Here is a 140,843-nt window from a genome sequence, read left to right on the forward strand (position 1 = left end):
GTACCCCCAAGCCCCCCGACCGCCCTTTACCCCTTACGGGACGGGAGCGGGTACCCGGGTACCCCTAAACCCCCCGACCGGCCACCCTTTACCCCTTACGGGACAGGAGCGGGTACCCGGGTACCCCCAAGCCCCCCAACCGGCCGCGCTTTACCCCTATGGGACGGGAGCGGTACCCGGGTACCCCCAAACCCCCCGACTGCCCTTTACCCCTTCAGGACGGGAGCGGGTACCCGGGTACCCCTAAACCCCCCGACCAGCCACCCTTTACCCCTTATGGGACGGGAGCGGTACCCGGGTACCCCCAAACCCCCCGAACGGACGCGCTTTACCCCTTACGGGACGGGAGCGGTACCCGGGTACCCCCAAGCCCCCCGACCGCCCTTTACCCCTACGGGAAGGGAGCGGTACCCGGGTACCGCCAAGCCCCCCGACCGCCCTTTACCCCTACGGGACGGGAGCGGTACCCGGGTACCCCCAACCCCCCGACCGCCCTTTACCCCTTCAGGACGGGAGCGGGTACTCGGGTACCCCCAAGCCTCCTGACCGCCCTTTACCCCTACGGGAAGGGAGCGGTACCCGGGTACCCCCAAGCCCCCCGACCGCCCGCCCTTTACCCCTACGGGAAGGGAGCGGTACCCGGGTACCCCCAAGCCCGCCGCCCGCCCTTTACCCCTACGGGACGGGAGCGGTACCCGGGTACTCCCAAACCCCCCGAACGGACGCGCTTTACCCCTTACGGGACGGGAGCGGTACCCGGGTACCCCCAAGCCCCCCGACCGCCCTTTACCCCTACGGGAAGGGAGCGGTACCCGGGTACCCCCAACCCCCCGACCGCCCTTTACCCCTACGGGACGGGAGCGGTACCCGGGTACCCCCAAGCCCCCCGACCGCCCTTTACCCCTTCAGGACGGGAGCGGGTACCCCCAAGCCTCCCGACCGCCCTTTACCCCTACGGGAAGGGAGAGGTACCCGGGTACCCCCAAGCCCCCTGACCGCCCGCCCTTTACCCCTACGGGACGGGAGCGGTACCCGGGTAACCCCAAGCCCCCCGACCGCCCTTTACCCTACAGGACGGGAGCGGGTACTCAGGTACCCCCAAGCCCCCCGACCGACCACCCTTTACCCCTACGGGACGGGAGCGGGTACCCGGGTACCCCCAAGCCCCCCGACCGCCCTTTACCCCTTACAGGACGGGAGCGGGTACCCGGGTACCCCCAAGCCCCCCGACCAGCCGCGCTTTACCCCTACGGGACGGGAGCGGTACCCGGGTACCCCCCAAACCCACCCGACCGCCCTTTACCCCTTCAGGACGGGAGCGGGTACCCGGGTACCCCTAAACTCCCCGACCGGCCACCCATTACCCCTTACGGGACGGGAGCGGTACCCGGGTACCCCCAACCCTCCCGAACGGACGCGCTTTACCCCTTACGGGACGGGAGCGGTACCCGGGTACCCCCAAGCCCCCCGACCGCCCTTTACCCCTACGGGAAGGGAGCGGTACCCGGGTACCCCCAAGCCTCCCGACCGCCCTTTACCCCTACGGGAAGGGAGCGGTACCCGGGTACCCCCAAGCCCCCCGACCGCCCGCCCTTTACCCCTACGGGACGGGAGCGGTACCCGGGTACCCCCAAACCCCCCGACCGGCCGCGCTTTACCCCTTACGGGATGGGAGCGGGTACCCGGTTACCCCAAACACCCCCCGCCCGCCCTTTACCCCTTTCGGGACGGGAGCGGGTACCCAGTTACCCCACACACCACCCTGACCAGGAGAAGGCAGGGCACTGGATGGGGGGAGCAGGAGAAGGCGGGGCTCTGGATGGGGGGGTGGGAGGGGAGGCGGGGCTCTGGTTGGGGAGGTGGGAGAGAAGGTGGGACACTAGATGGGGGGAGCAGGATGAGGCGGGGCTCTGGATGGGGAGGTGGGAGGGACGGTGGGACACTGGATGGGGGGAGCAGGGTGAGGCGGGGCTCTGGATGGGGAGGTGGGAGGGACGGTGGGACACTGGATGGGGGGAGCAGGGTGAGGCGGGGCTCTGGATGGGGAGGTGGGAGGGGAGGCGGGGCTCTGGATGGGGGGAGCAGGGTGAGGCGGGGCTCTGGATGGGGAGGTGGGAGGGACGGTGGGACACTGGATGGGGGGAGCAGGGTGAGGCGGGGCTCTGGATGGGGAGGTGGGAGGGACGGTGGGACACTGGATGGGGGGAGCAGGGTGAGGCGGGGCTCTGGATGGGGAGGTGGGAGGGGAGGCGGGGCTCTGGATGGGGGGGGAAGGGAGGCGGGGCTCTGGATGCGGGGGTGGGAGGGGAGGCGGGGCTCTGGATTGGGGGGTGGGAAGGGAGGCGGGACACTGGATGGGGGGAGCAGGAGAAGGCGGGGCTCTGGATGGGGGGGTGGGAGGGGAGGCGGGGCTCTGGATGGGGAGGTGGGAGGGAAGGTGGGACACTGGATGGGGGGAGCAGGGTGAGGCGGGGCTCTGGATGGGGGGTGGGAGGGAAGGTGGGACACTGGATGGGGGGAGCAGGAGAAGGCGGGGGGTGGGGGGAGGGGAGGCGGGGCTCTGGATGGGGGGGTGGGAGGGGAGGCGGGGCTCTGGATGGGGAGGTGGGAGGGAAGGTGGGACACTGGATGGGGGGAGCAGGGTGAGGCGGGGCTCTGGATGGGGGGGTGGGAGGGTGGGGGGGGAGGGGCTCTGGATTGGGGGGTGGGAAGGGAGGCGGGACACTGGATGGGGGGAGCAGGAGAAGGCGGGGCTCTGGTTGGGGGGGAGGGGAGGCGGGGCTCTGGATGGGGGGGTGGGAGGTGAGGCGGGGCTCTGGATGGGGGGGTGGGAGGGAAGGTGGGACACTGGATGGGGGGAGCAGGGTGAGGCGGGGCTCTGGATGGGGGGGTGGGAGGGAAGGTGGGACACTGGATGGGGGGAGCAGGAGAAGGCGGGGCTCTGGATGGGGGGGAGGGGAGGCGGGGCTCTGGATGCGGGGGTGGGAGGGGAGGCGGGGCTCTGGATTGGGGGGTGGGAAGGGAGGCGGGACACTGGATGGGGGGAGCAGGAGAAGGCGGGGCTCTGGATGGGGGGGTGGGAGGGGAGGCGGGGCTCTGGATGGGGAGGTGGGAGGGAAGGTGGGACACTGGATGGGGGGAGCAGGAGAAGGCGGGGCTCTGGATGGGGGGGTGGGAGGGGAGGCGGGGCTCTGGATGGGGAGGTGGGAGGGAAGGTGGGACACTGGATGGGGGGAGCAGGAGAAGGCGGGGCTCTGGATGGGGGGGTGGGAGGGGAGGCGGGGCTCTGGATGGGGGGAGCAGGAGAAGGCGGGGCTCTGGTTGGGGGGGAGGGGAGGCGGGGCTCTGGATGGGGGGGTGGGAGGGGAGGCGGGGCTCTGGATGGGGGAGCAGGGTGAGGCGGGGCTCTGGATGGGGGGGTGGGAGGGGAGGCGGGGCTCTGGATGGGGGGAGCTGGTCTGGGGGGGGGGGAGGCGGGGCTCTGGATGGGGGGGTGGGAGGGGAGGCGGGGCTCTGGATGGGGGGAGCAGGGTGAGGCGGGGCTCTGGATGGGGGGGAGGGGAGGCGGGACACTGGATGGGGGGGTGGGAAGGGAGGCGGGACACTGGATGGGGGGTGGGAGGGGAGGCGGGGCTCTGGATGGGGGGAGCAGGAGAAGGCGGGGCTCTGGATGGGGGGGTGGGAGGGGAGGCGGGGCTCTGGATGGGGAGGTGGGAGGGAAGGTGGGACACTGGATGGGGGGAGCAGGAGAAGGCGGGGCTCTGGATGGGGGGGTGGGAGGGGAGGCGGGGCTCTGGATGGGGAGGTGGGAGGGAAGGTGGGACACTGGATGGGGGGAGCAGGAGAAGGCGGGGCTCTGGATGGGGGGGTGGGAGGGGAGGCGGGGCTCTGGATGGGGGGGGCAGGGTGAGGCGGGGCTCTGGATGGGGGGGTGGGAGGGGAGGCGGGGCTCTGGATGGGGGGAGCAGGAGAAGGCGGGGCTCTGGTTGAGGGGAGGGGAGGTGGGACACTGGATGGGGGGAGCAGGATGAGGCGGGGCTCTGGATGGGGGGGGTGGGAAGGGAGGCGGGGCTCTGGACGGAGCAGGAAAAGCCCGTCGAGGTCCCGCGCCTCGCAACGCCGCCTCCGCGAAGCGGAACCTTTTGTGGCGGGTTCAAGCGGGGCGGTAGCGCAGGAGGCGCTTCCGGTTGGCGGGCGGACGGCAGGAATGACCCGGAAGTGTGGCGGGGTCCAGTGATCCCGACGGACAGTTCCGGGTCAGGCGGCGTTTCCGGCGTGAGCAGGCGGTCGGCGAGGTTGCGGCGGGAAGGCGGTGGAGAGTTGTCGGAGCAGCTGCAACCATGGTGAGCGCCGGGCGTAGCCCGGGACCGAGTGTGACCTGGCGGGGGAGCCGGGTGTAACGGGGGGGGGGGAGGCCGGAACCCCGGTGTAACGGGTGGGGGCGGGGGAGGGAGGCCGGAACCCGGGTGTAACGGGGGGGGGGGGGAGGCCGGAACCCCGGTGTAACGGGGGGGGGAGGGGGAACGGGTGGGGGCGGGGGATCCGGGTGTAACGGGGGGGGGAGGCCGGGAGCCGGGTGTAACGGGGGGGGGAGGCCGGAACCCGGGTGTAACGGGGGGGAGGGAGGCCGGGAGGCGGGGCGGGGGAGCGGGGGGGGGAGGGAGGCCGGGAGCCGGGTGTAACGGGGTGGGGGCGGAGGATCCGGTTGTAACGGGGGGAGGGAGGCCGGAACCCGGGTGTAACGGGGCGGGGGCGGGGGATCCGGGTGTAACGGGGGGGGAGGGAGGCCGGGAGCCGGGTGTAACGGGGTGGGGGCGGAGGATCCGGTTGTAACGGGGGGAGGGAGGCCGGAACCCGGGTGTAACGGGGCGGGGGCGGGGGATCCGGGTGTAACGGGGGGGAGGGAGGCCGGGAGCTGGGTGTAACGCGGCGGGGGGTGGGGGAGGCTGGGACCTGAGTGCAACGGGGCGGGGGCGGAACGCAGAAGGGGAAGCTGGAGCTCGGCTGTAACGCGGCGGTGCGCGTGCGCAGAAGGAAAGGAGAGGCCCGCAGCTGGGAGTAATGGGGTGAGAGTAAGGGAAGGCTGGGACCTGGGCATAACGTGGCCCCCGAAGGAAAAACCGAGGCCTGGTGTAACTTGGTGTTGGGAGCAGGGAAAGGAGAGCCTGGCACCGTGTGTCACGCAGAGAAGGGAAGAAGCTGGGGGCAGGAGGTGGTGAGGAAGAAAAACTGAGGCCAGGGTGTAACGTGGGAAGGAGGAAGGAAGGACAGGCTGGGACCCAGATGTAACAATGACTTCTCTTGCAGACTGTGGGGAAGAGCAGCAAGATGCTGCAGCACATCGACTATCGCATGCGGTGCATCCTACAGGATGGACGTGTCTTCATTGGCACTTTTAAGGCCTTTGACAAGCACATGAACCTCATCCTGTGTGATTGTGATGAGTTCCGCAAGATCAAGTGAGTGGGTTTGTCAGGATGTGGGAAGGGGAGAGATTTAGTCACGAGTGACTATTTTGTGCCTTTTCACTTAAGGTGAAGTGTTCTCATAACACAAAATTTAGGGGTCTCCAAATGAAATTAATAGGCAGCAGGTTTAAAACAAAAGTATTTCTTCACATAACACAATCTGTGGACTGCTGTGTCAGATGATATTGTGAAGGTCAAGAAAGTAATAGTGCTAAAAAACTAGATATGTTCATGTTCATCAGTGGCTATTAGGCAGGATTGGTAGGGGTGGTATCCTTAACCCCTGTTTGCCAGACACTGGGAATGATCTCTTGATTATCTGTTCTTTCTGGAGGACCTAGCACTGGTCACTATTGGCATGTAAGATGTCTGACCCAGTTTGGCCGTTCTTCTGTTCTTGGATGAGTAACAGAACAAAATGAGAGCAAGTGGAATTGAGTTCTAATGAAAGGCTGAATGAGCTAAGAACCTCTGTCTGTCAAGGATTAAGCAATAATTTGTAAATAATCTGAAAAGTATAACCTGCAATATGGAAGATGTACTATTAGGGTAGGTAATGGGGATATTAATTAGCTTCTCCTGACTGCTCCAAGGAAAAATAGCAAGTAGAATACATGGAAAAGCATACATTGAGCTATATATTGGTCAGGTGGGAGCCCCACGCTTAAAATATATGATGTTATTGTAGTGACCCTGTTTCTTTCTGGTGGCTTTTCCACAGAAGGGGGAAGGAATTTATTTTAGCTGTCATGGTGTGCTGCATATAATGGCTTGGTTATGATCCACAGCCTAAAAGTAGAAGCCTCTAACAATTGTATACGATGCATATCCTTATAGATTAGCTACTAGTGAAACAACCACTGTACTAATGTGCAGGGCTCGACAATTACGGCAATCTACTCGCCCATGGCGAGTAGATTTTAGCCCAGCACGGCACCGCAGCGCGACCAGCGATGTGCAACATGGTTTGCGCATGTGCAGCGTGCCAAACCGTGTGGCTGGCAAGCGGGGCTCGCTGCCGCTTGTCAAGCCCTGCCAATGTGGATTAGTACTAGCGGAGCATATGCTAGGGTACAGTCTTGGCCTGGCTCTGGAAAGTGGGACTGACTGGCTATTCCAATAGAGCTCTTCATCTCTGCTGTCTGAGTCACCTTCCTGCTTCATGACTTGATGTTTCTGTTCTACAAACTGGATGACCAGGTGGTTGTAGTGTTTGAGATGAAGATTGTACTGTACCTCTGATTCCTGCAATTCCAGTAGAGGAGTCAGGATGCAGGGACTGCAATGTAAAGTGTTAATTTGAAAAACATGGATAATTTGGCTTGGTTGTTGTGGTGGCAGAATTCTAGTAATCTCTATGGATTTTGGGAGGCGCATTTTTCACGTTTTGTTCCCCGCGTCTGATTCAAGCAGGAAAAATGAGCCAGGGAGATAATTTTATGGACTCTGTACCCTCCCTGCGGAGCTTTGCTGTGCTCTTGCATAAGGGAGAGAGAAAAGCATCAGCTTTGAGGTAGTTGGATAAGGCATCTGTCACAGACTTGACACTTAATCTCTCTCTCTCTCTTTCTCAGACCCAAGAATTCAAAGCAGCCGGAGCGGGAAGAGAAACGAGTGTTGGGTCTGGTGTTGCTGCGAGGAGAGAACCTGGTGTCTATGACAGTTGAGGGACCACCTCCTAAAGATGTGAGGGCAGTGTGTGCAGAACGACAGACTAATCCAGTCTCCATTTCCAAAAGGGCTTAATTGGCTAGTCATTAGCTCCACTCTTTCCTGGCATTAACCAGTGCCAGGATTCAGGGAATTTCACTGTGCAGAGTCTTAACTTTGCAGCACCATGCACCCATTAGGAATGGAATACTGGGGTGGGGGTAACAGCCCTGGGTCTGAAGCATCTTGCTGTACTGAAATCACTGATTGCTTGTATTTCCTTCTGTTTCAGACTGGCATTGCCCGGGTGCCTCTAGCTGGAGCTGCAGGAGGACCTGGAGTTGGGAGGGCAGCCGGGAGAGGAGTACCAGCTGGTGCCCCCATGCCACAGGCACCAGCAGGATTAGCTGGTCCTGTCAGAGGAGTGGGAGGACCATCGCAACAGGTGAAATGCAATATTATAGCACAAGAAAGAACTTGACTCTTGATTACGGTAGCCTGGAGAAGTTTCTGTCTCTTAGCTCAGTGTGGTCAAGTGATTGTGCTAGGCAACAGGGATAAAAAAACGGACCTGTTCAGTTAAGGCTCTGGAACTAGCATATTGCATCATATACTCCTTCACACATCTATGGATCATTCACTGATAGGAAAGTGCATTTTCCTGCATAAAACCCCGTTAGTAGATCTGTACATTGAATTCCACCCCACAGTAGCATATCAGGGGTGTGCAGTTCTGCCTGGTAACAAGTGCTCATATGTGAAACAGAAAAAGGGTAAAAATCCTAAGGCATGAGATGGAAAGTTAAATCTTTCTTATTGTCCCAGTTACTATAGAAGCAACGCTTTGTGCAGCATTTCATAGAATCATAGAATACTAGGACTGGAAGGGATCTCGAGAGGTCATCGAGTCCAGTCCCCTGCCCTCATGGTAGAACCCAGTACTGTCTAGACCATCCCTGATAGACATTTATCTAACCTACTCTTAAATATCTCCAGAGATGGAGATGCCACAACCTCCCTGGGCAGTTTATTCCAGTGTTTAATCACTCTGACAGGAACTTTTTCCTAATGTCCAATCTAAACCTCCCTTGCTGCAGTTTAAGCCCATTGCTGCTGCTTCTATCCTCAGAGGCAAGGAAGAGCAATTTTTCTACCTCTTCCTTGTGACACCTTTTTAGATACCTGAAAACTCAATCTTCTCTTTTCCAAACTAAACAAGCCCAGTTCTTTCAGTCTTCCTTCATAGGTCATGTTCTCTAGACCTTTAATGATTTTTCTTGCCCTTTCTCTGGACCTTCTCCAATTTCTCCCATCTTTCTTGAAATGTGGTGCCCAGAACTGGACACAATACTCCCACTGAGGCCTAATCAGTGCAGAGTAGAGCGGAAGAATGACTACTCATGTCTTGCTCACAACACACCTATTAATGCATCCTAGAATCATGTTTGCTTTTTTTTTTTTTTTGCAACAGTATCACACTGCTGACTCATATTCAGCTTGTGGTCCACTATAACCCCTAGATCCCTTTCTGCCGTACTGCTTCCTAGACAGTCGCTTCCCATTCTGAATGTGTGAAACTGATTGTTCCTTCCTAAGTGGAGCACTTTGCATTTGTCCTTATTAAACTTCATCCTGTTTACGTGAGACCATTTCTCCAATTTGTCCAGATCATTTGGAACGATGACCCTATTCTCCAAAGCACTTGCAACCCCTCCCAGCTTGATATCATTTGCAAACTTAATAAGCGTTCTCTCTCTGCCGATATCTAAATCGTTGATGGAGATATTGAACAGAACCGGTCCCAAAACAAACCCCTGCGGAACCCCACTAGTTATACCTTTCCAGCAGGATTGTGAACTGTTAATAACTACTCTCTGAGAACGGTTATCCAGCCAGTTATGCACCCATCTTATAGTAGCCCCATCTAAGTTGTAGTTGCCTAGTTTATTGATAAGAATATCATGCGAGATAGTATCAAATGCCTTGCTAAAGTCTAGGTATACCATATCCACTGCTTCTCCCTTATCCACAAGACTTGTTATCCTATCAAAGAAATCTATCAGATTGGTTTGACATGATTTGTTATTTACAAATCCATGCTGGCTGTTCCCTATCATCTTATTATCTTCCAGGTGTTCGCAGATTTCCTTAATTACTTGCTCCATTATCTTTCCTGGCACAGAAGTTAAACTAACTGGTCTATAGTTTCCTGGGTTGTTCTTATTCCCCTTTTTATAGATGGGCACTAGATTTGCCCTTTTCCAGTCTTCTGGAATCTCTCCTGTCTTCCATGATTTTCCAAAAATGATAGCTAAAGGCTCAGATACTGCCTCTATCAGCTCCTTGAGTATTCTAGGATGCATTTCATCAGGCCCTGGTGACTTGCAGACATCTAACATTTCTAAGTGATTTTTAACTTGTTTGTTTTTTTATTTTATCTTCAAAACCTACCCCCTTCTTACTAGCATTCACTATGTTAGGCATTCCTTCATCAGACTTCTCGGTGAACACCGAAACAGTCATTAAGCATCTCTGCCATTTCCAAGTTTCCTGTTACTGTTTCTCTCTTCTCACTGAGCAATGGGCCTACCCTGTCCTTGGTCTTCCTCTTGCTTCTAATATATTCATAGAATGTCTTGTTTCCCTTTATGCTTGTAGCTAGTTTGAGCTCATTTTGTGCCTTTGCCTTTCTAATCTTGCCTCTGCATTCCTGTATTGTTTGCCTGTATTCATCATTTGTAATTTGTCCTAGCTTCCATTTTTTATATAACTCCTTTTTTATTTTTCGATCATACAAGATCTTCCGGTTAAGCCAAGGCGGTGTTTTTCCATATTTTCTCTTTCCTACGCAGCGGAATAGTTTGCTTTTGGGCCTTTAATAATGTCCCTTTGAAAAACTTTCAATTCTCTTCAGTTGTTTTTCTCCTCAGTCTTGCCTCCTGTTGGACCTTATCTACCAGCTCTCTGAGCTTACCAAAATCTGTCTTTCTGAAATCCATTGTATTAAATTTACTGTTCTCCCTTCTACCCTTCCTTAGAATTGTGAACTCTGATTTCATGATCACTTACACCCAAGCTGCCTTTCACTTTGAAATTCTCAACCAGTTCCTCCCTATTTGTTAAAATCAAATCTAGAACAGCTCCCCCGCCCCCAGTAGCTTTTTCAACCTTCTGAAATAAAGGTTGTGAGTTTTTTGTTTATAGGTGATGACCCCTCAGGGCCGTGGAACAGTCGCTGCTGCCGCTGCTGCCGCCACAGCTAGTATAGCAGGAGCTCCTACACAATACACACCGGGCCGTGGTGGACCTCCCCCTCCGATGGGCAGAGGAGCACCTCCTCCCGGTAAGGAACAGCTTTTCTCATGGTTTGGGATGAGAGAGAGCCCATAGGATGTGGCTGGATTGGTGATGAATCTTGACTGTATCTGAACCCAATGAAGAATTGGTATGAAGCAGGATTATTCTGAAATTCAGCCAGTAGCGTTAGGTGTGAGTTGTGGCTGCATTCAGCATGGAACTGTACCAAAGAATAAACAATGAACCTGCTGGAGACTTTTGTTTATTCCTCTCTGGATTGGGAGTGTGATCCTCAAAGTGTTGTGCTTCTACTAAGGCTAGTCTGTGGTAGAAGGCTCATCCCTACCTGAGGTGAAGCATATCTACAAGCAGTTCTGAGACTTGTTCTCTTCCTTTCCATGCAGGAATGATGGGACCACCTCCGGGCATGAGACCACCCATGGGTCCACCAATGGGAATGCCACCTGGCCGAGGTGCACCCATGGGAATGCCCCCCCCAGGGATGAGACCCCCTCCCCCAGGGATGAGAGGTGAGTGTGCCTTCTTGGCATGAGAGAAGACCAGTATCACCCTGCTGTAAGCAGCAGTGTGGGAATCAGTGTGTACACTTTAGTTAGTGTCTTGTGGAGCAGAACTGTTCCTCAGGACAGCTGTGAGTAACTGCCCTATAAATAGCATGGGTGTGCTGAGAAGGCCACTCGGCATTTTGAAGCAGTGAGCTGTACTGTTGCAGAGTAGCATTTCCGGCATGTGCCTTTGCTTCAGCTGCTTTGTTCTTCTTCCTTGGCTTTGCAACTGATGGCCTTTGTTTTTTCACTTCCAGGTCCCCCTCCCCCTGGTATGCGCCCACCACGACCCTAAGATGTTCTGTGCTGTTACTGTGGCTTGTGTGGAAACAGGTGTTAGGTGAATGGGCTCCGTTTTGCCCTCCTGAGCTGCCCAGGATTTATTATGTATATTTTTTTCTATTTACTGGCTGTACAATTTGCCCTTTTTAATAAAGATAGAAAAACCTCCACTGGGGATTTTTATTCCACCCACAGGTGTCTTGAGGCTCCAAGGCTCTATGGGGAAGTTGGAAAAGAACAGCATGCATTCCCTCCTTGCGTGAGTGAAGGCTTTGTACTGGCTTCTGCTCAATGCATACTGGGCTACTGCCTAGCCTGTACACCTGCTAAGGAATTAAAGGCTTTTTTTGGGCTGGGGACGGGACGGTCAATTTTCACCATGTTTGAGGTAGATGGTTATAGCTTTGCGGAACTACTTTGGGTTTAGGACTATCATTTATTGAAGGGTGCTTGTGGGGAAGGCATACGAGATGTGGAATCTGAATAAGCAAACTGCAGTGTGGGCTGGACAGAAAAATGCCCAAGGTTGTCTTAAGGCAATTTGGGACCCTCCTAGATGCAGTCTGACAGGAGGGATTTGCTGTGGTCACACTTAGAATGGTGGTGTCCAGGAGCAGCAGCAGGGTCAGCTAACTGGAGTTTTGCAGGAGAGTTTTCCAGCTGAAGGAATGACATGATCCTTGAAATGAGTCGATATGCTTGCTGCCTGATGGAAGCACATGTTGTGGTTTGTTTGAGGATCCATGTGCTTAGCCTAGTAGCCTCATTGAGGAGCTCTCAATCTTGCCTTGGATCCCAGCTCCCTTTAGCACACATTAATCATTAACCAGTGGGCAGGACTGCTCACGGAGAACAAGGGTTTAAAAAGCCAATTCCTAAGCAAGCAGTGGAGCTAGCTACCAGTTTTGCAAGGTAATGTGAAAGCTACATATACCTGAACAGTCTTTAAATTTACACCAATAACCACCAGTCACCTTTGGGCAGGTGACATAGGTGGGCATCTTGGGTTAAGATATTCATAGCCCACAGACATTACAGGCTCTGGCCCCCAAAGTGACTGAAATGGAGGAGCTAAGGGGAAGAGTTGAGACTTTCCTGGACACAAGATAGTCCCTCACCCCACGCCTGACAGCCTTTGTGCCATGAATGATGAAAGTCTTGGAGAAGGAGACCAGCAGAGTGGAAGGAAATGATCACGTAGTTAGAACCCTCCTTCTAGCTGTCATGGCTGTCTCCTCACACTGAAATACCTCTCTAGGGAAAGGAATACCACTTCTTAGACGGAGCTGGAAAATGTTAATGGGAAACTTAATCACTGGAAATATACATAGCTAGGTTTGTGCTGAGGGAGGTGAACCATTTGCAGTGTTAGGGGACAGCCACTGGTTGTAACACATTTAGGTATCAGTGACAAGGAAGCCAGATTTAAGGAGCTAAGTAAGATTAAGTCCAGGACCTCCATTATAGCATTTTCTGATATGCCACATACAAACAGACGTGCAAAGTGTCACTCCATGGATGAAATAATGGTGTAGGGAAGAGAGGTTTACAGAATCATGGAATTGGAAGGAACCTCAAGAGGCGTCAAGTCCAGACCCCTACGCTCATGGAATTTAAGCTCTGACTGGATGCTCCAACTGTGGAGGAGATGGGGGAGGTGAGGCAAGGAGCCAATCAGACATCAGTGTTTCCACATCACTTCAAAACATTCCATAGCATGCCTGATGCAAAAAGAGTGAGAAACACTACTACTGGAAGAGGGGCTCCACGTCAAACCAAAATAGACCAGATTGCTGGCAATTAAATTAAAGACCATAGATAAATTTTAAAGTAAGGGCTGGGGGAAAGATGAGAGTATGTGGTTTGACAGAAACATTGGGTAGGAGAGGATCTGTTAATGGGAATTCTCTGTTGTAATAGAGCTGAGACTGGAAGTTGACAAGCTAGAGGTAGGAACAGAAAAGGAAACAGTCAAATAAGAGTCCCTTTGAACTACATCACAATGACAGCTAAAAGTGACAAATTATGTGCTAGTCCATAGATGCAAGAAGTATAATTACAAAGAAGCTTAAGTGTGTGGTTTTCAGTGAGGATACTGAGGTAATAATTGCACGGTAAAAATATTCATAGTGTCAGAAGGATGCACTGGTGGGAGAGCGGCACTATAAGTGAAAGAGTGAGTTAAATGTACTGAAAATCAAACAGTACTATAGACTTTCCAGAGATAGAAATTAAATGCTTGACAATTTAGTACAGGTTGGACCTCCCATGTCTGTGACCCTCACGACCTGACCAGTCCCAAAGGAGGGAGTTTGCCAGACATGGGGAGGTCAGCCCCCCTGCTGATGGACTCAAGGCTCTCCCAGGGTCTGTCAGCAGATCGCCAGGCTCCGCGGCAGCTGCTTCCTGCCAGAGTTCTCTGATTCAGGAACATCTGTGGTCCTGTCAGACCTTGGATATTGGCGGACCAGAGAGGTTCAACCTGTACCACCCACTTGATGGTGATTGTGAAATGCTCAAGGAGATCAGAGAGGTTATAAAAATGGAAAACTCGATAATAATGCAGGATTTCAACAACCCCCATAATGACCGGGGGTACATGTTACCTCAAGACTAGATCCAGGGCTTAAAGATTCTAGACAATGTAAAAGGATGTTTCCTGGAATATCTAGTCTTGAGGCTCACAAAGGGAGAGACAATTTTTTATTTAGTCCTAAATTGAGCATAGGATCTGCTCTAAAGAGATGAATATAGCTGAACCCAGTTGGTAATAGCTACCAAAACATAATTAAATTTAGCACCCTTACAAGGGGGAGGGAGGAAATAAAGCCCCCACAGTAGCATTTAACTTTCACAAAAATGAGGCTAGTAAAAACAAAAAGGTAATCACAAAAGTGAAATATCTGCAAGCTGCATGGAAAGTTTTAAACACCTCATGAGAGGCTATAATTAGAAGTATATCCCCGATTGACACAAAAGTAAGAGGACCAAAAAAGTTCCACTCTGGCTACCCCAACTCTTAAAAAAGGCAGTGGCAAAAAGGCACCCTTTAAACATGGAAAGTTACAACCTATTGAGAAAACCAGTAGGAGGAACTCTGGCATGTCATGTGTGGGAAATATAATTAGACAGGCCAAGAAGGAATTTGCAGAGCAATTAACCAAAGACACAAAAACTAATAGCAAAAAAAAAGTACATCAGCAGCAGCAAGCCCGCTAAACAGGTATGGCCACTAGATGATGGACATGCTAGGAAAATAAGATCATTGCAGAACAGCTAAATGAAGTCTTGGCATCAATCTTCACTGCTGAGAATGTGAGGAAGAGTCCAATATTGGAGCCATTCTTTTTAGGTGACAAATCTGAAGACTCCCAGCTTGAGGACAAGAGGAGATGGTTTCAGAACTACCAGGCAAACTGACAAACTGTAATAAAGAAAAAACTACCAGTATGGTGACACTTCAAAGAGTAACAAATTCATTAGGGTATTCCAGCCTAAGTTCCCTGTAAGCTGCACACCTGGTTCCTGAGCTCTGCTCAGAAGTTCAAAACTTCTGTGCAGGCAGGGAGAGCTCAGCTGATTGGCATGGGGAGGAGCATCATCTTGCTAAGCAAGCAGCTAAATGGAGCTGCTCCATGCTAGAAATCTAGCAGATCATAGTAAAGAAAGAAGATAAGGAGAGACTTAATGGCTGGGGGAGGAGAATTTGGAGAGTTCCATCTGCATGAGGACAGAGAGGCAGGAACTCAGCACACTCAAGCCTCTTGGGAAGAGGGAGATAAAGGGCTGACTGCATGGGATGGGGGGGGATGCTGATATCTGTGCAGTGAGGAAGAGGCAGGGGGCAGTTTGTTTGGTGGGTCTGACTTACTGCAGTCCTCTGCCTGTCTGGGTTGGAAGAGGGGAGGGAGCAGGCTGCATGGGATGTGAGCCAGGAGGACATTTGCACAATTACATTTCAAACAAAGTTTATATATAGGTATTAATGGCTTAAGGCAAGAAAGATTCTTTAACAATTGTTGGAGTGTTGCAGATATCTAAAATGCTGATCTTAATGATTGTTTTAAATCCTGTGTTACTAATTAATACATGGTATATGATATTGCATTAAGGCCAGATCTTTGCTGTGTGGTAGAGTTCTGGCGGTTATGCTTCTGAAGTAGCAAGTACTAGGTGTGATGCTAGCTGTTTTGCAGGAGGAAGCCTTATTTGCAAGTTCTTTGAAACATGCATCTGTCTACAACCCCTGAAGCCAGGGGTTAATTTATTCTGGGGCTTCTACTCATGAGTTCTGTTAGTTTCTAAAGTGCTGCAGGATCATTTGTTGTTTTAAGAATTTTACAGTTACTCCTCTGAGTCAGTGATACACATAAGGTGAAAGTTTCAAACCAGATTTTTTTTTAAAACAGCGTGGATCCTAAACATTCCCCAGATAAATTGTATAAGCCATAGTGAATGCCTTTTACTCTCCTTTCCAGTGCCAGTAAATATTGTACTAGTCATGGTCTCCTTGCAAATATTTCTAGTTTACACATAGATTTGTTTAGTATATTAAAGCTGAGCTGCGTGGATAATATGCATTTCGGTGCATTACTAGCTTGAGCTGTACATGTACCCCAAGGCTAGTGTTAATTTTTTTCTTTGATTTAATATTAAATATCATAAGCATTGTTCCGTGTTAACTATTCCTTGTCCACACACACAACCTCAATATTGGTGTTGCACATAAATTTCAACCCATCTGTAGTGAGGCAGCATGGCCTCCTGGGGACCCAGAAGAGAAAGTGCCCCTAAAAACCCCTTGGTGGGTGGTGCCAGAGTACCCCAGCCCTGCCAACAGTAAGCAGAAGGGCAGGACCAGAAGTATAGGAGAGGGAGCGCCTAGCTCAGCTGGAGCCAAGCAGAGAGGAGGCTTGGCCACAGCTCCAGAGCGAGAACCTCGCTCCGCAGCCTTCAGCAAGATGACTGGGCTGGGCCATCGGGACCACTGCTGTGCCCTAAGGACTACTCCAGGCTCCTGGGACCACGGGAGGCTGCACAGACCCCTGCTGAGGCCTATCCTGAGGCCCCAGAAGAATGGGCTGGGCCCCCATGACCTCTGCTTGAGCCAGCCCAGGAGGAACCTATGGATACCCCACTAGCTCCTTTGACCACCGCAGAGCATGCTGACCAGACCTGGAGCCAGATAGGACCCCAGGGGGAGCTGACCCAGTTTCAGCTGAGGACATGGAGGTCAGCTGGGCTGCATGTTGTGTTCTGGATCCCAGCTAGCCCACTGACCAACTCAGCGTGTGATAGTGGAGATCCCTGCTGACGCAGAGGTGGCTGGTTAGGGCCCTGGGCTGGGACATAGCGGAGCAGGTGGCCCTGAGTCCCTCCTGAAGGAAGAAACCACCTGTGCCTGTCAGCTCTCTTCCAGCAAGAGGCTCTGACCCCTGGCTCAGCCTGCAGCCAGGCCTGCACCCTTGACCTCTTTGGCTTGCTTACTATTTGCCCCACCTGATCCCAGCCCTGCCCTGAACCAGGGCCCGGGGCTACAAAGTGTTTGTTTGCACTGCCCTGACTCTGCGAAGGGGCTCTGGGACTAAGTGTGGGGAGACAGCGAGGCCGCCCTCAGCCTGAGACCATTACACCACCCAAGAATAGAAACGGGTAGAGAACACTGACTGCAGCACTAGCTTCTGGGAATTAAAACTCACTTCCTCAGATGCTGAAGAGAAAAAGATGGGGGGGCAGGAGAGAGGACATAGGTGGGAGTGTGATGCTGCTAATTAGCCATGTTCATTCTGATTTAATCCCCAATAGTGATGAGAAGAAATTAGTAGTCCTGTAGCACCTCACAGACTAGCACATTTTATGAGTGTATTTTGTGAGTTTTCATGGGCAAAACTAGGGATAATTAATCTTAATTTAACTAATCGACTAGTCAGTAGGATTTGTATAAATCCGCTGTACACACACTCCTTAAACTGTGCTGTTCTGGCTGTCCCATCTCAAACAAGATATTAGAAATGGAAAAGGTATAGAAAGAGGCAACTAAAATGATTAAGCACGTGGAACAGCTTCCACAAGAGAGAGAGAGAGACTCATAGACTTTAAGGTCAGAAGGGACCATTATGATCATCTAGTCCGACCCCCTGCACAGTGCAGACCACAGAATCTCACCCACCCCTCCCAGAATAATCCTCTCACCTAGATCTCAGATATTGAAGCCTTCAAATACTTTGAAGACCCCAAGATGCAGAGAATCCTCCAGCTGTGATCCGTACAGGCAGGAACTGTTCAGCTTGGATATGGGCCACAAGAGGGCGAGAGAATGTGATCAAGCTCTACAAACATTAATGGAGTAGAGCAGTGGTCCCCCACATGGTGCCCGCCAGGGCATTTATGTGCACCTGCCAAATGATCTGGGCCAGCCCGGCTGCACAGCACGTGTGCCGTGTTGGCCCCAGGTGTGCAGCGCATGGGCGGCCCCTACCCTGGGCACACGGCACGTGTGGTGCCGGCCCCAGGCGCACAGGCAGCCCCCGCCCTGGTCGCGCTGCGCATGCGCAGCGCCGTGTGTGCAGCCCCACCCCTGGGTGCCCAGCAGCCCCAAAAGGTTGGGGACTACTGGCGTAGAGCCAGTGAATAAGGAAGTATTATTTTCTCCTCCATATAACACAAGAACCAGAGTTCACCCAATGAAATTTAGAAGTAGCAGGTTTAAACAAAAGGAAACACTTGACTTCCACAGGTTAGCTGTGTGTTGTGTAGTTTCCAGGAAGTGTTGCAAAGACCAAAAGTATAACTGGGTTCAAAAATAATGAGGTAAGTTCCCAAGGAGTAAGTATACGAATGGCTATTCAGCCAACATGGTCAGAAATGCAATGCCATGCTACAGTACCTCAGCCTCTAAATGCCAAAAACCGGGATTGGCTAAGTGGGGATGGATCCCTCAATCTTCCTGTTCTGATCATTCCCTCTGAAGCTCCTGGGATGGGCCACTGTCAGAAGACAAGATACTAGGCTGGGTGGACCACTGGTCTGATCAAACGGATAGCTTCTCTTACGTTAACAGCCATTTCACCAACTCTCCCAGAACAACGAATTCTATCTAGTATTTACTATTTAGAGCTTTTCGTCACAATTTCTTCAGCCTTAGGCAGCTACTGCTGGTTGGGTTATACATGGCTTAGTTTTTAAACTTCAGAGGAACATTTTGTGTCTGCTGTAAGATATTCCAAGAGCTGGCCCTGAATTATGAAGTCAGCGAAATACAATTATGCCAATACAAGGGCCCTGTCTACATCTCACTGTTGACAACTAAAAATGGGCCTACAAGCTTACTAATACCACCTGTCCTTTTATTAAAAGCTGGGTAAGTCTATAATGGAAAGTACAGATGGAAGAGTCAATCCAAAAGTATGAAGAAGTCAAATCCTGCAATACAACTGCAGAAAACACGGCTTTTCCTTTAGGCGCTAATTCAGTAGGTGCTGGTGCATGTACAGAGTCCAAGAATTAAACACATTAGAAATTCATGTCACTTAACAGGCTACATTATTCTAGCAAATATAAAAATGAAAGTTCTTCTGGAAGATGCAGAGAGCCTCTTACAGTTACACTTTCCAGGGAATCCCTCTGGCAAACAGCTGCTGTCACTTCCTCTTATACCTGTAAAAAGATAATATTGGAAGTTGCATCCACCCCAAATGCCTGCACCAATGATAAAAAGGACAGGAAAGGTGTAAATAAGTCCCCAAGCAAAGGCAATGCTGGCCTCTTCAGAAACAGTCCACAAGTGTGCCAATAAAATACAGCTTTCCATGTGTGTTCCAGACTTGAAGCTGACAACTGACTTTTGTATCCAACTTAGCACTGTGGGTACTTGTCTGCCATCGTCCTTGAAGGAGAAAAATGGGACAGACCAGGCCAAGAGAAAAATGGTAAAGATAACCGCAGTAAGATAACCTAAAACAAAAAGCCCACAAAGCTAAGCCTCAGGTCTCACACCAGGCCTGTGCTAACAATGGTCAAGACTTTTCTAATGCTAAGCTGTGAGTAAGAGGCAGGCTCCTGTGCATGGAACTTGCCATGAACTAGGGATGTTAAAGTGTGTTCATTCAAGTAAATGTATAACTGCTGAAAAATTGTTGTGTATAGTTGTTCCCCATAGCCAGCTTTTAAGTCTGCTCCCCACACGTGCCAGCTTGCACCTCTCAACTCTCACACCCCCACATCAAGAGGGTGGCAACCAGACATGTCAGGAATAATGTGCAATTTGTACCTGTATCTAAAGTTGTATCTTAGAATGGGCTGTCTTTGGCTGGCCTAGGGGCAGTGGGACAGCCCTCTGACGGGATGGTCCATTGTCAGGAAGTACATTTGCATGCCGTGGTGTCCAACATGCTAGCCACACGTGGCTGGTTGAGTGGGGCTAGTTCGCTATAGCAGTAGCCACTATAGTGGTTACTGCTTTGGAACTGGTTGGACACCATGGGCATAGTGGTTTGGTAGAATCGACTGGCAACTATTACTGTACTTTGACAATACATCTAGCCTGGTGCCTTCGATCCTTATCTGTGTGGTCTTTGGGGGCTCTTTTGGAGTCTGCTGTGCTGACTACTTGCACAAAGTTAACACAGCACACAGAGGAGCACAGACACGTGCAGCTGAATGGTTATCATCGTTGGACAGAGCAAAAGACCAGTCAGGACACCAGAACAGTGATGTCTGACTACTACAGTAACAAGGCCATTTACCTGGACCTGGATTTGAAGTTCCCTCCTTTCCTGTGCTGGGCTATGCCCAAACGCTTCCGCTCTTCAAAGGACGGGCTGCATGGGAAAGAGTTCAGTGAGACAGCCATGCACCCTGAAACGGGATGCTATATACTTCACCGCTTGGTTCATGTGTTTGTTGTCCATGGAGATTGGTTTTACCTGCCCTGATGAAGCACTTCTCTGGTGCTGACTGGGTGCATATTCTGAACTCAGAAAAGTATTCCTTGGCTCACTCATTGCACTGCCAATCCAAGAGAAGTGCTTTCCCACTCACTCACCTCATCTCATCCTGCCCCCAACACCTGAAGTGGCCCATTGGCAGCAGTACCTCTGATCAGTGACAGAGGCGCACACCCGCTGCTCTCCCCACAAGAATGACTCCGGTGTAACTCCCACACTGCTGCCCTTCAAAGCAGCATGATGAAGTCTGAGCTCTAATCTACTGTCTGCAAAGGGTATCACTGGCAAAGATTTCCACGGATGTGCAGGGGTAGAACGCCTCCCCCACAGCTTATGCAAAACCGGTGACGTTGAGCCAAGTTACCCAGCACGATACTGTTTTAGGGCCTTCCTGCTTGTGTTAGTGAGCTCCTCGTCAAAGACAGATGACCGCTTCTTCCATTTGGGGCCTGGGAGAGCAAGAAACAGAGCCAATGATTAGCAAGGCTTAACATACAGAAGCAGGGTTCTTGCTATGGTCACAAGGTCCACAACATTATTTGCATTACTTTAATAATACCTGGGAACTCAAGTCACAGACCAGTGCCCCATCATCTTAGGTGCTGTTCAAATGCAGAACAAAAAGACTAGCCTCAGCCCTGCCAGAGATGGGTTTGGGCACTGGCAACAAATTTTACTGCTTGGCAATGGCTTCTCCCCTCACTGCCTGCAGTCTCCTCTATTCCAAACTCCCTGCTCATTTTCTATCAATCAGAGCTGTTGTAGCGTAACACCAGTGTAACCCGCATTACAATGCATGCTAGCAGCAAACCCTCCTGCACTGAGCATATCTTAGCTTGGTGGTGCTGCTTGTGAGAGCTATCCAGGAGCAGCCACGTTGCCACTGGAAAATGAGTTAAAGCATTTGCCGAGCTGCTTTCATGGAGAACAGGCGCTCTCCTCCTACCTGCTGCTGAAGGAGGCTCGTCCTCTGGCACGGCTCGAGCTCGCTTGGCCCGGCGGTTCCTCTTTGCCACACGCTCTGCATACATCTGTGACTTCAGGATTTCAAACTGTGATCTCTCCTCTGGCTGGGAAAGACAGAAATCTAAGTTTGCAGTTCATATGCCCCTGTACAGGGGAACACACCAGCCACCCAGACCCCCTCACTCACTGTCATTTGGCCTTTTTTCTGAGTATCCTGCATAAATTTCTTCCTCTTCTTCTTTCCTCTCAAGGCCAAGTCAAATTCCTGAAGGGCTTTAGCCACTGGGGGGGGGGGGGGGGCAGAAGAGAGAGAGAGAGAGAGAGACAGGGCATGAAGGAATACAGAGGGTTCGAGAGGACAATTTCAGACCAATTCAGAAATGCATCATTTGAATAGGCCCATTGCTCCTCAACCCAACACCACCTTCTTCCAGGGACTCACATTTCTCTTTTTTCCTCTCCTCTCGGCTCTGGAACCAGCTCCGCTCAGGCCCCTCTTCCACCTTCTGTTCTCCTGCCTCCAGTCGCTTCTTTGCCATGCTGATCTGTGGGATGGGCCCAAGCAGACAGGGAGCTCACTGACTCAGTGGCCACTACCCAGCCTGGGGCCACTACCCAGCCTGGGCCCATCTCAGCCCTGCACTAGGTCACTGTCAGCATTTGTGCATAGAAGCCCCTGGAACACAGAGGTCAGAGTGCAAAGAGCCTCAGGAAGCCCTGCTCACCTTCACTAGTTGACTGGGGACACATTCCCACCACCAATGCCCTACCCTGTCCATCCTCCAGAGTAGCTAGCCCACGGGCAAGGGAGTGAGTTCCCCACATTTCAGTGCCCTGCCCAGTGCCGGTTGTAGGAGCAAGCTCTCGTTCCCTTCACCTGAGCCTCTGATTGCTGCATTTCTCGCTCTTCACGCTCTAGGCACAGCACCGCATACACATCTTTCTCCAGCTTCTCAATCTTCTCTCGGAATTTCAGGATGACATCTGCAAAGGCACCGAGCGAGGGCCAGAGAGACAGACAGGGTCCCTGTGAAAATTCTCTGGGGTTCAGCACCTCCTACCTCCATCCCCCACAGGACTCGTCTACAACCCTCTACTTACCCTGGGGGAGGATTCTGGCCTTCACTGGCATCTTGGCTGTCTTCACAATCTCCTTCAGCATCTTGCGCTCCTCCTCGCCCACCAGGGAGATTGAGCGGCCAACCCGACCAGCCCGCGCTGTGCGCCCCACCCGGTGCACATAGTGCTTGATGGTGTTTGGCATGGTGAAGTTGATCACCTTGAAGAGAGAGGCAGGGTTAGTAGGGAAGCAAGGCCAAAACCCAGCTCGAAGGTTCAGAGCCTCACACACTCACCGTTTTCACACCCTCAATGTCGAGTCCTCGGGCTGCAACATCTGTAGCTACCAGGACATCAATCTGCTCATCTTTAAAGCGCCTGAGCACAGAGAATACAAGCCTGTTATGCAAGCAGTGGGCTCCCTCTCCAATTCCCAGCAAAGCCATTCTCCTCCTGGCTTGGGGCTATCCACTATGCCAGTACCTGAGGGCCTCTAGACGCTGTGTCTGAGAGAGGTTCCCATGCAGCTCCCCCACCTGCAGACCCATCAACCCCAGCAGGATGTGCATGCGATGAGCCTGCTTCTTGGTCTGGGTGAAAAGCATCACATGGTCCGTGAAGGTCCGTGTCAGCAGAGCTAAAAGAAAGTCCCATCAGCGAGTAACCGAGGCAGCTCCAGGTGTTCCTACAAAGCTGCCCTGCAATAAAACACTGCTTCCAGCTTTCCCATGCCAGTTGCTAGGGTTCACTTCCCAACTGCTCCTCTCACTCCCACTACCCACCAGATACGATCGCCTCTCTGTCCCCTTCTCTGTTGGGACGGATCCGGATGAATTCCTGCCGCAGGAAAGGGGCTACATCTGTGTTGCTATTCACAAAAATCCGGACGGGATTCTTCAGGGAAACAGCAGCCAAATCTTTCACCTATCCAAATGATGAAACAAAAGCTTCACTCCACCCACTGAAAAAGGGAAGAGTGCCCAAACCCCCAATCCACCCTCCCGTCTGAACCGATCATGCCTCCTAACAAGCTGATTAGGCCCGTCCTTACCTCATCTGTCATAGTGGCAGAAAACAGCATGGTCTGACGGTGGTGGGAGCACAGCCGAATTATCTCCTTCATCTGTTCCTCAAAGTACTCGTCCAGCATCCTAGAAAGGAGAGAAACTGTAGCAGACACTGCTCTACCCATCAATCCTGCCTAGCTGCTGTTCTAAGAGAACAAGCACACTCTCCTCTCACAGCTATGAGCAAGCTAGAATCCAATGCCTCATTCTCCTCTGCCTACTCACCCACTCAGCTTACCTGTCTGCCTCATCCAAGATCAACACCTCAATGCTGCTCAGGTGGAAGGAGGGGCAGTTGTGGAGATGATCTATCAGGCGCCCAGGGGTGGCAATGAGAACGTCTGGCCCAGAGCGCAGAGCTGCCTCCTGAGTCTTCACATCCAAGCCCCCTGTGATAGCAGAAAAAAATCAGCAAGGACCATGAGATCATGGAGCAGGATGAGAGCCCCCTCCCCCCAGCCTGCATCCTCTGAAAGGGATCTTCACTTCACTGCCCCCCCAGTGAGTAGCTCAGATACCAGACCCGAAAGTGACCCCCTTGATAGCACAGCTGCTCTGTTCCCAGAGGCCATGGGAGAAGCATAGGACATTATTCCAGGTTAAAGCATTTCTGTGTATACACATTGGGAACAGATGCACAGCTGCTCTATAGCCTGACTGGCTCGAATCATGGGACTCCAGGTTCTCAATACTCCCATCCCTTCCAGTAAGGGGTTACCTTGAATAGTTTGGGAAGTGATGGTGTGGACCATGCGACCTGAACTCTAAGCCCCATGGCTCATACTCACCCACAGCAAGGCAGGCTGTGACACTGCTGAACTGGGCCAGCTGTTTGGTGACAGAATGCACCTGAATGCCTAACTCACGTGTTGGCACCAGAACCAACACCCGAGTCACTGGAGCCTGGCGAGGTTTGTAGATCAAGCGCTCCAGAACAGGTAGGGTGAATGCAGCTGTTTTACCTTAAGAACAAAGGGCATCTAGAATTATCTCATCCCCAAAATATGATGCTTCCCTGGAACATTTCAGCCCTCAACCAAGCTCTTACCTGTTCCAGTGGCAGCACAAGCACAAATATCCTTCCCCAGCAGACCCACAGGGATACAGGCCTTCTGGATTGGGGTTGGCTGCTTGAAGCCCAGCGCTGTGATTGCCTACCAAGGAAACAGAACAGTTAAGCATCAGATAGAAGAAAGGGAAAATCTCCATCAAGATGTGATCTGTGCAGTGAAAATCTCTTATTTTGCACTAGAAAAATACTGACTCTCCCAGGGCTAGTGCTTATGCCCAGGGCTCGCCAAACTGCAGTGAGCCCTGCTCACCAGCCGCGCTGTCCGCACGCAGATCGCCCGAACCCGGCTCTTCCGGGTTGCAATCTACTCGCCACAGGCGAGTAGATTGTATTATCTGTCGAGCCCTGCTTATGCCTATTCGCTACACATTCTGCTGCTACGTGAGACGGCAACTGGAGTAACTGGGAGCTTCCCCTAAAGCTGGCAGGAGAGGCTGTGATCTCCTGCCTCTTTCCTTGCAGTCTTTTCTGCAGTGACTGGAATAGTTCGATACCTTTAATAGTGGGCGAGAGAGGTTCATGTCCTGGAATGACAAATCATCATCATACTGAGAAGCATCTTCAAAAAATCTCTCTGTTTCCTGAAGGAAATAAAACCAAAAGGAAGAGCTGAAACAGTTTCCAGCACACACTGCACTTCTGGGCTCCAGCCTACACACTATCATTTGTGAAGTGGGCTGGGTTCTTTGAGATGGAATGCGCTTGATGGAAAAATGCTCAGTATTATTCTGCCCTCTTCTCCTGTGAACACTCACCATCTCTCCTCCTTTCTTTTGTCTCTTTCTCTCTTTCACCTTGAGGGTATCTGAAGGGAAAGAGAGATATACTAAGAATTTGGTATCAGTTAAGAGGAGCTTCAGCAAAGCCCCAATCAAGGCACATTTCCTGCACCCCAACATGCCTGCCAGGGTCTTACCCTGTATCTTCTCCCCTCCCCACATCAGTCCTTGATGGAAAGGTTTGTGAAACTGATTCCTAAGCAAACTGTGGAATCAGTTGCCAAGCCAGTCCCTTTACTCATGGAAAGAACATAAGAACAGCCATGCGGGGTCAGACCAACGGTCCACCCAGCCCAGTGTCCTGTCTGTGACAGTGGCCAATACCAGATGCCCCAGAGGGAGGGAACACAACAGGTAATCCTCATGTGATCCCTCCCGTTACCCACATCCAGACAGAGGCTACGGACACCATTCCTACCCATCCTGGCTAATAGCCATTGATGGACCTAACATCTATCAATTTATCTAGCTCTTTTTTGAACCCTGTTAAAGTCCTAACCTTCACCACATCCTTTGGCAAGGAGTTCCAGAAGTTGAATGTGCGCTGAGTGAAGAAAAACTTCCTTTGGTTTGTTTTAAACCTGTATTAATTTCATTTGGTGACCCCTAGTTCTTATATTGTGGGAATAAGTAAATCACTTTTCCTTATTCACTTTTTCCATGCCAGTCATGATTTATAGACCTCTAGCCTATCCCCCCTTAGTCTCCTCTTCTCTAAGCTTAAAAGTCCCAGTCTTTTTAATCTGACTTCATATGGGACCCATTCCAAACCCCTCATCATTTTTGTTGCCCTTTTCTGAACCTTTTCCAATGCCAATAGATCTTTTTTAGAGAAGAGGCGACCACATCTGTACGTGGTATTCAAGATGTGAGTGTACTGTGGTTTTACATAGTGGCAATAAGATATTTTCTGTCTTATTCTCGATCCCTTTTTTAATGACTCCTAACATTCTATTTGCTTTTTTGACTGCTGCTGAACACTGAGTGGATGTTTTCAGAGAACTATCGACAATGACTCCAAGATCTCATTCTTGAGTAATTGTAACCAAATTAGTCTCCATCAAAGGACACATCTCTGATGGAAAAACTGGCAACTGAAATTTCAATTAGACAAGAGCAAAGTCTGGAGGAACAACAGGTAGAGACCAGTAGGAAAGAGACGTAATGGCGATTCCTGCCCAATCCCCTTTCAACCTTCCCACCACACAATTTCTGGTGTCTGCTCTCTCATGAGATTCTCTTCTCCGCTCTCAGTGATCCCCTACTAAGGTCTTACTCCCAGCCCCTCCTCCACATCTTGCAATTACCTGCTTTGGTGAGGATACTCTCATCTGTTGAGGAATATTGGGACTCCACATCCTCCTCCTCCTCCTCTCCACTGCTTTCCTCACTTTCCTTCTCTTTGGCTTCATCCACTTCCGTCTCTGTGTCTTCTTCTTTCACTTTAGCATGTTTAGCTTCCCTTTCCTAACAGAAGACATGAGATCGATGGCCTGGGAAGCACTTCAGGAAGACCCCAGTCACCCTCTAAATCAGTGATAGGCAGCCTGCAGCCCACGGGTCATATTTGACCAACTGGGGGCTCTACCTGCGGCACTCAGATCTCCTGGCTGCCCCCTCCCCCATACTTCTCGTGCACCAGGGCACCGCACTTCCTGCTTCCTCCTCCTCACTCCCATACCTTTCAGAGCCTGCGAATCAGCTAACTCATGCTCCAGCCCCATTTCTCCCCTTTCCTCCCAGAGCTGTAACACCACATTGATTTGGGGGCTCTGGTGTGTGAGAAGCGCGTGGAGGAAGGGGGCAGACAGGGGGCCACATGGATGCTGTGGTCCACTGAGGTGAAGGAGGACCACTCATGCGGCCTACCCTCCATTTGTAGTTGCCCAACCCTGCTCTAAATAGGTTTTTCCAAAGGTTTCCTTGTGGAAAGGGGATGACAAACAGGGCAGAGTTCCCTTCTCCCCGCACAATGGAGGAGGTTCTTTTAAGGGCTGCAGGTGGCAGGAACTAAAAACTTTTGTCTACCAATCAGTGAACATCCCACTAACCTGAGTTCTTCTTTTTTTCCTCACTTTTTCAATCTTCTCGTCCAGTGTTGTTGCTGCTCTCTAGGCAGGACAAGACAGGCAGTTAAGGGGAATGTGAGTGCTACACAGTAGCGGCTCTGATACACAGCAATGGTAGCAAACAACCAAGGTAACAGGAAAACACGACCATCATCACCATTTACACGTGGGTCGGAAATTCTGAGAAAGTCCTTCACCTTCCATCCTAAGCTCTGGGGCAATACAAACAACTGGGTGTGGGAGCTGGGTGTTTGGGGCATATACTGATGCTTTCCATTCGGCTGAGTTCACTTGACCGCAGCCCGAGTGTGGTAAGTGACCAGGCTGGATTGGCAGGTGCACAGCACTCAGCCCCTGGCCAGGCTTGACGGGCAGCTGCACTGGAGGAGCCCACAGACTGGCCCAGTGAGGAGCTATCTGCTGCCTGCACGTGCCAGCCCTGGCCGGTGAGGTGAGGGGGCAACATGGGACAGAAGCGCTGGGGAGAAATGCCCCAGGCCTGGCGGGGATTCCCATGTGCTGCTGGGGAATGGCCCGGGCCTTGCTCTGGGCCTGACACCCCCCACTTCATCCGGATACCTCCCCGCCCCCCCCCGCTCATCCCATCCCCCCTCCATCCCAATACTTCCCCGCCCCCCCCGCTCATCCCGTCCCCCCCATCCCAATACCTCCCCGCCCCCCGCTCATCCCGTCCCCCCATCCCAATACCTCCCCGCCCCCCCGCTCATCCCGTCCCCCCATCCCAATACCTCCCCGCCCCCCCGCTCATCCCGTCCCCCCATCCCAATACCTCCCCGCCCCCCGCTCATCCCGTCCCCCCATCCCAATACCTCCCCGCTCATCCCGTCCCCCCCATCCCAATACCCCCCCGCTCATCCCGTCCCCCCCATCCCAATACCCCCCCGCTCATCCCGTCCCCCCATCCCAATACCCCCCCGCTCATCCCGTCCCCCCATCCCAATACCCCCCCGCTCATCCCGTCCCCCCATCCCAATACCCCCCGCTCATCCCGTCCCCCCATCCCAATACCCCCCCGCTCATCCCGTCCCCCCATCCCAATACCCCCCCCCGCTCATCCCGTCCCCCCATCCCAATACCCCCCCCGCTCATCCCGTCCCCCCATCCCAATACCCCCCCCCGCTCATCCCGTCCCCCCATCCCAATACCCCCCCGCTCATCCCGTCCCCCCATCCCAATACCCCCCCGCTCATCCCGTCCCCCCATCCCAATACCCCCCCCCGCTCATCCCGTCCCCCCATCCCAATACCCCCCCCCGCTCATCCCGTCCCCCCATCCCAATACCCCCCCGCTCATCCCGTCCCCCCATCCCAATACCCCCCCGCTCATCCCGTCCCCCCATCCCAATACCCCCCCGCTCATCCCGTCCCCCCATCCCAATACCCCCCCGCTCATCCCGTCCCCCCATCCCAATACCCCCCCCGCTCATCCCGCCCCCCCATCCCAATACCCCCCCGCTCATCCCGTCCCCCCATCCCAATACCCCCCCCGCTCATCCCGTCCCCCCATCCCAATACCCCCCCCCGCTCATCCCGTCCCCCCCATCCCAATACCCCCCCCCGCTCATCCCGTCCCCCCATCCCAATACCCCCCCGCTCATCCCGTCCCCCCATCCCAATACCCCCCCGCTCATCCCGTCCCCCCATCCCAATACCCCCCCCCGCTCATCCCGTCCCCCCATCCCAATACCCCCCCGCTCATCCCGTCCCCCCATCCCAATACCCCCCCGCTCATCCCGTCCCCCCATCCCAATACCCCCCCGCTCATCCCGCCCCCCCATCCCAATACCCCCCCGCTCATCCCGCCCCCCCATCCCAATACCCCCGCTCATCCCGCCCCCCCATCCCAATACCCCCCCCCGTACCTTGCCCCGCAGCTGGCGCAGCGCCTCGGCCCAGGCCCCGCTCTCCGCGCCCCGCTCGGCGAACACGAAGCCGGCGCTGAAGTCCCCCCCGCGGCGCTGCTGGCCCCGAGCCGGCGGCCCCTGCGGACGAGAAGCGCGTGAGGCGGGGCCGGGGGGCGGGGCCTGGGGGGAGGGGGACCGGCCCCCCCGCACCTCTTCGTCCGCCGAGTCCCCGGACTCGGGCTCCTCGGGCGCCGCGTCCCCCTCGCCCAGGGTGGGCACGAGCCCCAGCGCCGACAGCATGGCGCGCGCCGCCTCCTCCGCCGCGCGCCACAGGGCGCATGCGCACAGCACCGGCCGCCCACCACGGGCCTCGCCCCCGCCGGGCACGCGGCGCATGCGCACCGGACCAGCCGCCCCGGAACGGAAACCGAAAGCGCCGGGCGGAGCCGCTTCCCGGGCCCGGCAGCGCCGGCGGGTGAGACGCGGCCCCGGGCAGCGCTCGGGGGGGGCCGGGGGGGGCTGGAGGAAAGGGGTTCAGGTGGGGGGGCAGGAGGGGCTGGAGGAAAGGGGTTCAGGTGGGGGGGGCAGGGGGGCCTGGAGGAAAGGGGTTCAGGTGGGGGGGCAGGAGGGGCTGGAGGAAAGGGGTTCAGGTGGGGAGGGCAGGGGGGGCTGGAGGAAAGGGGTTCAGGTGGGGGGGCAGGGGGGCCTGGAGGAAAGGGGTTCAGGTGGGGGGGGCGGGGGGCTGGAGGAAAGGGGTTCAGGTGGGGGGGGCAGGGGGGCCTGGAGGAAAGGGGTTCAGGTGGGGGGGCAGGAGGGGCTGGAGGAAAGGGGTTCAGGTGGGGGGGGCAGGGGGGCCTGGAGGAAAGGGGTTCAGGTGGGGGGGCAGGAGGGGCTGGAGGAAAGGGGTTCAGGCGGGAGGGGCAGGGGGCCCTGGAGGAAAGGGGTTCAGGTGGGGGGGGGGCAGGAGGGGCTGGAGGAAAGGGGTTCAGGTGGGGGGGCAGGAGGGGTTGGAGGAAAGGGGTTCAGGTGGGGGGGGGCAGGGGGGCCTGGAGGAAAGGGGTTCAGGTGGGGGGGGGGGGGGGGCTGGAGGAAAGGGGTTCAGGTGGGGGGGGCAGGGGGGCCTGGAGGAAAGGGGTTCAGGTGGGGGGGCAGGAGGGGCTGGAGGAAAGGGGTTCAGGTGGGGAGGGCAGGGGGGGCTGGAGGAAAGGGGTTCAGGTGGGGGGGCAGGGGGGCCTGGAGGAAAGGGGTTCAGGTGGGGGGGGCGGGGGGGCTGGAGGAAAGGGGTTCAGGCGGGAGGGGCAGGGGGCCCTGGAGGAAAGGGGTTCAGGTGGGGGGGGCAGGGGGGCCTGGAGGAAAGGGGTTCAGGTGGGGGGGGCGGGGGGGCTGGAGGAAAGGGGTTCAGGCGGGAGGGGCAGGGGGCCCTGGAGGAAAGGGGTTCAGGTGGGGGGGCAGGAGGGGCTGGAGGAAAGGGGTTCAGGTGGGGGGGCAGGAGGGGCTGGAGGAAAGGGGTTCAGGTGGGGGGGGCAGGGGGGCCTGGAGGAAAGGGGTTCAGGTGGGGGGGGCGGGGGGGCTGGAGGAAAGGGGTTCAGGCGGGAGGGGCAGGGGGCCCTGGAGGAAAGGGGTTCAGGTGGGGGGGGCAGGAGGGGCTGGAGGAAAGGGGTTCAGGTGGGGGGGCAGGAGGGGCTGGAGGAAAGGGGTTCAGGTGGGGGGGCAGGAGGGGCTGGAGGAAAGGGGTTCAGGTGGGGAGGGGCAGGGGGGCCTGGAGGAAAGGGGTTCAGGTGGGGGGGGGCAGGGGGGCCTGGAGGAAAGGGGTTCAGGTGGGGGGAGCGGGGGGCTGGAGGAAAGGGGTTCAGGCGGGAGGGGCAGGGGGCCCTGGAGGAAAGGGGTTCAGGTGGGGGGGGGGCAGGAGGGGCTGGAGGAAAGGGGTTCAGGTGGGGGGGCAGGAGGGGCTGGAGGAAAGGGGTTCAGGTGGGGGGGGGGCAGGGGGGCCTGGAGGAAAGGGGTTCAGGTGGGGGGGGCAGGGGGGCCTGGAGGAAAGGGGTTCAGGTGGGGGGGGCGGGGGGGCTGGAGGAAAGGGGTTCAGGCGGGAGGGGCAGGGGGCCCTGGAGGAAAGGGGTTCAGGTGGGGGGGGGCAGGAGGGGCTGGAGGAAAGGGGTTCAGGTGGGGGGAGCAGGGGGGACTGGAGGAAAGGGGTTCAGGTGGGGGGGCAGGGGGGGCTGGAGGAAAGGGGTTCAGGCGGGGATGGCTGGGGGGGTAGGGGGGACTGGAGGAAAGGGGTTCAGGCGGGAGGGCAGGGGGGGCTGGAGGAAAGGGGTTCAGGCGGGGATGGCTGGGGGGGCAGGGTGGACTGGAGGAAAGGGGTTCAGGCGGGGGGGCAGGCGGGGGCTGGAGGAAAGGGGTTCAGGCGGGGACGGCTGGGGGGCAGGGAGGACTGGAGGAAAGGGGTTCAGGCGGGGATGGCTGGGGGGCAGGGGGACTGGAGGAAAGGGGTTCAGGCGGGGACGGCTGGGAGGGCAGGGGGGACTGGAGGAAAGGGGTTCAGGCGGGGACGGCTGGGGGGCAGGGGGGACTGGAGGAAAGGGGTTCAGGCGGGGGTGGCTGGGGGGACAGGCGGGGACTGGAGGAAAGGGGTTCAGGCGGGGGTGGCTGGGGGGTAGGGGGGACTAGAGGAAAGGGGTTCAGGCGGGGGCGGCTGGGGGGACAGGCGAGGACTGGAGGAAAGGGGTTCAGGCGGGGGGGCAGGCGGGGACTGGAGGAAAGGGGTTCAGGCGGGTGTGGCTGGGGGGACAGGCGGGGACTGGAGGAAAGGGGTTCAGGCGGGGGTGGGGGGGGCAGGCGGGGGCTGGAGGAAAGGGGTTCAGGCAGGGGTGGCAGGAGGGCAGGCGGGGACTGGAGGAAAGGGGTTCAGGCGGGGGTGGCGGGGGGACAGGCGGGGACTGGAGGAAAGGGGTTCAGGCGGGGGTGGCGGGGGGACAGGCGGGGAGTGGAGGAAAGGGGTTCAGGCAGGGGTGGCAGGAGGGCAGGCGGGGACTGGAGGAAAGGGGTTCAGGCGGGAGTGGCGGGGGGACAGGCGGGGACTGGAGGAAAGGGGTTCAGGCGGGGGTGGCGGGGGGACAGGCTGGGACTGGAGGAAAGGGGTTCAGGCGGCGGTGGCTGGGGGGACAGGCGGGGACTGGAGGAAAGGGGTTCAGGCGGGGGTGGGGGGGCAGGCAGGGGCTGGAGGAAAGGGGTTCAGGCAGGGGTGGCGGGGGGACAGGCGGCGACTGGAGGAAAGGGGTTCAGGCGGGGGTGGCGGGAGGGCAGGCGGGGACTGGAGGAAAGGGGTTCAGGCGGGGGTGGCTGGGGGGTAGGGGGGACTAGAGGAAAGGGGTTCAGGCGGGGGCGGCTGGGGGGACAGGCGAGGACTGGAGGAAAGGGGTTCAGGCGGGGGGGCAGGCGGGGACTGGAGGAAAGGGGTTCAGGCGGGTGTGGCTGGGGGGACAGGCGGGGACTGGAGGAAAGGGGTTCAGGCGGGGGTGGGGGGGCAGGCGGGGGCTGGAGGAAAGGGGTTCAGGCAGGGGTGGCAGGAGGGCAGGCGGGGACTGGAGGAAAGGGGTTCAGGCGGGGGTGGCGGGGGGACAGGCGGGGACTGGAGGAAAGGGGTTCAGGCGGGGGTGGCGGGGGGACAGGCGGGGAGTGGAGGAAAGGGGTTCAGGCAGGGGTGGCAGGAGGGCAGGCGGGGACTGGAGGAAAGGGGTTCAGGCGGGAGTGGCGGGGGGACAGGCGGGGACTGGAGGAAAGGGGTTCAGGCGGGGGTGGCGGGGGGACAGGCTGGGACTGGAGGAAAGGGGTTCAGGCGGCGGTGGCTGGGGGGACAGGCGGGGACTGGAGGAAAGGGGTTCAGGCGGGGGTGGGGGGGCAGGCAGGGGCTGGAGGAAAGGGGTTCAGGCAGGGGTGGCGGGGGGACAGGCGGCGACTGGAGGAAAGGGGTTCAGGCGGGGATGGCTGGGGGGGCAGGTAGGGACTGGAGGAAAGGGGTTCAGGCGGGGACTGGAGAAAAGGGGTTCAGGCGGGGACTAGAGGAAAGGGGTGCAGGCGGGAGTGGCTGGGGGGCAGGTAGGGACTGGAGGAAAGGGGTTCAGGCGGGGGGGCAGGCAGGGACTGGAGGAAAGGGGTTCAGGCGGGGATGGCTGCGGGGGCAGGGGGGACTGGAGGAAAGGGGTTCAGGCGGGGATGGCTGGGGGGCAGGCGGGGACTGGAGGAAAGGGGTTCAGGCGGGGGTGGCTGGGGGGACAGGCGGGGACTGGAGGAAAGGGGTTCTGGCGGGGGTGGGGGGCAGGCGGGGGCTGGAGGAAAGGGGTTCAGGCAGGGGTGGCGGGAGGGCAGGCGGGGACTGGAGGAAAGGGGTTCAGGCGGGGGCGGGAGGGCAGGCGGGGACTGGAGGAAAGGGGTTCAGGCGGGGGTGGCTGGGGGGACGGGGGGACTGGAGGAAAGGGGTTCAGGCGGGGATGGCTGGGGGGACAGGCGGGGACTGGAGGAAAGGGGTTCAGGCGGGGGTGGCTGGGGGGACAGGCGGGAACTGGAGGAAAGGGGTTCAGGCGGGGGCGGCTGGGGGGACAGGCGAGGACTGGAGGAAAGGGGTTCAGGCGGGGGGGCAGGCGGGGACTGGAGGAAAGGGGTTCAGGCGGGTGTGGCTGGGGGGACAGGCGGGGACTGGAGGAAAGGGGTTCAGTCGGGAGTGGCTGGGGGGCAGGCGGGGACTGGAGGAAAGGGGTTCAGGTGGAGGGGCAGGTGGAGGGGGTAGGTGGGGACTGGAGGAAAAGGGAGCAAGTGGGGGTGGCCGGAGCGGGGGCAAGTGGGGAGGTGGCTGGGGGGGCAGGCAGAGACTGGAGAAAAGGGGGGCAGGCAGGCAGGCTGGAGATCAGGCCAGAGGGTGTAGGGGGGTCAAACTGGCCCTGAGTTGTCACTTTAGGAATTTGGGAAATGACTTTGCTGCAGACTTTTGAGCATTAATTGGTGCTGTGGGTGTGCGTGGGGCGCGGGGTGCTCTGGAAATGCCCCTGAGTAACAGAAGCTCTTGGGCCTCCTGGTTGGGCTGAAGAAGTGGGCTGTACCCGGGAAAGCTCCCCATACAATCTGCTGTTTTCCTTAGTCTATGAAGTGCTACCAGACCTTTTGTTGTTTGTTGGGGCTGGGTTAGAGGGGAAACAGAAACTGAAAGTGAATAGAGAGACGTGACAAACTAGGGAGTTGGTTTTCGGTGAAATAGAAACCAACCAGCCAGAAGCACAGGAGAAGGGCCTGGCGTTTCTTCTTCCAGACCAAGCCTTGAAAACAGAGTGTGTGATTCCTGGGATACTTGGATAACCTGGGAATGGGACTGGGGGGGCAGTTAAGACAAAGAGAGGCAGTTTCTTGAAGCCATGTCTCTGGGATTTTAACGTGCTGGACTGTCTGGATTGGAATTCTTGTCTCTCCATCTCTTAGTGCAGGGACCTCTGGCATAGAGAGGTTGCTTTGAGAGAGCAGAATGAGGCAGGGAGGACTTGGCTCCGAGGTGTCCTCATGGGAGGACAGGGAGCATGAAGACATCACACTGGGGTGTCCCAGTGCATGGTGAAAGAAAACTGGAGTTGGCACAGTGGCAGGTTAATCTTTAGGGGAGGAGATGCAGATGGTGAAGTGTCTCTAGTGTACAAAGTATGAGCCATGATGATATAGCAGATGCCCTAACCGTGACTAGTGCAGACCTTCCTTGAATTGGTAATGAGTGTAATTAGCACTCAGTATGGTAACTTACCTTGTGGAGTTGACATTGGCCCCCACAGAAGTGCCCAAATTGCTTCTGGTTTTGTGGGAGCTGGGCTGGGTTGTGCTGGTCCTCTTTTAAAGAACCTTGTTGTGTGGGCGTATCTCTCCTGAACTGCATGGCTTTGTCTCCCTACTTGCAGCAGCACAAAGGAGGAGGAAAAAGAGGACTTGAGTGACTCTCAGGAATGGATGGCAGGAGACCTGGGCAGGAACCCTACCCAAGGCAGCACAATGTTAATTGGAGAGGTGAGTTGCATGCTTCATACTCCACAGCAGGACATGAATGGGGCTGGAGGGAAACACTTAAACTAATAATAAATGGAAACCCACTTCTCTTCACCCACTCTCAGTGCTGGACACATTACCATTCTGTTTTAGAACATAAGAACGGCCGTACTGGGTCACACCAAAGGTCCATCTAGCCCAGTATCCTGTCTACCGACAGTGGCCAGCACCAGGTACCCCAGAGAGGGTGGACCGAAGACAATGATCAAGCGATTTGTCTCCTGCCATCCCTCTCCAGCCTCTGACAGACAGAGGCCAAGGACACCATTTTATCCCCTGGCTAACCTCCATGAAATTATCTAGCTTCTCTTTAAATTCTATTATAGTCCTAGCCTTCACAGCCTCCTCTGGCAAGGAGTTCCACAGGTTGACTATGTGCTGTGTGAAGAAGAACTTCCTTTTATTAGTTTTAAACCTGCTCCCCATTAATTTAATTTGGTGTCCTCTAGTTCTTCTATTTAGGGAACTAATAAATAACTTTTCTTTATCGGCCCTCTCCACACCACTCATGATTTTATATACCTCTATCATATCCCCCCTCAGTCTCCTCTTTTCTAAACTGAAAAGTCCCAGTCGCTTTAACCTCTCCTCAGATGGGACCCGTTCCAAACCCCTAATCATTTTAGTTGCCCTTTTCTGAACCCTTTCCAAGGCCAAAATATCTTTTTTGAGGTGAGGAGACCACATCTGTACACAGTATTCAAGATGTGGGCATACCATAGTTTTATACAGGGGCAGTAAGATATTCTGGATCTTATTTTCTATCCCTCTCTTAATATTGCGTAGCATCCTATTTGCCTTTTTGACCGCCGCTGCACATTGTGTGGAAGTTTTCAGAGAACTGTCCATGATAACTCCAAGATCTTTCCTGATTTGTTGTAGCCAAATTAGCCCCCATCATACTGTACGTATAATTGGGGTTATTTTTCCCGATGTGAATTACTTTACACTTATCCACGTTAAATTTCATTTGCCATTTTGTTGCCCAATCACTCAGTTTAGTGAGATCTTCTTGGAGTCCCTCACAGTCTGCTTCTGTCTTGACTATCCTAAACAGTTTTGTATCATCTGCAAACTTTACTACCTCACTGCTTACCCCTTTCTCCAGATCATTTATGAATAAGTTGAAAAGGATTGGTCCCAGGACTGACCCTTGGGGGACACCACTAGTTACCCCTCTCCATTCTGAAAATTTACCATTTATTCCTACCCTTTGTTTCCTGTCTTTTAACCAGTTCTCAGTCCACGAAAGGACCTTCCCTCTTATCCCATGGCCATGTAATTTACACAAGAGCCTTTGGTGAGGGACCTTGTCAAAGGCTTTCTGAAAATCAAGTATACTGTATCTACTGGATCCCCCTTGTCCGCATGTTTGTTAACCCCTTCAAAGAACTCTAATAGATTAGCAAGACAGGATATCCCTTTACAGAAACCATGTTGACTTTTGTCCAACAAATTATGTTCTTCTACATGCTTCACAATTTTATTCTTTTCTATTGTTTCGACTAATTTGCCCGGTACTGAAGTTAGACTTACCGGTCTGTAATTGCCAGGATCGCCTCTAGAGCCCTTTTTAAATATTGGTGTCACGTTGGCTACCTTCCGGTCCTTAGGTACGGAAGCCGATTTAAAGGATAGGTTACAAACCACAGGTAATAGCTCAGCAATTTCCCATTTGAGTTCTTTTAGAACTCTTGGATGAATGCCATCCGCCCCGGAGATTTGTTAACATTAAGTTTTTCTATTTATTCCAAAACCTCCTCTAATGACACTTCAATCTGGGACAGTTCCTCAGATTCATCACCCACAAAGGACGGTGCAGATTTGGGAATCTCCCTAACGTCCTCAGCAGTGAAGACTGAAGCAAAGAAATCATTTAGTTTATCCGCAATGGCTTTATCGTCCTTGATTGTTCCTTTTATATCTCAAGCATCTAGGGGACCCACAGGTTTTTTAGCAGGCTTCCTGCTTCTAATGGACTTAAAAAAACATTTTATTTCTTTTTGAGTTTTTGGCTTGCTGTTCCTCAAAATCTTTTTTTGCTTTTCTCATTACATTTTTACACTTGATTTGACAGTGTTTATGTTCCTTTCTATTTATCTCACTAGGATTGGACTTCCACTTCTTAAAAGATGACTTTTTGTCCCTCACTGCTTCTTTTACATGGCGGTTAAGCCACGGTGACTCTCTTTTTAGATCTCTGCTATGTTTTTTAATTTGGGGTAAACGTTTAAGTTGGGCCTCTATTATGGTGTCTTTAAAAAGTTTCCAAGCAGCTTGCAGGCTCTAGTCACTGTGCCTTTTAATTTCTGTTTAACTAACCTCCTCATTTTTGTGTAGTTCCTCTTTTTTAAATGCCAGGGTGCTGGACTGCTGAGGTGTTCTTCCCACCACAGGAATGTTAAATGTTGTTATGTTATGGTCACTATTCCCAAGCGGTCCTGTAACGGTTATTTCCTGGATCTGATCCTGCGCTCCACTCAGGACTAAATCGAGAATTGCCTCTCCCCTTGTGGGTTCTTTCACCAGCTGCTCCAAGAAGCAGTCATTTAAGCCATTGAGAAATTTTATCTCTGCTTCTCTTCCTGAGTTGACATGTATCCAGTCAATATGGGGATAATTAAAATCCCCCATTATTGTAGAGTTCTTTATTTTGGTAGCCTCTCTAATCTCCTTCAGCATTTCAATGTCAGTATCACTGTCCTGGTCAGGTGCTCGGTAATATATCCCTACTGCTAATTTCTTATTCTTGGAGCATGTAATTACAGTAAGACTCCATTGGTCCGGCATCTGATGGTCCGGCATCATCAGGAGCCCGGAAGTGCTCCGGGCAGCCGGACCATTGGAGCTGCTCTGCCCCCGTCTTCCCCGATTCAGCCGCTGCTGAAACTGACCAGAGTCAGCTGCTGGTCAGTTTCAGCAGCGGTTGACTTGAGGACGCCTGGGGCATAGCAGCTGGGGTGCTGCCAGGTTGGTCTGGTAGCACTGCCCCTTGGCGCTGTGGGAGCAACCCGGCAGCACCCCAGCTGCTCTGCCCCAGGCGTCCCCAAGAGCAACTGAGGTGCTGCTGGGTTGATCTCGCAGCGCCAAGGGGTGGCGCTACCGGACCAACGTGGCAGCACCCCAGCTGCTATGCTGCAGGCATCCAGATTCAGCTGCTGCTGAAACTGACCAGCGGCTGAATGGGGGATGCCTGGGGCAGAGCCGGACTATCGGAAGGGGGGGCTATGAAGGGACTGGGGTAGCATCCCCCCCACACCACCCTAGATCCCTCATAGCCCCCCCTTCTGATAGTTCGGCATATCTGATAACCCAGCACCTCCTGGGTCCTAAAGGTGCCAGATTATCAGAAGTTTACTGTACTATCCATAGCGATTCTATGGAACATGTTGATTCATTTAATATTTTTATTTCATTTGATTCTACATTATCTTTTACATACAGTGCCACTCCGCCACCCACCCGGCCTGCTCTATCCTTTCGATATATTTTATATCCCGGTATGATTGTGTCCCACAGATTTTCCTCATTCCACCAGGTTTCAGTGATGCCTATTATGTCTATCTCCTCCTTTAATACAAGGTACTCTAGTTCACCCATCTTATTAGTCAGACTCCTAGCATTTGTGTACAAGCACTTTAAAAATTTGCCACTGCTTATTTGTCTGCCCTTCCCTGATGCATTGGATTCCTTTGTATGCGGTTGTTTGTCTGCTCTGGCCCATGGTTTGTCCTCTCCCCTCCTCTCTTTCTGACTACAGCTTAGAGAATCTCTATCAATGGATTCTCCTCTAAGAGAAGTCTCCTTCCGATTTACGTGCATCTCTGCACCAATCGGCTTTCCCCCATCTCTTAGTTTTTTAATCTCTTTAAGATCTTATAATACATTTCTCACAAGGACCCGAGCCAAATTCATGGTTCATTTTGGTCAGTTTCTCAGTCATATGATTTTAAAAATCACAACTTTCAAGATTTCAGCTTTTTAAATCTGAAATGTCACATGGTTGTAATTGTAAGGATCCTGAGCCAAAAGGAGTTGGAGGGAAGGGGTTACAGTGCTGCTGTTGGTGGCGGCGCTGCCTTCTGAGCTGGGCAGCTGGAAAGTGGTGGGTGCTGGTGCCCAGTGCAGACATAAGCATAGAATGGTATGGTATTTCCACCTTTGCTTACAGCTGGGCACCTGGCCAACAGCTGCCAATCTCTGGCTGCCCAGCTCTGAAGGCAGTGCAGAAAGGGTGGCAATATTGTGACCCACCTCCGACAACCTTTCTATCCCCCCTGCAACTCCCTGGGTCAGGACCCCCAGTTTGAGAAACGCTGGACTCCCATGTGAAATCCGATTTTCTGGCTGATAGATTCATAGTTTAATTGCAGTGCTAAACTCTAGGCTGGGCACTTTCCTCTGGGCCTGCTGAGAAGCTAGTGACCTCAGTATAATTTCTACTAAAAGTACAGTGGGGTGGGGACAAGACTAACAGAAGATGGGGTGCTGTGGCAAAGAGGGCTCCTGCCTCAGGGATGGCCACTGCTGCTGCTCTGGTGGCCCTGAGGGCTGCAGTAGCTGCTCCACTGACCAGGGTTGACTCAATCCCCCCATCGCTCTGTGGCTTCAACCTTGGTGCTGCTGCTCCGGCAACTCTGGTGCTGACAGCTACTCCAGCCCTGCTACTGCAGACATCACTGAGGTCCTGGAAAACTATGGAATCCATCACTGACCCCAGCAGAAAACATACTGAGGGTCCTGGTGTGTTCTACAACATGATGCAAAATGTATGGAACATGCTGATGCTGGCAAGTGTGGTGCCATGGGGAGTGGTATTATCCTAGGGAACATTGTGTCAGGGCGCAGGTTCTCTAAGGAGGCGTTCTCTCTAAATATCTTGTTTTCTTCTTGTTTTCTTGTAGAGCATCGAGATGCTGGCTTGCCGCAAAGAGGCAGAAACCAAGCAAATAATGCACCAGGCTCCCCTCGAAGAGGAGGAGCCCAACCTGGAGGAAACCCCAGGGCTAATGATCACTTTTTTCCCCCTGGGGGGAGAGAAGGAAGATACCGTGGTGCAGGACGGTATCCCAATCGAGGAAGGAGAAACCAGGGTGGACAAGCCAATGATGGACCCAGAGGGCAGTGGAATGAGCAGGAAAATGAGGCCAGAAGAAGAAGAAATGAGAACCAAGATGGTGGCAGGGGCAGAAGAGTCCACCCTTGTGAGAATCTTCATTTCCATCAGAATCCTGTCCCAGGAGGTGCTCAGTGCCAGGAGCCCAATGGACAGTCTCAACAGGTTAGGAGAATTGGCTACAAATTCCTGGAAAGTCTCCTTCAGAAAGACCCCTCTGAAGTGGTCATCACGCTCACGTCCAGTTCAGGGCTCAAGGAGCTTCTGTGTCAAACATCCATGAAACCCAGCTTCCTCCAGCTCATCTGCCAGGTTCTTAGGAAGGCTTGCAGTTCTCGAATGGACCGCCAGAGTGTCCAGCAGCTCCTGGGTGTGGTAAAGGAGTCAAATTTCCTCAAGATCTGCCTGCCCCAATATGTGGCAGACATGATGACTGAAGCCATTCCAGCTGTACGACATCAGTTCCCTGAGCATATAAACAACATCATCTCACTCCTTCAGGACCTGGTGAGCATTTTCCCAGCCAGCTCTGTGCAGAAAATCTCCATGCTGATGTCTATCCTGCCAGCATCTATCAATGCCTTGAGAGCTTCTGGAGTGGACATTACAGAACAAATTGAGAAGAACCTGGAAAAAGTCCAGACCCTTATTCAGCATCTGCAGGAGAAGAGGCGTGAGGGCACCCTAAGGGCTGACAACTACACCCTAGTGCAACCTCAGGTTGATGGCCAGGAAGAAACCTACCGCACAATGGCCATCTACCCCACATACAATGAGGTGCATCGCGATGAAAAGCCCTTTCTTCGTCCCAATATTGTCTCTGGGAGATATGATAGCACCAGCGTTTACTTGGACACTCATTTCCGGCTCCTCAGAGAGGATTTTGTCAGGCCTTTAAGAGAAGGCATCCTGGAGCTTCTGCAGAGCTTTGAAGATAAAGGTTTGAGGAAAAGGAAGTTTGATGACATCAGAATCTACTTTGACACCCGGATCATCAGCCCTCTCTGCTCCTCATTAGGCATTGTCTACAAAGTCCAGTTTGACACAAAACCCCTGAAGTTTGTGCGATGGCAGAATTCCAAGCGCCTGCTTTATGGGTCTTTGGTCTGCATGTCTAAAGACAACTTTGAAACGTTCCTTTTTGCCACTGTGTCCAATCGTGACAGTGCAGACCTCTCCCAGGGCATCGTGCAGCTGTGCTTTAATGAGCACAGTCAGGCACTGCTGGCCGAGGTCCAGCCCTCTGACTCTTTTCTCATGGTGGAGACAACTGCGTACTTTGAAGCCTACCGACACGTGCTGGAAGGGCTGCAGGAGATCCAGGAAGAAGACATCCCGTTTCAGAAATACATTGTGGATTGTGATGTGTTGGTGAAGGAGCCAGCATACCTGGCAATGGGCAGCACCTATAACCTTGCTCCTCTAATAGAGGAGCCTTCTCCAGCTGAAAAGGAAGGGGTCCTGGTGAGCTCCGACAGCTTGAGAAGACGGAGGGTGAATGTTCTAGACCCCAACCAGTGGCCTTCAATGGAAGCCTTGAAGTTAGACGAGTCCCAGATGCAAGCCCTGCAGCTGGCACTCACCAAGGAGCTGGCCATTATCCAGGGGCCTCCTGGGACTGGTGAGACACATTGCTGCTTAGACCTGCACTGCTGGGCACCAGTTAATACGTTCTCTTAAACATCCCTTTACCCAGCCCAGTCGAGTAAGCGCTAACAGTAGACACATGTCTGTCGGCCAGCTTTCTGCACAGGCTGGGCTCAGCTGCTACTCCTGGCCTTTGTAGGCAGAGAATGAGCAAGTAAACACAGGTTTGTGCAATGAATAGGGAGCCTTTTCATGGAAGGACAGGTGCTTGGCTTGTTCGGAGGGGAGAGGCTGGCCCTTCATCTCTGACTCCTGGACTTGGCTGGGTTTGGGCAGGCACAGAGGTGAGAGTCCTTTTGCTCCGCATAACCAATGTGGAGTCCCTGTCAGCTGCAGTGGTGACCAAGCATTGGTCTCAATGAGTTTTGCATGCTTGGAGCTCAATTACTGGTGCCTGCATAACTCCACTGCAGTTTAGGTTATGTGGGATAGTGACCTCATTCCCTTTTTCTAATTTGCTAAATCATCAAATATCAAGATTTGGCCCAAAGCTAAATGTGACCAGGCATGCATGTGTGTGTGCGTGTGCATGTGCGCACAATGGTGCTCTGTTAAATCTGTGCCTGAGTCTTTGGGGGAAAAGGCTTTTAGCTCCCATTGTACCATGTGTGTGGCTGAGCTGATACCAAGGTGTCTGTGTGGAGCTGCATGGTCCTGCTCTGCATCTCATACGCGTCCTTAGACTCGCAGCACACATTTAAGCAGTCAGTTCCTAGTCCTGTCATGATTTGCATTGTTGCAGTGATGACTGCAGACCCTTCCATTACAGTTGGGGTAGAGAAATGGCTTTTGAAAATAGAGTATTCCAGTATGGCAGGTGCGAAGGAGAGCAGAATCTTGTCTGAGTGATTGAGAGATCTCTTGTTCTAGTGTCTGAACCTTGTAGACGTTTTATTTCTCTGACACCTAGAGACCCAATCTCAGATCAGGGTTGTATTGTGCATATACACACAAAGGCAGTCTGTGGCCCTACTGAAGGCAGGGGAGCTGGAAATAGAGCCCAGCTTACCTGCTTCCCAGTCCAGTACTCTATGTAGTGGCCCACATTGCCGTTTTACTGGTGGGTAACAGACTGAGAGAGATGAATTGACCTGTGCATGGCAACACAGGCAGTCTGTGCAAGAGCTCTGAATGGAGCATTCAGATTAGACCTTGTACCCTGGTCTGGTGAAGCCTGATTCCAAGACAGCACATGGTTTTCTGATTGATGATTCGGGGCTTGTCTTGCAGGGAAGACCTATGTGGGTTTGAAGATTGTTCAGGCTTTCCTGACCAACCAACAGGTGTGGCAAAGTGCTGTCCAGAAGTTTCCCATCCTTGTAGTCTGTTACACCAACCATGCACTGGATCAGTTCCTGGAAGGTGAGAGGGTCTGTGTGGTATGGGGTGGAGGTTACAATTCAGCCTGTTCTACTTTGGGCTGGAACTGGCTTTCTTTGAGTCTGGTGTTTGTATTCACTCTACTCCCTGCTGCTGTGCAGGAAGACGGTTCTGCTCCAGATTGGTCTGGCCTTTGGAATTCCCCGCTACAGGCGGGGCGCTCTGAAGTGGATGGAGGCATGCGGCCCTGCGCTCCCCACCCCAGAGAGATCAGTGTGGCTCTTTCATGCTAGTACTTCTTTCATGCTCAGGAATCTACGCCTCTCAGAAGAGTGGGATTGTGCGAGTCGGAGGGAGAAGCAGTAGTGAGGTCCTGAAGCAGTTTACTTTGCGAGAGCTGCGTAAGAAGTGTGAGTTCCGCCGCGGCCTACCCACGCACCTCCGCAGGGCCTACATGAATGTACGTATATGGCTTTGTTGGAAAATTTCTGGGGCAAAGGCTGCAGATACGGTAGTTAATCAGTGTGGGGAAGTACAGTTGTTACCCGTCCAGGCCCACTCCTCTCCATATCCCCCTTTAATCTCCGTCTCATGCTGAAGCCCATCTGTTGAGTCTCCCATTCTCATTTGCTCTTCAGCCCTGACTTTTCCGTATGCTGTTGCTTGATGCTTTTTTCTCAGAGCTTGGATTTCTAGAGCATAACTCCTGAAAGCCTTGCTCTGTTTTCCTTTTGCACAGATAACCACCGAGATGAAACAGTCAGAGCAGGAGCTGCGTGAAGGAGCCCGGCACTTAGAGTGCACAACCTATGGAGTGCTGCACGAACGCCACTTGGCAAGACACATCGCCAGCCATCACTGGAACAGCCTGATGAATGGCCTGGTAAGAGCAATCCTGGCATTCCAGGCCACTACCCCAAGTGCCTGGCTCTACCTCTTCTGTGCGTAATCCTTAGATACAGGGATTCAGTGCTAGCTGCTAGGAAAGTCCCAGCCATTTCCAGCAGGCCTCCCTGCTTGCAGTGAAGTACTAGTTTCACTAGTAAGGCTACAAGTTGGTCACAGATTTATTTTTTTTTAAGTTGACCTCTGTGACTTCAGCCCCAATTGGCAGGGCTGAGGCTTCTGTGGTTAATTGCCTGCGAATTTACTAAAAATGTGAACCTCACTTATCAGTGTCCTGAGTGTTTCATGGCTGCAGAATTGTCTGTTGAAAAATGGTACTCTTTATACTTACCCTTAGGATGCAGACAAGTCTCCCCAATTTCCCTTGAATATAATTGACGCAGGCAGCCTAAAACAATAGCTCTGACGTCTGAACTATGCCTTTCATCTCAGTAGGCTTCAAACTGTGAAACTGCCAGAATTCACTTTCTCTGCTGACTCTGTAAGTGTAAGAGTTGAATGTGTCTGCTGACCTCCAGTGGATGCAGTGGGATTCCTGGTTGACACCAAGCACCAGTGGGGAAGAGGACTCAGCATGTTCTCAGGGGTTAGGGAGCTCCCCCACTTCTCAAAACCTCAGTGCCCTTCCTGTTGTCTTAGGCACCAAAATCCTCAGCTGTCCCCCAGCTGCTGCCAAATCCTTCCTCTGCCCTCCTGATACTACGATGTGGTTTCTCCTTGTCAGCGTAGAGGTCTGAAGCAAACAGGCTGGAATGGGGCATAGTAAAATAAACCAAATTTGAAGTGACCCTTTCAGCTTTATTGGTCTGAAAATGCTTTGCCTGTGCCTGTGACTAGAGCATTGCATTAGCTAATCTGGGAGTGGGCAGGCTTGTGCAGAGTCCCAGTGGCAGAACTCTGGGCAGGATCAGGATTTAAAAGGGAAACGTCTTTTTCTTGGGTTTTCCTCTGTGAAATTGGCAGCGCTCTGTTTGGAGTGTCAGCTTTTCCCCGTGGAGTGTTTCCTCTGTGGATCTCACCTAGCCACAAGGAAGAGAGGAGTTACTGAAGCAGTATGTGGCTGCTAACCCATCAAGATTGGAACCGGTCCTAGGGTAGAGAGGGGTGTGTGTGTGAGGGGTGGGGGGGAGCACTGGTGTAGGACCAGAGACTGCTTTAAACTCATACTTTGAAATGACCTAGATTTCAGGCTATTTCCGTCATTCTCAATATAAAACACCAATAATGAAAGGAAATTGTCCTATATGAAATTGGTAAAAATCTTGATTTCTGAAGGTATCTAAAGCTGCCACAGATTTTCCCCTTCTGCTGCACTGAGGCAGCAGGCTGGTCTTGCTGACCGATGAGGGTCTGGCCTTACCTAAGCTCCCTCCGTGTGTGCATATTGAAGAGTGTGGGATGGTTTGGCTTCACACTGCTGCACAGGCCTTGCTGATTGATTTTCTCATTGCACTAGGATGATGAGTGGTTTTGCTACAAGGGCTCAAGGAACTCGATGATTCTGGAGTGGTTGGGCCTTGGCGTTACTGTCTTCACCCAGAGTGGTGCAGAGAACCCAGTGGCTGAAAATGCAGGTAAGAGGCTCACGCCCCGTCAGGTGTGAACACAAGTGTATATCCATGCATGAGCCCTGTGGTCAGGGAGTGACGGGATGAGCCAGGAGGCACTTGGTGATGGGGAGGGACTGTCTAACACGCTCTGAGAAGTGCCCAATATTGGTGGGGAAGGGATGGGAGAGAATAGTTTGAAAAGTACCATGGATAATTAAAATCCCCTCATGCCCCTCCCTACCGCTGTATTCCCAGCCTTTTGCAGTGTCTGTCTTCCCTGTCGCTGCATTGCCCTCCTACATGAATTCATGTGTGGCTGGGTGGCTCTCTTGTAGGTGGCCAGCAGGAGGGAGAGGAGGAGCAGGAAGGTGAGGAGGAGGAGGAACAGCTGGTGGAGATCCCCGAGGAGGCGGACCTGATTCAGGCAGACCGGGTGATTGAGGAGGAGGAGGCAGCCAGGCCTCAGCAGAGGAAGGAAGATGAGACGGGTGCTGTGATGGAACTGGCGAATATGCTGCTGGCCATTAAGCTGGAAAAGCAGGGCCAAGGGGCAGCCCAGCCACAGCAGGAAGCCATGGAGTGGGAGGTAAACACACATGGCCTGGGATTGGGCAGCTTGTTTCTTTGCTCTCTTGCTCTATCAGGACAGGGAGGGAGTGATGCTATTAATCTGAGAGGGGCAGAGGTGAGTATGACTGTTTGACGGGACGTCTTCCTGCAGATGCAACCAGCTCAGAGGAGGAAAATGAAGCAGAAGATGAAAGCTGAGCTCCGTAAACTGAATGCGATGACAGATGAGGAGGCAGGGGCTATTCAGAACCTGTGGCAGCTGGACCTCAGCTCCCGCTGGAGGCTCTACAGGTAACAGTGTTCTGGACTGTGGTGTGAGGCAGTGCCTGGAGACTGCCTGCAGCTCGCATGCTTTCCTAGCTGTGGAAAGTATCCTATTCCCATGGCAATAGTTGAGCTCCGCACCAGCTCTGATGGATTTCTCCTCTTGCGCTCTGTGGCAGAGTGTAGGCTGTTGTCCCCATTTGACAGATGGGGGAACTAAGGCACTAAATGGTTTGCCCAAGGTCACATGTGCAGTCTGAATCACAGACTAGTGTCCTAAGCACTGGACTTTCACTCCTCATTTGTGGATCGTGCCCCTTTCCAGGCGCTGGCTACAGATGTACCAGGGAGAGATTCGACGCAAGATCCTGCAGCATGAGCAGCAGTACCAGGGCGCAGCAGAGAGATTGGCAGAACTGAGGCAGCAGGAAGATCTCTGCATTCTCAAGGAGGCCCTGGTTGTAGGGATGACTACTACAGGTGAGTGGCATTTGGGGAATAACCATCACAGCATCCCAAGTCAGTTGAGGGACACGGCTCTCAGTGGGCTCCCATCTCCAGGAGTGATCGGGGGGGGAGGGTGCGAAAAGCCACAAACTGGGGAAGCTAATGGGAGTTTGAGGTTGAAGCAGTGAATTCTCTGCTTGAGGGTAGAGGGTCTTGGTGAGTGGTGGTGACTTGCTCACTGTATAGGCTGAGGAGCTGGTCCATGGGCCTCTGACTTAGCAGCTCCGACAAATCTGTCTGGTGATGTCTTGGTAAGGGCCCTGTACCTTTGAATTTTTCGCCCTTTGATCAGCCCCTCATGTGAAGTCTCTGCTAGTAGAAGGTGGAGCTAAGCAGGATAAAAAGTCAGTTGTTTGGCAAATTTGTGAGCCTCAAACGGGCAGCTGAGTTTCAGAGGGAGTTTGATGGGAGTGCAAGAGGCTTTTCTTCTATGTACAGTCCAACTCTCAATTATGTGATGGCCTGCAGTGGAGCAGCTGTGACCTGCCCTGGATAGGCCATGTTTTTTTCCTGCCTGAAGTCAGAAGGGACTTACTGTGTAGGACATGGAAGCTGGTGGCTGTGCTGGAAGACTAGATTCTTGGATTGGAAGGGCAAGTGCAGCCATTATGCAGCATCAGGGAGGGTTTCATCACTGCTCCAGATTCAAGGAAGAAAGGAACTGGCCACCAGGGAGTCAGTGGAGGCTTGGCAATTCATAACCATTGGATGCAAGAGGATGAGACAGCATGCTGCATGCAGAAAGGTGAGCTGTGTCCATCAGGAAGATGATGACCAGGCCAAATTCCACACAGCAAGAGGTTTTCAGATTACACCAGGTATTCTGTGGAAACTGTTGAAAATCTCTGAAGATCCAGCAGGTGAAGTACAATAGAAAAATGTATGGATACCACCTGTGGATGGCTGCTCAACAGGCAAGAAAAATAGCATGCCCACGAAGGTGTTCAGTCGTCCAAGGAAGAACTAGACAAGCCTTGTTGGGAACTGTATCCTAAGGAAAATGGATAGCACATTTTTGCAAGGGTGGATGACAACAGGATGGTATGCTGCTTCCTAGGAACAACGACATGAGACATCACTTCAGAGTAGATAGGCTTCGGAAGATAGCAGGGATGGATCTGCTAATGACACTGCATTGTAGAAGATCGTAGATTATGAATGGCTTCAGGGAACTTGGGTTCTGAAGGAGAAGAATGTCAAATGATCTCGGAGATGCTTCCTCTTTCATAAGTGAGGAAAGAGAGAAGATGCTGGGCGTGAACTGCTAGGCAGGTTAGTGGTGGAAGGTAGTTAGTCTTTGGTTTGTGGAATATTGGTCCACCTTCTTGGGGGGAGGAGGGGGCACTGTTCAGTTTGGATTTAGATTGGCTCTGCTTCTACTCAAATGGAAGCTATCTTAAGCACAGGCTGGCTAGAGTAGTAAGTCATGTGTTAAACTGTACAAAAAGAAGGTGGAAAGAGGGCCCAGATGAGCACTCATTCAGCACAATCACGATTAGTACAAAATTAATCAAGAAACCAAAGGACATGAATAGAGGAAATTATAAATGGTCCCTACAGCAATGCTAGGTACCTGACTAACAATAAATAAGGAATTAGAATTGCACATTTCTTAGCAAAATTTTAACCTGGTTGGTATTTGGTGGGATGACTTGAATGACTGAAATGTTAAAATCAATGGCAATAACTTGAGGGACTGAGTGGGAGTAGTCAGTCGAAAATGACACAATCTGAGTCACTGACATCTTGGAAAAATGATCTTGAATGCTTATTGTTCAGTGTCCTAATCGATCTAGCATAAGAGAGGGTGTTATCTGGTGTCTGCTAAAGACCACAAAGTCACAGTAGGGAACAGGATGTTTAGCTGTGTGAGGACTTAAGGGCAGGAAAAATATTCTTCTAATTTATGGGGGACTTCAGTCGGGTAAGTGACAGATGATGGAGATTGCATGCTGTCAGTACTAAACTATCCTTGGAATTACTAAATACTTTATAGATAATTTCTGATCGTTTAAAGTGCTGCACCCAACATGAGGGAATTCTGTATCTTGACAGATAAAGGCGAATTGAATCACAGAACTAAAAATTAGCAGTAGTGTAGGTACAGATGTCATTGATCCACTGGTCCGGTGCTCTCGAACAGTCTTTGAGAGAACCCCGTCACTGTGCTAACCCCCATCAGGTGTCATGCTCAATGGGCTGGCCTCTTGGGTCGTCATCTCCTGGGATTGAACCTCAAAACCTTCAGCACACCTGTTTCATGCTGTGAGATCCCCTCTGTGAGTTCATCTGAATTGGACACCTGCAGAAGACTTGCACACCCACAGGGAGCGATGTACCCCCAACTTAATTTGGAGTGACTCTAAGCAACAGAAGAATTTACTAGATGTCTGGTACACAGGGTAGAAAGTCCTTAGATTAGCACAGAGAATAGAAGAATTACAGCAGAATCCATCTGGGTCTGTCCAGAACCCCACACTCTTAGCCTCAGTTCAGAAGAGACTCCTGCTTCTAGCAGCCCACCCTTAACAATCCCCCTGACCCACCTTAGTTTAGTTTTTTTCCCCAGGTAAAAACTTCCTCGCCTGGCTATCTTAGCTCTTTGTTCTCCAGCTGGTAAACATTTCTGGCTTTCTGCAGAGGTCTCATTTTCTTCTATGAATTTCCAGGGCAAGGGAGCCAAGCACCAGTCATGTCTGGAGCTCTACAAAGAGTAAACAACAGTAGTTCTTTGAGTGCTGTCCCTGTGGGTGCTCTAGTGCGTCGTCATGCCAGGGACTGGAGATTTTTCTAGCAGTGCCCGGCTGCACTGCACATGCGCCATGGTGCCTTCTCGTGCCGTTGGTGTCCATTAGGTGTGCGCAGTGCTGTTCCCTCAGTTCCTTCTCTACTGTCCTCAGTGGCAGATGGAGCTTTGTTGATTCACCCTTTCCTCATCTAAAAAACCAACAAAATGTGTTAATTCTCCTTAGTTTTCTCCTTCAACTCCTACTTAACGCACCCCCCCCCCCCCCCCCAAAAAAAAAGGTTCTTCGGTGTTCGTCACGTTGTTTTTCCCCATGCCTGGCTCTCCAGGCTTCAAACCTTGTGATTCTTGCTGGGAGGCTATGCCAGTCTCAGACGAGCATGCCTCCTGCATAAGGTGTTTTGGGGAGGCCCACTTGATGCAGAAGTGTGCACGCTGCTCGAGTCTCATGGGCAGAGCATGGTGCGACTGAGCCAGTAGACTGAAGATCTACTTATATGAAAAATTGCCTCAGTCACCGTGTGACGACGACCCACCCTCCCCTCCGCAGAGGCAAGGAATCAGTCAAGTCAAGAAGTATGGACAGAGGTTGTCCCTCTACCTCATCTGACAAATCGAAAGCGAAAACCTGGGTTTCCCTGGCGAAATTGCTACCGCTGGCACCGAGCTCAGCTAGCGTGAGTGTAGGCGATAAGCCTGGCACCTCTGGCACGGCACTGCCTGAATACATGGTGCCGCAGAAGAGCTCGTTCAGAGTCCAGGCAGAAAACATTGGCTCCTATGGCACTGGTGTAAAAAGGGCCGGAGGCGGTGATTGAACTGCAGTTGTCCAGTTGATGATGTGCCCATAGCAGGGGACTCTCCAGCTCCTGACCAACCCTTCAAATTTGTTGGTTAGATGATGAAGGCTGGAATGTTGTGGGTTGCCGTCGGCGCTGAGGTTTGCACCATTGCAGTCTGTGTTCTGTCTAAAATTGTATTGAGGTTGTTGTCGGCACTGCTCCCTAGGTCTCAGATCAGTTGCATCGGCACCTCTTATTAGGTGCTGTGCACATGCCAAGAGTTCTCAGAGTTGTACTAGAATCCTCCATGGAGTGTAAGACTTCATCTGTTTTTGCGGCAAAAAGGTTAGTTTTATTGAACAGGAGGTCTTCAATTTTGTGATGTAGCTCCCTGGGTACACCAGCTGCCTGGAGCCACAAAGCCCTACGCATGACAATGGCGGTTACAGTGGTGCGCGCTGTGGTGGCGGCCACATCCATAGCGGATTGTAATGCAGTGCATGAGCTACTGTGCCCTCCTGCATAATACTCAGGAATATTGGCCTTTTGTGCTCTGGCAGGAACTGGAGGAGCTCTTGCAGCGTGGAGTCGTTTGTATAATCGTAGTCTGTGAGGATGGCAATATAGTTAGCCACCTTCAATAGGACGGTCGCCAATGAGTATACCTTTCTGCAAGCTCTTGTGCTCTTTGTCTTGGGGAGTAGATCTCATGTTTGGTGTTTTGGCTTTGTGTCTGGCTGAGTCAGCCACTTGGGAGTTAGGTGGTGGGTGTGAAAAAATGAAGTTCATGCCATTAGGTGTGATGAAGTATATACTGTCAGCCCTCTTGCTGGTGGGCGTAATCGACGCTGGAGTCTGCCGGATATTATCGGCAGGGTCCATGACGTTCTCATCCATGGGAAGTGCGATCCTTGAAAACGTCAGAGGAGGCAGTGCATGCAAAAGTCTGTACTGTTTACTTGTACCTCTTGCATGTCATGTTCCTGTGCTAGTGCTACCCCCTTGAAGAGTTCTTGGAATTGTTTGGAATCATCCAATGGTGGTAGGAATGATGGCTTCATCGGGTGGTGAAGGGGAGTTGTGTAATGAGGATCTGTCTTTCCCTTCTGAGAGGGAGTCCTCCCCCTCTGATTGTGAACTGTCTTCTCACTCAACATCACGGCAACGTTCTCCGGGCATGGCTCCTTCATAGTTCCAGAATGCTAAAAATACCTGCTCAGAGTAAAATAGATATTAATCAACAGTAGAAAAGAATCCATGAGGAAAACTTACCTGTACGAGTGGGCGAGGTTCTCTGAGTGGATCTAACAGAACCATCCCATGCCACCCAACACCACGCCCATCCCCACCATGTTAGACTACCTATTGGAACTAAAAGAAATGGGCTTCTCTTTCAGTACTATTAAGGTTCATGCAGCAGCAATAGCAACTTTCCATAGAACCAATGATGGCACTTCATTCTTTTCACACCTGCGTGCTAAACACTTCCTTACAGGTCTCGAATTCTTTTCCATCGTTATGGCCTCCATTTCCCATCTGGGACCTGAACCATGTCCTCAGAGCTTAACTAAACCGCCCTTTGAGCCTATAGCAACTTGCTCTTGGCTATACCTCTCCATGAAAGTAGCCTTTCAGGTAGCCATCACTTCCAGCAGGAGAGTCGGGGAGCTAGCAGCACTCATGGCAGAACTGCCGTATGCGGTATTTATCAAGGACAGGGTAACCCTTCAACTGAACCCCAAATTCTTACTGAAGGTCCTGTGTCCTTTCCACATTAACGAACCCATGTACTTACCTGTATTCTTTCCCAAACTGCACGCCAATCCATCTCAAGTGGCATTATACACCCTGGACATTCAAAGAGCACACTCTTTCTACCTAGGTCAGGTAAGACCATAAAGAAAATCAACCAGACTTTTCTTATTCACTGAACAGTCCAGAGGTCAAGCTGTCTCCTCACAAAGAATATCCACATGGATCTAATCTTGCATCCATGCTTGCTACATCATTCGCAACGAGCAGCCACCAGATACCATCACTACTCAGTCTACCAGAGCGGTTGCCTCTACAACAGCCTTCCTCAAAAATATGCCTTTAGAAGACATTTGCAAGGCAGCCACTTGGTCATCCAACCACACTTTCGCAAAACACGATGCTCTCTCCTCTGCGATAGCTTCATGCATGGCGGGTGGACAAGCAGCGCTATCCTCAACTGCACTAGCAAGGGCTCTTAACCCTCTCCCTGACACGACTACTGCTTTGTAGTCACCCGGAGTGAAGCATCCACGGGAACATCACTTGAAGAAAAGAGAGTTAATCTCCCTGTGCAGTAACGAGGGTTATTTGAAATGTGTGTCCCCATGTGTGACCTACTATTCTCCCTCCTTCTCCTACTTTGGAGCCTCTTCTGGGGCTGTAGCCAGCATAGAGAAGGAACAGAGGGAGCTGCACGCGCCTAATGGACACCAACAGTACAAGGAGGCGCCATGGTGCACACGCAGCAGTGTGCTGCTAGAAAAATCTCCGGTCACCGGTGCGAAAACACACCAGCACCTAGAATGGAATGCCCATCTCAAATACTCACCCTGTGCAGTAACGGGGGTTAACTCTTCCCCCCATTTCCTCCCCCCCCCCCCCCCCCCCCGCCTAGTAACCATGCAGCACATAGGGGAAACTAAGACACCCAGTACTGTGTTCATCCAGTATATTATGAAAAATTCCTTCTGTTACACCAAGTGATCATAACTTGATCATATTTATTGTGTGGAAACAGAATAAAGTCTAAACTTTAAAATAGCCCATTTTCACAGAGATGAATGAGCCTAATCAGTTGGGAAGAAATTAAACTGAAAAGTGAATGATAATTGGTAATTGTTTAAGAACATTTTACTGGATGCAGAAAAGGCCCCATAAGACAGACTGCCATAGTGATGAAAAGTTCCATCAGGCATAGAGGGGAAATGAAGGCAGCTATACATTTGTACATAAATAAATTCAAATAGAAGAAAGGAAAATATCTATTAATAAATCAGAAGTTAGGAACTCTAGAAAGCCGATAAAGCTAAGACATGGAATCAGAGAATATCGATAGAAAATCATAGACCTATCGAGAAATTGATGGCTACCAGAGTTAGGCACAACAGGGAAGAGATTTTTATTCTTTCAGTGGCTCAAGATCCTGCAGGGATTAACAGGGTTGCTCCTTGAGCCCTAGGAACTGGGTAAAGGTGTGTGTCCCTACAGTGTGGACCGTTCCTAGGACTCAAGGTGCAACCCTGTTAATTTACACACCCACCCGTACCCAATTCTTAGAGCTCTGGCTACAATTTCCTGTCGGTTTTGCAGGATTTTTAGCCACTGAAAGAGTCTTACACAGTAATATCCTTATCCTCTATTTATTGACAATTCCCAAACAAGCAGAATACATGTTAAGCACACAGTGATATGCTCACCAATCCTGGTACAGGCAGATTTCCCCTCTTGGCCAGGCAATATCAGTCTCTCTGGAGCTTAACTGCTGCACGTCATGGTCATGCAGGAGAATCCTGGCAGCTTTTATCTTCGGTGGGAGGGATAGCTCAGTGGTTTGGGCATTGGCCTGCTAAACCCAGGGTTGTGAGTTCAATCCTTGAGGAGGCCGTTTAGGGATCTGGGGCAAATCTGTCAGGAATGGTGCTTGGTCCTGCTGTGAGGGCAGGGGACTGGATTTGATGATCTCTTAAAGGTCCCTTCTGGTTCCATGAGAGGTATATTTAGGCTGTGTCTAGGAGGCGAGTTCTTCTTCCAGGTCTTCCACCTTCTTCTTGGAATTCCTTGCCTCCCTTTGGTCTTCTTCCAGCTTTTTGCTTCTTTCCTTCTGCTTCTGTTACTTTCAGTCTTCTTCTTGGTCTCCTCCTTGGACCCCAGTTTATATAATGAAACCTGAGTCCTACTTAGCTATACCATAACCAGTTATTTTAGCATGATTTTACTAACCAATTATAACAAAACTACCTAACCAATCATTCCCCATCACCTTACTTGTAACCTATCCTTTAAATCGGCTTCCGTACCTAATGACTGGAAGGTAGCCAACGTGACAGCAATATTTAAAAAGGGCTCTAGAGGCGATCCTGGCAATTACAGACCGGTAAGTCTAACTTCAGTACCGGGCAAATTAGTCGAAACAATAGTAAAGAATAAAATTGTGAAGCATGTAGAAGAACATAATTTGTTGGACAAAAGTCAACATGGTTTCTGTAAAGGGAAATCCTGTCTTACTAATCTATTAGAGTTCTTTGAAGGGGTTAACAGACATGTGGACAAGGGGGATCCAGTAGATATAGTATACTTGGATTTTCAGAAAGCCTATGACAAGGTCCCTCACCAAAGGCTCTTGTGTAAATTACATAGCCATGAGATAAGAGGGAAGGTCCTTTCTTGGATTGAGAACTGGTTAAAAGACAGGAAACAAAGGGTAGGAATAAATGGTAAATTTTCAGATTGGAGAGGGGTAACTAGTGGTGTCCCCAAAGGGTCAGCCCTAGGACCAATCCTTTTCAACTTATTCATAAATGATCTGGAGAAAGGGGTAAGCAGTGAGGTGGTAAAGTTTGCAGATGATACAAAACTGTTTAGGATAGTCAAGACAGAAGCAGACTGTGAGGGACTCCAAGAAGATCTCACTAAACTGAGTGATTGGGCAACAAAATGGCAAATGAAATTTAATGTGGATAAGTGTAAAGTAATGCACATCGGAAAAAATAACCCCAACTATATGTACAGTATGATGGGGGCTAATTTGGCTATGACAAATCAGGAGAAAGATCTTGGAGTTATTGTGGACAGTTCTCTGAGAACTTTCACGCAGTGTGCAGCGGTGGTCAAAAAGGCAAATAGGATGCTAGGAATTATTAGGAAAGGGATTAAAAAATAAGACCCAGAATATCTTACTGCCTCTGTATAAAACTATGGTATGCCCACATCTTGAATACTGTGTACAGATGTGGTGGTCTCACCTCAAAAATGATATTTTGGCTTTGGAAAGGGTTCAGAAAAGGGCAACTAAAATGATTAGGGGTTTGGAACGGGTCCCATCTGAGGAGAGGTTAAAGCGACTGGGACTTTTCAGTTTAGAAAAGAGGAGACTGAGGGGGGATATGATAGAGGTCTTTAAAATCATGAGTGGTGTGGAGAGGGCCGATAAAGAAAAGTTATTCATTAGTTCCCTAAAAAGAAGAACTAGAGGACACCAAATGAAATTAATGGGGAGCAGGTTTAAAACTAATAAAAGAAAGTTCTTCTTCACACAGCGTGTAGTCAACCTGTGGAACTCCTTGCCAGAGGAGGCTGTGAAGGCTAGGACTGTAATAGAATTTAAAGAGAAGCTAGATAATTTCATGGAGGTTAGGTCCATAAAAGGCTATTAGCCAGGGGATAAAATGGTTTCCTTGGCCTCTGTTTGTCCGAGGCTGGAGAGGGATGGCAGGAGACAAATTGCTTGATCATTGTCTTCGGTCCACCCTCTCTGGGGCATCTGGTGTTGGCCACTGTCGGCAGACAGGATACTGGGCTAGATGGACCTTTGGTCTGACCCAGTACAGCCGTTCCTATGTACTTGAGTTACACATAGCAAAATTAATTATACAGCAGACAGAAACAGTTACAAACCAGATAGATCACACAGTCAAACAATAGGGAAGTGTGATGACAGTGATCATAGAATGAGGATTCCACAGCCTCAAGTATGGATAAGCAGTTTCTTGCCAGACAGAATGGTGTGACTTAAGTTTTCTTTACCCGTCTTGAGATCTGTCTCTTTATCTGGTGACCGGGGCGGTGGCGGCGGCTATCAGGACAAAGTCCCCTTCTCACAGCCTGGGGTGACGCTATTTTAGTGCAATTGAGAGGGAATGTGAGTGTGTGACTCCAGGCCTTACAGCTAATGGCTGCTGCTCCTCAGTCTGGCTGCAGAAGGCTTTGGCTGCCAGTATGGCTTCAGGCCTTCCAGCATGGTTCTAGAAAAACCATATTGTTACAACAGGGCCTTCTCCCTCTCCGCTGCTCCCAGGGCTGGGGAGGCTTGGGCAGGCTGCTCCTGGGGGCAGGGAGGTTCGTGCTGTGCAGCCTCTTCCCTCCCTGCTGCTCTGGGGGTGCTGGGGCATGTACGTGCGCTCTTTTCCCCTCCCCATGGTGGGGGCAGGGCTGCGGGTGGGGCTGGGGGTCTGCCTCCCCCTAGAATCTTCTCATGTCTTCTCTGTGACACATGGCGTGGTGGATTCCTCTTCTTTTATAGTAGTACTGTGTATAGGTCCATCTGTGGTCGTCAGCCTAGTGTCTCCTGAGGCATTTCCATCCAAGAGTTGCAGCAAGGGAGCACTTCAAAAAATCTTTAGTGCATCTACTAAGCTCATACATACAGATAAAGGTTCCAGCCTCTTTTTGCTTATCCATACTTATCCTCACTATTTTAGGGGTGCTCCACTTCTCATTGGCTCTTAGCTTTTCTTTTTTCATTAATGTCTGTCAATCAGTTACCATAGGGATTTGAGGTTATTGCAGAATGCCTCCAAATGTTACTATCAGCCATTAACTAGCACTTGCAGCATATTTTGCTATCTATTGCTACATAGTTTCTGGAACATCAGCACTTAACACATCTCTCAAAGTAATTTTATGCTTTACTGGTACAGGATGGCAATCTGTTTCAGATCTAAGGCCTTGAGTGACTAAGCTGATCATCTTCCAGGCCTGAGGCCAATGGGCATGTATCACAACATTAATGAATACTTACATTTCACTTCTATATCCTTAATATCATCTTCCAGGCCTAAGGCCTATGGGCCCTGTGTCACTTACATTACACTTCTATATCCTTAAGAGCTTTTATTCTTGGCTACAAGTTGAATAAGTATTGTATGTTCAATAGGATTGCCAGGTGTCAGTCTGGCATTTGCGGCTTCTATCTGGTAAAAAACAAACAAACAAACAAACAAACAAAACAAAAAAACCCATGTAAAATGTCCGGTATTTTCTGTTTTTCTCGGATGGAAGGCCACTTGGGACATTCTTCCCCTGCCACGTCTGGTGGGGAGCGTGGGGATTTAGAGGCACCGTGCCCTTTTTGTGTGTGTGTGTGTGTGTGTGTGTGTGTGTGCGTGTGCGCGCGCGCGCGGGGTTGTTTTTGTTTTTTTCCCCTTAATTTTGGTCCCCGTGTATGTGTGATGGGTTTTTTTTTGGGGGGGGGGAGGGGGCATAACCAATTTTTTTCCCCACCATGTTTGGTATTTTTCGTGAAACTGTTTGGCAACCCTAGTGTTCAAGGGAAAAACACATGTAGCCATATGATGATGAAATACTTCCTATCCCAGCAGTACATCAGAAGGCTGTTAAGCAGTAGCTACTAAAGTTAGACATTTAAATCAGCACATCTGGATAGCTTACATCCAAACATTTTTAGAGATGGCTGAATGGACCAGTAAGGTTAATTTTCACTAAATCTTGGAATGCTGAGGAAGTGGCAATAGGTTACAAAGAAGTTATTGTTTAACCAATATTATAAAGAGGTAAATACAAAGACCTGAAAAGATCAAGTTAGGATCTGTCTTTCACATATGTGTTCTGAGGAGGCTAAATGTAAATGAGGAATAACCATTGAGTAGATGAATTTGTAATGCTCCAGTGCTTGTCCAGTATACTTACACTTCCATAAGGCGTCTGACATGGTTCTGTGTATTTTGATTAGAAAACCAGGCTGATAGAAAATTAGTGTAAAATGCAATAAATAGATTAAAAATTGTCTGAATGGTCTCCATAAGAATGGCCATACTAGGTTAGACCAAAGGTCCATCTAGCCCGGTATCCTATCTTCTGACAGTTGCCAATGACAGGTGTCCCAGAGGGAATGAATAGAAGAGGGAATCATCATGTGAGTCTCTCCTGTCACCCATTTCCAGCCTCTGGCAAAGAGAGGGTAGGGACACTATTCCTATCCCTTCTGGCTAGTAAGTATTGATGGACCTAACTTTCATGGATTTATCTAGCTCTTTTTAAAACCCGGTTAACATCCTGGTCTTCACAACATCCTCTGGCAAGGAGTTCCACAGGTTGACTGTGTGCTGCGTGAAGAAAAACTTCCTTTTGTTTGTTTTAAAACTGCTATCTATTCACTCAAAAAGGAATGGTAAATGAGGAATCATTGAGTATATGTGTTTTTAATGGGGTCAAGGGATCATTTCTTGGTCCTACTTTATTTAACATTTTTATCACTGGTCTGGGGCAAATATATCCTCACTGATCAAGTTGGCAGATGCTCCAGAAATTGTGGCAATGGTAAATAATGTAGACTACAGATCACTCAGTGTGATCTGGATCCTTGGTTAAGTTGGGTGCAAGGAAGCCATATTTTAAGTGTCAGGACTTATGTATCTGAACAAGTAACTCAGGCTCTGTGTGCAGGACTGGAGGGGACTATCTGGAAAAGACTGGAAAGTCATGATAGACAACCAGCTAAACATGAGCTTTCCAGTGCAATTGTGGCCCAAAGGGCTGATGCACTGCATGGATGTATAAACAAGAAAATATCAAGGGGGAATTAGTAGTGTGTTAGTTCTGCATTTGGCACTGGTGCCTCTGCTATTGGAATACTGTGATCAGTTCCAGTGATCACAATTCAAGAAGGATTCATCAATTCCCAGGCCAAAAATGATCACTGTGACCATGTAGTCTGACTTCCTGTATAGCACACCCAGTCTTGACTGAAAAAAGTCAGTGATGGAAAACCCTCCGTGCTGGTTGCTAAATTGTCCCAGGGATTAATGACCTCTTTTCCCCCAAGTTGCCTTCTACCTATGTCCTTGTTTGTGAGAACCAAATCCAGAAAGGCTTCTCTCCTAGTTGCTTTCTCCAGCTTCAATAAAAAGTTGTAGCCAGTGCACTCCATGAATGTTAGATGATCTATGCTCTGCTCTATTATTTTCCCAAAAGCAGGTGGGGAAGTTGAAGTCCCCCCAGCAAGTGGTTTGTTTTAGATGATTTTGTTGTTTTAAAAACCATTAAAAAACCCCCTCTAACATGTCTTCCTAATTAGATTATCTGTAGTAGACACCTATACTGACATCACCCTTGTTTGTTACTTTTTATCCTTTCCCTGAGGTTTTCAGCAGGATTCCTTCCCACTTCCCTCTCCCCCTCTGTGCAACAGTATACATCTTTGATACACAGGACCACAATGCCTCCCTTGTTTGTCTGCCTGAACAAGCTGCTCTCTCCTATACTAATCTTCCAGTTATGTGACTTTTTCCTCCATGAGCAGTTTGGGTAGTTCATGCCGAAGGAGATGGTTAGGAACGTGGTAGAAGCAAAGATCCTAGACCGCACTTAATGCCCATTTGTGGTGCTTCCGCAGGGGTAGTGAGGCCCCTCGCTACCACCTGCCCTTCACATGAGGGAACCTTGTCTGAGCCTCCTGGGGCAGCCTGACTGCATCAGCCACAGCCAACATAAGCACTCTCCTCTTAGCCTACACAGGTTCCACTATGCCTGTGCAGGTTAGTCCAACCCTTGTGTCTCCCTTGAGGGCCCTGCTCCTGAACTAGGGGATACTCAGAGGACCCAGATTCTTTGCTCCCAAAGGAACAGAACACTTCAACTTGCTGCTTACACACTGGATCACACCTCTGTTTAATGGACAGCACTTTGCTTTATAGCAAAAAACAACACAAAGTTGATTGAACAAAGCTAAGAGGTGTAATGCTAGCAAGCAGAAATATTGCAAACAAATGGTTACAAAGAAATAAAACCATAATGCATTCCAGAGCTTTATTTAACAACATGCCTTCTGTTTAACCTGGTGTCCTCAGTGTGTTTCAAGCAGGATGGCTGAAGCAATCCTTTCTCAAATCCAAGCCTGCTGTCTACTTGTCTTCCTACATAAGCGATGCCTGCTCCTTGCTCTGCACTCCTCTGTCCTCACCCCTATCCTGTTCACCTCTTCCTGTTAATTTCCTCTCTTGAAGTCCCTGAGTTCTCTTTCTTAGCATTTGACTTATGCAAACAGATCACTGTTGTAATTCCCCATATACAGAAGTTTATCAGAACTCTGGTCACAAAGAACATCTCTCTCTCCCCCCCCCCCCCCCCCGCCCCGCCCCACATTCAAAACACAAATGTAGAAAAATCCATTAATACCAAGATGCCATTCAGTGTTTATCCACTGCATTAATAAAGCATATCATATCCCAGTTCCTTATGCCTAAATTAACTGCTCAGTTTTTCCATATAGAAAATGAAGCTGAGTGGAATCATTATCCATACTGTTACACAATGCTGATCTGGACAACGCGGACGTTAGGAGAATCAGTTATTCACTGACCGACAAGAGGTTCTTTCATCTTCCACAGTTTTTTTTTTTTTTTTAAACCTGACCATTACATGTTTTTTTTCCTACCCATTGATCCTGTTACAGTCCAGCTCTTCTGTTGGGGGAGCAAAGGTGTCTGAAAGACAACAGTGTCAATCCCAGAAAGTGACTTAATTGAAAGAAATGATTTGAAGCTTTCAAGCGATTGCAATTAATCGCACAATTTTAAAAAGTTAATTGCATGATTAAAAAATAATAGAAGACTATTTAAATATTTTTAATGTCTTCTGCATTTTCAGATATTTACATTTCAATACCACACAATATGAAGTGTATAGTGCCCACTTTTATATTTATTTTTTATTACAAATATTTGCATAATAAACAAATAGTATTTTTCTGTTCACCAAATATAAATCCTGCAGTGCAATCTTTTGAAAGTTGAACTTACAAATGTAGAATTATGTTAAAAAAAAAACTACATTCTAAAATAAAACAATATACAACTTTAGAGCAGGGATGTGGAACCTTTTTCGGGGTGGGGACCGCTGAGCCACAGAAATCTGTTGGGGGCAGGACACAAGTGAGAAGCAAAAACCAGAAAAACAAGCCCTCACTGCCATGAGCCCTGACAGAGGAGGAGAAGGACACTCCCCACATTCCCCTTGCACACCAGAGCCTACTGGGGCTCAGGCTAGTAGGTTTTGTGGGCTCCAGCTCCAAGGGAGGATGGCAGGCGGCTGGAGCACCAGTGCGGGCTCCCTAATGCTGGGGGGAATCCCAAGCTTGGGGGGGCTGCATCCAGTCCCAGGCCTTAGGTGCCCCACCCCTATTTAGAGTCTAGAAGAGGGGTGGGCAGTAAGTAGCCTGCAGGCTGGATGTGGTTGGCTGGGCCTAGCCCCTGGTGGCACACCAGGTGCTTTATTTACTTGAGTGAGCGTGGGTACAGCTTCTTCCAGCTCCCATTGGCTGTGGTTTGCTGTGCCCAGCCAGTGGGAGCTGCGGGATACAGTGCAGGCCGCGCCACTGCGTTCCATAGCTCCCATTGGCTGTGAATGGTGAACCACGGCCAATGGGAGCTGAGAGCAGCTGTACCTGTGGACGCTCAGGGTAACTCTGGACAGCGCCGAGTGGGAGCAGGACTTCAGACTTGGTCAGAACCAGGTCCAACAGCTGAAGACTAGCCAGTAAGACAACGGCAACACTTTGTAGAACCTTGGACAGGAAGGACTTGACTACAAGGCCCAAGAGAAAGGGCTGGACAGAGCAGCTTCCTGGGGAAGTGGCCCAGGGAAGGTGACATCAGCCAGCCTCTTTGAGACTTAGCAGGTGCCTGCTATTTACAGGGTCCCTGGGCTGGGACCCAGAGAAGTGGGCAGGCCTGGGTCCCCCCTAACCCGCAGGAACCACAACAGGGTGCAAGATGAAGTGTGGTCCCAGGCCACATACTGGACACTTACTCTCCTGCAGACAGCTGGGCAGAGAGACTACAAGACTCCTCTCGGCCACCAAGGGATGCATAAGAAGGGTGGAGTCTGTTACAGCCAGTTACAAAAGTGTTATGAGAATAATGTTCTCACCTTCAGATTACATTAAATAAGATGCAGGCAGTGCCTGTAAGTGTAAACATACATTTCTTTTAGAGATTGGCTGAACAAGAAGTAGGACTGAGTGGACTTGTTTTTGAATGCAGTTATGTAAGAAAAAAAATCTATATTTGTAAGCTGCACTTTCACGATGAAAAGATTGCATTACATTATTTGTAGGAGGTGAACTGAAATATTTAACATTTCTGCAGTACAAATATTTGTAATAAAAATAAGTGTTCAGTGCTCACTTGATATTGTGTTGTAATGGGCAGGGCTCGACAAATCAGGCAATCTACTCGCCCATGGCGAGTAGATTTTAGCCCGGTGCGGCCGCGCAACACGGTCTGCGCATGCGCAGCGTGCACTTCCCCGCGGCTGGCGAGCTGGGCTCGCCGCCACTTGGCCAGCCCTGGTAATGGGAATTAATATACTTGAAAATTGTAGCAAAATAGCCATCAAATCTTCAAGAATAAGGCCTGGTTCTGATTAACCAGAGTACATACCACTTCATTTTACTAATGCTTCATCATCAAAGTAATGGAGAGAAAAAAAGTAATTGAAACTGAAGGTCCTCAAGATAAATTTCTCACACTTACATAACTCGCTGGGTTTGTCCTTTGTTTTCTTCACCTCGACAGGCTTTGACATTCACACAGCAACACGTGACCATTAGCCCATGACAACAGTTGAGTCCTCTAACCATCTAAAGCTGAGTGGGCCAAAGGAGACTGAGCAGGAAATGGTATTTCCTATTTTCCTTTGCCACCTAGGTGTGGGAGGGTGCTGGGCAGTTGGGGCTAGGTGGCAAAGGAAAATAGGAAATACCATTTCCTGCTGAGTTTCCTCCAGCCCCCAGCTACGCAGCAATACCCACTGCGTTGTTTTCTTTGCCACTGGTGATGGGCATCAGTGGCAAAGAAAACAATAAGTTCCTGGAGAGGAACTGCAGATAGCTGCTGCTGCTCCCTCCAGCCACACTCATCAACTGGCACCCCCTCTACGCTCACTGGCTCATCCAAGAAGCCTGGTCCCAAGCACAGCCAGCAGAGCAGAGGGTGCAGCAGCTAAATTGTCCTGTGCTGGCATGGTGAGATTTGTCCAGGGCCACCCAAATTGGCTGGTGCCCATTCATTAGCCCGCCAGTGCCAGTATGCCATGATCGGCCAGTGAGATGAGTGTCTCCTACTGCCTGTCTTACAGGATGTCACTGCTTTAAAAACCATCATTTCTCTCACGTGCTATCTGCAAGTATATTTATCGAAGATTAGGACGACCAGTGCAATGCAGGCTGGCAGTAGAGACCTCCCATGACACTCCTTGGTGGACTAGTATGTAGATGCCAGGCCCAGCTGAGTCTTGTAACCCTTATGCATCTCTCAGCCAATTAGCATTGTGAGGTCTTTGGGTTATACCACCTACTTCTTGCACCCTTAGGAGCCCTCCTGGGCAGGAAGCAAGATGCCAATTACAAAGTCCATTTGGGGATGACTCTTGGAGTTTGCAATCCTTGGCGGAGAGCCCCTTGTGTCTTCCTGGGAACCGAGAGCTGGCGAGGCTCTCTCCCTCCCTTGAAGTGTCTGTTGTAGAGTCCCTGGGCACTGGTCTGCTGCCTATATGGGGTGTTGTGTTCTGTTGAGAGTGCCTCTGTTTTTCTCCCAGGTGCTGCTAAATACCGTCAGATCCTGCAGAAAGTGGAGCCTCGAATCGTCATAGTGGAAGAAGCAGCAGAGGTGCTGGAGGCTCACACCATCACCACACTGAGCAAAGCCTGTCAGCACCTTATCCTCATTGGAGACCACCAGCAGGTACCATGTCCGCGTGTAGCCTCCCTGGTACAGGGACGAATATCAGGCATGGCAAAATGCCAACCAAGAGCGTCCCTGAGATTGATCATCCCTCCCAGTCCTTCCGCCTCCTAGCTATATCTACATAGCAGTCACTGGCCAGCTTCCCCTAGCCCAGTGTGGTTCCAGGGACAAAACTGTACATCCCTGGCAGTCGCTTAACCTGACTGACTTCTATGTCTGATTTATTGAAGCTGATTCTGGCCCTAATACTTGGTTCCTTCAAAAACCCCATCTTTGCCCTTCCCGCCATGGGGCTGAAATTACACAGAGACATGGGGAGAGGAAAGCGTTGCAGATGGATGGGAGGGAGAAGAACTCATAACAGCTGGATTTTTACCACTTTATTTTTCAGCTACGGCCTAGTGCCAATGTGTATGACCTGGCCAAGAACTTCAACCTGGAGATGTCTCTCTTTGAGCGGCTGGTGAAAGTCGGCTTCCCCTTCGTCCGCCTGAATTATCAGGTTAGGAGCACTCTGGAATCTCTTCTTGCTGAATTCATTTTCCTTGATGTAGGACTGTACCGTAAAATCACGAGTGTAATGCGCACTTTCCCCCCGAGTTTTTAAGGGTTAAAATCGGGGTGCGAATTACACATGAGAGGTAATCTGTAAAATTTTTACCTCCCCATCCCTGCCAGACTCCCAGACAAGGCATGGTGCGGCGCGCGGGCAGCAGGGCAGGGGCCTCTCCGGCAGGAGCGGGCTCAGCTGCCCTGCCCGCTGGATCCTAACCTTGTCTGGGAGCCTGGCTGAGCTCGCGCCTGCCGCGGGGCCCCCTGCTCAGCTGCCGGCGTGCCGTGCTGAGCTCGCGCCTGCCGCGGGGCCCCCTGCTCAGCTGCCGGCGTGCCGTGCTGAGCTCGCGCCTGCCGCGGGGGCCCTCTGCTCAGCTGCCGGCGTGCCGTGCTGAGCTCGCGCCTGCCGCAGGGCCCTCTGCTCAGCTGCCGGCGTGCCGTGCTGAGCTCGCGCCTGCCGCAGGGCCCCTTGCTCAGCTGCCGGCGTGCCGTGCTGAGCTCGCGCCTGCCGCAGGGCCCTCTGCTCAGCTGCCGGCGTGCCGTGCTGAGCTCGCGCCTGCCGCAGGGCCCCCTGCTCAGCTGCCGGCGTGCCGTGCTGAGCTCGCGCCTGCCGCAGGGCCCCCTGCTCAGCTGCCGGCGTGCCGTGCTGAGCTCGCGCCTACCGCAGGGCCCCCTGCTCAGCTGCCGGCGTGCCGTGCTGAGCTCGCGCCTGCCGCAGGGCCCCTTGCTCAGCTGCCGGCGTGCCGTGCTGAGCTCGCGCCTGCCGCGGGGCCCTCTGCTCAGCTGCCGGCGTGCCGTGCTGAGCTCGCGCCTGCCGCGGGGGCCCTCTGCTCAGCTGCCGGCGTGCCGTGCTGAGCTCGCGCCTGCCGCAGGGCCCTCTGCTCAGCTGCCGGCGTGCCGTGCTGAGCTCGCGCCTGCCGCAGGGCCCTCTGCTCAGCTGCCGGCGTGCCGTGCTGAGCTCGCGCCTGCCGCGGGGGCCCTCTGCTCAGCTGCCGGCGTGCCGTGCTGAGCTTGCGCCTGCCGCAGGGCCCCTTGCTCAGCTGCCGGCGTGCCGTGCTGAGCTCGCGCCTGCCGCGGGGCCCTCTGCTCAGCTGCCGGCGTGCCGTGCTGAGCTCGCGCCTGCCGCGGGGCCCTCTGCTCAGCTGCCGGCGTGCCGTGCTGAGCTCGCGCCTGCCGCAGGGCCCTCTGCTCAGCTGCCGGCGTGCCGTGCTGAGCTCGCGCCTGCCGCAGGGCCCTCTGCTCAGCTGCCGGCGTGCCGTGCTGAGCTCGCGCCTGCCGCAGGGCCCCTTGCTCAGCTGCTGGCGTGCCGTGCTGAGCTCGCGCCTGCCGCGGGGCCCCTCTGCTCAGCTGCCGGCGTGCCGTGCTGAGCTCGCGCCTGCCGCGGGGCCCTCTGCTCAGCTGCCGGCGTGCCGTGCTGAGCTCGCGCCTGCCGCGGGGGCCCTCTGCTCAGCTGCCGGCGTGCCGTGCTGAGCTCGCGCCTGCCGCAGGGCCCCTTGCTCAGCTGCTGGCGTGCCGTGCTGAGCTCGCGCCTGCCGCGGGGCCCTCTGCTCAGCTGCCGGCGTGCCGTGCTGAGCTCGCGCCTGCCGCAGGGCCCCTTGCTCAGCTGCTGGCGTGCCGTGCTGAGCTCGCGCCTGCCGCGGGGCCCTCTGCTCAGCTGCCGGCGTGCCGTGCTGAGCTCGCGCCTGCCGCAGGGCCCCTTGCTCAGCTGCCGGCGTGCCGTGCTGAGCTCGCGCCTGCCGCGGGGCCCTCTGCTCAGCTGCCGGCGTGCCGTGCTGAGCTCGCGCCTGCCGCGGGGGCCCTCTGCTCAGCTGCCGGCGTGCCGTGCTGAGCTCGCGCCTGCCGCAGGGCCCCTTGCTCAGCTGCTGGCGTGCCGTGCTGAGCTCGCGCCTGCCGCAGGGCCCCCTGCTCAGCTGCTGGCGTGCCGTGCTGAGCTCGCGCCTGCCGCAGGGCCCCTTGCTCAGCTGCTGGCGTGCCGTGCTGAGCTCGCGCCTGCCGTGGGGCCCTCTGCTCAGCTGACGGCGTGCCGTGCTGAGCTCGCGCCTGCCGCAGGGCCCCCTGCTCAGCTGCCGGCGTGCCGTGCTGAGCTCGCGCCTGCCGCAGGGCCCCCTGCTCAGCTGCCGGCATGCCGTGCTGAGCTCGCGCCTGCCGCGGGCGCCCCCTGGCCAGCTGAGCTTGCGCCTGCTGCGGGGGCCTGCGTGGCTGGCCGGCAGTTGGGCAGAGGGCCCCCTGCGGCACGTGCGAGGTCAGCCCGGCTCCCGGACAAGGTGAGGAACCGGCGGGGCAGCTGGGGGGGGCGGGGCAAAGGGCCCTGCGGCAGGCACGAGCTTAGCGCGGCGCACGAGCAGCTGTGCGGGGAGCAGGTTTCAAACTCTGCCGCCAGCTACCCAGTGCTGCGTGCACTTTTCCCTGACGAGCCTGCAGGTGGGAATGGCCCCTTCCTTCCTAAATATAGGGTAAAATTGTGACTATAATGGGCAGGGCTTGACAAATAATGTAATCTACTCGCCTGTGGTGAGTAGATTACAACCTGGAAGAGCCGGCGCAGAGCGATCTGCAGATGCGCAGAGCCATGTGAAACCACGCAGCTGGCAAGCGGGGCTCGCTGCTGCTTGGTGAGCCCTGATAATGGGGGTGCGCATTTCAAGATAAGAGCTCAGCTTTTTCCAGAATTCTGACATTTAAAAGGTAGGTGCGCATTATATATAGGTGCACATTAGACTCGCGATTTTACGGTACCTTTTTGGTGTTTGGGGGAAGCTTAGCCTCATATCCCTGCTCCCATTGCAGTCTGAGAGAAAAACATGTTTTGCTTAATCCCTGAGAAGAGCACTGGGAACTGTGAGATCCATGCAGATTAACTTCTGGGTCTGTTCAACAAAGAGGCACTGCATCTTCTGCTCCAGCTTTCCTGCTCTTGGACTTCCCGTGCTGCGTAACTGAAGTTGGTGCAAAAAGCAAACTTACCAAACATATAGAAACATTTCATAACTTCATATACAATGAAGAAACGTTCCTTGTAACAGTGTTCAACAGACTGTGACTGTGACTATTCAAATGATGTAAGACATTTTAATCCAAACCCTAAACGTATAATGGAAGTGAACAGGTAGGTCGGAGGGTTATGTCATCACAGTGAAGTCATGCTGATGGTGGTTTTGTGATCTGGACAACCTGCACACTGGGAACTGCACGAAACCAACACACTTATTTACAGTCCCGTATCTTCATGAAGATACATTTGGTTATTTCCATCTGATTGAACAGAAATTGGTGACAGAGTGCAAGGTATTTGGTCATTGTCCCCTTGAAGAAGCACAAATGGAGGTTCAGTTCATTCAGTCGCGAGAAATTTGCCCATTTATTTTGGCTACTGCTAACCTTAACCCTCCTGTAATTTGTGTGTGTTTGTTCCAGCACCGCATGCGCCCTGAGATCGCCCAGCTCCTCACTCCCCACATATACCAGGAGCTGGAGAATCATCCCTCTGTCCTCACATATGAAAACATCAAGGTGAGTTTGCAGAAGACACCAGTTCCCTTCTCAATCCCCTTACTGGGGTAAATGACCCTTCATTTATATCATACAAACTAGTCACTTCTGTGGGTTTGTATTCACATATTTCTATCTTCTTGATCATGTTCAGCTGATAGAACTTGGAAATTTAAATAAAGTCAGGTCAGGTAGGAGAAGTTATAAAAAAAGATGCATGTAAGTAATACCATAGGGTGTGTCTAGACTACATGGCTCCGTCGACAGAGCCATGTAGTTTGGACGTACCCATAGGGCCTACAACCTTTGTCAAGGACCTGAGCCTGACTGTCCTACAGACTCTACAAATACAGAACAAAAATAATGTTCCTGTCCAAAGAGCTAAGGACTTGCATAAAGAGAGGCTATTAGGTACTCAAGGGCTCTTTCAGCCAGCAGAGCAATGCAGAACAAAAACCAATGGCTGGAAGCTGAAGGTAAACAAATTCCAATCGGAAATAGGGCACAAATTGTTAACAATGACACACTCTGCCCCATGCCCCAGCACCCTGCCCCCAGCACCATATCCCCTGCCTCCATCAGCACAGTTGGGGCCACATTAGTGAGGCTTGGGGGATTTTGGAGGGGTTGGTGGATTTTTTTTTCTTGCATTTCACTTGTGTGGTCCCAACTGATTTTTCTGTGGGTCAGTGACCCCTGACCCAAAACAGGTTCCCCACCCCTCAGAAATAAAGACAATGCTGAAACTTTTTGTGTTTGACATAATATTGTATTTAAAAACGAAGCCCAGACAATAAGCCCCCATTGGGCCGCAGCATCATAACACTCCTGTACCTCCCACCCCAAATCAGAGCCTGTCATACACTGGAACCCCCTGTCTGAGCCTCTCACATCCCCAAAGTCCTGCACCTCCACAAGAATCAGAGAACACTAGGACTGGAAGGGACCTCAAGGCCATCGAGTCCAGTCCCCTGCCCCCATGGCAGGACCAAATACTGTCTAGACCATCCCTGATAGACATTTATCTAACCTGCTCTTAAATATCTCCAGAGATGGGGATTCCACAACCTCCCTGGGCAATTTATTCCAGTGTTTGACCACCCTGACAGTTAGGAACTTTTTCCTAATGTCCAACCTAAACCTCCCTTGCTGCAGTTTAAGCCCATTGCTGCTTGTTCTAGCCTCAGAGGCTAAGATGAACAAGTTTTCTCCCTCCTCCTTATGACATCCTTTTAGATACCTGAAAACAGCTATCACATCCCCCCCCCCCGTCTTCTCTTTTCTAAACTAAACAAGCCCAGTTCTTTCAGCCTTCCTTCCAAAGTCATGTAGTCTAGACCTTTAATCATTCTTGTGGCTCTTCTCTGGACCCTCTCCAATTTCTCCACATCTTTCTTGAAATGCGGTGCCCAGAACTGGACACAATACTCCAACTGAGGCCTAACCAGCGCAGCGTAGAGCGGAAGAATGACTTTTCGTGTCTTGCTCACAACACGCCTGTTAATGCATCACGGAATCATGTTTGCTTTTTTTGCAACAGCATCACACTGCTGACTCATATTCAGCTTCTAGATCCCCTAGATCCCTTTCTGCCGTACTCCTTCCTAGACAGTCACTTCCCATTCTGTATGTGTGAAGCTGATTGTTCCTTCCTAAGTGGAGCACTTTGCATTTGTCTTTATTAAACTTCATCCTGTTTACCTCAGACCATTTCTCCAATTTGTCCAGATCATTTTGAATTCTGACCCTATCCTCCAGAGCAGTTGCAACCCCTCCCAGCTTGGTATCATCTGCAAACTTAATAAGCGTACTTTCTATGCCAATATCTAAATTGTTGATGAAGATACTGAACAGAGCCGGTCCCAAAACAGACCCCTGCAGAACCCCACTAGTTATACCTTTCCAGCAGGATTGTGAACCATTAATAACTACTCTCTGAGTATGGTTATCCAGCCAGTTGTTGTACTTAAAAGAAGTACTCGGGATCTTTTTCAGGGGGGATAAGGCAACATGCCACATTTATTGATCACACATAAAATAATCAACAGTTATCATATGCATATGATATGTGTGTGTGTGTGTGTATGTATATATATATGTATGTATATATATGTAAGTCACTCATGCACTCACACACACACACACACACACACAAGCACACTCCGTCTTGCTGTTGTTACCAATGAGTTGCTCCCGTTAACTTCACTGGCCAGGTGAGTTAGATGGGGGAGGGGTGGAGCCAGGCTTCTGCTGATCCGGATCGATGCTCCGATGGTGACAAGACAAAACCCGGGGTCCTCTGCAAGACACCTCACTTTTATAGCATCCCTCTCATATGCAGATATATCCCAGATTCAAACTCTGGGTCTGTGTCAGTTGGTCCCTTTGTGCTGCAGAGAGGTTGTTTTCCAAAGAAGGTGCCTGCTTCTAACCCCAAGGCCGTCAATATGTCTGCTCTTCTTTCTTCAGCCCACTTGACACCTTGGGTCTGGCTTCTACCCCCTCTTCAACTGGTGTAGCTCTCTGGAGGGGCTTGGCTCCCAAGTCTTACTCATTCACACCTCATTCATTCAACAGGGCAATTGATTACAGAGTGGGGGGGAGAGAATGGGGTGAGGGGGAATCTTATTCTACTCCTAGCAAAAGACATTTTTACCACTTTATATATTCAGTTTTCTACAAGTTTTCTATATAGGGTTCTAATACAAAGTTACAAGGTTACATGGAGAGGCACAATGTCAAGTCATATGAAGTAATATATTTAATACATAGATTTATCTACACAGTTATGCACCCATCTTATAGTAGCCCCATCTACGTAGTATTTGCCTAGTTTGTTGATAAGAATATCATGCGAGGTGGTATCAAACGCCTTACTAAAGTCTAGTTATACCACATCCACCGCTTCTCCCTTATCCACAAGACTCGTTATCCTATCAAAGAAAGCTATCAGATTGGTTTGACATGATTTATTCTTTACAAATCCATGCTGGCTCTTCCCTATCACTTTGCCACCTTCCAAGTGTTTACAGAGGATTTCCTTTATTACTTGCTCCATTATCTTCCCTGGGACAGACGTTAAACTAACTGGTCTGGAGTTTCCTGGGTTGTTCTTATTTCCCTTTTTATAAATGGGCACTATATTTGCCCTTTTCCAGTCTTCTGGAATCTCTCCTGTCTCCCATGATTTTCCAAAGATGATAGCTAGAGGCTCAGATACCTCCTGTATCAGCTCCTTGAGTATTCTAGGATGCATTTCATCAGGCCCTGGTGACTTGCAGGCATCTAACTTTTTAAGGTGATTTTTAACTTATTTTTTTATTTTATCTTCTAAACCTCCCCCCTTCCCACTAGCATTCACTATGTTTAGGCATTCCTTCAGACTTCTCAGTGAAGACCAAAACAAAGAAGTCATTAAGCATCTCTGCCATTTCCAAGTTTCCTGTTACTGTTTCTCCCTCCTCACTGACTAGTGGACCTACCCTGTCCTTGGTCTTCCTCTTGTTTCTAATGTATTTATAAAAAGTCTTCTTGTTTCCCTTTATTCCCATAGCTAGTTTGAGCTCATTTTATGCCTTCGCCTTTCTAATCTTGCCCCTGCATTCCTGTGTTGTTTGCCTATATTCATCCTTTGTAATTTGTCCTCCTTTCCATTTTTTATAGGACTCCTTTTTTATTTTTAGATCATGCAAGATCTCGTAGTTAAGCCAAGGTTGTCTTTTGCCGTATTTTCTATCATTCCTACACAGCGGAATAGCTTGCTTTTGGGCCCTTAACAATGTCCCTTTGAAAAACTGCCAACTCCCCTCAGTCTTGATTCCCATGGGACCTTACCTATCAGCTCTCTGAGCTTACCAAAATCCGCTTTCCTGAAATCCATTGACTCTATTTTGCTGTTCTCCCTTCTATCCTTCCTTAGAATTGTGAACTCTATGATTTCATGATCACTTTCACCCAAGCTGCCTTCCACTTTCAAATTCTCAACCAGTTCCTCCCTATTTGTTAGGATCAAATATAGAACAGCTTCCCCCTGGTAGCTTTTTCAACCTTCTGAAATAAAAAGTTGTCTCCAATGCAGTCCAAGAACTTATTTGATAGTCTGTGCCTTGCTGTGTTATTTTCCCACCATATATCTGGATAGTTGAAGTCCCCCATCACCACCAAATCTTGGGCTTTGGATGATTTTGTTAGTTGTTTAAAAAAAGCCTCATCCACTTCTTCCACCTGGGTAGGTGGCCTGTAGTAGACTCCTAGCATAACATCACCCTTGTTTTTAACCTCTTTTAGCCTAACCCAGAGAGAAGGCGTCCTCAGTCTTCTGCCACAACACTCCTACACCATCCACACACCACAAATCTCTGTGCCCATCAAACTCCCAACCTCCCTGCCCTGAGCCCCTCAAACACCCGAATCCAAACTCCTGCACCCTCATATCCACAAGCCTGTGGCTTGCTCAGCACCCCAATCTTCCACCTGACCCTAACACTCCCCAGCCTGGAGCTCCCTCCCTCCCTGAGCCAGCATCCCTTTCTCCACATCTTCCTGCATCCAAATTCCCTTCCAGAGCGTACACCTCTCACCCCTTCCCACGCCGAAATCCCTCATTCCTACCCCAGAGCCCGCACCTCCTGTATCAACCTCTCTTTTTGCAACCCCTGGAGGGCTTCCGAAATAAGTTTTTTTTTTTTTTGACATTTGGCTAAATGTTGGAAAAACCTCTTCTGACAGAAGGATTAAAAAAAAAAGTGGCAGTGTAGCTGTACCCTGAGAATGTATAAGGGCTGGGGATAGCAGGTAATAGAAAGGAGGAGAACAGAGGGGGCGGGGCTTCGAGGAAGGGGGTGGGGTCTTGGGAAAAGGATGGGGTAGATCTTGGCTTGTCCTGACATTTAAAAAGTGATCTTGGGTGTAAAAAGGTTGGAGACCACTGCCCTATATTCACTGGGTACCCATCACCTCAGCATGGGATGCAGAGACACAGTTTTTTTGACACCTTAAATGACTGCTTCTTGAAGCAGTTGGCTCTGGAACCTACAGGAGGAGAGGCAATTCTTGATTTAGTCGTAAGTGGAGCAAAGGATCTGGTCCAAGAGATGAATATAGCTGGACCGCTTGGAAATAGTGACTATAATATAATAAAATGTAATATGCCTGTGGTGATAAAAACACCACAGCAGCCCAACACTATGGTATTTAATTTAAAAAATGAGAAATTTAGTTAAACAGAAATTAAATGGTACAGTGCCAAAAGTAAAATCCCTGCAAGCTGCATGGAAACTTTTCAAAGACACTATGATAGAGATTCACATTAAATGTATCCCCCAAATTAAAAAACACAGTAAGAAAACCAAAAAAGTGCCACCGTGGCTTAACGACTAAGTAAAAGAAGTAGCGAGAGATAAAAAGGTGTTGTTTAAAAAGTGAAAGTTAAGTCCTAGTGAGGAAAATAGAAAGGAGCATAAACTCTGTCAGATTAAAGTGTAAAATACAATAAAAAAAAGCCAAAAAGGAGTTTGAAGAACAGCTAGCCAAAAACTCAGAGTAAAGCAAAACTTTTTAAAAGTACATCAGAAGCAGGAATCCTGCCAAACAACTAGTGGAGCCATTAAGAACATAAGAACAGCCATACTAGATCAGACCAAAGGTCCACCTAGGCCAATATCCTGTCTTCTGACAGTGGCCAATGCCAGATGCCCTAGAGGGAGTGAACAGAAACAGGTAATCATCAAGGAATCATCCATTTCCAGCCTCTGACAAACAGAGGCTGGAGACTCCATTCCTACCCATTTTGGCTAAGAAGTATTGATGGACCTAAGCTCCATGAATTTATCTAGTTCTTTTTTTAATCCTTTTAAAGTCCTCCTTGTCACGACGTCCTCTGGCACAGAGTTTCACAGGTTGACTGTGCACTGCATGAAGAAAAACATCCTTTTGTTTGTTTTAAACCTGCTACCTATTAAATTGGATGATCGAGATGCTAAAGGAGTACTCTAGGAAGATAAGGTCATTCTGGAGAAACTTAATGAATTCTTTGTATCAGTCTTCATGGCTGAGGATGTTAGGGAGATGTAATGAGATTCCCAAAACTGAGCCACTTTTTTTAGGAATCAAATCTGAGGTATTGTCCCAGACTGAGGTGTCATTAGAGGAGGTTTTGGAACAAATTGATAAACTGAAGAGTAACAAGTCACCAGGACCAGATGGCATTCACCTAAGAGTTCTGAAAGAACTCAAATATGAATTTATGGAAACATTAACTGGTTTGTAATCTGTCCTTTAAATCATCTTCTGTACCAAAAGCAAAACTAACACGGCTACATTTCTATCACTCTTCTGTACCAAATGACTAGAAGATAGACAACGTGACACCAATATTTAAAAAGGGCTCTAGAGGTGATCCTGGCAATTACAGACTGGTAAATATTACATCAGTACAGGACAAATGAATTGAAACTAAAGAAGAGAATAGACATGTCAGACATATAAAGGGAAAATCATGCCTCACTAATACACTAGAGTTCTTTGAAGGGGTCAACACGCACGTGGACAATGGGGATCCAGTGGATATAGTGTCCTTAGATTTCTAGAAAGCCTTTGATGAGTTCACTCACCGAGGGTTCTTAAGTAAAGTAAGTTGTCATGGGATAAGAGGGAAAGTCCTCTCATGGACTGATAACTGGCTAAAAGACAGGAAACAAAGGGTAGGAATAAATGGTAAATTTTCAGAATGGAGAGGGGTAACTAGTGGTGTCCCGCAGGGGTCCGTACCGGGACCAGTCCTGTTCATTTTATTTATAAATCATCTGGAGAAAGGAATAAACAGCGAAGTGGCAAAATTTGCAGATGATGCTAAACTGCTCAAGATAGTTAAGACCAAAGCAGACTGTGAAGAGCTTCACAAGGCTCTAATAAAACTAGGTGACTGGGCAAGAAAATGGCAAATGAATTTTAATATTGATAAATTTAAATTACTGCACGCAGGGAAACATCCCAACTGTACGTACAAAATGATGGGGACTAAATTAGCTATTGTCACTCGAGAGAGATCTTGGAATCATTGTGAATAATTCTCTGGAAACATCCACTCAATGTGCAGCAATAGTCAAGAAAGCAAACAGAATGTTAAGAATCATTAAAACAGGGATAGAGAATATTTTATTGCCTCTTCATAAATCCATGTGGGTTTGCCCACATCTTGAATACTGAGTACAGATGTGATCACCTCATCTCAAAAAGATTTCTTAGCACTGGAAAAAGCATTGGAGGCGGGAGCCAGGGATCAGCAGGGACCCTGACATTACTAGCCCTTACTAGAGAGGAGAGGAGAAACTCTGTGTTGGAGAGACCAAGCACCATGGAAGCTGTCAGAGAGGGAGGAAGGTAAGATCAAACAAAACAGTGTGATGAGACAAGGGAATTCAGACCTCTCAAAGTTAATATACGCTTACTTGGACACAACAAACTCTGAGTCATACACAGAACCCCGCATTATGTGGCCCACAAGTACTGCATGTACGTGTTAGAGAAAAATGAAAAAGGGTCTTATGCATGTGGGATACTGCAAGTGTTTTTCATCCTGGCTAGTAGGTATCTAGTAAATAAACGCTGTGCATGGCTCTGTCATCACCCATTTCTTCCACCTGCCCTTAAACTGACTAGTGTGAATGAATGAGCTGTGATTGCTCATTTGTAGCCTGGGAACTCCTTTGGGTAACCTAAAGAATAAAAGGTAGGCATGGGTCTCTAATTAAAATATAAGAAATCAAATCCTCTGCATGCTTCTGGATTTCTGGAATAGTCAGTGATTTATCAGTGGAACACGGGCCAACAAGCTCCCAAACTCTCCCTTACTAGGTATGTTATGAAGGGTCTGACTGACGGATATTTGCCTTAAGTGTACAATCACCAGGGTTCCTCACCATGAATCCAAGTAATTTACAGAGAACTGCTAAGTGGATCATGAAAGGCATGAAAGGGGCTTGCAGAGTTGGCAAATTAGAATGTTTTTTCTTTGGTAACGTTTCCCCCACTTATCTTTTCAGGGGGTCTTATCGAACCTTTTCTTTGTGGAGCATGACTTCCTGGAACAGGAGATTCAGGAAGGGAAAAGCCACCAGAATCCACATGAGGCCCAGTTTGTGGTGGAGTTGTGCAAATACTTCTTGTGCCAGGATTACTTGCCCTCTCAAATCACCATCCTCACCACCTACACTGGGCAGCTCTTCTGTCTGCGCAAACTCATGCCTGCCAAGATCTTTGCAGGTGTAAAGGTTCATGTGGTGGATAAGTATCAAGGTGAGGAGAATGACATTATCTTGCTGTCACTTGTGCGCAGTAACAAGGAAGAGAGAGCTGGGTTCCTGCAGATTTCAAACCGGATCTGCGTAGCATTATCCAGAGCTAAGAAAGGGCTCTACTGTGTTGGGAATATGAGAATGCTTGCCAAGGTGCCTCTGTGGAGCAAGATCATTCACATCTTGCGGGAGAAGGGTCATATTGGTCGCTCACTCATGCTGTGCTGTCAGAACCATCCTGACACTAGGACACTGGTGTGCAAGGGAGCAGACTTCTGCAGAGTTCCTGAAGGGGGCTGTAGTCGCCCCTGTGAATTCAGGCTGAGTTGTGGACATGTCTGCACTCGAGCATGTCACCCCTATGACTTAGAGCACAAAGAGTTTCAGTGCATGAAGCCCTGTCAAAAGGTGCTCTGCGGAGATGGCCATCGTTGCCCCCAGTTGTGCTTTGAGAACTGTGGACAATGCATAGTGGAAGTGCAGAAAACGATCCCAAAGTGTGGCCACCAGCAGATGGTCCCTTGTTCCACTCCTGTGAACAAGTTTTGCTGTCAAGAGCCTTGTCAGAAATATCTGAAATGTGGGCACAAATGCAGCATGTCCTGTGGGCAGGAATGCAGTGTGCAGTGTCTCGAAATGGTTAAGGTCACACTGAAATGTGGCCACGACCAGGAGGTGAAGTGCTGGATCACAGAGGAGATGAAACATGGGATGCCTGTGAAATGCAAAACCAAATGCTCTGTCTCACTGGCTTGTGGCCATGCATGCCCGGGTTCCTGCTATACCTGCTTTGAAGGGCGATTTCATGAGCACTGTCAGAGCCCTTGTAAGCGCATCCTGATCTGCTCCCACCAATGTCAGCAGCCTTGCACCAGAGAATGCCCTCCGTGCCAGCAAACCTGTCAGAACCACTGTATCCACAGTCGTTGCAAAAAGAAATGTGGAAAGATGTGCATCCCATGTATGGAGCCATGTGAGTGGCGCTGTCAGCACTATCAGTGTACCAAGCTTTGCTCTGAACCGTGCAACAGGCCCCGTTGCGATGAACCATGCACCAAGCTACTGCACTGTGGTCATCCATGCATTGGGTTGTGTGGGGAACCTTGCCCAAAAAAGTGCCGTGTTTGTCACCATGATGAAATCACCCAGATCTTTTTTGGCTATGAAGATGAGACAGATGCTCGCTTTGTGGAGCTGGAGGACTGTGGCCACATCTTTGAGGCCCAAGGCCTTGACCATTACATGGATGATGAAGATGAAACTGTCATCAAGCTGAAGGTCTGCCCCAGCTGTCAGACAGCCATTAGGAAGAACCTGAGGTATGGCACCATAGTAAAAAGGCGGCTGGAGGAAATAGAGAGAGTGAAGGAGAGAATCCAAGGCCCTGTAAGTGAAATTGAAACTAGCAGGCACAGACTACAGGATGTGCTGGAAGGGAAGGCTGTTCTGCGAAGGAATCTGCCCACTAAATACCTTCTGTTGGAAGAGAAGTTGATACACCCTGATCTCTCCACAAAGAGTATTGGACTCCTTGAGAACCTGATTGGCTTCTATGGGCGCTTGGGGGAGCTGACAAGCTCCCTGAACAAGGTTGATGTGAATGAGAAGGAAAGACTGAGGATGCGACTGGCTGAAATTCAGGAGTGGTTGGACAAGCCCCGACTAAGCTTCACGGGCCAGGAGCTCGTTGACCTTCAGAGTGAGATTCAGAGGCTTACATATCTTGTGAGTCTCCTGGCCAGATGCAAAACAGCAACTGCAAAGATGAATACTTCTATCTCGAGAGAAATTGGTGCTCTGCGGCAGATCCTAGAGGGAACAAAGAAGTTCACCCAAGAGGATGAAAAGGTGGTGAAGAGGAAAATGGAAGAACTAAAGACAGCTCTTCCAGAGTCTGGGTTGGGAATCTCGGAGGAGGAGCGAGTGCAGATTGTTAGTGCCTTGGGTTATCCACGAGGTCACTGGTTCAAGTGCCCCAATGGCCACATTTACGTGATTGGTGATTGTGGTGGGGCAATGGAGAAGAGCAAGTGCCCAGAGTGTAAGGAAGTTATTGGAGGTGCAAACCACACTCTGGAACACAGCAACCGTTTAGCTCCTGAAATGGATGGGGCAACTCATGCGGCCTGGTCAGAAACTGCAAATAACATGCTCAACTTTGAGGAACTCCGCAGGATGATATAGAAGAGCTACATTTGGCTCAGTAGTACACCTTTTAACCCCATGAATGCTCTTTCTTCCCCACTGCCAAGCTGCATAGCACGTGGAGTAGCCAGCGGGTGCTCACTGGCTCTGTTTGACAAATTGGATTTCTTGTGATTAACACTTGCTGTGTTTGTTGCTAGAACTAGTCCTATTTCCTACTCGCACTTTATATGTCGAATCAAGCAACTGAATGAAATAGATGTAACAAATTCATCTGCTTTAGCCTGAAGCATGCGCGGGGCCTAATGTAGTTCCAGGGCTGGCTGGCACCAGTCGGTGGCATCAGCCCCTGCAGTAGCTCTGGCTATTGCTCATTGCACTGAGTGTTTAACCCTCAATCTTTTATAGCTCAATAAATTTTATTCATAGTCATTTAAATGCAATATTTCCTGGGAGCAGCCTCGGCCCCCCCCGGAGAGACCGGGACACCCCGCTAGAGGTCCGCTCCTCCCCACCGGCCCACTATTGGCGCGGCCGGAAGTCGCTCTGGTGCCCCAAGGAAGGGCTCGGGCACGACCGGAAGTAGCTGTGGGGTTTCAGTGACGGGGGAGCGCGTGACCGGAAGAAGTTCTGGTGCCCCACTAAGCGAGGTCCGGTTCGGCTGCAAGTAGCTCAGGTGACCCGTTGCATCGGATCCGGGCGCTGCTGGAAGCAGCTGTGGAGTCTCACTGAGGGCTGGGAATTGGCCGGAAGTAGCTGGGGGGGGGGGGGCTCAGGGATGGGCTAGGGTCAGTAACCCTGGTGCCTCAAGTGCCGGAAGTTATTCTAGTGACTCACTCGGTGGGGGCAGGGCGCAGCCGGAAGTAGCTGGGGGGGGGGTCTCAGGGATGGGTTAGGGTCAGTAACCCTGGTGCCTCAAGTGCCGGAAGTTATTCTAGTGACTCACTCGGTGGGGGCAGGGCGCAGCCGGAAGTAGCTGGGGGGGGGTCTCAGGGATGGGTTAGGGTCAGTAACCCTGGTGCCTCAAGTGCCGGAAGTTATTCTAGTGACTCACTCGGTGGGGGCAGGGCGCAGCCGGAAGTAGCTGGGGGGGGTCTCAGGGATGGGCTAGGGTCAGTAACCCTGGTGCCTCAAGTGCCGGAAGTTATTCTAGTGACTCACTCGGTGGGGGCAGGGCGCAGCCGGAAGTAGCTGGGGGGGGTCTCAGGGACCTAGACCAGCATCCTGTCTGCCACAGTGGCCAAGGCCGGGTGCCCCAAAATAGCTCCGGCGTCTGACTAGGAGAGGCCCGGGCGGGGCCGGAAGTAGCTTGGGGGCAGGAGGGGTCTGAAGACGGGGCAGGGCGCGACCAGAAGTGACCCTGGTGCCTCACTGAATGGGGTCCGGCCTCGGCCGGAAGTAGCTCGGGGTGGGGTCTCACTGAGTAGACTTCCGGCGAGGCCGGAAGTAGTCCTGGTGCTCAGACGCTGGAGTCCGGACTCGAGCCCCTTTGAGCGGCGCCCGGCTCATTGCTCGGCCGTGTTTTGCTGACGGTCCCCACGCCCCGTGCGCGTGCGCAGAAAGCGCAGAGACCTTGGGGCTGAGCGGATGGAGCCGGGGGGTGCGGAGCTCGCGCGGGCGCTGGAGCCGCTGAGGCAGCTCGGCGAGGTGCTGCGCGCGGCCCTGGCCCGGCTCCGAGGTGCGGCCGCGGGGCGGTGCGGGGGGGCGGGGGACGTTGATCCGGGGGAGGCGGCGGTGCCGGGGGGGCGGGCGGGGGGGGATCCGGGGGAGGCGGCGGTGCCGGGGGGGCGGGCGGGGGGGATCCGGGAGAGGCGGCGGTGCCCCGGGGGGCGGGCGGGGGGGATCCGGGGGAGGCGGCGGTGCCCCGGGGGGCGGGCGGGGGTGGATCCGGGGGAGGCGGCGGTGCCGGGGGGGCGGGCGGGAGGGGGATCCGGGGGAGGCGGCGGTGCCGGGGGGGCGGGCGGGAGGGGGATCCGGGGGAGGCGGCGGTGCCCCGGGGGGCGGGCGGGCGGAGGGGATCCGGGGGAGGCGGCGGTGCCCCGGGGGGCGGGCGGGCGGGGGGGGATCCGGGGGAGGCGGAGGTGCCGGGGGGGCGGGCGGGAGGGGGATCCGGGGGAGGCGGCGGTGCCCCGGGGGGCGGGCGGGCGGGGGGGGATCCGGGGGAGGCGGAGGTGCCGGGGGGGCGGGCGGGAGGGGGATCCGGGGGAGGCGGCGGTGCCGGGGGGGGCGGGCGGGAGGGGGATCCGGGGGAGGCGGCGGTGCCCCGGGGGGCGGGCGGGCGGAGGGGATCCGGGGGAGGCGGCGGTGCCCCGGGGGGCGGGCGGGCGGGGGGGGGATCCGGGGGAGGCGGCGGTGGCCCGGGGGGCGGGCGGGGAGGCGGCCCTTTCTGAGCGCCGCGCTGGTGTCTTTGCAGATGGGGAGTCGCGGGAGAGCAGTGAGGCCTTCGAGCAGCAGCGCTTCTGGGACACGCTGGGTAAGGGCCTGGTGTGGCGGGCGGGCCCAGGACTCCCAGCCCACACGCCCCGGGCTGCAGTGGAGGAGCCCAGCTGAAGAGCGGTGCGCTAAAGGGATCAATGTGGAAAAGAAACCGCCCAGGAGCTTCTGCTGGTCCGCCAGGGACCGCACCGGGGACCTCATGTTGTGCTGGCACTTGGTCCGCAAGCGCAAACGATTTCCCTCAGAACAGCTTCCAAAGGTTTTACGAGCCCTGCCCTCAGTATCGGATTGCACAATTAAAAAACATCATGGGGGTCTTAAGATGTTCACTCTTGGAGAAATTTACAAGTTGAATTTATGGCAGTGCTTTTGGGGTTTGCTAAATTCAGTCCCGTAATTGGGGAAGCCACTTCATTGCTTTTTCAGTTAATGGATATGAACCTGTCAGAGGATGATCATAGAGCTGGAAGAGACCTCAGGAGGTCATCAAGTCCAGCCCCGTGCCCAAAGCAGGACCAATCCCAACTAAATCAACCCAAAGCAGGAGGTGCTGGACTAAGTAGCTAAATTAAAAAGCAACATATTACAAAGCATCATACATCCAAGAGCTGAGAACAAATTTACCTGGATGTAGCTGAACTATTACTAAAACCAATAAAAATTGTATCCCTTTTTAAGAGGTGCTATGGTGATCCTGTGAGTTGCAGATCAGTGAGCCTTATTTCAGAATTTGGTTAAGAGGCTGAAACTATAATTAAAAAACATGGAACAATTTCCATACAGAAAAATAATGAGAATCAGTTACATCTTTGAAAACCTTTTGCCAAAATTCATGAAGCGAGAGGGAAAGTGCTGTCATGGATTGAACACTAGCTAAGAGACCAAGGAGAGGAGCAATAAATGACCAGTTTACCATATGGCATGTCTTGAGCAAAGAGTGCCCTGTGGGTCTTTATACTGAGAGTGGTAGGTGCTTTCTTTTTGTTAATGATCTGAAAATAGAAATGACCAGTGAAGTGGCAAATTTTATAGATGAGGCAAAATCAGAGAAGTCTTTGAGGGACTTCATAGGGATCTAACTAAGGTAAGTGAATGGGTAACGCTGAGTGATCTGTAGTATGGTAACAAGACAAAGTTAGTGATAGGCAAGGTTATGCATCTTGTAAGAACAATAAATCAGGTTTCAAATGAACTGCGGTTAGCCAGGAAAAAGACGTGCACCTTGTTTTGGACAGCGAAGCATAGCTTTGTACGCCATGTCTCACTGGGCAGAGCGTTCTGATGCATGGGACGGCATAGCAAATAGGACACTGAACATAGTGGTGCCCCCTCAGCAGCAGCAGCACCGTGTCTGTGCTAGGCACCCTGTCGCTAAAGAGTATAGGAGCAACAGAGGGAGTTCAGAGACGGGAGGCAAGACTGGCCCATAGAGAGTGCGCTATTTGAAGAGAATTCAAGTACTAGGACTGTTTAGTTTTGGAGATAAATGATGGGGGGAGGGGCAAACATGATAAACGTATTCCAAGCAACAGATGGGTGTGAGAAGGTGAATTAGGGATGTTTGATCATAAAAGGCATTATATTTAAAACTGAAGAGACTTTTTTAAATTGTTGGTATTTATGAATATTAATATTACAGGGCATCATCAGACGTTAACCAAATATTACTTTATTAAGTCTGAAGGCCAAATGGTATCTACACAATTGTTTTAAATATATTAGAAAAGCCTAAATAATAAGTAGTTTGTGACATCCAATACAGCAACACATATCCATACATTTAGGATGGATTAACTCAGAGACAGGCTAGATTAGAGGATAGTCCTCTTAACCTGGTTTTCCTCAGCATTATTGGATCAGATCTGGTAAAGAACCTTCGGATTCATAGCTCTCTCTCTATCGGGGTGGGGACCCTTTTTTGGGTCAAGGGCCACTTACCCACAAAAAACAAGTGTGTGGTCGGAGGGTGGGGAGGGGCGGGGGGGCTGCTGGGAAGCAGGCTTGAAGTGTGGGGGCTGGTAGGAGAGTGGGTGCAGGAGAAGAGTCAGGGTGGGAGGGCTAGATGGGAGGTAGGGTGCAGGAACGAAGTACGCATGGGAGGTCTGGGCAGAAGGAGAGTGCAGGGGCTACTTCCTCCCCCCACCAGGCACAACCCATGGGTTGGATCCGGGCTTGACTTGCTTGACTCCTGTCCACGAGGCTTGGGGCTCTCCCCTGCAGTGGGAAGTTGATGCTGGTGCTCCAGCCCTGCTGAGAGGGAGAAGACAGCTTCAGGTGGCTCCCCAATGTTGGGAGAAGCCCCAAGCCTTGGGGGGCAGATCCGGCCTCTGAGCCTTAGGTTCCCCACCTCTGCTTCATAGCCTTCAGCTAATTTGCTGAAGCAGTTTAACATTGATGCATTCCTTCCTCCATGATTTTCCTTTCTTGTTTCCTCCTTCCCTCCTTGCTTACCAACAGAACAGTGGGGAGGTTTATGCTTGTTTCTTCTAAGGCATTTTTGTCATCATATTGCAGTTTTTATTCTATTAACTGTTTTTGAACTCTCTCTCTCTCTCTCTCTCTCTCTATATATATATATAAATATAAAACATTCTAGTCTTGTAGCTTATTATTTTCAGTCTGTAGGGTTTTTTCTGAGTAGCTTGTTTTCTTACTAGCAAATATATAATTTTCTTTACTTTAATTCTTTAATTTCATAACTTTGTTTACAAATATTACAGAGTTTCTTGCCCTTCCCTGTCAAGCAGCTGGTCACATTGGAGCCAGGGGGTTGGGCTCACTGGGCCTGTATCTGTTCAGATCAGCAGCTTGTGCTCCTCTGAATTGCTTCCCTTTCCTTAAACTGAGTTTGTGAACTGGGAACAGATGGAGGCTTTATCTAGCAGGTGGGACAGATGGAGGAAAAGGAGCTGCATGACTGTCTGTCCTGGTATCTCTCGATTTGCCTGAAACCTTGCCTAATGGCCTGACTACATTAAATTGTTTCTTAGGCCAGACGTTCAAAGCAACATCCCAGGAAGCTACGAAGTTGAGTCTGGCATTCTCAAGGCCTCCGTTGCCTTCTTCAGAGGTGGGTTACATGCCCTGCATCAAGGAAGATCTCAAGGTTTCTCCCATGTAGCGGTCCCTTTGTGTGGCTCGTTCCCCTGAACTGGAGCAAAGTTTGGGTTAGAAGTAAAACAAATGGTTCTTCTCACTGATGTTTGTGGGATGTAATCCCACCCTTTCACTCTTCTTCAGGATGGCATGTGACCTCCCAGCCTGGGTGCATAGGGAGTTGTCAGAGCTGTTCATTGGCCGTTGAAGGTTTCAACCCAGGTTTTTATGGGAAAAGAGCCACGTAGTTCAGGGCAGTAGTATGAGTTCCTCCCTGCCAACCTGATACCACCAAAATGAGAGAGTCTTGGGGTGGGGAGAAGGCTCTCTGATGCCCAGAGTATGGGCAAAACAACGAGAATTTTTAAGGTGCCACAAGACTCAACAGATTTACTTGGGCATAAAACTGTGGGTAAAAACCATTTTGTCGGATGCAGCACTAGAGTATGGTGTGGCATCAGGCAGCTGAGCTCCAGACTGGGGCTTACTCTGTTATTACATTTCAAACAATTCTAAGTGTGTTGGACTATGGTCCTTCACCTTCTCCCATTGTTGACAGCAGCCTTTTTGACTCTCCTGCATCCACTAGCAGAATCTCCACCTGAGAGCAACAGAGTATAAGACAGTGATCTGCCTTTAGCTGGAGCTGGGGGATGTTAATAGGTTTGCAGTTGCACCTCTCTCATTCCTGATCCTTTTTGTTCACTGTTTTCAGGACTGTCAGAAACTGAGTGAAGGAATCCAGAATGCTGTCTTAGCAGCTGCCACTGCATATTACTGGCTTCCCAAGGACCAAGGTGAGGCAGTGAGAGCAAGTTTGTGCCAATTCTTCTTCCCTTCAGAAAGGAAATTTGACATTCCTTAGGGCCAAGTTTCAATAGGTAGAGCCAGAGGCAAGGACACTCCCATTCTCAGCTCTCTTACAGACTTGCAGTGTGGTTTTGAGTAAGTCAGTCTTGTGTCTGTCTCTCTCTCTCTCTCTCTCCATCTATAAACGGGGCTAAGGTAGGGAGCAGTGAATCTTAATTCACGTTTATCAAGTGTGTTGAGATCCTCGTGTGAAGGTGCTACAGGAGAGTGAGGATAGGTGAACAAAAGATTCATTTCGGAGGCACATCTGCTCAGGGTAGGCACGCTTTGTACAGAAGGCACAGATGTGTGGGGTTAGGGAGTTGAGAGGGGAAGAGCAGATGCCTGTTGGACTTTGTCTGTGTTTGAAATGGGGGAGGGGGACTGTGTTTCACTGTGATAGTATCAGGCTACATCATTCCTTGCTCAATCACATCTAGGTATTACTCTGCGGAAGATGGTGCGAGATGCCACTGCCAGGGTAGTGGAAGGAATGATTCAACTTACGGACGTGATTCTCAGTACTCAGCTGTCGAGGTAATACTGATCCATCAGGGCTCCCATGAAATGCCACAAGGTTAAATAAGCTGGGGAAAAAACCGAAAGCCCCATACACATGCTCTCATCCCCAACCAGTAACCGACTGGGCACCGAGAGCTGAATGTAGTTCTGCATGGGCAGGAAGGGGAGGCCTGGGAGAGGTCGGAGTGTTGTGAAGATGGTGGGAAGAATGTTTGTGTTGCTGTGTAACTTGTGCAATCTACATATCCCCCTGTCAGTGTTTACAGTTCCCAGCACCCTGAGGGACTCTCTCTTCTTTTTCAGTTTGTCTCAGGAGCAGCTAATATCCACTGGCAGCGTATGGGAGGCATGTGAACAGATTTCCCACCTGCCTCGAGGTGAGTGACATAGATACAAGGGCAGCAGAGTCCTGCACTCTCAACCGGAGTTGGGGATGTGGGCTTGACAGCACTTACCCCTCCTGACAGGGAGTGCCGCAGCTACTCTCTTGGAACGTGGCTCCTGCAGCAGAAATGGTACCCTTCCATGCTGAGGAGCCAGGTGGGGTTACCAGTGTGGTGACCTGGCAGTTCTCTGAAGGGGACTGATGCAGCCCGGGGGAGCCTAGAGGAGTGTGGTGGGTAAGATCTGTGAGGGCTGTACAGTCTCCTTTTGTGCTTCTCTCTCTGACCTCTGTGTGCAGATAACCAGGCAGCAGTCTTGTCAGCCATGACCATCTATCTGGGTGTGGTCAGGGATGCACTGGAAGAGATGGAGCAGGTGAGGAGGTCCCTTTATTTTGGCTGGGGATGGAACCCATTGCTAGGGAATTTCCTTCAGTGACATAATGAAACCGAGACGTGGATTCCTACTATGGGAGTGTTGCTATTTTTACAACTGATAGTCATTGCAATTGATTGTTGATCATTATATAGCGCATGACAAAGGGTTAGAATGCTCTTAGAGCAAAGTGGATATACGTGTCACCTAAGTGTCTAGAACGGTATGGCTGGCTTGTTAAAGACCCATATCAGTGGAGGATCTGGAAGAAAATCGGAACCCCAAAGGCTGCGGACTTGACACCCATTGATGGGCAACCTTTCCAGCAGCCTGAGTGTGGTTCTGCAGACAGAGGTGACGAGATTAGGATAAGAGTTGGCTTGGGAGGGATACAGGAGCTCTCACTTGCGAGTCTCAGAGAGAGAGAAAGGAAAACAAGGTGGTTCCTAGAGAGGTCTACATCCAGTATGGACAAGGTCTTCACTTCTGCTTGTCTGTGTAATCTAAGGATTTCCTGGTGCTGTGCTTCAGTTGAGTAAAAACTCCTTTGAAAAGGCTGCTAGGAGTTCCTGCAAATACTGGTCTAATGCACAGATTTCTGAATATTCGGAATGGTAATATACAAAAACCTGTAGGAGAACACCTCAATCTCCCTGAACACACACTAGCAGATTTAAAGGTAGCCATCCTGCAGCAAAAAAACTTCAGGACCAGACTTCAGAGAGAAACTTCTGAGCTGCAGTTCATGTGCAAATTTGACACCATCAGCTCAGGATTAAACAAAGACTGTGAATGGCTAGCCAATTACAAAAGCAGTTTCTCCTCTGTTGGTGTTCACACCTCCAGATCAGCTGCTAGAAGTGGGCCTCATCCTCCCTGATTAAATTTACCTCCTTATCTCTAGCCTGATTCTATTTATACCTGCCTCTGGAAATTTCCTCTACATGCATCTGATGAAGTGGGTCTTTAGAGTGCTGGAGCCCAAAGTTCCAAGGTATTGAGGCTGGGAGCATAAAGTATTGAGGCTCTGTGGCCTATCCTTGTGGACAGGAAGGACTCCCTGAGGGTCTGGCACGAGGAAGGAGTACCCACCAGGGACTGTTTAAAAGATGGGGGCATAGCACAGAGCCAGTAAATCTGTGACATTATCCAGATTGTCATAGATTCATAGAGTACTAGGACTGAAAGGGACCTCAAAGTCATCAAATTCAGTCCCCTGCCCTCATGGAAGGACCAAGCACTGTCTAGATCAGCCCTGATAAATGTCTGTCTAATGTGCTCTTAAATATCTCCTGTGATGGAGATTCCACAACCTCCCTAGGCAACTTATCCCAGTGTTTAACCACCCTGACCGGTAGGAAGTTCTTCCTAATGTCCAACCTCAACCCCCCTTGCTACAATTTAAGCCCATTGCTTCTTGTCCTATCCTCAGAGACCAAGGAAAATAATTTTTCTTTCTCCTTCCTGAGACACCCTTTTAGATACTTGAAAACCACTATCATGTCCCCTCTCAGTCTTCTCTCTTCTAAACTAAACAAGCCCAGTTATTTGTCTTCCCTCATAGCCCCAGGCCCGTTAGAATCACTGAGTCCCCCCCGGAAACTGCTCCTCCCCACCCCCCCAAACGGCCTGGCAGGGCACTAGCTCCTGGGATTGGTGGCAACACATGCATGCCACTAAAAGTCAGGCAGTGCAGCTGCTGTTTATCAGTTCTTGCTGACAAAATAATGCCACTCCCAAATGAGTGACATTCACAGTGTCATCAGGAGAGCAGATACTAATCACATTGGTACTTGCCACCGTAAAAGTTTTGTCTTGGGAGGTGAGGGGTAACACCTCTGAAGGACTTAGGCTTTGTCATTCAGTGGCCAATGTAGACGTGCCAGGCCTGCTGACAGACAACTCAGCTGCAGCAGCCTGAAAATTGCAGATAATAATCCCATGTACCTGAGCCATCATTGGGCCAGTTCATGCTTGATATTTAGACAAATGTCTTCAGTGTAATAGTTGAAGACACTATTACAGTATCCTAGCCAGGTAAATCACCAGCTAAGGAGAACTATTTATTATCAGTGTGCATCTCGAGTTAATTCATTGGGTCTTCCACAGGAACATGCAGAGTCTCAATTATAACATAAGAACGGCCGTACTGGGTCAGACCAAAGGTCCTTCTAGCCCAGTGTCCTGTCTACCGACAGTGGCCAGCACCAGGTACCCCAGAGAGGGTGGACCAAACACCATGATCAAGCGATTAGTCTCCTGCCATCCCTCTCCAGCCTCTGACAGACAGAGGCCAAAGACACCATTTTATCCCCTGGCTAATAGCCTTTTATGGACCTAACCTCATTGAATTTATCCAGCTTCTCTTTAAACTCTATTATAGTCCTAGCCTTCACAGCCTCCTCTGGCAAGGAGTTCCACAGGCTGACTACACGCTGTGTGAAGAAGAACTTTCTTTTATTCGTTTTAAACCTGCTACCCATTAATTTCATTTGGTGTCCTCTAGTTCTTCTATTTAGGGAACTAATAAATAACTTTTCTTTATCGGCCCTCTCCACACCACTCATGATTTTATAGACCTCTATCATATCCCCCCTCAGTCTCCTCTTTTCTAAACTGAAAAGTCCCAGTCGCTTTAACCTCTCAGATGGGACCCGTTCCAAACCCCTAATCATTTTAGTTGCCCTTTTCTGAACCTTTTCCAAGGCCAAAATATCTTTTTTGAGGTGAGGAGACCACATCTGTACACAGTATTCAAGATGTGGGCATACCATAGTTTTATACTATCATAATACAGGATTTCTTTTACTTACTATAGCTATAGAGGAAAGTGGAATGTGTCTTCTGCACTGTATTGGGAAGAGTAACCAGAAATGGGTACTATTAATGACACATGTAATTTATGGCAAAATCACAGGAAGCTTATGCTAAGCTGGTAAATAATGTTTGTTCCAGTCAGTACTGGGAAATGAAGAGTGCATCTGACAACAGTTTTAGTTGCATTTAGTAGTAAAACTGTTACTGTCAGTAGTTTCACAGAGAGCTCCAAGCAACTAATAATTTCAGATGAAGAATGTTTCAAGGAAGAATACAAAGGAAGAGTTGCACAGCATTGCTGTGACCTGTTCTTTATTGTTACTATTAGCACAACCAGCAGCTTCTCGTTTCTGGTTCAAAATGAGACAACTTTAACCCTCACCCAACACTCCTTTTAAAGCTATGAGTAACACAGAGATGTGTTTATTTTACATGAACCTTTGCTTTGTGCAATATTGAAGAATGTTTAGATTTTCCATATTCCAGTGCTGCTGATTACTACCGCAAATATCTTTCTTTCTATTTTTAAAGATTAATTTGAGTACAAGTATGGAAGAATGAAGTCTAATATCAAGTACATTAAGCATACCACCAACAGCTGTAAAAACACTACATTTTAGTCTTCAAGGGCTGTTCAAAACACTGATTCCATTTCTAATGCATAAGAATATAAATTTACAAACAGAGTAAGCTCCAAAACTAGAGCTGTAGTAAAACAGCTTCCCAAAAGGTTATTTTGTGTTCATCTGTTCTTTTTTTTAAAAGAAGTGTAAACATTTATTCACATACCTGTTTTCTCACTATTGCTGATTTACAGTTGCGTGAGAGCAGAATCAGTCCCACTCAAGACTGAAGAAATGTTGATTTTGCTCTCACATTATCTTAGTCGTCTTTTCTACCCTCCTACCTCCACCCCAGTGTTTGAGCCACACAGCCCTGGCCCAGCTGCCCACCAGCCATGCAGCCGCTGCCTCAACCCATGGCAGCAGCTGCCCGCTAGTCCGTGGCCCCAAGCCCTGACTGTGGCTGCAATGCGGCCCCAGCTGTGGGAGCAGCCATGCCACCTACCTTCTATATCTAGCAGCAATGTGAGTGCTGTTGCACAGCTATGTGAAGGAGGTGGGCAGGCTTAGAATTTTTTGTGAGTGGCCGTGCAGATGTGCATCTTCAAGGGAACACTGTTGGCAACCCATCTCAGCTTGTTATTATTTGTTCTTTACAAATCCATGATGTTTGTAGAGGAATTCCTTAATTATTTGCTCCATTCTCTTCCCTAGCACAGAAGTTAAGCTGACTGATCTGTAGTTGCCAGAGTTGTTCTTATTTCCTTTATTAGAGGTGGGCGCTGTATCATGTGTTATACCTTTCCCAGTCTTCTTGAATCTCTCCTGAGTTCCGTGACTTTTCAAAGATGAGGGCTAATGGCTCAGATACCTCCTCTATCATTTCCTTGAATATTCTAGGATGCATTTCATCAGGCCCTTGTGATGAGAAGACATGTAACTTCTCTAACTAATTTTTAACTTCGTCTTTTCCTATTATAATTTCTACCTCGTTTCTACTAGCATTCACTATATTAGGCATCCAGTCATCACCAACCTTGGTGAAAACCAAAACAAGGAAGTCGTTAAGCACCTCTGTCATTTCCATATTTATTGTTAAGCACCTCTGTCATTTCCATATTTATTCCCTCTTGATTGAGCAATGGGCCTACCCTGACCTTGGTCTTCCTCTTCTACTATTTTCTTATTACCCTTTATGTCCCTAGCTTGATTGAACTCATTTTGTGTCTTCGTCTTTCTAATTTTGCCCCCTACATACTTTCATTATTTGCTTACATTCATTCTTTATACTTTGACCTAATTTTCACTTTTTATCTAAAAATAAAAAGGAGTTGTAAAATCTTCAGATTAAGCCAAGGCGGTCTCTTGCCATACTTTCTGCCTTTCCTGTGTTTGCTTGCTCTTGGGCCCTTAATGATGTCCCTTTAAAAAAATTGCCAACTGTCTTGAATTGTTTTTCCTTTCAGACTTGTTTCCCATGGGACCTTACCCACCAGCTCTCTGAGGTTACTAAAATCTGCTGAAATCTACTGTCTACATTTTGCTGTTCTCCCTTCTACCATTCTCTGATTTCATGGTCACTTTCACCTAAGCTCCCTTCCACTTTCAAATTCTCAATCTGTTCTTCCCTATTTGTTAAAATCACATGTAGAACAGCTTCCCCCAGGAGCTTTCTGAACCTTCTGAAATCAAAAATTTCTCCAATGCAGTCCAAGAACTTGTTGGATAATCTGTGCCCTGCTGTTAGTTTCCCAAGAGATGTCTGGATAGTTGAAGTCCCCCATCACCGCCAAATTGTGCACAGTTTAACAAAAGCCTCATCTACCTCTTTGCCTGGGTAGGTGGTCTGTAGTGGACTCCTATCATGACATCACCCTTGGGTTTTTTTTACCCCTTTTAAGCTAAACCAGAGACTGTCAACTAGAGTGTGTCCTACATTCATCTCCATCTCAGTCCCAGTGTATACACTGTTGATATATAAGGCAACACCGCCTCCCTTTCTCCTTTCCTATCCTTCTATGCCAATGTTCCAATCATGTTATCCCACCAAGTCTCTTTGATCCCAACTACGTCCTAATGGTATTTATTTACTAGCACTTAAGGTCTTTCTGTGTATACCCCGTACTTCCTGCATTTCTATACAGACAACTAAGTTATTGATTTGATTTTGTCCCTCCTTTACCTCTGTTATAGCCCATGCTCCCTCCCGTTTCTGACCCATCTCCCAGTCTCCATGTGGGCTTGTTGAGTGCATGGACCTTGTTGAGTGTTGAAACCTCAATCTAGTTCCACTATCTAGTATGTGACTTGTGCGATGCCTGGGCCTTGTGTTGTCTTAGCACAGCTTAGTTTGCTGGTGTGGGGTTGGAGAAGGGGTGCCTGCGAGGCACTTGCTCATCAGTGCTTTGGATGTTCCTGAGGAATTGATTTTTTTAAGCCAGTTTCCTAAGCAGAAAAGATCTCGTGTCAACTCCATCTGCCCTGAAGACATTCTAGGGCAACATGGCAAAGTATGTAAGCTGGCTTCAGGTACTGTTTGCCTCATGGGCGCTGTGGGAATAGGTGGTGGGCTCTTGATTTCCAAACCTGTGTTTAAGGCTCAGGGGGAAGATCAGGACCCCTTTGGTGACATCCTGGAGGATGAGGAACTGGGCTCTCGGGGCAACAGGGATACTTATTGGTCTGAGGCTGACCGGAAGCTACTTGGCCCCTGCATGGGGCTCATGAAGGCCTCCAAAGCCTGCCTGAAGAAGCTCTTGGGTGCAGTGAAGGTTCATGGCAAAGCAGACACCTCGGAACAGGTGGCTCAGCTAGATGATCTTGCAGACATTACCAATGAGATCAGCCCCAGGTGAGTCTGTCCCTTGCCCCCTCCATGCTGTCTGTGCTCCTGTGGAACTGCATTTGCAGGGGTTTTCCCCCCGCACTCATGATAGGGGTAGGGCCCTTGTGCGAGTGGTGCTGTGGGAGAGCCTGTAGGAGAGGGGCATTGACAGGCCCAGGGTAGCTGTGATGGGGGATTTGCAGTCACCGAGGAGTGGGACAGATGTGCGACTATACCTGTTAGATACAGCTGCTGCTGGTTTCCTGCTGCGTTCGTATATCCTGACTCAGTCGCACAGTTAACATGATCGCCTTTGCCTGTCCACTGGCTGGGCTGACTGCTAGGCTGCCTTGCTCATACAGAAACCTCTGTGTTCTTCCTTAGCATTGATGAGCTGGCGCTGAGCATGTATCCGCCCGTGACCCAGCTGGCTGTGCGACTCAACGTAAGTATGTGCCACTCTCCAGCTCTCAAGCAGGGGGCGTCAGCCTGGCTCCTGCTGGCAGCAGAGGAAATAGAAGTGGGAGCTAGCATCTCTCGGGACAGGTAGTTATTGGGCACAGAGACTGCGTGTGTTCTGTTGGGTCTGAGCAAGCTTGTCTCTGCTGTTCCTTCTTCCCCAGGGTCGTAAGCCCACCAGGAAGGAGAGGGTGTGTGACCTGTGCTGGCACCGCTATCTTGTCACAGCTGTGTGACCCAGAGGTGTTTGGGGGCTGCTGGAGCCCAGGGCACAGAGACCTGACGCTGGCAGCACAGAGCTTTCAGGGTCACCTCCCATGCTTGGTACAAGGTGTCTCCTCCCATCGTCCACTCCCCAGTTACGATAGGGTGCCTCCGAAGATAGTGGATTCCTGCCTGTGTCCTCAGTTTCCCACAACACCACTGGGGCTGCACTTGCCACATCAGCTCCAATGTTTTCCCTTTTGCTTCCCTCTAGGCTGCCAAACTGGCCTCTGTGCTGAAGAAGGTCCTAGAAATCACAAAGTGAGTATGGCCTGTGGGACTTTAAGAGCTCGTTCGAGGGGGGGCATTTTCCCTACCCAGAGCTGCCCTCTGTCTGGACACTATGGAGGAGCGCTGCCAGAGGTGACTCAGCCTGGGCTCCCCAGAGGCTTGTGGAGAGCAAACGTGTACCTTTGGGGTTCCCCTCTTGGCAGCAAAGGGCCTGACAGTTGTGGGGAGGGGTGATATGGGAGCTCCATTGAGTGGAGGGCCAGAAGGGGCCATTGTGATCATCTAGTCGAGTTGATCGCCAGCTGATCAAGAACGATAACTGGTCGATCCTGAGGAGTGTCTGTCGATCACTCTGCACTCAGAGGGCTTCCTACTTGCTCTGGCCCCACCTGTCGGCCCTGTTCTTGGGAGCGGCCAGTGTGGCCCCTCTTCCCCCTGTGTGCGTGTATGTGGAGTGGGGGAACAGGAGTCTTGGTGTGCTGCTCCTGCCTGCAAGCATCACCTCCCACAACTGCCATTGGCTGGCAGCAGGGAACTGTGGCCAATGGGAGCTGACAGGGAGGTTCCCGAGAGGGGCCGCACACAGCCATGTGCACCCAGGGCAACAGGTGCGTCGGCCCCTTCTGGGAGTGGTGTGGGGCTGGGGCAGGCAGGGAGCCTGCTTCAGCCTCGATGCACCACTGACCTGGACCTATCCATGGAAGTGCCACCACGTGAGAGACCACTCCCCTGTCCCCTCTTGGAGCCAGCACCCCATATCCCCTCCTCAGCCCCAGCCCTGGCCCCACCTTCCAGAGCCAGCACCCCCCTAGCCTTGAGCTCCATCCCAGAACCACCACCTCGCACCCCCTCCTGTGTCCCAGCCCTCACTCCCTCCTAGAGACAGCACCTCCTGTCCCAACCCTGACTGCCTCTTGGAGCCAGCGCACAAACCCCTGCTGTGCACCCTCAGCTCCCTCCTGTGTCCCAGGTACCTGCCCCAGCCCTGACCCCCTCCTAGAGACAGCACCCCCCATATCCCCTCTTACTCCTCAGGCCCCGGTCCTGACCCCCTTCCCAGAGCCGGCACTCATCATCCCTTTGACACCTCAACCCCCTGTCCCAGCGCCCAGATTCCTTCCTGCACCCTGCACACACTCCCTCCCTCTTCCCAAACCCTGGGAAAATGAGTGTATGTTGGGGATGGCACCTGGGGATTGGGGGAATGGAGTGAGCAGGGTGGGGTTTTGGGCTAGGGACGGGGGCTGGGGGTAGAAACATGAGGATCTTATGCAAAAGGGGTCTTTTTGGAACAAAAAGGACCCGTCAACCCTGCTTGTTTTTGCGCAAAAAGCATTGGCAGACAATATGCAAATGCCAGTGCGACATGCTAATGAGCGCTTTGTTAGCGTCCGCTCTGCCGGAGACCTAGCCTGAGTGAGGCGTGGACGTGGGTGAGGGCAGAGAAGATTGTCTCCCCTACACTCTCCCCACACCGCACATGCAGACCAGCACAGAACAAAGAATGTTCCCTGGCAGACTGGTGAGGCAAAGGATGGGTGTGCATGTCGCTGTTGTCCCACCAGTCCTTGGTGAGGGTGGGCAGGGAGTGTACACAGCTCCCTCCCAGACAAGGGCACTGGGAGGCTGCCGAGACCTTGCCTTTGTAACCCTGTGGTAGTCTAGCAATTCATGACCTGAACCTGTGGAGATTGGCACACTGTTGTCTGGAGGTGCCTAGTTTTACAGCACTGCAAAGTTGTTCTAATGTCTCCCCCCTTTCTACAGGGCAAGCCACGTGTGCCCCCTATCGGAGGAAGGCTGGGTTCAGTTTCTCACTGATGCAGTAGATCACAACATGGACAAAATTAAGGACTTCACACAGAGTGAACTTTAATGCTTCTGTGCCCCCATGTGGTGCGGCAGGGTCTCGGTGCGTATGGTCATTTCCTGACCACAGGGAAAGTGATGGTGTTGGCATTCGAGGGAGGAGCTTTTCCAGCCTGGAAGAACTTTGCCAATTCCAAGTTTGACTTGCATGTCGTCTTTGGCAGTTGCAGCACTGTGTTTCCTGGGACAATGAGAAGTTGCATCTTGATATTGCGAACATGCCTTGCCACCTCTGGCTTGGCTCTAGGGTGCCTTACTGGGCAGAAAGAGCAATAAAATGACACTGGGTTCGTGTCATGGCTTTGTTCTGCGGAAGGGGGAGGGTTTTGCTACCTTCATGGACCCATGGAGAGTACAGTTTCTCCTGCCAGCCTGAGAATGTAGGGTGTGGTGCCCTCGCTTCCCTTGGAATCATGGGAAAGGAATAGGGGAACTTGCTCCCTTCCAGTGTGGGTACAGGGAAAGGGTTCCCTGGCCCTGTGGGCATAGCGCTGCGCTTGGGAGAAGCATCATCTGCCTCTTAAAATCCCAGGCTGATGGTCTCTCTTCTTGATAGCTGAGGCTCCCTGATACCAGAGGGGTGGGCATGGCATAAAGGTACAGTGAGAAATCAGTGCTTAGCTGGGATGGTTTTGCCTTCCTCAGAAGCAGCTGGTTCAGCTTACTGGACTTGGGGAATGTTGGGCTAGATCTGTGTTGGGCTGAGAACAAGAGACAACATTTAACAGGGCTTAAATGGGAATGTTGTTGACTCCTGTGTAGCTCCACCTTCCAGCATAAACTCCCCTCCCTGCAGAGAACCCACCTCAGGCCAGGGCAGAGACTGGGGTCGGAGGCAGGACAGGAGCGTCTGCGTTACACTAGGATCTAGCAGCCACAGTGTTGAAGCTCCTGTAGCCCTTCAGAGTCTGGCTGCAGTTGGATGCATGGTGAGTTTTCTGGACCCAGCCTTGGTAGCGTGCAAGGCGAGGTAAATGCAGCAAGAGCCTACAGAGCCTATATACAGAGCCTACTGCTAGGCAAGAGGAGGAGATAATCTAGGCAAGCAGCTGTTTGATTTGTTCTTCGTTCTTAGGGACTGGAGGCCATTAGACAGGCACCAGTATGGAGTAAGAGGAGGAATTGTGATCCCGTAGCACTGGGGAAGGGCCTGGGATCTCTAAGCGGGGGGGAGGCAAAGTCAAAGGGAATGAAAAGTCAGCTGAGGTACCTGTAACCTGTTCTCTGCCCTGTGCATCCACCATTCATGGGTGGGGATTATTTGCCATGCCAGCAATAGACATTTAGTAAACTGCGCCTCCTCCTCTGGGAGGCTCCTGAGCTCTTCAGGACAGCCTGGGGTGTGTGAAGACTCTTCCAAGAGCAGATCCACCCAATAAAGACACGGACACTTAAGAAGAGCTCAGTCATCTTTTGGTGCCTGGCCCTGTATCCTCCTTGGGATGAAACTGCTTACAGGAACTTTCAGGGGCCTCTGAAGAGCTGCTAAGATCTGGCGGCCAGGCTCAGAGGACTGCCACTGGCTGAGCAAAACCTGTTGTGTCTCGTACAGGACGGTCTGTAGCAATACTCTGTGAAAGGCGGCACTGTCTGGGACAGCTGCCACATGGGGGAAAGCCCCCTTCATGCCTGGGCATGGGAGCTTTCTGCAGACTCAGAAGTAGGCTTTTCTCTTACCCAGCAGAGAAGCGGGGATTTGCTGTATTGCTGAGGATTGGTGACACTCCACACGGCTGCCTCGGAGTGATCGCTCGAAATGTCCCTGTCAGCGTCACAAGCCTTGGCTGAACAAACAGCTGGAACCTGCTCCCTTTCCCATGCTGAATAACAGCTCCTCTCAGTTCCTCAGTGAGAACAGCTGAATGTAGTAGTTGTTTCCTCAGTGTTGGATTTATGTGCATCTCTCTCATCTTCACATTCATGGTGACACTCGTAGGACTGGAAGAGACCTCGAGAAGTCATCTAGTTCAGTCCTCTATGCTTATTGCAGAACTAAGAATGATCTGGACCAGGGTGGGCACGCTAAGGCCTGTGGGCCTCATTCGGCTCATCAGGGCTTTTAATTAGGCCTTCAGGATTACCAGTCTGGCAGCGCAGTGGGGCTAAGCAGGCTCCCTGTCTGCCATGGCCCTGGCTGCTCCCTGAAGCCACTGGGCAGGGGAGGGGGGCAGAGGGAAGGCCCTGGGCAGAGAATGGGGAACTGCAGCCAGTGGATGCTGTGGGGCAGTGCATGCAGGTGAGGGCAGTGCCACTTCCCGGAGCAGCACATGGGCAAGGGAAGGGGGTGGTACCTGCCTTAGATCTGTTGTAATGTTGGCCAGGAGCCTGCACAATGAACCCCTTCCTCATCCCAACGCACCTGCTCTGAGCCCCTCCTGCGCTGCAACCCTCTGCCCCATCCCTACATTCATGGCCTGACAGGAAGTTGTCTGTCATGCTCTTTAAAACCTCTGGTAGGGATTCCATATGCTCCCTAGGCAATTGAACTGCCTTGACAGTTACCAAGCTGTTTCTAACGTCCAACTTAGCTGCAATTTAACCCCATTACTTCTTATCTTAACTCTAACCCTAATTTTGCTTTCTTCTCCTTTTATGTACTTGAAAGCTGCTATGTCCTCTCTGTCTTCTCTTTTCCAGGCTAACCAAACCCAATTCTTTCAATAGGTCATGTTTTCTAGAGACGCTCGAGAGGTGAGTAATAAAAATGTTGCTCTTCTCTGGACCTTCTCTGATTTTTTTCCTCATCTTTCCTGAAATGTGCCCAGAACTGGATACAATACTACCTCTGAGGCTTAGTTAGTGCAGAGTAAAGTGGAAAAATTATTTCTCATGTCTGTCTATGCTTGGAGTTTAGGTGGAACTAAATCGTGTTAGGATGAATTTCTGAACAATGAGTTCACACCACCAAGCCCATTCTGTAGACTTTAAGGGCTGTGAAAATCTATTTTGGTACTCCTGCTTTTCACAAAGTGTAGTGCTAAATTCGACCTTGCATGGGCGACTTCATGGCAGTGCAGATGCAGTGCTGTGAAAGTTGCCTCCAGGAGGTGTCCCCCAGTGCCCTGTGATGACTGGTCTGGCCACAACTTTTAACTCTCCTGCTCTCCAGGTGAACAGAAAAAGCCCTGGGAAAATCTGAATCTCATTTCCTGTGTGGCCAGCATGGCGAGCAGACCTCGAACCATGCAACACACCTCGGCAGCCCATCTGAACAGGAATGCCTAGGGTTGCAGATGAGCATCAGCATGGAGTGTGCAAGTACCTGCGAGTCCCAGTAAAAAACTACAGTATCAGAGAGAGAAACATTCTGAAAGAGTTCAGCACTGCAATGTGAAAAGAACTGGAATTCACTTATCTTTATTCAGCCAAGCTGATAGTATTAAATTTATATTACCTGGCTAGTGCGCTGGAAAAGCAATTTCTCCTGCCTTTGGAATTTGCATTTACAAATCAAAAGCTATGAATGGGGGACATGCGGCTGGACGCAATTAGCGTTATTAACAATGGTCCTGCAATTGACAGGTAACTGCTTTTGCTGTTAAATGTACTTTGGATTTTGTAATTTCCACGCCATCATCTGATGAAGTAGGTTTTGCCCGCAAAAGCTCATGACCTATATGCATTAGGCTACTTCTACACTTGCAAGTTTTGGTGATGAAAGTGCTTTTGACAGGCAAAAATTGCCAAGATGGAAAACTCGCCAACCTGGTTTTTCTGGTACCCGCTGTTGACAACTCCATGACCACATCTGAAGCTTCCTCTTCGACAGAAAAAGTAAAGCCTTGTGGGTATGCTTCCCACAGTGCTGTGCCCACCTTTACTTGATAAGTTCTGTGGGCAAGCACAAGATAGTGCTAGGCATGTTGGGACAGTGAAAAATGTCTTGTCAGCCATCTTCTTTGTTCTCCGGCGTCCCTAGGTCTCCCGCTTACTTTCTCACCAACTCGAACATCTGTGTTGAGAGCCTGGATCCCAGACTTCTGGCCCTTATCGTGAGCGGTGTGCAGAAGACATGCATTGCAGCATACCTACTTATGGCTCTACTAGCGGATGACAATGACTCGTTAGATTCTGGTTCTGATTAAGATTGATTCAGACGATGATGAATTGTTATATCTTTGGGCTATAGCAGGCCAGAGATGCACAGTGAATTATTGCTTTGGGGCTAGGGAGACCAGCACTGAGCGGTGGGATCGCAGTGTCTTACAGGTGTAGGCTCAAGAGCAGTGGCTACAGAACTTTCAGATGCGTAAAGCAGCCTTCCAGGAACTTTGTAATGCGCTGGCCCCTGATCTGCATCCAAAGGGCACCCATATGAGAAGTGCTCTCTCAGTAGAGAAGCGTGTGGCCATTGCTTTGGGGAAGCTGGCCACGCAGATTGCTACTGTTCAGCTGGCAATCAGTTTGGAGTGGACAGCGCTTCTGCAAGTGTGTGGAGCAATACGTTGCCTTTTGATGGGCAGGACTGTGACTGAGACATGTGGATGACATAGTGACAGGCTGGGTTTGCTGAAAAGGGCTTTCCTAACTGTGGTGGGGCAGTAGTTGGGGGACACATCCCCATTATAGTGTCCCCCCCCCACCTTGCTCAGCAGAGTTACTTCTCCATGGTGTTTAGGTGCTTGTGGGTGTTTCACAGACGTGGGGGGGGGGGGGCCTGGAAAGGTGCATGATGCACGCATGTTCAGAAACAGTGTCCTGCAGAGTTGGATGCTGGCACTTTCCTTCCAGACCAGAAAATTACAGTAGGGGATGTGGAAATGCCCATAGTCACCCTAGGTGATGCAGCGTACCTCTTACACCTCATGAAGGCTTACATGGGGCACCTGAACACCAGTGAGGAGCTGGCAGATTGAAAGGGGCATGGAGGTGTCCCTATGGAGGATGGTTTCCCCAAGGTGGTGGCTGTGTGCTGTTGCTTGCATAATTTCTGAGAGAGTAAGGGTGACATTTTTGCCCATGGATGGAGCACTTAGGTGCAGCGCTTCGGCGCACACTTGGACAGCATGAGTGTCTGGCTGCTCAAAGGAGTGTGTAGAGTGGCCATCAATGTCACGGAGGCTCTGAGGAACTACTTTGACAATGAGGAAGCCTGACGTTTCTGTATGTTGGGTTGCTTTCCTGCCTCTAAGCAAGGCATTCCCATGGAACCAAAAGATTAAGGCCAGAGTGATTTGTGTGGGTTAACAGAACATAAAAACTCAGAAACATGTGCGACATTTGTCTTTGTAAACCTTACAGCTGTGCTAACATCTAGCTGTCACCGCTGCTTTCACGGGGAGCGGAGTGTAAGGGAAAGGAACCATTACTGAGCTATGAAGAGTGCGTGGGTGTAGAAGATGCTTTGCACTGGGTTGGGCAGCCTACCTCAATGAACTTAGGATCCAAGGGTTTTGGTCCCCGATAGAGGTCTCCTTGCATATCAACATCAGAGAATTACGAGCAGCGCAACTAGCAGGCAAGACAATCCACACTCATCTTCAGGGCAGGTGAATTTCGGTAGGAACAGACTAGACCACAGCAATGTTCTACATAAACTGGGTGGTGCTCACTCTTCTCCCCTGTGTCAGGAAGTGATTCAAGTGTGGAAGTTCTGCATTCACCCGAAATACAACTGGATGCCTCATAGATCTGCCCGGTGCTCGGAATGAGTTAGCAGATAGGCTCAGCTGCTCCTGCTGCCATGTGTGGTCTCCACCCTGACATGGTTACTTCGTTATCCAGAGGTGAGCTTTGTGAGCAGGGTAGTTCTCTAGGTGGAGGAGGAGCGATCACGGGACCCTTGGGGTACATGCCTGTTTGTAAAGAAGTGATAGAAATGTAGCCGTGTTAGTCTGGTGTAGCTGAAACAAAGTACAGGACTGTGTAGCACTTTAAAGACTGACAAAATGGTTTATTAGGTGATGAGCTTTCGTGGGCCAGACCCACTTTCTCAGTTCAAATAGTGGAAGAAAATAGTCACAATCATATATACCAAAGGATACAATTAAAAAAATGAACACACATGAAAAGGACAAATCAAATTTCAGAACAGAAGGGGGGAAGGTAAATGTTTGTGAGCTAATGATATTAGAGGTGATAATTAGGGAAGCTATCTTTGTAATGGGTAAGGTAATTAGATTCTTTATTCAGACCGAAGTGTAAAGTGTCGAATTTAAGCATGAATAACAGTTCAGAGGATTCTCTTTCAAGTGCAGTCTTAAAAGGCTTTTGAAGCAGGATGCAGGTAATCAAGTCGTTAGGACAATGTCCTTTCTGGTTGAAATGGCAAGAAACTGTTTTCTCTTTGTGATCTTGTCTGATATCTGTTTTGTGGGCATTGATCCTTTGGCGAAGTGTCTGAGACGTTTGTCCAATGTACACAGCAGACGGACACTTTCGGAATATGATAGCATAGATTATATTTCTGGATGCGCAGGAATATGTATTCTTGATCTTATAACTCACTTGGTTAGGTCCCATAATGGTGTCAGCAGAGTGAATATGTGGACAAAGCTGGCAACGGGGTTTGTTGCAAGGGAAGGTACCAGGGTTGGTATTAGTGTGGTATGTCCTGTGGTTCTTGGTAAGAATCATTTTGAGGTTAGGTGGCTGTCTATGGGTCTGTCTCCCAGAGCCTCTTGGAGTTTAGTGTCCTGTTCCAGTATAGGCTGTAGTTCATTGATAATGTGTTGGACAGGTTTAAGTTGGGGGCTGTAGGTGATGACAAGTGGTGTTCTATTGTTGGTTTTCTTGGGTCTGTCTTGAAGTAGATGGTTTCTAGGTATTCGTCTGGCTCTTTCAATTTGCTTTTTTATTTCTCCGGGTGGGTAGTTGAGGTTTATAAATGCTTGGTAGAGATCCTGAAGTTTCTGGTCTCTGTCAGTGGGATTAGAGCAGATGCAGTTGTATCGAAGGGCTTGGCTATAGATGATGGATCGTATGGTGTGTGCTGGATGGGAGCTGGAAGCATGTAGGTAACTGTATGAGTCAGTGGGTTTGCTGTAGAGGGTGGTGTCTAATTTTCCATTGCTGATTTGTACTGTGGTGTCCAGGAAATGGATCTTTTGTGTAGAATGGTCCAGGCTGAGATTGATGGTGGGGTGTAGGTTGTTGAAATCTCTGTGGAATGTCTCCAGTGTCTCTTGGCCATGCGTCCAGATCGTAAAGATGTCATCTATGTAGCGTAAATAGAGAAGGGGTAAAAGGGGAAGGGAGTTGAGGAAGTGTTGTTCTAGGTCAGCCATAAAGATATTAGCATACTGTGGGGCCATGCGTGTACCCATGGCTGTGCTGCTGATCTGGAGGTATAAGTTGTTCTCAAACTGGAAATAATTGTGGGTGAGAACAAAGTTACATAGGTCTGCTATCAGGTTGGCAGTGGTGTCCTCTGGGATAGTGTTTCTAATTGCTTGTAATCCGTCTTCATGTGGGATGTTGGTGTATAGAGCTTCTACATCCATGGTGGCAAGGATGGTGTTATTGGGGAGGTTATCGATGTTTTGTAGTTTCCTTAGGAAGTCAGTAGTGTCTCGGAGATAGCTGGGGGTGTTGGTTGCGTAGGGTTTGAGAAGAGTCTACTTAGCTGGATAAACCAGTAGTGAGCGTGCCAATACCAGAGATGATGGGACGTCCGGGGTGTCCAGTTTATGGATCTTGGGAAGCAGATAGAACAATCCTGGTCGGGGGTCAGAAGGTGTTTCTGTGTGGATTTGTTCCCGAGTAGCTGTAGGGAGGCTTTTAAGGAGACAGTGTAGTTTCTTTTGGTATTCCGAGGTGGGATCAGAGGAGAGAAGTTTGTAAAATGTGGCGACAACTCTCCAACACCACATTTTACAAACCTCTTCTTCCCCCCCCCCATCCCCCTTCTGTTCTGAACTTTGATTTGTCCTTTTCATATGTGTTCATTTTTTTAATTGTATCCTTTGGTATATATGGTTGTGACAATTTTCTTCCACTATTCGACCTGAGGAAGTGGGTCTGGCCCACGAAAGCTCATCATCTAATAAACCATCTTGTTAGTCTTTAAAGTGCTACATAGTCCTGTATTTTGCCTGTCTGTAGTGTTTGTGTTTGGGGGTTACTTGCTGGTTGCCTGAAAGATACTGTCTGCTGAGCTTGTGTGTGTTTGTTTGGAGATCCATGTGCTGAGGTGTTTGGAGGCCCATGTGCTGAGGCCGGTAGTTAGCTGTGAGCTTCTTAACAAGGATTTGAAATCTAGAACCCTCTGTTCACTGGTCAAGCCTTAACCTGGGAGTGGAGCTATCAGGAAGGCCAGAGCTATATAAAGCCTGCTAGTAAGTGACCAGGGAGCTTTGCTAACCGGCAGTTACCAGGGGGTTTTGTGAGGGAATTGGAAGGGGGTGAGCTACACTTGGCATTCTTTAAAACTTTTAAACTAAACTAAAGCCCAAACTATCAGATTTAAATAACCCTATCGATCTATCTGTAGGAGAGAGTGCAGGCAGAAGCCCAGCAGCTGAGGGGGGGCTATCCTGTTTATTGCACCTAATGTAGCATGTATGATTGCCTGCCCCATGGACAGGTCGTGTATGTGTGCATTCAATGCAAGGAGCTCCTGGCCCTCAGAGATCGCGTACGGGCTTTGGAGGCCTGAGTGGCTGAAATGGAGGAGCTAAGGGAGGCAGAGAGGTACGTAGATGAGGCTTTTCGAGACTGGAACTGTCACACCTCCAGTCAGACAGCACAGACCCCCTGTGCTGTTAAGCAGGGTGAAAGGCTCAGGGAAGGAAAACATTCACCTGCAGCAGAGTTGGCAACCTCCTTCCAGATGATGTGGTATCCTCCCGCACTGAGGTTACCTCTCTGGAGGAGGAAACTCCAGTTATTAGGAAAAGGCAGCTGTTAATATGTTAATATTTGATCTGGTGAAAGGGGTAAACAGTGAGGTGGCAAAATTTGCAGATGATACTAAACTGCTCATAATAGACCAAAGCAGACTGTTGAGATCTTCAAAAAGATCTCACAAAACTAAGTGATTGGTAGGCAACAAAATGGTGAATGAAATTCAGTGTTGATAAATGTAAAGTAATGCACATTGGCAAAATCCCAACTATACATATAAATTGATGACTAATTTAGCTATAATTACTCAAGACATCTTGCAAGAGGTCATGCATCTGACGAAGTGGGTCTTTGCCCACGAAAGCTTATGCTCCAACACTTCAGTTAGTCTATAAGGTGCCACAGGACTCCTCGCCGCTTCTACTCGAGAGATCTTGGAGTCATTGTGGATAGTTCTCTGAAAACATCCAGTCAATGTGCACCAGGAGTCAAAAAAGCAAACAGAATATTTGGAATTAATTTAAAAAGAGAGAGAAAATAAAACAAATATCTTATTGCCTCTATATAAAGCCATGGTATGCCCACATCTTGCATATGGCATGCAGATGTGGTCGCCTGACCTCAAAAAAGATACCTTGGCATTGGAAAAGGTTCAGAGAAGGGCAACAAAAATGATTAGCAGTTTGGAATGGGTCCCATAGGTAGAGAGATTAGAAAGACTGAGACTTTTCAGCACAGAAAAGAGGAGACTAAGGGTAGATAGGATAGAGGTCTATAAAATTGTGACAGGTGTGGAGAAAGTGAATAAGGAAATGTTATTTACTTGTACCCATATCATAAGAACTAGGGGTCACCCAATGAAGTTAATAGGTATCCGGTTTAAAACAAACAAAAGGAATCTTTTCTTCACACAGCGCATTGTCAACCTGTAGAGCTCCTTGCCCCAGAGAATTTTGTGAAGACTTGGAATTTAACAGGGTTCAAAAAAACTAGATAAATTCATGGAGGTTAGGTCTATCAATGGCCGTTAGCCAGGATGGGCAGGGCTGGTGTCCCTGGCCTCTGTTTGTCAGAGGTTGGAAATGGATGACAGAAGAAGGATCACTTGAGGATTCCCTGTTCTGTTCGCTCCCTCTGGGGCATCTGGTATTGGCCACTGTCGGCAGACAGGATACAGGGCCGGATGGGCCTTTGGTCTGACCCAATATGGTCGTTCTTATGTTCTAAGTATCAGAGGGGTAGCCGTGTTAGTCTGAATCTGCAAAAGCGACGAGGAGTCCTGTGGCACCTTAGAGACTAACTGAAGTGTAGGAGCATAAGCTTTCGTGGGCAAAGACCCACTTCGTCAGATGCATGTAGTGGAAATTTCCAGAGGCAGGAATAAATATGCAGGCCACGATCAGGCTGGAGATGACGAGGTGGATCCAATCAAGGAGGATGAGGCCCACTTCTAGCAGCTGATCTGGAGGTGTGAATTCCAAGAGAGCAGAAGCTGCTTTTGTAGTTAGCGAGCCATTCACAGTCTTTGTTTAATCCAGAGTTGATTGTGTCAAACTTAAAGATGAACTGTAGCTCAGCAGTTTCTCTTTGAAACTAGCCACCATGGATGCATAGCCTCTTTGAAACTAGCCACCATGGATGTAGAGGCTCTCTACACAAACATCCCACGTGCAGATGGAGTACAAGCTGTCAGGAACAGTATTCCTGATGATGCCACAGCACAACTGGTGGCTGAACTCTGTGAATTTATCCTCACACACAACTATTTCAGATTTGGTGACAACATATACCTCCAGACCAGTGGCACTGCTATGGGCACCCGCATGGCCCCACAATACGCCAACATTTTTATGGCTGACCTGGAACAACGCTTCCTCAGCTCTCGTCCACTTACACCCCTTCTCTACCTACGCTACATCGATGACATCTTCATCATCTGGACCCATGGGAAGGAGACTCTGGAAGAATTTCACCATGATTTCAACAGCTTCCACCCCACCATCAACCTCAGCATGGACCAATCTACACGGGAGGTCCATTTCCTGGACACCACGATACAAATAAGTGACGGTCATATCAATACCACCCTATACTGAAAACCTATCAACCGCTATACTTACCTGCATGCCTCCAGTTTCCATCCCGGACACACCACACGATCCATTGTTTACAGCCAAGCACTGAGGTACAACTGCATATGCTCCAACCCCTCAGACAGAGACCTACACCTACAATATCTTCAACAAGCATTCTGTAAACTGCGATACCCACACGAGGAAGTGAGGAGACAGATTGACAGAGCCAGGCGTGTACCCAGAAGCCTCCTGCTACGGGACAAGCCCAAGAAAGAAACCAACAGAACACCACTGGCCATCACCTACAGTCCCCAGCTAAAACCTCTCCAACGCATCATTAGTGATCTTCAACCCATCCAGGACAATGATCCCTCGCTTTCACAGGCCTTGGGAGGTAGGCCCGTCCTTGCCCACAGACAACCCGCCAACCTGAAGCATATTCTCACCAGCAACTACACACCGCACCATAATAACTCGAACTCAGGAACCAATCCTTGCAACAAACCTCGGTGCCAACTCTGCCCACATATATACACCAGCAACACCATCACAGGACCTAACCAGATCAGCCATACTGTCACTGGTACATTCTCCTGCACATCCACCAATGTAATATATGCCATCATGTGCCAACAATGCCCCACTGCTATATACATCGGCCAAACAGGACAGTCCCTACGTAAAAGAATCAATGGACACAAATCTGATATTAGGAATGGCAACATACAAAAACCTGTAGGAGAAACACTTCAATCTTCCTGGACACACAGTTGCAGATCTAAAAGTAGCCATCCTGCAGCAAAAAAACCTCCAGATCAGCTGCTAGAAGTGGGCCTCATCCTCCCTCATTGGATCCACCTCGTCATCTCCAGCCTGATCGTGGCCTGCATATTTATTCCTGCCTCTGGAAATTTCCACTACATGCATCTGACGAAGGGGGTCTTTGCCCACGAAAGCTTATGCTCCTACACTTCAGTTAGTCTATAAGGTGCCACAGGACTCCTCGTCGCTTATGTTCTAAATCTTTTTTTCCTTCCTCAATCTTGGCCTGGGCTCTCTAACAGACCCTTTCCTCATTCTTTGAAATGCTGGCCTGCTGTATGCGTTTCCTCCATTTCCACTCAGCCACACAGTCCTGCTTAAGATCCATCAGGAGAAGTTACCGAACCTGTCAGTGGACATGCATCTGCCTATGATCCCAGACTTGCTCATCCAGGACCATGGGCAATTTCAGCATCCCAACCTACTGTCTCTCCACTTCATGGCCTGGATGCTCCATGTTTGAATTGTTTGGAACTTGCTTGCTCTGCAGAGGTTTTAGGCACCACCAAGTGGGCGACATGTCTCACCAAGAAAGAGATTTTCCATCTGGTCTCTGCCAGAAGATATACAGCCTCTGCAAGCATCTGTTCCAGTGACTCCCTTCTTCACTTGAAACAACAGGGCCTAGTGGTAGCGTCAATGAAAGGTCCACTTGGCAGCAATCTCAGCCTTTCACCTGGGCTCTCGACATTCGCAGCTCAGAGAGTAAGTCATTTCCTGAGGGGCTTGTACAGGCTACATCCTCATTTAAGACAACCTGTCCTGCAATGGGACCTTAATCTCATTTTATCTATAGGTTAATGGGACTACTCTTTAAGCCTGTAGTGCCCGTTCTCTACTTCACATGTTCTGGAAGGTAACGTTTTTAGAGGCTATTACACCCACCTCTATTCTAAAGTAAATGCAGAGCCACAGTGGGGGTAGGTCCTGGACCTGGCGTGAGCCGGGATGGAGCAAGTCTGCTGCGGTTCTGCATTTTAAATGTAGTAAGAGCTGGGCTGGCTCTTAATACATTTATACTGCAGCACTTCAGCAGGGACAGCTCTTGGACCTGGATGAGACAGGACTGAGTCTTCCTTTTATCGACTAATTGTGAAGTCGATTCAGTTTTTGAGTACACGATTAGTCAATAATGGAAGTCAATAATTAGTCAATACATGTGATTGGATTATTGGTTTAGAAGGGTAGAGTTTGCTCAGGGAGAAAAGGAAGTAGTTGTTGCCTGTGTGTTAGAATGTATACATTTGGACTGAGGTTGAGATGGACGTAGGAGTCAGACTTGTGACAGTCTCTGGGTAAAGCTAAAAGGGGTTTAAAAAAAGGGTAATGTCATGTTAGGGGATGTATTAGACTGCTCATCCCAGAAGGAGAGATGGATGAAGCCCTTAGTTGTTTATAAAAGCATCACCCAAAGCACAGGATTTCTTGGTGATGGGGGGTTTCAGCTATCCAGACATCAGCTGGGAAAATAACGTTTCAAGGCACAAATCATCCAACAAGTTCTTGGAATATATTGCAAACAGTTTTTTATTTTAGAAGGTGGAGAAACCTAGTGGAGGGAGGCTATTGTAGATTTGATTTTAACAAATAGGGAAAAACTGGTTGAGAATTGGAAAGTGGAAGGCAGCTGGGGTGACAGTGACCGTGATACGATAGCAGTCATGATCCTAAGGAATGGTAGGAGGGAGAAAATCAAAATAAAGACAATGGATTTCAAGAAGGCAGATTTTAGCAAGTTCAGGGACTTAGTAGGTAGCTCCCATGGGAGGGAAGTCTAAGAGGAAAGACAGTAGAAGACAGTTAGCAGTTTTTCAAAGAGACATTAATGATTTCTTTGTTTTGGGTTTCACCAAGAATATTGGTGGTGATTGGACATTTAGCACACTGAATGCTAGAGAAAGAGGTAGGTTCAGAACTTTAAAAATAAGTATTTTTTTTAAACTTGTTCTTTTCTAGACAAGTTAGATGTCTTCAAGTCACCAGGGCCTGATGAAATGCATCCTAGAGCACTCAGGAAGTGGATTGAGAAGATACCTGATCCACTAGCTATTATTTTTGAAAAGATGTGGAAGATGGGAGAGATTTCAGAAGACTGGAAAAGGCCAATATATTGCCCATCTATAAAAAGGGAAATAAGAACAACCCAGGGAATTACAGACCAGTCAGCTTAACTTCTGTACCAGAAAAGATGACGGAACAAATCATTAAGGCGTCTCTTTGCAGACATCTGGAAGATACTAAGGTGATAAGTAATGGTCAGTGTGGATGTGGTATACCTAGACTCTAGTAAAGCATTTGATAATGTCTTACATGAACATCTTATAAATAAAATAGGGAAATGCAACCTAGGCAGGGCTATGCTAAGGTGGGTGCATAACTGGTTGGAGAACCATTCCCGGAGAGTAGCTGTCTATGGCTCACGGTCATGCTGGAAGGGATAGGATTCCACAGGGGTCTGTTTTGGGACTGGTTCTGTTCATTATCTTCATCAGTGATTGAGATAATGGCATAGAGCAGGGCTCAGCAATCTATGGCATGTGTGCCGGAGGTGGCATGTGAGCTGATTTTGAGCGGCATGTGGCAGGAGCTCAGCCCCTCCCATGCCCGCGCTGCTGCTGGAGCCTTACTCTGCACCCAGTTGTGGTGGGAGGAGGCACCGCTGGGGCTGAGATGCAGAGGCGCCTCCAGGGCTGGCCCGGGATCTGTGTGGCCACAACAGTGGGTGCCTCCAGGACCACCGCCCAGCACAGCTGGGAAGGCTGGACCGGGAGCTGCAGTGTGGCAAGGGCTTGCGAGGGAACTGCTGTGGTGGTGGCTGCTGCTGCGGCAGGGGATCAGGCTGCTGTTCCTTCAGCCATCATCCATGGTGGAGTGGCGCTGGAGACAGAGGTTTGTGTGCTGCTTAAAGTATCAAATTACGGGCCCGAGATCGGAGAACCCAGCAAGGGAAAGCAAGACCGAGGGTCACACGAAATGGTGAGATTAGCATCTTTCTTTATTTTAGTGAAGCTGCTAAAATGTAAGTCGGACTGTTCTTGACTAAAAAGTATCAATGGCATGCAGACCCATACATAGGAGTGAATAAGTCAGATCTCGGCACGCCGCTTCTAAAAGGCTGACGACACCTGACAGCGAGTGCGTTTACAAGGTTTGCAGTTGATACCAAGCTGAGAGGGGTTGCAAGTCCTTTGAGGATAGGATTCTAATTCAGAACTATCTGGACAAACTGGAGAAATGGTCTGAGGGAAATAGGATGAAATTCAATAAGCACAAATGCAGAGTGCTGCACGTAGGAAGCAACAATCGGTTTCACACACAGAGAATGGGAAGTGACTGCCTAGAAAGGAGTCCTGCAGAAAAGTCATAGTGGAGCACAAGTTACAGATGATGAATAGTGTGACACAATTGCCAAAAAAGCAAACCTCATTCTGGGATGCATGAACAGGAGTGTTGGAAACAAGACTGGAGAAGCCATTCTTCCACTCTGCTCTGCGCACGTTTATTTTATTGATTTAAAAATATTTTTACCCTACTTCTGGCGGGCAGTGGTCAGCCTTCGAGACTCACTGTGTCCCACCACACGGCCTTTTTCTATTTACTAGAGGCAGGGTTCACAGGCTAGTCCATAGTATGGGGGTGAAACCCCTCTATAGTCCTGGTCTCCCTATCCAGGGACAGACTCTGTAGTGGTGTGGGGAGGGTTGTGGGGATCCGGATTCCGGCCCAGGGTCCCTAAGACAGCGGCAACAGATGGGGTTTGTTTTACTCCCTGTTTGGCAACTACTTCCCTGGCCGTTCCCCCCAAGTGATCCCTCTCAGTACTTTTCCTCTGGTGTCTGCTCCTCCAGCACTCTCTTCCTGCCTTGCAGCTCTCACCCAAACTCCTCTCACTCTCAGCACTTTGGCTCCTTCCTTACTTCCTCCTTGTGTGCCACCTAACTAACAGAAGAGGAGCCCTTCTTGATTGGCCCCTGGTAGTCTAATTAGCCTAACTCCCTTTGCTCTGGAAGGCTCCTAATTAGCTCCTGGTGTTCTAATTGGCCTGATTGTCTAGACTGCTTCTCAAAAGTTCCTGCTGGTTCTAGGCCAACTGCTGCCAGTTTCCCAGGGAACAGAGACCTGCTTAGTCTAAGGCTCTCATACATTCCTTCTAGCACTCTTGTATCCCTCTGACCAAACCCTGTCAATATCTGTCTATCTATACGGGCTGTCTGTCTGTCTGACTGTCACCCCAAGAGGGGGCATAAAACTTACTAAGACACACCAAGAGGTGGGGCGCGCACACACAAACTCAAGCACCATTAGAAGCACGGGTAAAAAGGGTGGCTTTAGTCTGATCCCAAAACAATGCCAGAGTAGGTGCCAGGTGAATGGCCCGGGGTGGAGGGAGTTCCCATAGCCTGGGAGTAAAACCTGAGAAGGCCCTGCTCCACATAGATATCAGCCTTACTGCCATATGTGGAGGAACACGGAGCAGAGCCTCCCAGGGCAGGCTTGTATGAGAGGAGACGGTCCTTCAAGTACCTTGGTCCCAAACCTTTGAGAGCTTTATAAGTCCATAAGCAGGACCTTGAATTGTGCTTGGAAACCTACCGGAAGCCAGCTCAGTTGCCAGAATACTGGCACAATGCGCTCTGTATAGCGAGTCTTAGTAAAAACTTGAGCAGCCGCATTCTGGACCAGCTGAAGTTTCCAAAAACTCTTCAAAGGCAGTCCCCTGTAGAGCGTATTGCAGTAGTTTGGATGGGATGTGACGAGCATATGTCACTGTGGCTAGGTCTTTCTTATTTGGGAAGGGCGCATGCTTTACAAAAGCAGTTCTGGTCACTGAGGAAATCCGGTTCTCAAATGCTAGAGAAGTGTCCAGGATGATTCCCAAGCTGTGCACTTGTTCCTTCAGGGGGAGTGTAACCCTGTCCAGAACAGGTAACACACCACATTCCCCGTCAGATGGCTTCCTGATCCACAGGACCTTGGTCTTATCTGGATTCAGCTTTAGCTGATTCGACCTCATCCGGTCCATCAGCGCCTCCAGACACCGGTTCATATCAGTCGCTGCCACATGCAGATCCCATGTGACAGAGAAATAGTTGGGTGTCATCTGCATGTTGATGGCACCATCCTCCAAATCTCCTTATGACCTCTCCCGGCAGTTTTGTGTAATGTTAAATAGCACAGGGGACAAGATGGGACCTTGTGGGTCCCTGTAGCACAATTATCATGGGGTTGAGCAGCAGCCCCCTAGTTCCACCTTCTGAAAGTATCCCGACAGGTAAGACCAGAACCACTGCAAAATGATGCCTCTGATACCCAACTCCACCAGGCCCTCCAGAAGGATACATGGTCAATGGTATCAAAAGCTGCTGAGAGGTCCATGAGAATAAACAGAGACGCACTCCCTGGCTGTGTCTAGACTGGCAAGTTTTTCTGCAAAAGCAGCTGCTTTTGCGGGAAAACTTGCCAGCTGTCTACACTGGCCGCTTGAATTTCTGTAAGAACACTGACTTCCTACTGTCTGAAATCAGTGCTTCTTGTGGAAATATTATGCTGCTCCCGTTTGGGCAAAAGTCCTTTTGCGCAAGAGGCCAGTGTAGACAGCTCAGATTTGTTTTGCGCAAAACCCTGATCGCGAAAATGGCGATCGGGGCTTTTGCGCAAAAGCGCGTCTAGATTGGCACGGACGCTTTTCCGCAAAAAGGGCTTTTGTGTGAAAGCGTCCTGCCAATCTAGACGCGCTTTTCCGCTAATGCTTTTAACGGAAAACTGTTCTGTTAAAAGCATTTGTGGAAAATCCTGCCAGTCTAGACGTAGCCCCTCTGTGTATATCAGCGTAGGTCATCTACAGCCAGTCCCCGACTTATGAACGAGTTACGTGCCAGAAACTTGGTCCTAACTTGATGTGTTCGTAAGTCGAACCCCATTCATTTAAATGTGGCTGTGCTGTTTGTAAGCACGGATCGTGCGTTCGTAAGTCGGGGACCAGCTGTAATGCATTTAATGGGAGGTTGGTTGTAACAGTGTCTGCCGTGCAGCGTGGCGGGCCGTACAACAGCAGAACACCCAACCTATCCTGGCCACCCAAAACCAAGTACAAACACTCAACTCTAGCACTTCAGCTCCAGAGAAAAGCCAGAAAAATTATTAAAGGTCTAGAAACCATGATCTATGCGGGAAGATTAAAAGAATTGGGTTTTTTAATCAGAAAAGAGAAATCTGAGAGGGGACATGATCAGTGATCCCTCTGAGAGTTTCCGTCAGTGAGGGGAGGGAGTTTTGTTTTATGTACCGATGTTGTTCGGATATGTATCGCTGTATATTGCACAATATGTATTCGGAAGCTTCAGGGGGGGAGCCGAGTTAGTCTGTACAGGATAAACTTAAAAACCGACCAATGGTCTGGCAGCACTTCATAGCCTAACCAAACATGTAGACGGGATCGGGATCTCCAGTCATCGGAAGAAGGGGGCTGTGCCCACAGAAGCTCAGGATCCCATCTGTGTGTCTGGTTAGTCTATAAAGTGCTGCCAGACCATTGGTTGTTTTTAAGTTTATAATATATATATTGTGATGTAAGAAAAAATGCTAAAACAAGGGTTAATTAACAAGGTGCATAACCCTGCACCCATCCATCCTGAAAAACACCCAGCTTGGCACCTAGTCTCACTCCCACCCAGCCTTGCTCCCACGGTTTCTGCATCCATAGGCTCCCCAAGCCCTACTCCCCCATCCTGTGCAACCTTTACCACTAACCCTGCGTTGTGCCTCCTTTGCCCCTAACTTCTGCACAATGCCTCCTTCATCCCAACCCCTGCACTTTCCTCCCAGCTGTGCCTCCAACCCCAATCCTGTGCTTTCATCATGTCCTGCCACACTGCCCCCCCTTTGCCCAGAAACACACATGACCAGCTGCCCCACCTGCTGTGTCTGGAGCCAGGACCAGCCGCGGTGCTCCCCTTGTCAGCACATGGTGAAACAGAGCCAATGGGAGCAGCAACGCTCTGTGGTCTTGGCCAGTGTGGCCAGTTCACAGGTTTCTCAGTGCGGTTTTGTGGACCACTTTGAGAAACAGTGCTATAGTGGAACAGGTGTTGCCTAAAATCACATGGCTGAATACATTTTGTTGTTTGTTTTTAAAAGCTGCAATGCAGCAAAAAGTATAATAAATTCCAGTCCGCAAGAAATCAATGGTGGGGGGACACTGTAGAATGTGCCTAGTTCTTTCAAATTTGGGTGAAGTAGTGTTCATCAGACCCTTTTGTAAATGCACATCTGGAATCAGGTCAGCCAATGCAGGATTGTTTCCTGAGGCTTTACTCTGCCTTAATTTGAGTCTCTTCTCTTAAGAGAAGTCTTCACAATTCACAGGGAAACCCATTTTAGATTTCCTGTTGTTGTTTGTAAATGGACAGTCAGTTCTCAGTGATGCAGAAGGGAATTAATAATGTATATAGTTATGTTGAAATCAAAGTGTTGATATTGCATATCTGCATCATTTCTACCTACCTGAAGCCTTTGTCACTGCCTTAGGTCCTGACTTAATCTGCAACTTCTCCAGCAACGCCCTGCAGAGCCGAAAGCTTCCAGTTCTTCTTGGAGGAAAGTAGGGAGCTTTAATTATCTATTACACCATTTGGCCAATTATCTCATGTCTACCTCATGTCAGTGGGAACAGAAGCTAATGGTTTTTCTCCTCCCTCACATCTCTCTTCATAAGTGCTTTTGCCTGCTTTCCCATCACTACTTGCCATTTGAGCAAGACTTCTCCAGCTCTGCTACTACCTCCGAATGGATATCTTGGAGTTTTGATTTTTAGATCTAGACCCAGATGTACCGAGGAATTTGGGTGCCTGAAGAGGCAGATAGATGCCTAACCTGCTTTGTACTTCAGAAAACTCCAGGGGTGTGTCTACACTGGCACCCTTTTCCGTAAAAGGGATGCTAATGAGACACTTCGCAATAGCAAATTCCGCGGGGGATTTAAATATCCCCCGCGGAATTTGCATGAACATGGCTGCCGCTTTTTTCCGGCTCGGGGTTTTGCCGGAGAAAAGCGCCAGTCTAGACGGGATCTTGCGGAAAATAAGCCCTTTTCCGGAAGATCCCTTATTCCTACTTGAAAGTATTTCCTTTTTGGCATTGTTCTACCTGGCCACTAGGTGTCAGCATGAGGCCTACTGAGGACCTCTATGTTTGTGGAGCATGTTTGATGCATTCATCACAGTAGGCGGCTTTTTAAGGTAGACCAGTGGACCTCAACTTACTTGCCATTGTGGCCTGCATATGCAGCCTGCACAGTATTACTGGGGCTGCAGGTTGAGAACCAGCGTGGCCTCCCTCCAGCCTCCCCTAACAAACCCTTAGGCTCAATGCCCGCCATCCGGAGACCTCTCCACAGAGTGGGGCCAGGTGGCAGAGCCCTTGACTCCAGACTCCACTGTGACCCTGGAGCCTGAGCCTGTCCTGTGCGGCCAGGCAGCAGTCAGCAGCCCAGACCCTTCTGTGTGCTGAGTTGGGACCCAGACCCATGGCCTTTAGCACACCTCAGAGCTGGGATGCATGCAGCCTGTGGGCCACAGGTTGAGAAACACTGGGGCAGATGGCTCTGAGGCATCAGCAAAGGTGGCAATAGGCTGGAGTAGCTCACTGATATGAAAGGGGCTGGCTGGGGCGGGGCTCAGGATAGCCCTGTCTATGGGTTTTAGGCAGGGATGGTGGCTCTAGTCTCTGTTTACCAGATGCTGGGAATGGGCCACGGAGGGATCACTTGATTCCTTGTTCTGTTCATTCCCTCTGGGGCCCCTGGCCTTGGCCACTGTCGGCCGACAGGACACTGGACTGGAAGGACCTTTGGTTTGATGCATTATGACCGTTTTCAGTTCTGATCCAGGCCCCTTGCCCCATCTCATCTTCCCCCAGAAGTGAGGCCCGGAGAAAAGCCCCAGGCATGCAGGGCTGGCAGCTGGGACCTCAAGCACTGGGCCAGGAGTGCGGGGGGGCTGCAACACCCACCCCTACACCGCCAGTTCCCTTTCCGTGCCTATGATTATTGCCTCCCAGTTCTCTCTCTCTCGCACGCGCGTGCACACACACAGAGTGAAGGAAGGGTGGAAGGGGTGGGGCTGGGGCCAGTGGAAGCAGCCAAGAACCCCGGGGGTTCTTATGACTCACCCTGTGGCAGTTGCCCCCTTTGCCCTGCCCCATTGGTGGGCTGCCCAGTGACTGTTCCAACTGGGGCAAGAGCAGGGGTGTGTCATTAAATAATATAATTAGGATACATTTGTTCTTTCCCCTCGTGTCTAGTACCAAGGCCCCAGTGCCGATTCTGTAAGGAGAGAGGGTTCCAGTCACTCCCTGTGGCCATCATTGGTACCTAGGCTCTGGATTCCTGGTGCCTGAAAGCCCAAATGGGGAGGGGTGAGGTGGTGTTTACAGGTGGCACAGATTGTCCTGATGCATTAGTTGGTACAGCCCAGTTGCTGCACGGCCCTGGCTCCTGATGGAGCACGATTCAGTGGATCTCCAGGGCAGCCCTAACTGGTGGTTTTCATAAGGCTCTAAAGTTTAAAGCTGCTCTCGTCTGTCAGAGACATCCTGGGAGAAGGCAGCAGTGTCCTCTTTGGGGCTGACTTTTCCCTTCTGGTACAGAAATCCCCACCATCATGGGATACAACTTGCATCTCCTGTGCCAGTGGGGAAGGGAAGTGGAGCTCAGGGACTTATGCTGATTTATTCATGAAATAACAGAAGTGGTCAGGACTTAGGCTGAGTTTTAGCCTCTGTAGTAGAGAGAAATCTTTATAATTGGTAACACTTGTCTCATTTTCCAGCAGTGTCCCATACTCAGCCAGTGTAGTTCACACTGCTACATTCTACTGTGTAGTTTTCCTTTTGTGGTAACAGTGACAATTTATGCAGGCTTCTCTTCTGTTTATCTTTCCAACATTTAGACTGGGCTGACTGCCTTGCTATCTTGTGCAAAGGGAGGGGGTAACTACCCAATCCAAGTATCCAGTCTTTGCTATTGTGTTTATCAAATTGAGTTTATAAACGGACACTGTTTTATTTGCTACAAACATGACCCTCTCCAGAGCCCGGTCTAATAGAAGTGGATGCCTGCCAAATTCCGTGATTGGTTTCTTTGGGTGGCGGATGGTTGATGTGCTTAGATTTACATTTAAAGGCTTAAAATCTGAGAACGAGTTGGTAGGAGTCGAGATAAAGTTGAGATCCTGGCCAATCATGGGGATGCAGCCAGCTTGAATTTACCAGCATCATGCTGGCTTTACGGCGTTCCCCCCCTTCTAGCTCTTGTAATGCGGGATCCCATGATAGGTTGATACATGAACCCTGCCTGACTACTCCTGGCTTGTTGTCAGTTCCTCCAACAGTACCTCACTGACTACACCTTTGATGTCTCTTGTGAATCTCTTTATTCCTCTCTTCTCTGAGGGCATGTCTGCACAGCAGGGCTACAGTTGAATTAAGCTGCACAACTTCAGCTACTTCAATTGCGTGGCTTAAGTCAAAATAGCTTAATTCCACTTTTGGTGCTGTCTACGCAGTGGGAAGTCAAAGCAGGAATACGCTTCCCTCAACTTCTCTTACTCCTCATGAAAAGAGGCTTGCCATGAGTCAGAGTAAGAAGTCCTCCAGCTCAACATTATTTTGAAATAAAGGCTTTTAGTGTGGATGCACTTTTTGTTATTTCGGAATAACAGCAGTTATTCTTAAATAACACTGCTGTGTAGACATAGCCTGACATTCCTCTTGGCTCCCTTTGGTCACTATAGTTCTCTTCTCTGTCTCTAAAGTTCCTCCCTAGGCAATCTCTCCCTAACGTCTGTGGTTTAGCTAACACTTCTACACGGATGATTCAAAAATATCCTTCTTCATACTCATCCTCTCCCTTCTGATCTTATGAATTCTGCCAGTCCTTCAGGGTGCATCTACACTGCAGCGTAACTTGAAATAAGATACGCAATTTGAGCTACACAAATTGCGTATCTTATTTTGATGCTATTTCGAAATAGCTTATTTCATCAAATTTAAAATAAAGCGCTATTCCAGAATGTCCCTTGCTGCTCATAGAATGAGATTTACAGGGACCTCAGAATAGTGAGCCCGAAATAACAGGCTAGCTGTGAAGATGCAGGATAGCTATTTTGGGATACTCCGGTGTCCTGACATAGTGTTGCAGTGCAGACAGACCCTCCGATGGCTCTTTTGGTAGCTCACACACAGTTTTATCAAATCATACTCAGCATGGCCATAGATGATCTTCTGGTTTTTCTTCCAAAAGCCTCCTGCCCTTTTTTTGTCAATAACTCTACACCCTGTCTCATCGGGGTTTGTAGTCTGAGCCACCTCTAATGCCCTTTTCCTTTGCACCAATGCCCACAGCCAAGTTCTTGCTAAATACAATGCCAGCAGCTTCTGTCTAAGGGAACATGTCTCTCTTGTTCCTACTGCTAAAACCCCGATAGGGAATTTGGGACCTATCTCTGACAGCTGTAACCTCCTCTCCTAGGAGCTCTGCTTCTCTCCTTGTTCCTCTCCAGGTTTTTTTGTTAGAATGCTGCAGTGAAAGTAATCTTCCTTGCCCACCACTCTGTCATTTCCTTTTTTCTCAATCTTTACACAGGTTTCCTCCCAGTTCTTCTGTTCAGTGCTGTATAGCATGCTGATGCTTCCCTGCTTCTCAACTCCTTTCCCTTTTATGTCTCACCTTATGGTATGCCCAGTCACTCACTTTTTATCCTCCTCCTCTTTGTGTTCCTGTACCTATTTATATTGATCCCTTTGCTTTCAAATCATTGCTTTAAGGTAGCCTGGACATTATATTGTTCCTCTGATGCATAAAGAAGACCTTCCACGTATTTAGTTACCTTAATTATGATCTCTGATTGTTTTTTTTACATTAGAAATTAAGATCTTGTCTACCCAGATTATCCGGACCTAGAAGATTCTGGCATCATTAGGGACTATGACTTCACAAGGAACTGATGCCTGAATAATACAAGGGGATGAGACTTGATTTCTTCATTGAAATTGTTTAAAATATTTTGTTACTTCTCTTATAGTCTTGCGGGATATGCCCACATGCATAAGACATTTACTCCCCAGTCTCTTCAGTTTAGAGCTGGAGTCTTCCAGCAAAGACACGGAAATAAGATTTAATATGTAAAGCAAGCAGGAAATGTAGATATTTTTAAAAATTTCATCATCTATCAGTAAAAAAGCAATAAACCCTCCCCTCACAAACTTTTCTCAGCAGCATTATCAGATGCCCCTTTCAATGATATCTTTTATCATTTCCGTTGTCTCTATTTTTGGACTTACATGAATAGGAGCTGCAGTTGCCTAAGATCATAAACTCCTCAGCATAGAAACCTCCTCTGTGGATGTACCTACCTGTTGCAAAGGGTCGTGCCCACCTTTTGGCATTATTCAGGTTGAAACTTTCTAGTCCGGCACCCTCAGGACCTGACTGTGCCGAACTAGAGGATTTGCCGAACCATGGGAGGTCTGTATTGTCCAGCAGCGTTACTAACACTTCCACTGCTTTTTGGGGTTTTAGAAGATGTGTGGAGTAAATTAGAGTTAAATAACAGAACACCGAGAGCCAGGACTGGTGGCTTTTTACAAACGTTATGGGGCCATGGGAAATTTGGCCACACCCATGATAAGTGGCTATCTGGCTAATTGAAATCATACCAGGCCATGGATCTTGCTGGACTAGATGGTGCCATTCTAGAGAGGTTCAGCCTGTATCAGTAACACAGACTTTTCTTGACTTGTGGTTCCAGTGTGCAGCTGTGTCACATCCAGTTACAGGAATGTCACATCTATCAGCAGCGTAATGTAGCACTGCACCTTTCATACAAACAGTTCTGAGAAGCCTAAACTGTTCCCATTCAGCCTCTGGACTGCAAGGCTACGTCTAGATTGGCATGATTTTCTGAAAATGCTTTTAACGGAAAAGTTTTCTGTTAAAAGCATTTTCGGAAAAGCGTGTCTAGATTCGCAGGACGCTTTTCTGGAAAAGCACTTTTTGCGGAAAAGCATCCGTGGCCAATCTAGACGCGCTTTTCCGCAAAAAAAGCCCCAATAGCCATTTTCGCGATCGGGGCTTTTTTGTGGAAAACAAATCTCTGCTGTCTACACTGGCCCTTTTGCGCAAAAGTCTTTTGGGAAAAGACTTTTGCCCGAACGGGAGCAGCACAGTATTTCCGGAAAATCACTGATGATCTTACATGAGATCATCAGTGCTTTTCCGGAAATTCAAGCGGCCAGTGTAGACAGCTGGCAAGTTTTTCCTGGAAAAGCGGCTGATTTTCCGGAAAAACTTGCCAGTCTAGACACAGCCCAAGTCTTTGGGGAGAGTTCTGTATCTGTTACTCAGTAAGCACAGAGCGCTGGTATTATATAAAAGTTAGCAATAAAGACATATTAGGTAACTCACATCTGATTATAAGCTATTTCCACACAGTTACAGACAGCATTAGATACTGCAGCTGGCTGGCGTGGGAGGTGGACATCCTCACTACAGGAATAGTTCTGGGTATGTCTACACTACAAAGTTAGTTCGAACTAACGTCCGTTAGTTCGAACTAACTTTCATAGGCGCTACACTAGTGCTCCGTTAGTTTGAATTTAATTCGAACTAACGGAGCGCTTAGTTCGAACTAGGTAATCCTCATTCCACGAGGATTAAGCCTAGTTCGAACTAGCTAGTTCGAATTAAGGGCTGTGTAGCCCCTTAATTCGAACTAGTGGGAGGCTAGCCCTCCCCAGGTTTCCCTGGTGGCCACTCTGGCCAACACCAGCGAAACTCTACTGCCCCCCTCCCGGCCCCGGACCTCTTAAAGGGGCACGGGCTGGCTACGGTGCCTGTGCCAGGTGCAAGCCTGCCAGCAGACCCTGCACCTGGCACGGATCGAGCCACCCACCCGATGCCCCCCAGCCCTCCCCCTCTTCCCGGGACCAGGCTGGTGGCTCCTGGGAGCTTGCCCGGGACCACAAGAGGCGGGCATCCGCCTTGGCTAGTGCGGACATCGTGGACCTTGTCCATGATCTCCGCACTAGGCACAGGAAAGTGGCCGGCTTGGGCAGGATAGCTGCCAGCCTGGCCACCAGGAGCAGGTGTGCAAGAGAATCAAGGGAGTCCACTGAGACCCCCAATCCTGAGCCCTGAGCTTACAATGGCCGTCCTGGGTCAGACCAAAGGTCCATCTAGCCCAGTAGCCTGTCTGCCGACAGCGGCCAACCCTAGGGACCCTGGAGGGGATGGACCGAAGACAGTGACCAAGCCATTTGTCTCGTGCCATCCCTCTCCAGCCTTCCACAAACCTTGGGCAGGGACACCACTCCTACCCCCTGGCTAATAGCACTCCATGGACCCAACCTCCATGACTTGATCTCACTTCCCTTTAAACTCTGTTCCAGTTCTAGCCTTCACAGCTTCCTGCAGCAAGGAGTTCCACAGGTTGACTCTTTGCTTTGTGAAGAAGAACTTTGTAACAGGTTTGAAGCCTGCTACCCATTCCTTTCCTTTGGTGTCCTCTAGTCCTCCTTTATGGGAACTAATGAAGAACTTTTCTGTATGCATCGTCTCCACCCAACTCCTGCTTTTAGAGACCTCTATCCTGTCCCCCCTCCGTCTCCTCTTTTCTAAGCTGAACAGTCCCAGTCTCTTTAACCTCTCTTCATATGGGACCTGTTCCTAACCCCTGATCATTTTAGTTGCCCTCCCCTCTCCCAGCCTCTCTCTTCCCCTCTCCCACCTCCTTTTCCCAGTCTCCCCCCGTTTTGTTCAATAAAGACAGATTCCATTTTGGAAGACACGTTATCTTTATTTTGTACATCAAGAAGAGGGTCTAGGGAAGGGTAAGTGGAAGGAGGTGAGGGAGGAATGGGGCACGAGCCCCCGATGGGGAGGACTGGGCTGGCTCTGCGGGCTTCTGGGGGTGGAAGCTCTCCTGCAGCCCCCCAATTGCCCCCTCTCCCCAGATGGCAGCCTGCAGCAAGTGCAGCTGGTCTGATGGCCGAGTGCTGTGATGTGCCCAGTGTGGGCACTCCAAGCCAGGACTGCTTTGCAAGCGGGGCACCCCTGAGAACTGTCTGTCCGGGGTGGGGGTCGGGTCCCTTTAAGCACAGCCCTCGGCTAGCCTGAGACAGCAGCTCCACACTCTAAGTCCTCCTCTGATGCCCTGCCGGCACTGCTTCCAGCCATCCTTAACCCCGCTTCAGGGTCCACTTAATGTGGATGCGCTAGTTCGAATTAGCAAAACGCTAATTTGAGCTAGTTTTTAGTTCTAGATGCGTTAGTTCAAATTAGCTTAGTTCGAATTAACTAAGTCGAACTAAGTTAGTTCGAATTAGCGCTGTAGTGTAGATGTACCCTCTGAGCTTTATTCTTTCTGTAGCATCTTTTATACTGAGCAGCTGCAGAGTTTCTGAAACACTATTCACAGATATTCTAGACCAGGGCTGGACAAAATACGGTGCCGGAACTGGAGCCGGAGCCGGAGCCAGCCCACCAAGCTACCCGATCCGGCCTGCAGACCATCCTGCCAGGACCCTCAGGCACAAGCAGCTGCTGCAGTTTAAAACACAGTCCCTGGGGCTCTCTGGTCTGCATGGAGGGGGAGGCTTCGTGTGATTTCCCCCCCCCCCCCCACCCCCGCCCAATCCTTAGCTCCTATTGGGCAGAAACAACCGGCCAATCAGAGTTGAGAGATTGGCCTGAGAGAGTGGGGCAGCATAAGCCTCTTCCCCCATATGGAGTCGAGAGCCATGTGGAGGGAGCAGCCTGCATTTTCAAGCGGGCTGAGGCTGCAGCAGGCACAAATTCCAGCCTGCCTTGGGGGGCCTCCTGCTGGCCAGGAGACATTGAGGTAAACTCCTCCCAGCCAGCGCCTGCCTCTGGCACCCCAACCCCTCCTGCACCCCAACTTCCTCCCCCATGTCTCCATCCAAACCTTCTGCACCCCCTGACCCAAGCGACAACTCCCTCCCAGACCCTGTACCCCTCCTACATGCCTCACCCAGGCTAAAATCCTCTCCTGCACCTGCACCCCCTCCCTGACCCAGGTCACAACCCCCTCCTCCACCCAAACACCCTCTCAGACCCTACACCATCTCCTGCATCCTGTGCTCTTACCCGGAGTGCCCTTCTGCACCCAACCTAGACTCTGTACCCACTCCACAGAAAAGTGCAGCCCTTGACCACTTTTCAAATCTTGGAGTGGCCCCCCACCAAAAATTATTGCTCCTCCCTGTTCTAGACCATTGCTCCATAACAGAAACTGGTAGTTTTGCTTTCTTTGCTGTCTAGATGTTTGGAGCGTTCCTGTGGGCTGGGTAGCTGGGTGCCTGTACACTTACTACGCTTCCAATCTCTCTCCCATGCAGAGCAGCGTTCTATAGGTCAGGGATGGCCAAACTTACTGCCCTTCCGAGGTGCATACGACGGTCTTCAGAAGTTTGAGAGTCCGAGTTCGTGCGCTGAGGCTCAGGATGCTCCTGGCGCTCCCCATCCTCCTCCCCACTGGCCAGAAGTCCAAGGCCATGCATGAGGGGACACGCAGGGTCACATTCTCCCTCCCCCTATTTTTGCCAGGGTGTGCTGCAGGGGTCACATGGTGGGGAGCATGTAGGGTCACGTGCCCCCCAGACACATGGGAGGGAGAGGCAAGGAGCCAGCAGTGGCAGGAAGAGCTATTTCAGCCTGTTCTTTGGGGAGAAATGGGGGCCTAGAAGAGGGCCTGGCACTGGCAGCAGTGGCGGGAAGCGGAGCGACCCAGCCTTCTCTGCTCCCCTGGCTCCCAGCTGCGTCAGTCCGCTTCTCAGTGTCAGTGAGTGCGGGGGCAGTTCCACCCTTCCCCCAAGCCTTCCTGTTGAATGATGCAGCTGGAAGATTAATGGTGGCGGGGGGCTGGTAGCAGGGATCAGGGCACTGTGGCATGGCTGGGAGCTAACAGAGCAGAGTGACTGGGGCCAGGTTGCTGCACTCCCCTCGCTGCTGCTTGTGAGTCTGGGGGCTGCTGGCTTCAGGCCCCCCGCTAGCCCTCTGTCTCCTGTTGCTCAGGGGAAGAGGTGGAGTGAAGAGGAGCAAGGCCGGTGGCTTGGCAAATGGGCCGAATGGGAGCAGGGCAGGTAGAGGTAGGGCCCTCTCCCAGGAGAGGGGTGGAATGGGGGGAGAGGGAGTAATGTTGGTTGGGCCCCCCCTTTGTGTCCCTCATCAGCAGTTGCTACTGGTTCACTAGCCCTGCTCCCTCTGCACCCAGCTTTGGAACTGGCAGTCTGGGAGCTGTGGCATGAGGGGCGGTAGCAGCAAATAGCTGGGAGGAGCAGGGAGAGTTCCTGCTTTTGCCCAGGGAGCTAACGCAGCAGCCTCTCCCAGCCGTGTGCCATTGGCTCTGCGTGTGGAGCTAACGTCTGGCTAGAGCCGCCAACTTTCTAATCACACAGAGCTGAACACCCTTGTCCCACCCCTTCTCTGAGGCCCTGGCCCCTCTCGCTCCCTCCCCCTCTTCCTCTGTCCCTCGCTGTTCCCCATCCCACTCACTCGCTCTTTTTCACCAGGCTGGGTCAGGGGCTTGGAGTGCAGGGTGGGGGCGAGGGCTCCAGCTGAGAGTGCAGGCTTCAGAGTGGGCCAAAATGAGGAGTTCAGGATGTGGAGGGGGCTCTGGGCTGGAGTGCAGGCTCTGGGGTGGGGCTGAGGGGTTTGGAGGGCAGGAGGGGCTCGGCGCTGGGGAGTGGAGCAGAGGGGTTCAGAGTATGGTTCAGAGTATGGGATCTGGGTTCTGGGATGGGGACAGAAATGAGGGCGGATGTGGGAGGGAGCTATGGGATGGGACAGGAGGTTGGGGACGCAAGTGCTGTGTGGGGTGCAGGCTCTGGGAGGGAGTTTGAGAGCAGGGGGGACTCGGTTGGGGCAGGGTGAGGAAGAGGGTGCAGATTCTGGGAAAGTGATTGCAGGAGGCAGCTCCAGGCTGTGACAGGGGATTAGGGTGCAGTTTCTGGGTGGTGCTTACTTGGGCGGGTGCTCCCCACCTACGCATAGGGGCAGCCAGGCAACTCTGCACAGTGCATGCTGCCTCTGCCCCCAGGCACTGCCCCCACAGCTCCCATTTGCTGCTGTTCCTAACCAATGGGAGCAGTGGAGCCCGGGTGGGGGGCTGTGCAAGGAACCCCCATGGCTGTCCCCTGTGCTTAGGAGTCAGAGGGACATGTTGCTGCTTCTGCGAGGGAGGGAGCTGGTCAGCCCCCTCAGCCAGACTTTCAACAGCTCAGTCAGCAGTACTGACTGGGTCCCTTTTCAGCCGGACGTTCCAGGCAAGAACTGTACACCTGGCAAGCCTACACCTGGAGCTGTAGGGAAGGGCTGTTACCTCAAGGGAAAAGGCAACAAGGGTGACAGAGCTGGGACTGAGGGAGAGGTGACCCCGGTCTCAGAGCGACGTCAGGCCCGTCTCTGCTCTGGCACTGGCGGAATAACCACCCTGCTACCTGTACCCCTCCTCGGTGCAGTGCGGATAAGGAGGGGGAGAGACCAAAGCATTAGGTGCAACCCAGTAAGAGCATTGAAGGGATTCAGTGACAGAGCTGGGGAAAGGGCGATAGACACAACAACGCGCGAACCCAGCAAAGCCATACGCATGTTTGTGAAACCCGGGCCAGCACGAGCACAGTGGGGCAGGAAGCCCAGGCCCAGACGGGCCCACGAGGCAGAAGGAAGACACAGAGGAAAGAGGCAGAAGGGAAAAGCCCCTTCCCAGTGGCACGTGCAGGATGGGAGGAGGCGGCGGGATGCCTGGGACCGACAGCCTTTGGGCTAATGGGAGCCCCGGGGGGAAGGCCTGGGAGACCCAGCGAGTGACGTCGGCCCTCTGGGGCGATGCTCTGCACTAGGGTACAGGCTGGATGGTGAGGAGACCTCTCGTCTCCTTTGCTAGGGGAGAGGTGATGTTCTCCAGGGCAATAGCAGGAGCCGCCTGGCATCCAGGCAGTGCACACGGCCTCGAAGGGTGGCTAATGGCAGCAGGCAGATGCACTTTTCACCGAGAGGGACAGCAGCCGCCGCCGCTGCGTAGAGCCTTAGGGAGAGTACTTGGCGGGGAAACTGAGGAGAGGGGCCCCTCAGGGTGTTCTCTGGTGGGAAGAACCAGATGGATCCGTTCTAGCCGGCGCAGTCCAGAGCCAAAGCCCTTTGTGACCGAGGTGATAACGATATGGAGTTTATGGCCACAGTTCCTGGACTCATTTTGGTTTCACAAAGGCGTGATCATACTATCTAAAACTCAACAGTTAACATTATGAAGTGATTAACAACAGACTATACTGAATCCCAACGTATCCCCTCCGTGGTAGCTGTGGGCAAGTAGCCACACAAGCTATCATACATTTCTGAGATTAAAACATTCACCCATACTTAAATTAAGAATAAGATCATAGAGTGTATTGAGAGGGTGTAAACAAGGAAAGTACATTATAACAATCAACAAGTGATCAAGTAAATAGCTGTACTCAAGTGTTGAGAGTGAATGTATTTTAAGTGGCGTAGAAGGAGATTTCTTTTGTTTTTATATTTCCAAAAGCAGATGGCTAGGATAGTTATATATTGTGACAGGGTCAGATCAAAGGGATACAAAAGTACTAGAAGGAAAGTATGTAAGGCCTAGATTAGCTCTTCTTTCCCTGGGTAAACTGTCAAGGGGCTGGCCTAGAACCAGCAGCAACTTTCCAGAAGCAGTCTGGAAATCAGGCCAGCTAGAACACCTGGAGCTAGTTAGGATCCTTCCAGAACCAAAGGAGTCAGGCTAATCAGACACCTGGTGCCAATCAAGAGCCAGTTGAGGCTGGTTTAAAAGGGCTCCTTGGGGGTTGGTTGTAGGTAGGAAGGTTCTGTGAATAAGAGGAGTCTTGCTGAGTGCCCCATGACAAGCTGTGTTTGTGTTGGAGAAGCAGGGAAAGCTGCTCAGGTACCAGTGGGGAGGGGTTGTTTGAGGAAGTAGCTGCCAGATAGGGAGCAGAACAAGCCCTGTCTGTTGCTGCTGCCTGAGGCCCCCTGGGTTGGAACCTGGGGTAGTGGGTGGGCCTGGGTTCCTCTCTGCACATCTTCAGAGTCTGTCCCTAGATAGGGAGAGCAGGGTGGTGGAGGGGTTTCACCCTTGTGCTGTGGACTAGCCTGTGATGAGTAAGGCTCAGTAGGCTGTGAACCCTGCCTCTGGTGAAGAGGAAGTGTAGTGGGACACAGCAAGCCTCTGAAGCTGAACGCTGTTGTCCAGAAGCACAGAGCCCGTGGGCACACTGGAGTTCTGCCACAATATGTAGATCACATTGATTGAATAAACAAACCATACTGATGGGGTGAAATATAATATGCCATGGTCCTTGTAAATTACCAAGGCTTGAGTGAAACATGCTTTCCCACCAGCTTCTTGGGGTAGCCTCACTCTTGATCTTGCTTACCACTTATTTAACAGTATTAGCAGACTGGTGTACCATAATCAATGTCTTTGACCCAGTAACAAATACATTGTTCATATAAAGTGCAAGTTGCTTATATTAGCACCAATATGAATGGGTTCTGTATGTTTATATAACCTATATCTTGCTCATATTGTCTCCTTTTCCATATTATGAAGGGTGAAATTGACCTCATGTCTGTATATTAAATACTCTGCACATACAGCCTAATGTTTTTAAAATTATTAGAGCTCTTATAGAACCAATTAGCAACAAGCATTCTACACAGGCTATGAATGCAGAGGCAGTGTTTGTCAATGAGCGCTGCTGCTGAACGGTTGCTTAGGGATAGGTGGTGAAATTTGTATGTGCAGACTCCCACCTGGGAATCCAAACAGATATGGTCTGCTTCCTGAATGCTGGTGGTACATGTGTACCCAAGGCCCTTCTGCTGCATATGGGCTTGATTCACCTACTTACAATTGGCATCCCTAGAGACTGGTTGACATAGAATCCAAGTGGAATGAGAGGATAAATGGTCTCTCCCTGAGCTGCCTTTAAAGTGAGACTCATGCCCTGTACTGTTTCCTTATGGGCAAGTCTGTGAAGTTAATACATCATAATTGGTGGGAGCTTATTTGCTCAGACAATTTGTTTGAGTTCTGGTGGCAAAATCCCACTAAGTCCATCTGTGATGATGGACCTTGCTACTGTTAGCAGCCACTCCTGAGCTTCCATACAGGCAAATGTGTCAGATGTTTGATTGCAGAGTATTTAGTGCACTTAATATCTGCAGATGATCCTTCTCCTGGATTTTAAGCCACCATAGAAAAATGTCTACACTATTTAATTGTGGTGGTGTTAACTCTAACAAGGCTGAAGACAGGGGGTTCAGAGTGGAAAGATCATGATCCACTTCCCCAGTATGTTTTTCCATGAGCTCTTGGGCAGCAGTACTGTATTGAGAACACTGAGACCTGCACCCACTCTGAGCAATTGAATAGTGGTATGTCGCATTAGTGTGTGGTGTCGATCTGTACTGCACCCTTCAGCCACTCTTCCCATCCAGTTAAAAGGGGCATAGCATAGTGGACACAAGACCTATGCACAGGGATTACTGAAATATGTAAGAACATAAAAAGGCTGTAGTGGGTCAGACCAAACGTCCATCTAGCCCAGTTGCCTGTCTGCCGACAGTGCCAGGTGCCCCCGAGGGGCTGGATCAAAGACAATGATCGAGCGATTTGTCTCCTGCCATCCCTCTCCAGCCTCTGACAGACAGAGACCAGGGACACCATTACTACAGTCATAATTGTGTGTGTGTGTGTGTTTGTAAACTGGGGCTCAATCTGAATGGACTTGATATATTTGTCTTGATTGCAAATGGTCCCACCTGACAGATGAGGAGGTGGAGCGGCTGTAAAATTAAAAAATGTTATAATTTCAAAAGGTCCCTTTCTTTGAGTGCTTGCTCATGTCCATTCTGCTTAGGTGTGTGTGCACTGCGTGCACGGATTGGTAGAGCTTTCCCTTAGCAGTACCCTTCAGGCCAGCAGGGGAGGCCCCTGGAGGGGCACTGCTATACTGGTGCATGTATACCCCCACTGCCCTCCACCCCCTCAGCTCCTTCTTACGGCTCCTGAGGGTCATTGGAGCTCCCTTCTCACTTGCCTGCAAGCCTGATCTCAGCGGTATTCTAAAGCTATTCCACAGAGATTTCAACAACCTACACCCCACCATTAACCTCAGCCTGGACCATTCCACACGAGAGATCCATTTCCTGGACACCACAGTACAAATCAGCAATGGAAAGTTAGACACCACTCTCTACAGAAAACCCACTGACTCATACAGTTACCTACATGCTTCCAGCTCCCATCCAGCACACACCACACGATCCATCGTCTATAGCCAAGCCCTTCGATACAACCGCATCTGCTCTAATCCCACTGACAGAGACCAGAAACTTCAGGATCTCTACCAAGCATTTATAAACCTCAACTACCCACCCGGAGAAATAAAAAAGCAATAAAAAAGACCCAAGAAAACCAACAATAGAACACCACTTGTCATCACCTACAGCCCCCAACTTAAACCTGTCCAACACATTATCAATAAACCACAGCCTATACTGGAACAGGACACTAAACTCCAAGAAGCTCTGGGAGACAGACCCATAGTCTCCTATAGACAACCACCTAACCTCAAGATGATTCTTAACAACCACCACAGGACATACCACACTAATACCAACCCTGGTACCGTCCCTTGCAACAAACCCCGTTGCCAGCTTTGTCCACATATTCACTCTGCTGATACCATTATTGGGCCTAACCAAGTGAGTTATAAGATCAAGAACACATATTCCTGCTCATCCAGAAATATAATTTATGCTATCATGTGCCGAAAGTGTCCGTCTGCTATGTACATTGGACAAACGTCTCAGACACTTCGCCAAAGGATCAATGCCCACAAAACAGATATCAGACAGGATCACACAGAAAAAACAGTTTCTTGCCATTTCAACCAGAAAGGACACTGTCTCAATGACTTAATTACCTGCATCCTGCTCCAGAAACCTTTTAAATCTGCACTTGAAAGGGAATCCTCTGAACGGTCATTCATGCTAAAATTCGACACTCTACGTGTCGGTCTCAACAAAGACACTAACTATCTTACCCATTACAAAGATAGCTTCCCCAATTATCACCTCCAATATCATTAGCTCACAGACATTTACTTTCCTTCCCCCCCCCCCCACATCCTCCTTCTGTTCTGAAATGTGATTTGTCCTTTTTATGTGTTCACTTTTTTTTAATTGTATCCTTTGGTATATATGGTTGTGACTATTTTCTTCCACTATTTGATCTGAGGAAGTGGGTCTGGCCCACGAAAGCTCATCATCTAATAAACCATCTTGTTAGTCTTTAAAGCGCTACATAGTCCTGTACTTTGTTTCAGCTACACCAGACTAACACGGCTACATTTCTATCACTATTCTAAAGCCTTTAGATTTGTTAGCGCCTAGTTGAACCCTTTGTTCTTTCCAAGTTGCTTTCCCTGTTAAGTATCTGTTAGATACATTGTTTGGGTTGGGGCTCCCCTGTTGCATCCCCTTCCCTCCCAGCCCACGTGGCCACAGGACTTTAAGCCCTGTGCTGACTGTTCCATGGTGCACTGTTTTCGTAAGGGGTTGGACAGGGTTTATCCTCAGGTTCAGGTCCCAAGAGGGCAAGGGCTTATAAATCTGGTTCTCTTGAAACTTATGAGTCCCCCATTGAGCTGTTGGCCATGTGCTCCCTCCTACCCCTTTCCTGGAAAGTCCTTCCTGGTGGCCAGGGCTGCCGAAGGCCAGCTGCGGCAGCTGGCGCCCCACGCGGAGCGCGCGATCAGCGCCCCCACCTGCAGGGCCGTCAATGGACTGATGTCATCATTGGGCGCCCTGGGCAGCGGCACTCTAGGCGGTGGCCTAGTCCGCCTATAGCCATGGGCTGCCCCTGCTGGTGGCCATTACTTCGACAAGGTGAGTGTCGGAACTGAGGGCCCTATCGGTGGCGCCCCCCGTCCCAATACCAACTTGTTTTCAAGGATAAGGTCAGACCGCCCCCCCCCCCCACCCGCCTTTTTGCTCAAGGCGGTGTCTTCCACGTTCACCAGGACATTTTTCTCCCTGTTTTTTACCCAAAGCACCATACCTCTGGGACAGAGCAGGCCTTATATTCACTTGATGAGAGACGTGCTTTAGCTTTTTTTTTTTTTTTTTTTAAAGAGAGAGCCAGGCCCTTCTGTAAATCTCCTCAGTTGTTTGTGTCTATAGCGGACAGAATGAAGGGTCACTCTGTATCAGCCCGGCGTATCTCCTCCTGGATCACGGCTTGTATTAAAGCGTGCTATGAGCTGGTGCAGATCTCGGCATCGCCCGTTACGGCTCATTCCACAAGAGCCCAAGCATCTTCTATGGCTTTTGCAGCCCAGGTGCCCATTGTGGGGATTTTCAGGGCAGCTCCCTGGTCATCAGTGCGCACCCTTGCTAACCACTATGCCATTACTGTACACCAGGGCGGATGCTGCAATGTGTTGCAGTCTCTCTAGGTAGGCTCTGACCCCGCCTCCTGGGGTTGGCTTTGGAGTCATCTACATGGAATGGACATGAGCAAGCACTCGAAGACAAAACGGTTACTTACTTTCATAGTTGTTCTTCAAGATGTGTTGCTCACGTCCATTCCGTATCCCACCCGCTGCCCCTGCATTGGAGCATTCCGGCAAGAAGGAACTGAGGGTGTGGAGGGCCAGCAAGGATATATATACACCAGTATAGCGGTGACACTCACTGCTGGCCTGACAGGTACTGCTAAGGGAAAACTCTCTGACAATTTGTCCATGCGGCATGCACACACCTAAGTGGAATGAACATGAGCAACACATCTCAAAGAACAACAGTTATGAAAGTAAGTAACCGTTTTTTACTATCCATTTACTTGAATATAAAGTGCTAACACTGATCGATGTTAGAAAACCTATATGGTTGCCTTAAGCCCTTTAACCTGTAAAACTCTGAACATAATTAAGTTGTGAAGCGGAGCAGGAATTTGTGCAAACATGGCAAGATAAAATTATGAATGAAGGATCATGATTGGGAAGCTACACAGAGGCTATACATACAATTTCGTTGAGGTGGTATGCTGATTATTATGGTGTAAAGCTACACACATATTAAGAGGTCCTGGCACTACACTAGAAGATGTATTAACTTTTAGGTTTATGCATTTTTATGTGTTCCAGTTACCTAGATCTAAAGTGCATGACAAAAACAAGTCTGCAGCCATTATCCAGCTGCATCTAGCAGAGGAACCCCTTTTCTGAATTTAATAGCCCAGTTCTCTGAAACCGATGTGCCTGTACTGCATATTTGGAGGGAGGAGCTTAGATTGATTATTATGTAGAGTGAACGTGACCCATTTGCTTGCTCTTCACTAATAACTAAGAATCAGTAGCCCATGCTAATATATGCATAAAAGAAGGCCAACTGTGCCTTCCTATTAGGAGAGAGCTCTGATGCAAGTGAGAGAAATTATTTTCCCGTATCTGACAAATCCCTTCCGCTCCTTCCTCCTGATATTAATGCATATTGCACTTTGGTCTTATTTAATTCTGATCTTGTGGGCTCTAGCAATTCATGGTCCTCAGGTCCTGACTTTGTTGGTGCCTCTGGTGGTGTGAATAGAACAAATTCCTCTGATGGTAGTTCTGGTGATCCAAACTCCCACCGTAGCGATTTTTCATCCTCATGGTCCTCCTCATAGTCAGCATTCATAACATCATCAAATGTATATACGTCTTTCTTTGGTTGAGTCAGATGTTCAGGGTATTCCCCAGGAAATTCTGGATAAATGGGGAATTCGCATTTGAAGATGTTAGCATCATTTAGTTTGCACATTCAATGCTCATTTTCACTTAGAATGAGACTCATAGTAACTGTCCGTACACTTATGCATATCCACACTCTGCATAGTGAGTTGAATCCGTTTGGCAACATCCTTCCTTCCCGGAACCTGATATTATTAGTCAAAGGCATTTATGGTGGTTTGTTGTCATTCTTTTTAGATTGTGATGGCCGATTGATGAATGAGTTTCCCTTCCATGATTTTAATTGGGAACAGTGGAATCCTTTTTCCTGATGTCAGCTCTAGTATGTAAGTAGTCAAGCTAGCTTTGTTTTCTACTGGTACTGGGCCAACCCATCGAGGGCTTGGAAGGTGATTCTTTTCAGAGTAATAGCTAAACAGAAGTTTGTCCTCCATATTCTGCTCTGTGCTTCAGATTCTGGTTCAGCTTTGCATCTACCTTCTGAATAACACTCTTCAAGTTCATGGAAATGGTTCTTTGTACCTTAGTGATGGTGTTAAGGATGTTTATTATGTAATGATCTGTAATTGTCCTAGGTTTATATTCATCTGGAAGCACCCCTGCTGGCAACCACTATAGCTCCGATATGAGCATTGGTCTTCCAAAAAGTGCTTCAAATGGTGTGAATCTGTGGGTTCTGATGGTGGATCTTATTGCCATCAATATTAGGGGAAGATGTTGATCCTAATTTTATCAGACAAGGCAGTCTTCAGGGTGCAATTAGATCTCTCCATAAGCCCAGAGGCTTGTGGATGTCCTGCTAATATGAAATTTTTGACATATGCCTAGGGCTAGACTCAGTTGTTGCATAAGTTCACCAGTGAAATGGGTTCTCTGGTCAGAATCTCTCACATGAGGTAGGCTGAATCTACTCAAGGCATTTTCTAATAACACCGTTGTGGTGGTTAATGCTGTGCAGTTCTGGGTTGGATATCCTTCTATTGACTTTGTAAATGGGTCTATGAGGACTAAACAGTAGATATTGCCACATCCTGTCCTTGATAAAGAGTCAATAAAGTCTACCTGGATTCAGACTCAAGGTCCTTCCACGGGCTGGTGAAGCACCTCCTTTCTAATACATGTGTTTGGATTATTATATGTGCACGGCTAAGGCAGTTCTGAATAAAGTGTTCTGTATCTTGTGCAACTGTTGGCCACCAGCTGACAGTGGCTAATTGGTGTAAAGTCTTCCAAAGACCAGAGTACTCTAGTTGGTGTGCAAGGTGCATAAGTTATTTTTGCAGCACCTTTGGGACTACCAGCAATGGGACTTGGTCCTCTATACCTGCATCAGAAGCAGTTCCACTTTTCTTAGCCATTACAAGTCCAGATGTGTGTTTCAAGATGGTGTAACTATTATGTTTGCCAACTTCCAGCTGTCTTTTGATCTTGGGGTTCTGTCTTTGCAACTGTACTGTATCTTGATGGTTGGTAATATCTGTAGGCTTACACGAGCTGATGGTTGAGCTTACTTTATCCTGGTTCCATCACAGCACTTCTGATCCCGTCACAGCTGCTTGTTTGGCTAATTTATCCACCCGGCTGTTTAGCACAGAGATTTCAGTCTGATTGTGCCTCATTGTGCTCATACCTTGAACAAGTAAATTTTCCCCTCCTTGCTTTAGCTAGCTGCCATGCATATAAAAAATAATCTGCATAGGCGACAGCAGTGGATCCCAAACTTTTTGGCATCACGCCCCCTTTTTGATTTGAGAAACCCTCACGTCCCCCTTCCCCCCCCACCAAAAAAATTAGCAGCAAAATTTGTTGAGCCAAAAAAAAAAAACCCCTGCCTGGGGCCAAAAAAGCAAAACTTGGGGAGGGGGGAGATTGACGGGGGGGGGGGGGAGGACGGGCTGGATCGTCTCATGCCCCCCCAGAACCCATGGGCTACAGGGTGGTTGTCAGAGGTCTTCATGTCTCTTTGCTTCAAAACTATCGTCCAGTTTAATGATGCTGGCACAGTCCAGTCAGAATCCCTCCAGATGGTGATGTCTAAGGTGACCGTCCATCCCGTTTTTAGGGCCAGTCTCTTATCTAAGCCCCCTCCCAGACATCCTGCCTGTTTTAGCAAAAGTGCAAATTGGCCCATGTTTTTGGCTTCTGCGCTCCCCCTGCTGGCCAGTGAGCGTCAGCGGCAGCAGCCTCCTGGTTGTGGCTGGCAGGTGAATGTGGCAGGCGGTGGCCAGCAGGTGGGGCTCTCAGGCAGGGTTCAGAGGCAGAAGGAGCACCATCCTGTGTGTGATGGAGTGGTAAGTGTGGGGGTGAGTGAGGGGTGTCACCCCTCCCAGCATGCACCCTAAAATAGAAGAGACCCGCCAGTCATTTCAGGCTATGGGGCTGAGGCCCCGATTTCTGTCTCATGCTGCAGGGCTGAAATCTCAATCCCAGATCCTTTCTCACACTGAATTCCCAGCACCCCCCATGCTGAAGCCCCGATCTGTGGTATCCCTGAGTCCCCAGAACCCCCCAGGCTGAAGCCCCGATCTGTGGTATCCCTGAGTCCCCAGCACCCCCCATGCTGAAGCCCCGATCTGTGGTATCCCTGAGTCCCCAGAACCTCCCAGGCTGAAGCTGTGATCCTTGAAGCCCTCCTGAATCACCAGCACATACACACCCTGATCCCTGCCCCCCTTACGCTCCAAGCCATGAGTACTGGGGCTCAAGCTGGGAGGGGCAGGGCTGAGTCCTGCATGCCCAGTGCTCCCTGTGGGGGAGTTGCAGGGCTGTCCCTGGGGAGCTCCAGAGCTCTCTATCCCGCAGGCCCCTGACAGGTCAGAGACAGGAACCCAAGTCACGGGGCAGCTGCTCTCTGGTTGGTGCCATGCCACAGGCAGGGTGGTGCTCCCTACTCTGCTGCTGATGTAGGGATAGAAGCTTCTCCTCAGCTTCCATGCCCCTTTCCTCCAAAGCCAGTAAGAGCTGCAGGGGTGGGGGATCCGGCTCCATGGCTGGCAGAGTTCTCAGGGAACAGGGGGAACCACAAAGCCCTCCTGGCATACAGCCTCTAGAGAGCCCTTCTCTGCGCCCTGAGATATCCTCCTGTCTGAACACAGCTTCTAGCTCCACCCCGCCACACCCCCCCCAACTACCTCCTCCCTGCCCCCCTGAACTAACCCTTGGTTGCACATGGTCCCTAGCTGCTCCCTCTCATTGGTAAACTCAAACATTAAAGAGTTTTCTTCTCTACCACGGGAAACTTCTGATATGCAGTGCTGATTTCTGTGTCAGTTGATTGAGAAGCATTCTTTTAGTGAAACTTGTTGGATTTTGTGCAGACGATGCCAATACAAATTTTGGTGGTGCTAAATGGGAGGGAAAAACAACATATAGTGAAAACTGCAAGTCAAATTAGGGGAAGATACATTTGGTTTTGATTGAAGTCCTCACATTGTTCATGCCTGCCTGCCAACAGCAGCTGACTGTCTTCCAATTGTTTGGAGTTCTTTGCCTTGAAAGTTCATAAATACTTTCACATTTACACTATTTGTGTTGAATTGAAAGACTTCTGCTGATTTGTTGATGGTGAATATTTTAAATTGTATGAGCAAGCCATCACATGATTCCTTTCTCTTGGACCTGCGCTAGACGGAATTTTGTTGATTTGTGGTGGGCACAAGATATTTTTTCTCAAGACAAATGCCCAGTACTGTTCAAGAACATTTTGTGATCCTTACACAAAACTGGGGCTTGCTTTAGCTAGTAAGCAGACAGCCACCTTTCAAAAGCCAGTAGAGGCAACAGTGACAGAGGTTGTGCTGCATATTTATACTCTTCAAAATAATTTAGCATGAGACTCAGAGAAAGATTTGTCACATGATAAACAATGACCCTGCTAGTTGAAGGTGGGCAAATTAAGGTACAACAAATAATAAAATCATAGACTATTAGAACTGGAGATCATCAAGGCCAGTACCCTGCCCTCACAGCAGGACCAAGCACCATCTAGATCATCCCTTATAAATGTCTGTCTAACCTGCTCTTCAATATCTCCAGGGATGGAGATTCCACAACCTCCCTAGGCAACTTATTCCAGTGTTTGACCACCCTGACACAGGTTTTCCTAACGTCCAACCTAAACTTCCACTTTGGATGATTTCGTTAGTTGTTTAACAAAATCTTCATCCAGCTCGTCTTCCTGAGTAGCTGGTGTGTAGTAGACCCCTAGCATGACATCAGCCATGGTTTTTATGCTTTTAAACTTAACCCAGAGACTCTCAAGTCCGTCTCCTACATCCATCTCTACCTCAGTCCCAGTTGTTAGCAAAGGCACACTAACAAAAATAGAAGTTAGAGGGCCTGATCTGAAATGGTGGTAAATGCCCTTGTCCCAGAAGAGGGTTCGCCCTGGAATCTAATCACCGGTGGATTTTGGATGTAAATAACCACAGACTTGATTTCAAAATTAACCAAGTATATTGTAAACACAACAGGTAAAACAGCAATGAAGCAACACTGCATAAATCCAAGCCCTCTCCCACTGACATAATAGGAGACAGTACAGATAGGATCATAAACTAACAGTAGAATACTGTACTCGGCTCACGGGTTCTCAGGACCTTCTACCCTGTGGCTGCAGATAGCTGTAGGGCAGGAATCTGAGGAGTCCTTAGGCGTGTAGGCGTTAACTCGCGAAGCACTGCAAAGGGCCTACACCACGGAATGCAGGCTTTGCCTTGTGTGGTCAGTGTTGTCTGATGGTATGAGACGCAGGTAGCTGTGGACTCGCTACGCTGGGTAATTGCCACAACAGTGGGTCCAAGCACCCTGATGGCGGCAGTGGGATGAGGTCTGTCCATACTTGAGGTAAACCCAGTCTTCGCCACGGCTTCCAAGTATAACAAGCGACTCTCCTCCATGGTGATGACAAACGGCCGACCTGATCCTCTCAGGAACAGGTGTATTTAAGGATTCAAAGACGGGAAAACAGCTAGAGCCCCGTGTGCAGAAACATAGTGACGTGTGTGACGGCGCGTTGGGGGTTCCCCGTCTCCTGCACCCCGAAATGGCACAAACAGACTGCACCAGCCAGTGGAATTGAGGGTGGTTTATTGCTCCTCCAGCACAGCGCAGCACAGATGTAATCTGGTCACAGGAACTGGGCTAGGATGCCTCAGGCCCCCTTGAGATGGGGGAGACTGGGCCCCTAAACTCCAGCCCCTTCTCCTAGGCTCTCCTCCATGCCCTCCGACAGCCAGCAACCAACTCACTCACTTCCAGCCCTGCCCCCCAGCCACGGCAGCATTCCACCTTCCTTTGTTCCTCTCCATGGGGGGTGTCTGGCCACTGGTTTGCATAGTGACTCATCCTGTTTTGCTGGGTCGTGGTACCCACGGCAGCCAGTGGGGGTTCCCCCAGAGCCAGCAGCATAGAAACCAGCCAGGTACCCCCACTACGTCACAGTGTGCACAGTCTACGTGCCTTGTGCATAGTTCCATGCAGGGTGCACATAATTGGTAGCATGTGCACAGCCACAGTGCTGTGTGCAAAGGTGTTTTGACACTCACAGCGGGTTCCATTTTGAATTTCCTGACTTCATTTTGACTTTACCATTTTACCAACAATATCCTTAACAGTGTATACATTTTTAAGATATAAGGGAACACCTCCTTTTCCCCCTGCATATCCTTCCTGAGCAAGCTGTACCCTCCTATACCAATATTCCAGTTGTGTGTATTATCCCACCAGGTCTCTATGATGCCAACTATGTCATAGTTGTGTTTGTTTTTCAACTGGATCCTTTGAAAAATTGCTTCACATGACAAACACAGTCCGCAAGAAGCATCATACTGTAGAGGACAGCAAGATGAGGATTAGGCAGGCACTTCTAAAGAGCAGTAACCACTTAATTGTAAATATATATTTTAAATTGTTTACCTATTATTCAGAGTTGTTGACTCGAGTCCCACGACTTGAACTTTAGTCGGACTTAAGTCGCCTAGATGACTTGACTTGAGACTCGACTCGAGTTCATTGTTTGTGACTTGAGACTCGACTTGAGACTTGCTAATTTTGTTAAATCAACTTGGTGAAAAAATTGTCCGAAAATGCCACTGTTGTAACAAATGGCCCATGGCGGCGATCACGACCCCACCTTCCAGCTGGACTACTAGTAGTTAGTAAGTACGGCAAGTACGATTTATGTTAATAAATGAAAACAGATAGTGATTATTGTTGTTTATCGATATTGATGGCTTGTACAAAAGTGACTTTGCAGTTTTTAAAATAAGACTTGAGACTCAACTTGGGACTTGACTTTGGACTTGACTCAAGTGACTTTAGGGACTCGAGACGAGATTTGAACTGTAGTGACTTGACTCAACTTGGAAAAAATAACCCCAACTATACGTACAGTATGATGGGGGCTAATTTGGCTATGACAAATCAGGAAAGAAATCTTGGAGTTATCGTGGACAGTTCTCTGAAAACTTTCACGCAGTGTGCAGCGGTGGTCAAAGGCAAATAGGATGTTAGGAATTATTAAGAAAGAGATAGAAAATAAGGCACAGAATATCTTACTGCCCCTGTATAAAACTATGGTATGCCCACATCTTGAATACTGTGTACAGATGTGGTCTCCTCACCTCAAAAAAGATATTTTGGCCTTGGAAAGGGTTCAGAAAAGGGCAACTAAAATGATTAGGGGTTTGGAACGGGTCCCATATGAAGAGAGGTTAAAGACAACACTGCTATTAGTTACTTGAGGAGTTCATCAGTATTACCCAGGTCCTTGTGGGGGCCAGGGTTGGGGGTGTGGCATATGGGAGTCAGGGCAGGGGGGTGGGAAGAGCTGGGGTGCAGGAGTCAAGGCAGGCAGTGGGGGTGGGGGGAGAGCTGGGGCATGGTGTGGGAGGCCTGGGGGCTGGAGGGCAGAGGGTGTGCAGGAATCAGGGTGGGGGTGCTCAGGGCAGGGCACTGGGAGGGGTATGTGTGTGTGTGGGGGGGGGGGGCTGGTTACTGGGGGCTGCCTGTGGCAGTAATGGTGGAGCTGCTCCTCTGAGAGGGAGAGGCGGGGGGAGCAGAAATTCATCCTAGGAGACATTACTTCACACTTATCAACATGAAAATTCATTTACCATTTTGTTGCCCAATCACCTAGTTTTGAGCGATCCTTTTGAAGCTCTTCACAGTCTGCTGCGAATATGGTCACCCTAGTGATGTCAGATGTAAGATCCTTGTGTTCAGGAGCAGCTATTACAGCAACTACCTCTGCTGCTTGTACTGAATGGTGGGAGACATTGCTCTGATATACTTTGCCTGAGGAAACCTGAAGAGCAGCAAATCCAGTGGCAGTCTTGCCGTTTTTATGGAGGCTGCTACCATCAACCACCCATACATCTCTGTTTGTTTTCCTTTGCATCCTCATAAAGTGTCTCAAACTTGCAGGGTGAGATTATCACAGTTGCGTTGATTACTGGTGTCAAAGTCAGACAGGACTCACAGATTTGTCAGACCGCTCTGTTTATTCAGCAAAGCTCTGCTAAAATGCATCCAGAAAATGTGAGCACCATACAAGGTTCAAGCCCCTTGATTTATACAGTCAAAAAAAAGTCAAGTTAACAGGATTAAAAGGAGGGGCAAAACGTCACATGATTAGTGTGAGACTTAGTCAAGTATCTTCATTTCCACATCAAGCACACAGCAATCTCCTGTCCATATCTACTTGGTTCTCAATTGCTTTCTCCCGAACACCTAATGTTCCTTTTCCTATTAACTCTGGCTAGCACTCTGATCTGCATACCTACAAACAACATTAACATACTTTTCTTCTTCCTGTTCAGAGACAAACAGTATTCCTTCAACTTATTCAAT

General features: G+C 50.3%; 4 protein-coding genes across 8 annotated transcripts; 3 read left to right on the plus strand and 1 right to left on the minus strand.

Annotated features, from left to right (window-relative positions):
• The first annotated feature begins 4,178 nt into the window (after positions 1-4,178).
• SNRPB (small nuclear ribonucleoprotein polypeptides B and B1) lies at positions 4,179-11,433 on the plus strand. Its single transcript, XM_075917732.2, has 7 exons — positions 4,179-4,343; positions 5,308-5,459; positions 7,043-7,154; positions 7,411-7,563; positions 10,323-10,461; positions 10,820-10,945; positions 11,239-11,433. Exons 1-7 carry the CDS (start codon positions 4,341-4,343, stop codon positions 11,274-11,276), a joined length of 723 nt encoding a protein of 240 aa, XP_075773847.1. The 5' UTR covers positions 4,179-4,340; the 3' UTR covers positions 11,277-11,433.
• Positions 11,434-18,592: 7,159 nt separating this feature from the next.
• Positions 18,593-29,446, minus strand: DDX27 (DEAD-box helicase 27). 3 transcript variants are annotated; one of them, XM_075917730.2, is made up of 21 exons: positions 29,295-29,446; positions 29,103-29,222; positions 27,203-27,262; positions 26,459-26,618; positions 25,128-25,177; positions 24,867-24,953; positions 24,349-24,454; positions 24,089-24,262; positions 23,539-23,689; positions 23,285-23,384; positions 23,016-23,157; positions 22,717-22,870; positions 22,530-22,611; positions 22,276-22,453; positions 22,052-22,158; positions 21,617-21,719; positions 21,362-21,456; positions 21,155-21,278; positions 20,573-20,657; positions 20,008-20,082; positions 18,593-18,919 (listed from the first exon to the last, which is right to left on the minus strand). In XM_075917730.2, exons 1-21 carry the CDS (start codon positions 29,382-29,384, stop codon positions 18,904-18,906), a joined length of 2,259 nt encoding a protein of 752 aa, XP_075773845.1. In that variant the 5' UTR covers positions 29,385-29,446; the 3' UTR covers positions 18,593-18,903. The 3 variants fall into 3 exon arrangements, with proteins under 3 accessions (XP_075773845.1, XP_075773846.1, XP_075773844.1); XM_075917731.2 differs by lacking the exon at positions 29,103-29,222 and having other exon boundaries at positions 29,295-29,399; XM_075917729.2 differs by having other exon boundaries at positions 29,103-29,399.
• Positions 29,412-79,215, plus strand: ZNFX1 (zinc finger NFX1-type containing 1). 2 transcript variants are annotated; one of them, XM_075917720.2, is made up of 14 exons: positions 29,412-29,559; positions 35,015-35,120; positions 40,064-41,896; positions 43,153-43,284; positions 43,554-43,702; positions 43,982-44,125; positions 45,605-45,722; positions 46,034-46,284; positions 46,420-46,559; positions 46,858-47,012; positions 64,155-64,300; positions 64,695-64,805; positions 68,270-68,365; positions 76,387-79,215. In XM_075917720.2, exons 2-14 carry the CDS (start codon positions 35,060-35,062, stop codon positions 78,820-78,822), a joined length of 5,772 nt encoding a protein of 1,923 aa, XP_075773835.1. In that variant the 5' UTR covers positions 29,412-29,559; positions 35,015-35,059; the 3' UTR covers positions 78,823-79,215. The 2 variants fall into 2 exon arrangements, with proteins under 2 accessions (XP_075773835.1, XP_075773836.1); XM_075917721.2 differs by lacking the exon at positions 29,412-29,559 and adding an exon at positions 34,005-34,402.
• A 772-nt stretch (positions 79,216-79,987) lies between these two features.
• On the plus strand, positions 79,988-95,766 carry CCNDBP1 (cyclin D1 binding protein 1). Of its 2 annotated transcripts, none has more exons than XM_075917723.2 (11): positions 79,988-80,461; positions 81,197-81,256; positions 84,210-84,289; positions 85,031-85,112; positions 85,605-85,701; positions 85,990-86,063; positions 86,369-86,445; positions 92,429-92,676; positions 93,034-93,094; positions 93,587-93,633; positions 95,371-95,766. In XM_075917723.2, exons 1-11 carry the CDS (start codon positions 80,371-80,373, stop codon positions 95,477-95,479), a joined length of 1,026 nt encoding a protein of 341 aa, XP_075773838.1. In that variant the 5' UTR covers positions 79,988-80,370; the 3' UTR covers positions 95,480-95,766. The 2 variants fall into 2 exon arrangements, with proteins under 2 accessions (XP_075773838.1, XP_075773837.1); XM_075917722.2 differs by having other exon boundaries at positions 79,992-80,461; positions 92,423-92,676.
• The last annotated feature ends 45,077 nt before the right edge of the window (positions 95,767-140,843 follow it).

This window comes from Pelodiscus sinensis, chromosome 17 (assembly GCF_052426305.1).
Source record: "Pelodiscus sinensis isolate ZL-2025 chromosome 17, ASM5242630v1, whole genome shotgun sequence".
In the NCBI taxonomy this organism is placed as follows: domain Eukaryota; kingdom Metazoa; phylum Chordata; order Testudines; family Trionychidae; genus Pelodiscus; species Pelodiscus sinensis.

Excerpts from the sequence above, each read along its gene's own strand:
- ZNFX1 (XM_075917720.2), top strand. The coding sequence starts at position 35,060 with ATGGATGGCAGGAGACCTGGGCAGGAACCCTACCCAAGGCAGCACAAT. Across the intron at positions 41,897-43,152 it reads CCAGGGGCCTCCTGGGACTG|GGAAGACCTATGTGGGTTTG; the intron begins GTGAGACACATT and ends CTTGTCTTGCAG. Across the intron at positions 46,285-46,419 it reads AGGAAGCCATGGAGTGGGAG|ATGCAACCAGCTCAGAGGAG; the intron begins GTAAACACACAT and ends GTCTTCCTGCAG.
- DDX27 (XM_075917729.2), bottom strand. The coding sequence starts at position 29,384 with ATGCTGTCGGCGCTGGGGCTCGTGCCCACCCTGGGCGAGGGGGACGCG. Across the intron at positions 22,612-22,716 it reads CAGCGTCTAGAGGCCCTCAG|GCGCTTTAAAGATGAGCAGA; the intron begins GTACTGGCATAG and ends CTCTGTGCTCAG. Across the intron at positions 20,658-21,154 it reads CGAGCCTCCTTCAGCAGCAG|GCCCCAAATGGAAGAAGCGG; the intron begins GTAGGAGGAGAG and ends TTGCTCTCCCAG.
- SNRPB (XM_075917732.2), top strand. Across the intron at positions 5,460-7,042 it reads GATGAGTTCCGCAAGATCAA|ACCCAAGAATTCAAAGCAGC; the intron begins GTGAGTGGGTTT and ends TCTCTTTCTCAG. Across the intron at positions 7,155-7,410 it reads AGGGACCACCTCCTAAAGAT|ACTGGCATTGCCCGGGTGCC; the intron begins GTGAGGGCAGTG and ends CTTCTGTTTCAG.
- CCNDBP1 (XM_075917722.2), top strand. The coding sequence starts at position 80,371 with ATGGAGCCGGGGGGTGCGGAGCTCGCGCGGGCGCTGGAGCCGCTGAGG. Across the intron at positions 85,702-85,989 it reads CTCAGTACTCAGCTGTCGAG|TTTGTCTCAGGAGCAGCTAA; the intron begins GTAATACTGATC and ends CTTCTTTTTCAG. Across the intron at positions 86,064-86,368 it reads GATTTCCCACCTGCCTCGAG|ATAACCAGGCAGCAGTCTTG; the intron begins GTGAGTGACATA and ends CTCTGTGTGCAG.